Consider the following 144179-nt stretch of genomic DNA (forward strand, 5'->3'; position numbering starts at 1 on the left):
CAGTAGAATCAAATACATTTATAATATTCTGCAACCATCACCACTATCCATGTCCGGAACTTTTTTCATCTTCACAAACCAAATCTTAATTCCCATAAACATTGCCCATTCTCCCTTTACCCTTGTTCTTGCAACCACCATTCTACTTTCTGTCATCACAAATTAGGCTATACTAGGAACTGAATATAAGTAAAATTATACAGTATTTGTCTTTTTCTGACTGGCTTATTTAAGTTACCACAACACCGTTAGTGTTATTCCATGTTGTAGCATGTGTCATAATTTTCTTCATTTTTTAAGGCTGAAAATACTCCAGTGAATTTATATACCAAATTTTCTTCATCAATTCATCTCTCCATGGATTTTTGCAATGCTTCGACACTTTGGTATTGTGAATAAAGCTGCTCTGAATATTGAGGAAAAAATACAATCTTTTTGAGTCTCTGCTTTCTTTTTGGCATATACACAAAAGTAAAATCTGTACAGAATTACAGTTTAATAGGTGGAATATATTGTATGTATGCTTATGGTAATTCTATGTTTAATAGAATTAAACATATGGTATTTTAATATAATTAAAATATGGTAATTTTATGTTTAAGTTGTTGAGGAGCTGTCATAATGTTTTCCATAAAGATTGTACCCTTGGTGTGCGCCTGTAGTCCCAGCTACTCGGGAGGCTGAGGCAGGAGAATCATTTGAACCCTGGATGTGGAGGTTGCAGTGAACTGTGATCGCACCACTGCACTCCAGCCTGAGTGACAGAGCAAGGCTCTGTCTCAAATAAAGAAAGAAAGATTGTACTATTGTAAATTCCCACCAGCAATGCACAAGTGTTTCAATTTTTCCACTACCCTGCCAACATGTTATTTTCTATGTTTTCTGAAAGAGTATTTTAATTGACAATTTTTATACATATTTATGGAATACAGTGTAATATTTTGTTACATGTATACAATGTGTAGTGATCAAATCAGTGATTAGCATATCAATAATCTCAAATATCATTTCTTCATGGTAGGATCATTCAAAATTCTATTTTCTAGCTATTAGAAAATATACAATAAATTAATGTTAACTATAGTGACTCTGCAGTGGTATAGAGCTCTAAAACTTATTCCTTCTTCTTCTTCTTTTTTTTTTTTTTTTTTTTGGCTATTTTACCAGTTTTTACAATTCACATGTCATATAACCCAACAATTTAAAACTTACAATTCAGCCAGGCACGGTGGCTCATGCCTGTAATTCTAGAACTTTGGGAGGCCGAGGCAGGTGGAGCACCTGAGGTCAGGAGTTCGAGACCAGCCTGGCCAACATGGTGAAACCCCGTCTCTACTAAAAAATACAAAAATTAGCCAGGCGTGATGGTGCACGCCTGTAATCCCAGCTACTCAGGAGGTTGAGGCACAAGAATCACTTTAACCCAGGAGGCAGAGGGAGGCAGAGGTTGTGGTGAGCTGAGATCGTGCCATGGCACTCCAACCTGGGCAACAGAGTGAGACTCCATCTCAATAAACAAACAAACAAACAAACAAATAAATAAATAACTGCCTCAGTTTCAGAACTTGTTATTGGTCTATTCAAGGACGTCTTCCTGGTTTATTCTTTGGAGGGTGTATGTGTGCAAGAATTTATCCATTTCTTCCCCATTTTCTAGTTTATTTATGTAGAGGTGTTCATAGTATTTTCTCATGGTAGTTTGTATTTCTATGGGATCGGTGGTTATATCCCCTTTATCATTTTTTATTGTGTCTATTTGATTATTTCTCTTTTCTTATTAGTCTGGCTAGTGGTCTATCTATTTTGTTAATCTTTTCAAAAAACCACCTCCTGGATTCATTGATTTTTTTAAGTGTTTTTTGGGTCTCTATTTTCTTCAGTTCTGCTCTGATCTTAGCTCTTTCTTGTCTTCTGTTAGCTTTTGAATTTGTTTGCTCTTGCTTCTCTAGTTCTTTTAATTGTGATGTTAGGGTATCGATTTCAGATCTTTTCCTGCTTTCTGATATCAGCATTTAGCGTTATAAGTTCCCCTCTTAACACTGCTTTAGCTGTGTCCCAGAGATTCTGGTACTTTGTGTCTTTGTTCTCATTGGTTTCAAATAACTTTATTTCTGCCTTTATTTCAGCCTTTATTTCATTATTTACTCAATATTCATTCAGGAGCAAGTTGTTCAGTTTCCATGTAGTTGTGCAGTTCTGAGTGAGTTTCTTAATCCTGAGTTCTAATTTGATTGCACTATGGTCTGAGAGACTGTTATGATTTCCACTCTTTTGCATTCGCTGAAAAGTGTTTTACTTCCAATTATGTGGTTGACTTTAGGATAAGTGCTATGTAGTGCTGAGAAGAATGTATATTATCTTGATTTGGGGTGGAGAAGTCTGTAGATGTCTATTAGGTCCACTTGGTCCAGATTATTTGGGTTTTCTTTTTTCTCACTTAGTTTAGCAAATGGTTTGTTACATTTATCATTAAAAAATGTGCTTTATTTATGTTTTGTATTTATTTTTCAAATTTATATTTCATTTATTTCTGCTCTCATATTCAATGTTTCTTTCATTTTACTAATTTTGGGTTTGGTCTGTTCTTGCATTTGTATTTCCTTGAGGGTCATGGTTAGGTTTGTCTGCTTAATATTGTCCCATGAGTCTTACAGGCTTTCTTCACTCCTTTTTACTTTATTTTTCACCTGACTGGGATATTTCAAAAGACATATTTTTCAAATTCAGACATTATTTTTTCTGCTTTATCTAGTCTATTCATGCTCTTTATTGTATTTTTTATTTTATGTATTGAATTATTTAGCTTTAAGATTTCTGTTGGGTCTTTCTTATGATTTGTATCTCTTTGTATAAATTCTCATTCATGTCATGAATTATTTACCTGGTTTCAATGAATTGTTTATTTGTATTCTCTTGTATCTCACAGAGTTTCCTTAAGATCATTATTTTGCATTGCCTTTCAAGTATTTTATACGTACCTTGTTTTGAAGTGTCTGTTACTGGAAAGTGGTGATACTTCTTTAGAGATGTTATGTTTTCTTACTTTTTTATATTTCTTTTGTAACTATGTTGATATCTGCACACTTGATGAAGCATTTGTCTCTTTCAGTTTTATGGAGTAACTTTCACAGGAAAAGACATTTTCCTGTAAATTTGTTCTATAGTGTCAGTTGGGTAGGGTGCTTTGGCTTTAATTCTGGGTATTCACAGTAGGGTAGTCTGTATGATTTCTTTGGCTTTAACCAATGTCAGCAGTGTCTACGGGTGTCTCAATTGCTTAGACTGTGGGTATTTGTGAAGACAGTGGTGTGGCTTTGCTGAGGGTGGGGCACTCCAGGCAAGCCAGACAGTAGGTCTTGGTGGGTAGGCATTCACCAAGTGTGTGCGTTTGGTGGCTCTACCAGTCATTACAATTTTTATTTGCATTTCCCTGGTGATTAGGGTCTTAGTCCATTTGGACTAGTATACGAAATATCACAAACTGGTTAGCTTATAAACATTATAAATTAATTATTTATTGTTCTGGAGACTGTATTTTGAGATCCAAGTGCCAACATGGTCAGGTCCTGGTTATGGCCCTCTTTTGGGTTATAGACTGCTGACTTCTCTCTGTCTTTACAAGGAAGAAAGGGTGAGTCGTTTCTCTCAGGACTCTTTATAAGGGCACTAATCTCATTCATGAGGGTTTCACCCCCATGACCTAATCACCTCCTAAAGTTCCCACTTCCTAATACCATCAATTTGAGTGGGAGAATTTTAACATATGAACTTTAGGGAGAAATAAACATTCAGACCCTAGGTATTAGTAATGTTTAGCATCTTTTTATAAACTTGATCATTTACACATTCTTTCTGAAGAAATAACTATCCTAGTACTTTGCTCATTTTAAATGGGATTTTTTGTTTTTTGCTATTGATTTTTAGGAGTTTTTGTATTTTGCATATTAATCTTTTATCAAATACGTCACACACAAATATTATCTCCCATTGTGTTCGTTGCCTTTTCACTCTGCTGCTTATTTTTTATGCTATAGGGAGCTTTTTGGTTTGATATAGTCCCAGTTTTTAAAAAATTTTTCTGCCTGTACTTTTTGTGTTAGATCCAGGAAATTCATTGTCAAGGCCAGTATTATAAAGATTTTTATCTATGTTTTTATTTCACAGATTATAATAATGGCCCAGCTTTTTTTAAGTGGCTATCCAGTATCCCAGCACCATTTGTTTAAGAGATATCTTTTCACCATTGTGTAGTTTTGGCACCTCTGTTGAAAATCATTTTATAGTATATCCAGGGATTTAGTTTGGACCTCTTTATTTCAATTATCAAGTGTCTGTCTTTATGCCAACATCATATGGTCTTGATTCCTACTGATTTGTAATTTTTTTTTAATCAGAAAGTTTGAAACCCTCAGTTATGGTCTTCTTTCTCAAAATTGTTTTGATTATTTAGTAACCTTTGTAGTTCCACATGAATTATTATTTTTTGTATTTTTGTGAAAAACAAATGAATCCTATTGAAAAACATTAGGATTTTAATAGAATTTGCATTGAATCTATAGATTGCTTTTGGTAGTATAAGGCATTTTAACATTAATTCTTCTAACCCATGAACATAGGATGACTTTTCATTCATTTGTGTCTTCTTTAGTTTTCTTCAGCAATATTTCATAGTTTTCACTGTACAAATCTTTCACCTCCTTGGTTAAATTTACTTCTAGGTTTTTATTCTTGTTGGGGTTGGTGTAAATTGGATTCTTTTCTTAATTTTATTTACCTAATTTTGTTGCTAGTATACACAAATGTAACTACTTTTTGTAAGTTGATTTTATATTCTGCACAGTTTCTGAATTTATTAGTTTTACAAGTTTTATGTGGAATATTAGAATTTTCCATATATAAGATCATGTCATCTTTGAACACAGATAATTTTACTTTTTTCGTTTTGATGTAAATGCCTTTATTTATTTTTCTTGCCAATTGCTCTAGCTAGACTTCATATTATTCTGCTGAATTGAAGTGACAAATACGGACATCCTTTGGTTGCTATTCCTTTGTTCCTGATCATAAGGAAAAACTTTCAGTCTTTCACCAGTAAGTATAATATTAGTTTTGAATTTTTAATAAATAGCCTTTATTGTGTTGAGAAATTTTCTTTTTTCCTATATTGTTAGTATTTAACTTAAATGGCTTTTGTGTTTTATCAAATGCTTTTTCTGAATCTATTAAAATGATCATGTGATCTTCATCCTTCTTTCTTCTAATACGTTGTATTACATTGTTTGATTTTCATATGTTGAAACATTTTTGTATCCCAGTGATACATTTTGCTTGATCATGGTGTAGAATCCTTTTAATATGCTATTGAATTTGGTTTTCTAGAATTTTTATATCCATGTTCATTAGAGATATTGGATTGTAGTTTCTCTTTCTTATAGTGTCTTTGTCTTTGGCATCAGGGCAATACTGACTTTATCAACTGAGTTTAGATGACTTCCATCTTTTTCAAATTTGTGGAAGAGTTTAAAAGGATTGTTGTTAATTCTTTAAATATTAGGTGGAATTCACCAGTGAAGCCATGTTGTCCTAGGCTCTTTCTTGTTGGGAGTGTTCTGATTAATGATTCAATCTTCTTCCAGTTCAGACTAGTTTTTCATGGTTTAGTCATTGTGGTTTGTATAATTTCTAGAGATATATGTATTTCTTCTAGGCTGTCAAATTTGTTGTTGTATAATGCTTTGTAGTAGTTTCTTAGGATCTTTTTTTTTTCCTTTCGGGATTAGTTGTCTCCTATCTCATTTCTGATTTGTTTTTTCACTTGAGTCTTTGCCCTCATTTTTTTATTCTAGCTAAAAGTGTATCTATTTTCTCTGATATTTTCAAAACACAACGCTTAGATTTAATTGTTTTCTATTTATTTATTTACTTCTACTCTCATCTTTATTATTGCCTTTCTTCTGCTATGGTTTATCTTTCTTTTTCTTTTACTATTTCCTTGAGGTGCAAAGTTAGGTTGTTTACTTGAGATAGTTCTTCCTTTTAAAGAAGTAAGCATTTAACACTATGAACTTCCCTTTTAGTAGTGTGTTTGTTGCATTTTATATATTTTGATGTTTTTTTTTCATTTTTTTCAACATATTTTCTAATTTCACTTTTGATTCCTTCTTTGAATCACTCCTTGTTCAAGAATGTTTAATTACCAAATATTTGTGAAGTTTCCAGTTTTTCTTCTGCTATTTGCATCTCGTTTCATTCTATTATGGTTAGAAAAGTATGTGGTATAATTTAAATCTCCTGAATCTTTTAAGACTTCTTTTGTAACCTCGAATGTGTTCTATCTTGAAAAATGTTTTATGTGCACTTGAGAAGAATGTGTATTCTATTGCTGTTGGGTGAAATGCTCTGTATATGTCTGTTAGGTCCATTTGATCTATATATTGTTCATGTTCTGTTTATTTACAGTCTATACAAGTGTTCCACCCATTATTGAAAGTGGAGTATCAAAGTCTCCTATTATTATTTTAACACTCTATTTCTCCCTTCATTTGTGTCAATGTTTGTTCCATATATTTGCATTCTCTGTTATAGGGTATCCACACACACACACATATATATATACATGTGTATATATATAAAATTTACATTCCTGGTGAATAAACCTTATATATATGTGTGTGTGTATATGTGTGTATATGTATATATACACATATATGTAAATATATACATATATGTAAATATCTATATCTGTATATATATGTCTTCTTTATTTCTTGTGAGAGTTTTTGACTTAAAGTTTATAGTCTATTTAGTCTGGTATAAGTATGGTCACCCCTGCTCCCTTTTGGCTACCATTTGCATACTGTACTTTTCTTCTATGCTTTCACTTTCAGTCTATGTGTGTTCTTATTTTTATATATTCTACATACAAATGTTCTCAATACATGTGTCTTTAAATCTAAAGTAAATCTCTTATAAACAATGTATCATTGGATTTTAAAAATTCATTGCGTTCCTCTTTTCATTGGGTGGTTTTATCCGTTTTCACTTAAAGCAATTGCTGACAGGGAAGGACTTATTATAGCCATTTTGTTGTTTTCTGTCTGTCTTGTAGTTATTTTGTTTTTTTCCTCTTTTTGTCTCTTGTGTTTCCTCATTTTTTCTTTTTTTGTAGTGACATGCTTTGATTCCTTTATCATTTTCTCTTATGCGTCTTCTATCAGTATTTTCTTTGATGTTACTGTCTTACCTGTTATAGTAAACTATCATAGACTGGGAAGCCTAAGCAACAAATATTTATTTATCTCAGTTCTAGGGCTAAAATCTGAGATCGGGTGTCACCATGGTTGGGTTCTTGCTGAGGGCCCTCATTCTGACTTATAGTCAGCAGCCTTCTTGATGTATCCTCATGAGAGAGAGTAAAATCGCCTCTCTTATTTGTCTCTCATCTCTCTCATAAGAACACTAATCCTATTCACAAAGGCTACATATTCTTGATCTCATTACCTCCCCAAAGCGCCACTTCCAAATACCATCATATTGGGTCTTCAACATGAATTTGGAGGGAGGCACGGACATTCATTTTTATAACTGTTACCGTTTGGCTGACATAAAACATCTCATAGATAGAAACTTTTTTTAAGCTGATAACAACTTAACTTGAATTGTACACAAAAACCCTACTCTTTTATTTTGCCCCCAAATTATGTTATGGACATCACAAATTACATCTTCTATCGTGTAACCATTAACCTATGCTTAAAGTTATAGTTATTTTTACACTTTTCTATCTTCTATATTAGAATAAAATTGATTTGCGCAGTGCTGTTAGAGCAATATTCTGCAGTTGTGTATATATTTATTATTACCAGTGAACTTCCACTTTCTTATGCTTTTATGGTGTTCTTTAGTGTTCTTTCATCTTAACAAACTCTCTTCAGCATTTCTTGTAATGCAAATCTGGTGGTAATGTACTTTCTCAGCGTTTGTAAACATTTCTGGGGTATTCTTTATTCTTCCTTCATTTTTGAAGCACAGTTTTGTCAGATAAAGTAGTCTTGGTTGTATACGAGCCTTAATTCTACTTTCTACAAGCCTGTGGAAAATGTTTTTGTTAGTTAAGATTACGATATTATTAACTATAATCTTCTTGCAATACTTGCATGTTCCTACGTTTATCTTTACTTTTTCGAAGGTAAAATCATTTCCTGCTGCTTCTCAAATTACTTTTACTGTCAACATTATAAAACCTTGAGATGAAAAATCTAAAACTTCAAAAACTTAACTAAATTTCCTTACTCAAGCTTTCTAATATCTGATTATGAAATATCATTTGCACCAATTAACAGAAGCAAAGTACTCTTTATAACCCATTTCTAGTTCCTAACCTAATTATTCTTCTTAAATACTTGAATATAAATGTGAAATTGAACAAATTTGAGGTTCTTGCATCCCTCCTATTTCTAAAGTATCTGTTTCACTAGTGTATGGTAATAAGTGTGTGGGAAAATGGTGCTTTAATAATCGTGAGGTTAGATGCACATCTGATGTTCGCAGCTATGTTATATTACCAACCATTTTCTCTTTTGTGATTGACAAGTGTCCACACATTGATGATTTTTAAATAGTTAAATATCATTATGTTTCTTTGGATTTTCCATAATTTTAGGAAATGATTAGCTAAATCTCTATACTTCTTACAAATTTTATGAAATACAATTTTAAAGAGTAAAGACGGTACTCAAAACTTAGCATGTTTGCATTAACTGTGATTTATCTATATTTATACCTCTGTATATAAATATAAAAAAATTACAAAAACATAAATGTAAAAATATAAACATCTGTATTTATATATGTGAGTCTCTATATATCGGCAGAGGAGAGAGAAATACAAAGAGAGAGAAATAGAGAAAGTTATTTGGATACATTTTAATTTCTGATAATAAACTTACATGTTTGGGGATGTACAATAACTTTACTTATTAGGAATAAGCAGTAGCATCAATAATAAAATAACTCTGCATGTCTTCAGCTTCTACATTTGAATCAAAATTTTTTTGACATAATCTATATCTATTTTTTAAGATGAGAAGTGGTGACTCACTTTAGTTTTTTTTCCCCCCAAAAACTGGATATTTAAATTGACAACCTCAATCTCTTCCAGCTTTATGGAAATACCCAATTTGTATATACTCATTCATATGCATAATGATATTTGTTGACTAACTCACTAGTCTTCAATTATAGCCATTAATTTCCTTGTGTTCTGATAGTAATTTGTTCTTGATAAAGCACCATGCTTACTGGGATTTTTCTGTAAAATATTTCGTAAAGCATTATACTTTGATACTTTTTAAATATTAGAACTGATAGTTACAAAAATAAAGATGAATAAATAATTACATAAGAATTAATTATAATAATTCTCAAAATTGTTTGTTGTAAAGGGCATATTGTTAAAAATATCTTCACTCCCCTTTCTTCCCTTTTACTGTGGGATGAATATATTTTCATGCCCCATTAATGTTAGGCTTAGGTATGTGACCTGCTTGTGCAATGGCATATGATCAAATGTGATATACAAATGTCCAATAAAAGCTAATTATTCGCACTTCTCATGAGGTTCTGATAGATGTTTGCAGAATAAAATGTTTTATATAACAGACATTAATTCACTCTCAGTCCTAAGATAGGAACACATCATGCAAACCTTAGCGCTCTGTTCAGCCTGAATATAAACCAAGTCAACAGCAGGAGAGCTAAATAGAATCATAGCCAACTCAAAGACTGTGTACTGATAAATATGTGTTTACTACAATTCATGAGATTTGTGAGTTACTTATTACCGCACCAAAGGCTGGCTAATACATTATGTTTAGAAAAGATATATATTTGAGGTGTCTTTTGTTGTAAATAATAATCATATCAATATAAACAACTGCTGTTGCTTAGTCAACATTGGTTTACTTTTTTCCCAGATAAAACAATGTAATACGGTAAGTACTTTCTGTTGGCATTTATTATGTGTCTCTTGGTGTTTCTGAGGTTTCCTTCATTTATCTCAAGATGGCTGCTGTAGTTCTAGCTATTGCGTCAACATTCAATGCAGAAGAATTGGAGAATAAAAAGGAATAACACTGGCCGGGCGCGGTGGCTCACGCTTGTAATCCCAGCACTTTGGGAGGCCGAGGCGGGCGTATCATGAGGTCAGGAAATCGAGACCATCCTGGCTAACAAGGTGAAACCCCGTCTCTACTAAAAATACAAAAAATTAGGCGGGCATGGTTGCAGGCACATGTAGTCCTAGCTGCTAAGGAGGCTGAGGCAGGAGAACGGCCTGAACCCAGGAAGCGGAGCTTGCAGTGAGGCAAGATCACACCACTGCACTCCAGCCTGGGTGAGAGGGTGAGACTCCGTCTCAAAAATTTTTTAAAAAATTTAATTGGGAAATACAAAGTTTTTCCAAAGGTAACTGGCAGACTTCTAGAACTGGATCACATGAACACTCATATCTATAATGTAGCCTAAGAAATAGGGTAACACATTGCTTTTATAGAATTAGAAAAATTCGTCCCCGCCCCCCCCCCCACCCCCAAGATGGAGGTTTACTCTGTCGCCCAGGCTGAAGGGTCAGTGGCACTATCTCGGCTCACTTCAATCTTGGCCTCCCGGTTTCACATGATTTCACATGATTCTCCTGCCTTAGTCACCTGAGTAGCTGGGACTACAGCCATGCGCCACCATGCCCAGCTAATTTTGGCACTTTTAATAGAGAAAGAGTTTCACCATGTTGGCCAAGTGGTCTCAAACTCCTTACCTCAGGTAATCTGCCCTCCTTGGCCTCCAAAAGTGCTGGGATTATAAGCATGAGTCACTGTGGTATAGCCCCTAGAATTAGATACATTCTGATCCATTGCTTAAGACTGGTACAATGTTGTCCCATACAAAAATTTGGCTTCTAACCATAAGAGAGAGAGAGGAGAAAATGATTATGAATATTGGGAAAACACAAACAATGATTCTTACTGTTAGTATTGTTTATTAGGCCCTTTAATGCTTGCTCTCCCTAGTCACCTTTAAAGTCATAGTATAGTAATCTACATGCTTACTATTTTTTGAGACAGAGTCTTGCTGTGTTGCCCAGGCTGGAGTGCAGTGGTGCGATCTCAGCTCACTGCAGCCTCTGTCTCCCAGGTTCAGGCGATTCTCCTGCCTCAGCCTCCGGAGTAGCCGGGATTACAGGCATGCACCATCACATCTGGCTTTTTTTTTTTTTTTTTTTGTAGAGACGGGGTTTTGCCATGCTGGCCAGGCTGGTCTCAAACTTCTGGCCTCAAGTGATCCACCCACCTAGGCCTCCCAAAGTGCTGAGATTAACACTATATATTTCAAAAACATGTATTGATGTCTTGGAAAAAATTCCCTGCGTTAATAATGGGACTTGATTAACAGATATTACACAGTTAATTGAAAATGAGTAAGCACTAAAGTTAATTGAAGCAAAGAAAATGCAGCATCAAGGTGCAGACATCTCCACTTAAGGTTGATATTTAGTGGGCACTCATCCTAACAACACTGCTGAAGACAATGAAATTTAGTGTGTCAGATTTAGGAATAAAGTAGGGAGATCATATTAAAATGCAGTAGAAGTACATAGTGTGAGAAAGTTTATGGGCCGTAGTATTTCGTCACATTCTCCTATATGATTGGATGCTGTATATTATAACACAATCTTAAGATGTCAAAATAAGGTTGGGATACTGCTATAAAAACCCTGTAAAGCAAAATAATTTAATCTCCACAAGGTAAGTCTCTCTATATGTTGCTTTCATGCTTTTAAAGCTTATGAGAAAAAATACCCTTTTAATACTAAGTGAAATCCAAAATACAATCAAGGACCTAGCTTTTGCATAGAGATTTAGCTTTTGCCCTTTTATGTCAGTATTTTGCTCTGAAAATATCAATGCCACACATTCCCTCAACAATGTAATCCTTTATTGGTTTAGTTAATCTCACCTTCCATAAACTTAGTAAACTTTTTGTCTTCTTTTCTAGAATAGTTGGATTTTACTTTACTTGAAGTATAAGTCAACGAATAGTTTGAAGGAACTTATTTTTAACATGTTGATCCTTCTGTTAGTTTTAAGAGCATTTCATTACTTTAATATAATTAAAATATAAGACATAGTGGCAATTAACTTGTCATCCCCCTCCTGTGGTGTTAACTGGATGTATGAAAAACTTCTTGCTCATTTTGGCTTTAATTTCTTCTGTGCTATTTTGTTAAAGTAAAAAAATATATATATATCGATTTTTTTGGATTAAAAATGGAAGATTGAAGGTTCATGTAAGTTAAGAATACCAAATTGTATATGAATTTTACAAGTGTATTGGGTCCAAGAATGCTCTCAGTAATAGCAGTTTAATGTATTTCTATTAAGAATTTAGAAATGTACATTGCAGTAAACATCAGAAAAAAACAGAATCAGCTTCTTAATATACCAAGTGACTAAATAAATAAACCACAATGAATAAAGCTGAAGTATATTCCCAGATCAATATGTAACATATCAATAAAATCATGGTTCAGAGGTGGCAGCTGGATTAAATAGTTAAACTTATTAAAATCTTTGACAAAATAAAAATAATCCTAAAACATAAAGAAATGAAGATTAGTTTACCACGATTTTTATGAGTATAAAAATGTATAAATAGACATGGTAGACATTAGGATACGATAAATTAATATTGATATTGATCTCAATTTTTCAATTCATCACTTTAAAGTCAAAGAAAAATAGGTTTTTCTTTAGATGAAGGATTTTAAAAAACAGTTAACCAACTTAATAAAGGCCTCAGAAAATAGAAAGTTAAGTAGTTTTTGATGAGTTAAATGATGGCATATGAAATATCAAAGGCCAATAATCAAAAATTCATTGTACTGGTTTTTTTTGTTTGTTTTTGTTTTTGATTTAAGGGAAAAGCTCAACCCAAGAAGCCCCACTCATATGTTTCACATCTTCCAACAAACATTACTGAGAAACTGCATGTTTTCTTTCTTTGTTTAAGAAAATATTTTATGCCTTGCTAAGGACAAATTGTAAGATGAGACCAGTAAAATGTCCTTAAATAGCATTTAATAGAGGTATATAAAAATAAGAATAGAGCGATTTCTTTAAAGAAAAGAATAAGCTTTTTCACTATTAATAGTCATGCATGAAAGAGGAAAGAATATATGCTGAAAAAATAAAGCAATTATATCAACACAGCAAGTTGAGAGTTAAAAATAAAATTGTTAAAGAATTGTTGTATTTCTTGTCCTATAACTTATAGCTACTGTGAGAAGATACTAATCTTATTTATCAAATATGCTGGTACAGCAGACTACAGGAAGACCTACTAAAAAAGTAATTTGAATATTCTTGATGTATTCAAATACATAAGACCTAATATCTTGCTTCCTGGGGTGCTGAAAATGAATGAGGTTATTGTAAAGTAACTACTTACTAGTTCTAAAAACTTGTAGATGCATGGGAGAAATTCATGAATATTAGAAAAGTGGCACTGCAAAGGTGAATGTCTAAAAATTTTACATTTCTATGTTTAAGCTTTAGGCTTAGAAAATTATGATAATTAATTTTTCAAACCCTTAGAAAACCATGGGTTTCTAACTAACATTCATATGTTCAAAAAATATGTTTGAGTATAGTAAATGCTTTCCAAAATGCAATTATAGATTTGAGATATTAAGTAGAAATTATAGAAATCTGTCTTTATCTGGGAAGGTTTAATTCAGAGACAAGACTATATAATGAACAGAAGAAAATGTGTAGTCAAAAGCATAAACTTGACTCAGAATTGAAGTTTCTGAGGCCATGATTAACGGTTAGTTTTCAGGTATGTGAAGAACCAAAATGTTAAGACATACAGACACGCACATATTTACATACACACATCACAAATAGTTTGCAAATGAATCCAAACAATGAGACGTATATGGAGCGGAAAGACAATTAGATACAATTTAGATAGTTTTGTACAAATTGAAAGACCCCACACAAGTCATTTAACTGCTATATAATTGTTTTCTCATTTGAAAAATTAGGGTGTTAGACTAGATAATTTTTAAGGTTTCTTATAGCTGTAAAATTTTACAAGTTTGTTAGAGACAAACCTGCAGTTTAGAAGACAGTGTTTAAAATATCCAAATATAATATAATTTTTAAATACAGGGACATTTCCCTTCTCACTGACCAAATTTCCTCCCACAAATTCCACCTCAAACAAAAACTCTTTTATCAGGGAGAGGTAGATATTATATTAGAGAGCATTTTAGATCTGTTGATTTAAAATACAGTTTAAAATACAGTTGTGGTAGTAGTACTGCAATGTAGACATAAAAATAAGGAAAAATGTTTTGAAAGAATAAACAACAGACCTCAGTGGTTGATTATACATGTGTGAAAGATAAAGTAAAAGGAGAAGAAAATTTAAATACATCTTTAATTTGTGAGCCTTGTACTTGACAAAATTATATTATCATAGATTAAATTGGGTAAGACAGATGAGGACATAGTTTTTGAATGGAAGATAGCTACTTAAATTTTTAGAGATTGAATTAAGAATTTGAACTTGAGTGTAAATATCCACTGAAAAATTTAAAGTACGTGGTAGAAGCCTGGTAGGGTTGTCAAGGATAAGGTCTAATTTACACTACATACTAACTGAGGGCAATAGGCCGTTATAATTTGTTTTTGTCGTATTTGTTAAAGTCAAGTAAGTACAAAATTTTGGCAAAGGGCCTGACACATAAGTTCTAAATAATTGGCAGAATAATCCCTTCAATTTCGTTCATCAGTATTTTATAGTTTCTATTGTAGAAATATTTTACTTTTCTTGTTAAAGTAATCCCTAGGTTTTTAATTTTATTTATAGCTAATGTGATTACATTCGGTTTCTTTTTTGGATTGTTTTCTGTTGTTGAAAAGATGTTTCATGATCATGGATTAGAAGAATCAGTATTGTTAAAATGTTCATACTACCAAGAATCAGCATTGTTAAAATGTTCATACTACCCAAGGCAACCTATAGATTCAATGTAATCCTTACCAAATTGTCAATGACATTCTTAACAGAAACAGAAAACAATCCTAAAATTAAATAAAACCACAAAATATAAAATAGCCACAGTTATACTGAGCTAAAAGAACAAAACTGGAAAAATCACGTTACCTGACTTCAAATTATACTACAGAGCTATTGTAACCAAAACAGCATAGTACTGGCATAAAAACAGACACATAGACCAATGGAATATAATAGACAACCCAGAAACAGATCTATATATCTACAGTGAATTCATTTTTGACAAAGATGCCAAGAACTTGCATTGTGGAAAGGACAGTCTCTTCAATAAATGGTGCTGGGAAAACTGGATATTCATATGCAGAAGCATGAAACTAGACCCCATCCCTTGCCATATATAAAAATCATATCAAAGTGGCTTAAAGACTTAAATCTAAGACCTCAAACTATGAAACCACTGAAATAATATTTTGGGAAAACTCTCCAGGACCTTAGATTAGCGAAAGATTTATTAAGTAATACCCCACAAATGTAGGCAAGCAAAGAAAATATGGACAAGTGGGATCCATCAAGACATAAAGCTTCTGTACAGCAAAGAAAAAATAAAAATAAAAAAAGTGAAGAGACAAAGGATATGGTTTGGATTTGTGTTCCCACCCAAATCTCATATTGAATTGTAATCCCCAGTATTGGAGGAGGGGCCTAGTGGGAGGTGGTTGGATCATGAAAGAAGATGTCCCACTTGCTGCTCTCATGATGGTGAGTGAGTTCTATAAGATCTGATTGTTTAAAAGTATGTAGCACTCCCCTTGCTCTCTCTTTCTCCCTCTCTGGCCATGTAAGACCTGCCCACTTCCCCTTTACCTTCTACTGTGATTGCAAGTTTCCTGAGGGCTCACCAACCATGCTTCTTGTAGAGCCTGTGGAACTGTGAGTCAATTATTTCTCTTTTCCTTATAAATTATCCAGTTTCAGGTAGTTCTTTATAGCAGTGCAAGAATGGACTAATACAATAGCCCACAGAATGGGAGACAATATTTGCAGACTAACCATATGACAAGGGACTAACAATCAAAATATATAAGGAACTCAAACAACTTTACAGGAAAAATTTGAATAATCCAATTAAAAATGGGCAAAAGATCTCAACTGATGTTTCTCAAAAGAAGACATACAAATGGCAAACAGGTAGATGAAAAGGTGGCAAACATTATTTTTCATCAGAGAAATGCAGGTCAAAACTAAAACTACAATGACATATGATCTTGCCCAGTTAAAATGATATTTATCCAGAAGAAAGGCAATAACAAAAGCTGGTGAGAGTGTGGAGAAAAGAGAACCCTTGTACACTGTAGGTGAGAATGTTAATTAGTATAACTACTACAGAGAACAGTTTGGATGTTCCTCAAACACTAAACATAGAACAACCATATGGTCCAGCAATCCCACTGCTGAATATATACCCAAAAGAAAGGAAATTAGTATATTGAAGAGATATCTGCACCCCTATATTTATCACAGCACTAGTTATTCAAAATAGCCAAGATTTGGAAGCAACCTAATTGCCCACCGATGGATGAATTGATAAAGAAAATGTGATGCTTATACACGATGAAATACTATTCAGCCACAAAAAAGAACTAGATCCAGTCATTTGCAACAACATGGATTTAACTGAAAGGTCATTATGTTAAGTGAAATGAGCCCAACACAGAAAGACAAACATTGCATGTTCTCACTTATTTGTGGGTTCTAAAAGTCAAAATAATTGAACTCATTGATGTAGAAAGCAGAAGGATGATTACCAGAGGCTGAGAAAGCTTGTGGGTGGTCTGGGGGGAAGTGGAGATGGTAAATGGGTAAAAAAAGTTTAAAAGAATGAATAAGACATGCTATTTTATGGCAGAACAGGGTACCTATAGTCAATAATAACAATTGTACATTTTTAAATACAGTAAAATTGGATCTTTTGTAACACGAAGGATACATGCTTTACAGAATAGATATCACATTTACCATGATATTATTATGCATTTCATGCCTATATTAAATTTTTATTGTACCCTACAAATATATACACCTAGTTTGTACACACAAAAATTAAAAATTTAAAGAAGAAAAATATATCTCATATTACTATTTCCCATAATTACATTTATTCATTCAGTCAGGTAGTAATTTAACAAACATTTATTTATAACTTGCTTTGTGTCCAGGATGAAAATTGACATTTTCTCATTCTGTACTGATGCAGTTTTATTATTTATATTACATCCTTAATTATATCTTTTACAGATTCAGGAAGATGACATTTGTTTCTTTGACTGTGACCCCAATGTCAAATTTTCTCTCTGCCTATGTCTATAGGTGAGTATGCAGCATGATTTCTAGATCTTAAGAAACATTAAGAAATTTTTTGACATCCAGAGCCCTGCAATTTATTCTTTTCCTCAACACATATATAAAATCTACAATGAATTTTATTTATTAATTATTTTTATACCTTATGTTCTAGGGTACATGTGTACAATGTACAGGTTTGTTACATATGTATACATGTGTCATGTTGGTGTGCTGCACCCATTAACTCGTCATTTACATTAGGTATGTCTCCTAATGCTATCCCCTCCTCCCCCCACCCAACAACAGGCCCCGGTGTGTGATGTTCTCCTTCCTGTATCCAAGTGTTCTCATTGTTTAATTCCCACCTATGAATGAGAACATGCAGTGTTTGGTTTTTCTGTTCTTGCGACAGTTTGCTGAGAATGATGGTTTCCAGCTGCATCCATGTCCCTACAAAGGACACAAACTCATCCTTTCTTATGGCTGCATAGTATTCCATGTTGTATATGTGCCATATTTTCTTAATCAGTCTGTCACTGATGGACATTTGGATTGGTTCCAAGTCTTTGCTATTGTGAATAGTGCTGCAGTAAACATATGTATGCTTGTGTCTTTATAGCAGCATGATTTATAATCCTTTGGGTATATACCCAATAATGGGATGGCTAGGTCAAATGGTATTTCTAGTTCTAGATCCTTGAGCAATCGCCACACTGTCTTCCACAGTGGCTGAACTAGTTTACAGTCCAACCAACAGTGTAAAAGTGTTCCTATTTCTCCACATCCTCTCCAGCACCTATTGTTTCCTGACTTTTTAATGATTGCCATTCTAACTGGTGTGAGATGGTATATCATTGTGGTTTTGATTTGCATATCTCTGATGGCTAGTGATGATGAGCATTTTTGTGTGTGTCTGTTGGCTGCATAAATGTCCTCTTTTGAGAACTGTCTGTTCATATCCTTTGCCCACTTTTTGATGTTTTTTTTTTTTTTTTTTTTTTTGTAAATTTGTTTGAGTTCTTTGTAGGTTCTGGATATTAGCCCTTTGTCAGTTGAGTAGATTACAAAAATTTTCTCCCTTTCTGTAGGTTGCCTGTTTACTCTGATGGTAGTTTATTTTGCTGTGCAGAAGCTCTTTAGTTTAATTAGATCCCATTTGTCAATTTTGGCTTTTGTTACCACTGCTTTTGGTGTCTTAGACATGAAGTCCTTGCCTATGCCTGTGTCCTGAATGTTATTGCCTAGGTTTTCTTCTAGGGTTTTTATGGTTTTAGGTCTAACATTTAAGTCTCTAATCCATCTTGAATTAATTTTTGTATACGGTGTAAGGAAGAGATCCAGTTTCCGCTTTCTACTTATGGCTAGTCAGTTTTCCCAGCACCATTTATTAAATAGGGAATCCTTTCCCCATTTCTTGTTTTTGTCAGGTTTGTCAAAGATCAGATGGTTGTAGATGTGTGGTATTATATCTGAGGGCTCTGTTCTGTTCTGTTGGTCTATATCTCTGTTTTGGTATCAGTACCATGCTGTTTTGGTTACTGTAGCCTTGTAGTATAGTTTGAAGTCAGGTAGCATGATGCTTCCAACTTTGTTCTTTTGGTTTAGAATTGTCTTGGCAATGCGGGCTCTTTTTTGGTTCCATATGAACTTTAAAGTAGTTTTTTTCCAATTCTGTGAAGAAAGTCATTGGTAGCTTAATGGGGATGGCATTGAATCTATAAATTACCTTGGGCAGTATAGGCAGTTTCATGATATTCATTCTTCCCATCCATGAGCATAGTATGTTCTATTTGTTTGTGTCCTCTTTTATTTTGTTGAGCAGTGATATGTAGTTCTCCTTGAAGAGGTCCTTCACATCTCTTGTAAGTTGGATTCCTAGGTATTTTATGCTCTTTGAAGCAATTGCGAATGGGAGTTCACTCATGATTTGGCTCTCTGTTTGTCTGTTATTGGTGTATAGGAATGCTTGTGATTTTTGCACATTGAATTTGTATCCTGAGACATTGCTGAAGTTGCTTATCAGCTTAAGGAGATTTTGGGCTGAGACAATGGGGTTTTCTAAATATACAATCATGTCATCTGAAAAGAGGGACAATTTGACTTCTTCCTTTCCTAATCTAATACCTTTTATTTCTTTCTCTTGCATGATTACCCTGGCCAGAACTTCCAACACTATGTTGAATGGCAATGGTGAGAGAGGGCATTCCTGTCTTGTGCCAGTTTTCAAGGGGAATGCTTCCAGTTTTTGCCCATTCAGTATGATATTGGCTGTGGGTTTGTCATAAACAGCTCTTTTTATTTTGAGGCACGTTCCATCAATACCAAATTTATTGAGAGTTTTTAGCCTGAAGGGCTGTTGAATTTTGTCAGACGTCTTTTCTGCATCTATTGAGATAATCATGCAGTTTTTGTCTTTGGTTCTGTTTATATGCTGGATTAGATTTATTGATTTGCAAATGTTGAAGCAGCCTTGCCTCCCAGGGATGAAGCCCACTTGATCATGGTGGATAAGCTTTTTGATGTGCTGCTGGATTCAGTTTGCCAGCATTTTATTGAGGAGTTTTGCGTCAATGTCCATCAGGGATATTGGTCTAAAACTCTCTTTTTTTGTTGTGTCTCTGCCAGGCTTTGGTAAGGATGATGTTGGCCTCATAAAATGAGTTAGGGAGGAGTCCCTCTTTTTCTATTGATTGGAATAGTTTCAGAAGGAATGGTACTAGTTCCTCCTTGTACCTCTGGTAGAATTCGGCTCTGAATCCATCTGGTCCTGGACTTTTTTTGGTTGGTAGGCTATTAATTATTGCCTCAATATCAGAGCCTGCTATTGGTCTATTCAGGGATTCAACTTCTTCCTGGTTTAGTCTTGGGAGAGTGTATGTGTCCAGGAATTTATTCATTTCTTCTAAATTTTCCAGTTTATTTGCATAGAGGTGTTTATAGTATTCTCTGATGGTAGTTTGTATTTCTGTGCAGTCAGTGGTGATATCCCCTTTATCATTTTTTATTGCATCTATTTGATTCTTCTCTCTCTTCTTCGTTAGTCTTGCTAGTGTTCTCTCAATTTTGTTGATCTTTTCAAAAAACCAGCTTCTGGATTCATTGATTTTTTGGAAGGTTTTTTTTTTTTTGTCTCTATCTCCTTCAGTTTTGCTCTGATCCTAGTTATTTCTTGCCTTCTACTAGCTTTTGAATGTGTTTGCTCTTGCTTCTCTAGTTCTTTTAATTGTGATGTTAGGGTGTCAATTTTAGATCTTTCCTGCTTTCTCTTGTGGGCATTTAGTGCTATAAATTTCCCTCTACACACTGCTTTAAATGTGTCCCAGAGATTCTGGTATGTTGTATCTTTTTTCTCATTGGTTTCAAAGAACATCTTTATTTCTGCCTTCATTTCGTTATGTTCCCAGTAGTCATTCAGGAGCAGGTTGTTCAGTTTCCATGTAATTGAGCAGTTTTGAGTGAGTTTCTTAATCCTGAGTTCTAGTTTGATTGCACTGTGGTCTAAGAGACAGTTTGTTTTAATTTCTGTTCTTTTACATTAGCTGCGGAGTGCTTTACTTCCAACTATGTTGTCAATTTTGGAATAAGAGCAATGTGGTGCTGAGAAGAATGTATATTCTGTTGATTTGGGGTGGAGAGTTCTGTAGACGTCTATTAGGTCTGCTTGGTGTAGAGTTGAGTTCAATTCCTGGATATCCTTGTTAACTTTCTGTCTCGTTGATCTGTTTAATGTTGACAGTGGGGTGTTAAAGTCTCCCATTATTATTGTGAGGGAGTCTAAGTCTCTTTGTAAATCTCTAAGGAGTTGCTTTATGAATCTGGGTGTTCCGGTATTGGGTGCGTATATATTTAGGATAGTTAGCTCTTCTTGTTGAATTGATTCCTTTACCATTATGTCATGGCCTTGTCTCTTTTGATCTTTGTTGGTTTAAAGTCTGCTTTATCAGAGACTAGGATTGCAACCCCTGCCTTTTTTTGTTTTTCATTTGCTTGGTAGATCTCCCTCCATCCCTTTATTTTGAGCCTATGTATGTCTCTGCACGTGAGATGGGTCTCCTGAATACAGCACACTGATGAGTCTTGACTCTTTATCCAATTTGCCAGTCTGTGTCTTTTCATTGGACCATTTAGCCCATTTATATTTAAGGTTAATATTGTTATATGTGAACATGATCCTTTCATTATGATGTTAGCTGGTTATTTTGCTCGTTAGTTGATGCAGTTTCTTCCTAGCATCGATGGTCTTTACATTTTGGCATGTTTTTGCAGTGGCTGGTACCAGGTGTTCCTTTCCATCTTCAGTGTTTCCTTCAGGATCTCTTGTAGGGCAGGCCTGGTGGTGACAAAATCTCTCAGCATTTGCTTGTCTGTAAAGGATTTTATTTCTCCTTCACTTATGAAACTTAGTTTGGCTGGATATGAAATTCTGGGTTGAAAATTCTTTTCTTTAAGAATGTTGAATATTGGTCCCCACTCTTTCTGGCTTGGAGAGTTTCTGCTGAGAGATCTGCTGTTAGTCTGATGGGCTTCCCTTTGTGGGTAACCTGACATTTCTCTCTGGCTGCCCTTGATATTTTTTCCTCATTTCAACTTCGGTAAATCTGACAATTATGTGTCTTGGAGTTGCTCTTCTTGAGGAGTATCTTTGTGGCGTTCTCTGTATTTCCTGAATTCAAATGTTGGGCTGCCTTGCTAGGTTGGGGAAGTTCTCCTGGATAATATCCTGCAGAGTGTTTTCCAACTTGGTTCTATTCTCCCCATCACTTTCAGGTACACCAGTCAGACATAGATTTGGTCTTTTCACATAGTCCCATATTTCTTTGAGGCTTTGTTCATTTCCTTTTACTCTTTTTTCTCTAAACTTCTCTTCTTGCTTCATTTCATTCATTTGATCTTCAATCACTGATACTGTTTCTTCCAGTTGATCGAGTCAGTTACTGAAGGTTGTGCATTTGTCACATAGTTCTCGTGTCATGGTTTTCAGCTCTATCAGGTCACTTAAGGACTTCTCTACATTGGTTATCTAGTTGGCCATTCATCAAATGTTTTTTCAAGATTTTTAGCTTCTTTGCGATGGGTTTGAACTTCCTCCTTTAGCTCAGAGAAGTCTCATCGTCTGAAGCCTTCTTCTCTCAACTCGTCAAAGTCATTCTGCCTCCAACTTTGTTCCGTTGCTGGCGAGGAGCTATGTACCTTTGGAGGGGGAGAGGCGCTCTGATTTATAGAATTTTCAGCTTTTCTGCACTGCTTTTTCCCCATGTTTGTGGTTTTACCTACCCTTGGTCTTTGATTATGGTGATGTACATATGGGGTTTTTGTGTGGATGTCCTTTCTGCTTGTTAGTTTTCCTTCTAACAGTCAGGACCCTCAGCTGCAGGTCTGTTGGATTATGCTTGAGGTCCACTCCAGACCTGTTTGCTGGGGTATCAGCAGCAGAGGCTGCAGAAGAGTGAGTATTGCTGAACAGCAATTGTTGCTGCCTGTTCGTTCCTCTGGAAGCTTCGTCTCAGAGGGGTACCCAGCCGTGTGAGGTGTGAGGTGTCAGTTTGCCCCTAGTGGGGGGTGTCTTCCACTTAGGCTACTTGGGGGTCAGGGACCCACTTGAGCAGGCAGTCTGTCCATTCTCAGATCTCAAACCCTGTGCTGGGAGAACCACTACTCTCTTCAAGCTGTCAGACAGGGACATTTAAATCTGAAGAAGTTTCTGCTGCCTTTTGTTTGTACTATGCCCTGTCCCCAGAGGTGGAGTCTACAGAGGCAGGCAGGCCTCCTTGAGCTGCGGTGGGCTTCATCCAGTTCAAGCTTCCCGGCGGCTTTGTTGACCTACTCAAGCCTCAGCAATGGTGGGTGCCCTTCCCCCAGCCTCACTGCCACCTTGCAGTTAGATCTCAGACTGCTGTGCTAGCAATGAGGGAGGCTCCATGGGTGTGGGACCCTCCAAGCCAGGCGCGGGATATAATCTCCTAGTGTGACGTTTGCTAACATCCTTGGTAAAGCACAGTATTAGGGTGGGAGTGACCCAATTTTCCAGTTGTTGTGTGTCACGGTTTCCCTTGGCTAGGAAAGGGAATTCCCTTCCCCCTTACGCTTCCCGGGTGAGGTGATGCCTCTCCCCGCTTTGGCTCTCTCTCGGTGGGCTGCACCCACTGTCCTGCACCCACTGTCTGACACGCCCCAGTAAGATGAACCCAATACCTCAGTTGGAAATGCAGAAATCACCCATCTTCTGTGTCACTCACACTGGGAGCTGGAGGCTGGAGCTATTCCTAATTGGCCATCTTGGTCTCCAAGGTACATTGAATTTTAATTGCAGAACTAAATATCTTTTTCTAAATGCCGAAATATAATCAACCTTACTCTACAGAAAAACTCCAAAGTATCACTCTTATCCTGTTAGTATCTATAGCCACTGTACTTCAAAATAAGTCATTTTGCTTCACACTTGACATTAAAATAAATTCAAAAAATATTTTGTGTCGTAAGTACACTTTGAGTTTATTTCCTGGGTAATGATAGTTTCTCTTCATATATTAGATCTTTTTTTTTTTTTATTTTTTGTCAAATGTGGTGATCCTCAGCTTTGTTAAGTGGGAATTCCTTAGAATTCCACAGATTTGCCATGTTTTTCACATTATTTCTCAAAGCTCCCTGACAACAAAACAAAAAAAAAATTGATATTTTTTATTTTAATATTATAGTGTAGAATATCGCTAACTGATGGAAATAAATAGAATCTTTCCAATTACTTTTTAGTAGAGGAAAGTGTATTATATTTTCTGGCATAGTCTTGGTTTGTCACAAGTACAAAATTATAAATTGGACCAACAGAGGAAAAGAAAAGAGACTATAGGAATGCATTACATAAATGTAAGGACAAAGATATATATAAACCAAAAGTATATTTATAATTGTACACCAGAACCATTATTCATGATATTAGGCAAAGTATATGCTGTTACCTATTGTGACATTTGGTAGAGTTTTTATGATGGTTCAAATTTTAACCAATTTATTGAACTTTTAAAATGAAACCTTTGTTCATGTGGAAACTCCATCAAGGTTTCTAAATGTTACTAATACTTTTAGGCAAAATATCAAATTATTTTTATTGCTATGCCAGAAATTATGAGAATCATGTGTGCTATATAGGAATGTATTAATGAAAGTACAACAATTTTCAAAGAGGTTCTGAGAGATCCTTTCCTTCCACTTGAGGAGAGGAGAGAGAAGAGTGGGGCGAATTTTGTCTTGCCTCTTGATAGTGGCTCAGACACAATAGGGTAGGGCACCAGTCACGAGGACCTATTTCCTGGCCTTAGCTCCTGGATAACACATCTAGAAACATGATGGGCCAGAAAAAAAAGCTGACTCCTGATTCCAGGCCTTGGCTCCTAGATGGCATTTCCAGTCTCTCATTGGGCCACAGGAGAGCCTACTTTACTGAACGGGGATACTTGAGCCTTGCAATATTCACCACAAGCTGATGGAAGAGTCCTTGGTCCTTGAGTGAACACCTGTGATAGTCAGGCAGTATTTGCCATAGGCCTGAGGGGAAAGATTCCTCTGCTTTAGGAGAGAAGAGGGAAGAGTGGGAAGAACTTTGTCTTGTGGCTTGGGTGCCAGATCAGTCACAGTAGAATAGAGCACCAGGTCGATTCTTAAGATTCCCAAATCCAGGCCCTGATTCCTAAATGATATCTCTGAAACCAAGCAGGGTTTGGGGGAGATGCACTTCCCAGAAAGGAAGGAGATATATCTGGTCAAATTCACCACTTAATAGTAGAGCCCTTGAGCCTTCAATGAACGTAAATGTTAGCCAGGCAGTGACTACTATGGACCTTGTGAAAGACCTAGTGCTGTGCTGGCTTTGGGTCTGACTCAGCACAGTCCCAGTGGTTGTGGCCACAGTGTTGCTTGTGGCACTCCTTCCCCAACTCCACACACCTACACACACACACACACACACACACACACACACACACACACACAGAGAGAGAGAGAGAGAGAAAAAAAAACTTCATTCGTTCAGAGGAAAGCAAGGGAAATGAACAATTTACTCTGCCTGGTAGTTCAGAGAAATCTCTCTTATCTTTCCCAAGACCATTAAGGTGATTTAGTCAACAAGAGCCACAGTGTTACTGGGCTTGGAGTGCCTATAAATGCAAATACAGCTTCACTGATCATAGACTTAGATCACAACACCCAAGTCCCTTTGAATACTTGGGAATTCTTCCCAAGAAGGATGGGTACAAACAAGCTTAGACTGTGAAGACTACATAAATACCTAACACTTCAATGCCCAGACACTGATAAACATTCACAAACATCAAGACACCAATGACCAATCCAGGAGAAACAGAGATATGTGACCTTTCAAACAAAATATTCAAAATAGTTGTTTTGTTGAAGCTCAACGAAATTCAAGAAAACATGCACAGAGAAGAGATTCAGAATCCTATCATATAAATTTAACAAAGATATTACAACAAAAAGAATAAAGCAGAAATTTTGAAGCTATAAAATTCAATTATATTGAAGAATGCTTCAGAGTCTCTTAAAAGGAGAACTGATGAAGCAGAAGAAAGAATTAGTGAGCTAAAAGACAGGCGATTTTAAAATACATGCCCAGAGGAGCCAAAAGAAAAGAGAATCCAAAAGAAGAAAATGTGCCCACTGGATCTGGAAAATAGTCTCAAAAGGGCAAATGTCAGAGTTATTGGCCTTAAAGAGGATGCAGAGAGAGAAATAGATGTAGAAAGTTTATTCAAAGGGATAATAACAGAGAACTTTCCAAACCTAGAGAAACATATCAATATTAAAGCACAAGAAGGTTACAGAACACCAAGCAGATTTAATCCAAAAAAGACTACTTCCAAACATTTAATAATCAACCATCCAAATGTCAATGGCAAAGAACGGATTCCAAAAGCCAAAAGAGAAAATAAATAAATAACATACAATGATGCTCCAATATGTCTATCGGCAGACTTTTCAGTGGAAATCTTACAAACCAGGAGAGAGTGGTATGACACATTGAAGTGCTAAAGAGAAAAAAAATCTAAGGGCCAGGCATGGTGGCTCACTTCTGTAATCCCAACACTTTGGGAGGCCAAGGCGGGTGGATCATGGATCATGAGGTCAAGAGATCAAGGTCATCTTGGACAACATGGTGAAACCCCATCTCTACTAAAACTACAAAAATTAGCTGGGTGTGGTGGTGCGTGCCTGTAATCCCAGCTACTCGAGAGGATGAGGCAGGAGAATTGCTTGTACCCAGGAGGCAGAAGTTGCAGTGAACCAAGATTGCACTACTGCACACAGCCTGGTGACAGTGCGAGACTCCGTCTCTAAAAAAAAAAAAAGAAGAAAAGAAAAAATCTAAGAATATTATATCCAGTGAAAATATCCATCAAACATGAAGGAGAAATTATTTCCCAGAAGAACAAAAGCTGAGAGATTTCATCAACACCAACCTGTCCTAAAAGAAATGTTAAAGGATCTTATTTATTTAATCTGTAAGAAAAGGATGTTAATGAGCAGTAAGAAATCATTTGAAGGTACAATAGTCACTGGCAATAGTAAGTACATAGAAAAACACAGAATATTATAACACTGTAATTGTGGTGTGTCAACTACTCATATCCTTCAGTTGAAAGAATAAAAGATAAATTATCAAAAATTATAACTAAAGCAAATTTAAAAGGCATAAAGAGTATAATAATAGAATAGAAACAAAAAAAGTGGGGGAGATGAAGTTGAAGCATCGAGTTTTTATTAGTTTTCTTGTTGCTTATTTATTTATGAAATCAGTATTAAATGACAGAAGTATGAAATAAAAGGTTATGAGATATTATTTGCAAGCCTCAAATTAAAAAAAAATACAATGGATACACAAAAAATAAAATGGAAGCAATTAAACATATGACTGGAGAAAATTACCTTTAATAAAGAAAGACAGAAATGAAAGAAAGAAGGAAGAAAAGACCAGAAAACAAATAACAACATGGTAGGAGTAAGTCTTTACTGTTGAATTGATCCCTTTACCATTATGTAATGGCCTTCTTTGTCTCTTTTGATCTTTGATGGTTTAAAGTCTGTTTTATCAGAGACTAGTATTGCAACCCCTGCTTTTTTTTGTTCTCCATTTGCTTGGTAAATCTTCTTCCATCCCTTTATTTTGAGCCTATGTATGTCTCTGCGCGTGAGATGGGTCTCCTGAATACAGCAGACTGATGGGTCTTGACTCTTTATCCAGTTTGCCAGTCTGTGTCTTTTAATTGGAGCATTTAGTCCATTTACATTTAAGGTTAAGATTGTTATGTGTGAACTTGATCCTGCCATTATGATATTAACTGGTTATTTTGCTCGTTAGTTGATGCAGTTTCTTCCTAGCCTCGATGGTCTTTACATGTTGGCATGTTTTTGCAATGGCTGGTACCGGTTGTTCCTTTCCATGTTTAGTGCTTCCTTCAGGGTCTCTTGTAAGGCAGGCCTGGTGGTGACAAAATCTCTAAGCATTTGCTTATCTGTAAAGGATTTTATTTCTCCTTCACTTATGAAACTTAGTTTGGCTGGATATGAAATTCTGGGTTGAAAATTCTTTTCTTTAAGAATGTTGAATATTGGCCCCCACTCTCTTCTGGCTTGGAGAGTTTCTGCCGAGAGATGTGCTGTTAGTCTGATGGGCTTCCCTTTGTGGGTAACCCGACCTTTCTCTCTGGCTGCCCTTAAGATTTTTTCCTTCATTTCAACTTTGGTGAATCTGGCAATTATGTGTCTTGGAGTGGCTCTTCTCGAGGAGTATCTTTGTGGCGTTCTCTGTATTTCCTGGATTTGAATGTTGGCCTGCCCTACTAGGTTGGGGAAGTTCTCCTGGATGATATCCTGAAGAGTGTTTTCCAACTTGGTTCCATCTTCCCCCTCACTTTCAGACACCCCAATCAGACGTAGATTTGGTCTTTTTACATAATCCCATACTTCTTGCAGGCTTTGTTCATTTCTTTTTCTTCTTTTTTCTTTTGGTTTCTCTTCTCGCTTCATTTCATTCATTTGATCCTCAATCGCTGATACTCTTTCTTCCAGTTGATCGAGTCGGTTACTGAAGCTTGTGCATTTGTCACGTATTTCTCGTGTCATGGTTTTCATCTCTTTCATTTCGTTTATGACCTTCTCTGCATTAATTACTCTAGCCATCAATTCTTCCACTTTTTTTTCAAGATTTTTAGTTTCTCTGCGCTGGGTACGTAATTCCTCCTTTAGCTCTGAGAAGTTTGATGGACTGAAGCCTTCTTCTCTCATCTCGTCAAAGTCATTCTCCGTCCAGCTTTGATCTGTTGCTGGCGATGAGCTGCGCTCCTTTGCCGGGGGAGATGTGCTCTTATTTTTTGAATTTCCCGCTTTTCTGCCCTGCTTTTTCCCCATCTTTGTGGTTTTATCTGCCTCTGGTCTTTGATGATGGTGATGTACTGATGGGGTTTTGGTGTAGGTGTCCTTCCTGTTTGATAGTTTTCCTTCTAACAGTCAGGACCCTCAGCTGTAGGTCTGTTGGAGATTGCTTGAGGTCCACTCCAGACCCTGTTTGCCTGGGTATCAGCAGCAGAAGCTGCAGAAGATAGAATATTGCTGAACAGCGAGTGTACCTGTCTGATTCTTGCTTTGGAAGCTTCCTCTCAGGGGTGTACTCCACCCTGTGAGGTGTGGGGTGTCAGACTGCCCCTAGTGGGGGATGTCTCCCAGTTAGGCTACTCAGGGGTCAGGGACCCACTTGAGCAGGGAGTCTGTCCCTTCTCAGATCTCAACCTCCGTGTTGGGAGATCCACTGCTCTCTTCAAAGCTGTCAGACAGAGTCGTTTGTGTTTGCAGAGGCTTCTGCTGTGTTTGTTATTGTTTACTGTGTCCTGTCCCCAGAGGTGGAGTCTACAGAGACAGGCAGGTTTCCTTGAGCTGCTGTGAGCTCCACCCAGTTCGAGCTTCCCAGCAGCTTTGTTTACCTACTTAAGCCTCAGCAATGGCGGGCGCCCCTCCCCCAGCCTCGCTGCTGCCTTGCGGTTAGATCGCAGACTGCTGTGCTAGCAATGAGGGAGGCTCCGTGGGTGTGGGACCCTCCCGGCCAGGTGTGGGATATGATCTCCTGGTGTGCCTGTTTGCTTAAAGCGCAGTATTGGGGTGGGAGTTACCCGATTTTCCAGGTGTTGTGTGTCTCAGTTCCCCTGGCTAGGAAAAGGGATTCCCTTCCCCCTTGCACTTCCCATGTGAGGCGATGCCTCGCCCTGCTTCAGCTCTCGCTGGTCAGGCTGCAGCAGCTGACTAGCACCGATCGTTCGGCACTCCCCAGTGAGATGAGCCCAGTACCTCAGTTGAAAATGCAGAAATCACCGGTCTTCTGTGTCGCTCGCGCTGGGAGTTGGAGACTGGAGCTGTTCCTATTCGGCCATCTTGCTCCACCCCCCCGTAAGTCTTTACTTATCAACAATGACATTGAATGTAAATGGAGTAAACAATAAAAAAACAAAGAGTGGATGAATGGATTAAAAAATAAATCCCAGCGATCTGTTTCCTACAAGAAACACACTTTACTCTAACACACATATGGACTGAAACTGAAGGGATAAAAAAAAAAATTCCATGCCAACAGAAACCAAAAAAGAATAATAGTAGCTATACTTATGTCAGACAAAACGCAATTCATTACAAAACCTGTAACAAGAGTAAAAGTAGGTATTACATATGATAAAGAAGGCAATTCAGAAAGAGGATATAACAATTATAAATATATATTGACTCAGCAATGGAGCACCATTGTCGCCGGCCAGGTCTCATAAATTCAGGCCTCCATTACAACTGTCTCAGCACTGAGTAACTAGGTTAAACATTTAAAGCTGATTGAGCCAGTGCCCTTGTACAAAGCCTGGACTGTACAAAGAGTTCTGCCTAGGCTTTAGGCTTTTCCTGGGCCCTGAAGCATGACAAGATAATGAAGGAATTTTTTTTTTTTTTTTTTTTTTTTTTTTTGAGACGGAGTCTCGCTCTGTCCCCCAGGCTGGAGTGCAGTCAGTGGCGAGATCTCGGCTCACTGAAAGCTCCGCCTCCCGGGTTCACACCATTCTCCTGCCTCAGCCTCCTGAGTAGCTGGGACTACAGGCGCCCACCACCACGCCCAGCTAATTTTTTTGTATTTTTAGTAGAGACGGAGTTTCACCGTGTTAGCCAGGATGGTCTCAATCTCCTGACATCGTGATCCAGCCACCTTGGCCTCCCAAAGTGCTGGGATTACAGGCGTGAGCCACTGCGCCCAGCCAATGAAGGAATTTTTAACAGGACCCTTTTAGGATGAAACAAGTTTTATTGTGGGTATGAAGAAACTCCCCAGGCCTCCACAAACAAGTTTATTGGGGTCTAAAGGAACTCCCCAAACCTTTATGATTTAGAGGAGATAAGATAAGGGTAGTCACCCCAGCACCTAGACCTATTAAGATTAAGTAAATTTACTAAGCCTCCAGAAGAAGGTCTTCAAGACTCAGGCCTTAGTTATAGGTTAAAAGAAATTAATCACTTTTGTCTTTAGATGAACACACACTTACACATAGGCGTATAACTTAGAAGGTATATAAGCTCTGGAAAACTTCGTAATTTTGAATTGGTCTGGTGATAATTTCCAGGCCTTCTCCCTGTAACCAGTTGCAGAAAACAAAACCCCTTCTTACTCTTTTTCTCCCCAGTTCACCTGCATCTCATTACTGGGCCATGAGAAATAGCAGCTCAGCCCTCAGTTTGGTCCAGGAACACCCAGATATACAAACAAAATATTATTAGAGTTAAAAAAGAAGACAGATGCCAATACAATAATAGCTGGAAACTTTAATACTCCACTTTCAGCACTGGACAGATTATGCAGACAGGAAATCAACAAAGAAACATGGCAATGAATTTGCACTATATACCAAAGGAATCTAATGGATATTTACAGAACATTTCATTCAATGGCTGCAGAATAAACATTACTCTCCTCAGCACATGAAACATTATCAATAATAGACCCTGTGTTATTCTCATTCCTCAGTTTCCATGTACTACTTGGGAGGTTACCATAGCTGATGAAGGATGTGTGCAGAAGTCAAAACACTAAGAAAACACCGACAGGGCAGAAGGGATTCAGTGGCTACAAGATGGCTGGGCCAAATGTTATTGAATTATTTTTAGTACCTCCCTGCCATCCTGCCACATGACCTGAATGCAACATAATATCAGAAGTGGATGGTTTTTGGTCAGCCTTCCAAAATTGGGAGACCAAGAGAACCTGAATGTAAAGGAGAAGGAGGACTTTGGGAAAGCAGGCCCACAAAGCTGTTTTTACAATCCTAGACTTGCCTAAGACTAATTCATGGATAAAATCTGAATTTTCTTGCCACAGTTTTTGAGAACTAACAGATAGATCTTATTTTCAGGTGGAGACTGACAACTAGGTAATGAATAGGTGTGACAGATCATATAAACAATACAATGGCTTTGAAAACAAAATTGACGTTTGAACCACAGCCCATAGAAGGTGAATAAGAACTCACTGCCTGAACCAAATATATGTCAATTGCCTGTTAAAACAAAATATTAGCATTCTGTATAGGATGTAAACAAGACCTAAAGTCTCAGGATATAATATTCAAAGTCTCCAGGTTACAATTTAAAATTACTCAGGCAAACAATTAAAAGACACCAATAAAGAGATGACACAGATGTTAGAATTATCTGGAAAAATATGCCATGAAAAAAATGTTCAAATTTTTGAATGAGAAATTATGATGATCTTGAAACAAAGATTACAATAAAAATATCAACAAAGAAATGAAATATATTTAAGGAACCAAATGCCATCAGGGGTCTCTCCCCTGGCAGGGGGATCTCAGGCTTGTCAGAAGCTATAGTTTCCAGGTAGTTATTCAAACTGGGCCTCTCCTCCACTTTGTTTCTTGTTGTTGTTGTTTTTTGTTTTTTAAAGTTAAAAAGAAAAATATTTTATTTTTTTATTTTTAATTTTTTTATTATACTTTAAGTTCTAGGGTACATGTGCATAATGTGCAGGTTTGTTACATATGTATACTTGTGCCATGTTGCTGTGCTGCACCCATCAACTTGTCAGCACCCATCAACTCGTCATTTACATCAGGTATAACTCCCAATGCAATCCCTCCCCCCTTCCCCCTCCCCGTGATAGGCCCCGGTGTGTGATGTTCCCCTTCCTATGTCCAAGTGATCTCATGGTTCAGTTCCCACCTATGAGTGAGAACATGCGGTGTTTGGTTTTCTGTTCTTGTGATAGTTTGCTGAGAATGATGGTTTCCAGCTGCATCCATGTCCCTACAAAGGACACAAACTCATTCTTTTTTATGGCTGCATAGTATTCCATGGTGTATATGTGCCACATTTTCTTAATCCAGTCTGTCACTGATGGACATTTGGGTTGATTCCAAGTCTTTGCTATTGCGAATAGTGCCGCAATAAACATACGTGTGCATGTGTCTTTATAGCAGCATGATTTATAATCCTTGGGTATATACCCAGTAATGGGATGGCTGGGTCATATGGTACTTCTAGTTCTAGATCCTTGAGGAATCGCCATACTGTTTTCCATAATGGTTGAACTAGTTTACAATCCCACCAACAGTGTAAAAGTATTCCTATTTCTCCACATCCTCTCTAGCACCTGTTGTTTCCTGACTTTTTAATGATTGCCATTCTAACTGGTGTGAGATGGTATCTCATTGTGGTTTTGATTTGCATTTCTCTGATGGCCAGTGATGATGAGCAATTTTTCATGTGTCTGTTGGCTGTATGAATGTCCTCTTTTGAGAAATGTCTATTCATATCCTTTGCCCACTTTTTGAGGCTTTCCAGGTAGTTATTCAAACTGGGCCTCTCCTCCACTTTGGACAAAAAGGTATGCTTCCTTAGGTGATGGCTTTTTGTACTGGGATTTATCTACTTGCCCTCCCACATACTCAGTGTCTCTGGGCCTGGATAGGGAGTGTCTGCAATTATTCTTTTTGTCACATCCTTTTGCTTTTAATATTTTTTTCTTCTAACGTTCTTTAAACTATAAGAAATATCAGTATAGATTTCTTTATAGTATTCCAGTGTAAGACATTTGGATTCCCTAAATCTGAGGATTTGTGTATTTATTCAATAAGTAGTAGAAATTGCTCAGCCTTTGGCTATTTAAAAACTCATTAATTTGCTAAAGTCGTGTGACCTCCCTTGCTGTAACATTTAGTCAACATTTGAAGTCATTCTGTACTTAAATCCCTAATCTGCCAAAGTTGTGGGACCTCTCTAACTGTAATGTACATTCAGCATTTGTTGAATTTTTCATCCTGTACTTATTTCTTAATTGTTCTTGTTACAGTCGTCCCATCCCATCATTTTTAAATGTTGATAAATTTGACTACAATAAAATTAAGAAATTCATCAAAATATCTCTTAAAGGTGAAAACACAAATTACTATCTTGAGAAGACGTTGAAACACAAAGATTAGAGAAAGAATCACAATCCACAATCTGCATAATCAAAAAATCCAAGATAAACAATTGAATAGAAAATGGGAGAAGAGACCTTGTATTATTATGTCAATATCCTCTCATATCCAGACTCAGAGTAGATGTTGCCTTAAATTTTATATTGACCCACACAAAGTTCAGGTTTTGTAATAATTTATGTTTTCTCTTTTTCTTCTGTAAAATAAGAAGCACTTGAAACTTTCGAGATGCAAGCTTGCAAGAAGAAAATTTTGTATGATTGACTAATACCGCCTTTCCTGAAATATTTCCACAAAATACATATATTCTTGAAATAAAAGCGAGTACTAGACAACATTGAGATTTTCATGAAAAATTGCCTAGATACAGAAGGTAAACTTGCACAACGGTTGTAATTCTTTATCACAATAAAACAGAGACAACAAACTGTCAGCAAAACTATGGTATAAACCCAACACAACTGAACTGCCTTTCTCTTAATCTGCTCCTCTGAGCTATATATTAGCAGTTGACCATCTTTCATAATTTTATGTTTATAGGGCTTAACTGTGACAGTACTATCTGCTTATATTGAGAAATTGTTCAGAGTTATTAGAATACATTTTAAATATTATATAGAATTCTGATGTCTCCTTATTGAATGGAAATACTATTTAAAGGCATAGTAAATTATAATTTTTTCCCTTTTGCCATTAGTTGACAGAACACATGCAAATATTTTCTAATTATGATTGTGTAATGTAAAATAAATAGTTGTTCTAAATCATCACCCAAAATGTATAGTCTTCTATTCAAATAATTGTACAATTTTGAAAGTTCTGAACAATTATTATTTTTTTAATTCAAATGTTTACAAACAACACAAAAATTATCATTTCATGTGCAAACAAAATCAGGCAGATTTAATCTGATATCTAAACTATGGTAAACTTATGATTGGAGAGAAAAACTCAAGCCTCTCAAAGCCACTGCTTTTTATGTGTATGAAAGCTGGGGTTTGAGAATACTTGTTTCCTAAGAAACAGTTAACATAAATGATTTTTCAAATTCCCCTGTAAGTACTGAGAAGTTTATATACCCAAAGTTATTTAAATGATTTTTTTTTCCAAAATTTATTCGTAGCTTATTTTTCCTTCATGTGAACCATAGGAATTTTAAAATTTGATATAGAGATGTCTGGGTGCTTCCTTATGGCTAACCATGTTTAGTAGTAAAATTATGGGTAGTGTTTTGCGTATTCTGGACTGGCAAATAATGTCCTAGATATCACTTTCTTTTTCCTAGATGATGCACTATCTGGATCATATCTCTTCTTGATTCCTCACAGAAGTCAGCTAATTTGGAAACCTAAGACAGGATTTTTCAGAAGAGAAAAGGGAGAAGAATAAAAATAGAGAAGAAAAGAAGAGGAACTATACAAAATAGGTGATGGTTGTAACCTGAAGACTCATAGATAGATAGACAGATATAACCTAAGCATTACCTCCCATTCCATAGTTAAAAATGGATCGTCAACATAATTCAATATATTTTCCTGGACATTGCCCCAATATCTTGTGCTAATGCAAGACCACACCACTCTGAAAAGTCCTTCTACAAATATGTCTAGGCATTTCCAGGAAGTAGTTTACATTTGCTTATGTAAAGTGTAATTTACTACCATGACGCATGTTTTGGGCAATACTGTCTCCGTTGGACCCAACTGCCAATATAGTTGCAAATTGACAACTATAAATTTTCTGTTTTTGCTGATATTCTTTATGGTTAATACTATACTTGCTGTGTAGCATCAGGAACGCCCATGCCAAATTCAGTTACCAACACTAATTTACTGAAACCCTGAAGAAGCTAAAACCTTACAGTGTTCTGGGGTGAATTGAGGAACAGAGTCTCTCTACCATACATGCGTTACTGTCTGCTAGGGAGTCCCAAAGCAGTAAAACTCTCTGTGGACTTAATAATAAAATAAAACCCCTACTATATTATAGGACTAACTTTACTCAGCGTTAGTATTATCAACATAAACACATTTTAAAAGACATTGTTCAATATTTCTAATGTTATTCTAATAGTAGTCAAGTAGGTCTTGAACATTAGTGACTTAAAAGCCTTATTATTTAGCAACTACTGATGAACATAAAAAATTTATTTGGAGATTAAAAGGATCCAAATTTAATTCTTTTTTATAGGCTAGTTTTGTTTTATTTTTTCAACCTGTAAGTTTTCTCTTAACCTGATAAAGTAAGGACAAGACTTTACTTCCTTTTTTCTTCTTTAAGAGAGTATAAAAACATCATTAATCACGTATCAAGTTTACTATTTCCCATCTAGCTAAGAAATCACTATAAGAAGATGAGAGAATAATGGGAAAGAAAATGATGTATGCTTATGCCACATTCATATTTCACCTCTCCATATATTATTTTTCATCCACTTTGGATAAAAATAACTCCTCATTGCTAATTCTACATTGATACTCAACCCAATATAAATCCTTCTGGAATGCAATACTTTAGTTTTCTTTGTTGTATTTCTATTCAGAACTTAATATCTCAAAGGATGACAGCCCTGGCTTAGCATTAACAAATTTGCAATGAATATTTTATTCTTAAAACCAGAATTGTTTTTTATTCTAATCTACTTTTTTATATATTTCTCTGATCTGCTTTTCTTTAATAGGGGTCATTATGGGATACTGAAATAGTTATTAATTTCATTTATTCTTAAAATGTCTGCCCCTCTGAAGCCCAGTAGGTACTTTCCTTTTATTCTTCTGAGAGTGGTTTGCAAGCACATAGAGGAAGTGGAGAGTTTGTTGGTCAAGCTCTCAGTTCACTGTATGCTCCTTAACAGTAGCTTTGGGCTGGCACTAACTCTTTCTCACTTCCTTTTTTCTAAAAAGCGTTGACTCTACTTAGGTAGGTTTAATAAGACGCCAAAATCATAATTAACCCTGGGCAGTAAGAGGCAATGAATGAGCAATAATTTTGGAAGCTATACATACGAGGAAAGATTTTAACTTGAAGATAGCACCACAGAAATGATACAAAGATGGACATGTATGAAGACATAGAGATGCTAATAGTTGTGTAAGATTTCACAAGGTATAAACTGAGATTTGTGCCAACGCCACAAATATAAATTTCATTTGGAGACTTCTACATCCTAGAAAAGTAAACAGCACAGTAGACAGCAACTGGAATTCATATGATACATTTATAACTGCTCTTTAGTGACCACCTAGCAGCAACTGTCTTCTATCAATGTTACTGTAAGTGAGCCTAATATCATCAGATACCTATTCATCCAAAGAATTACATAGGTTCAGCTATGCATGGAATGAACCAAGGAATAATGATGACTAGTGATGCTTCATATAAGAGGTTTATAGTGCCTACTTTAACCAGTGCTTTCTATGATGTACTATACTTAGCCAGGTTCTCCATGGCACTACCTCCTGAGGCACCAGTAAGATTCTTACACACTCCAAGGAGAATAAGAAGTAAATGGCGTTGAAGGAGGTTAGGATTTAGAGTTTTGGTGTACATTTAAGCATGGAGCTTTTCTTATGGAACAAAGGGAAGACTGTGATATCAAAACTGTATTAATTGCTGGGAGTTTATAGTCTTTTGCAAATGTCCAATTTTTTTCCCTTCATCAACAATAACAAAATATTTCACCTAAGATATGGTGTCCATTTGGATACACTTTTAAGTCAAGCACATTTTTATCCAAAAGACTGAAAAAAGAACAGATCAAGATGAAGAAACTGTCTCATAAGATAATGTGCATGGTGGGATAACATGATTTGCTGTGGCGGCAACAACAATAAAAGGCATTTAAGGGGACAAGTTGGAGCAAAGTGTGATAGGTATGGATTGGACAAGGGCTTCTTTTAGGGGAAAGGAATTGAGAGGATTCAGTGAGATTTATGATGCCATAAAATAAGAAGATACAATTGCATTTTATGAGTGACGGTGGACTATATATTCATAATCCCCTAAATAGTTAAAAAGTCATAAACAATGTTAGTAACTTATGTGGGGGTTTTGCTTCAAAAATTGTTCTAGTAATGAAGTAATTGTTTAATAAATACCACCCATTTGTCATAGTTTTAATATATGTTTGTAGTAGTGTTTGATTAAATTTTATCTTTCTCACTGAACTGAAAACTCCATGAGGATTATAACTACTTTGCCCACTACTGCATCTACTGTCAATACAATACTTCTTATCACATGTTAGATGCTCAAAAATATTTTAAATGCATGAAAATAGTATTTATTTGATCTATATAACTATGAACATCAATTACTTCAATAAAATATAAAAAATTCTAAAGAGACTAGAATAAGATTACTATATTTACATCTAGTTCTCAATTTTACAATTTAGAAACCATATTTTGTTTTTGTAATTACCCTTCATTAAAGGGTTCTGTCAAACTCTTCGTTTACAAGGTTCAGCTTGAAAGTAATGTAAAAATCTGAAGAATTCAAAGGCGACTTTTTATTATAATAAAATAACGATTATTTTAGATTTTTGTACTAGCTATTCCTCCACAGGAGAGGAGTTTGATTTTTTCTTTGAATTTCTATATTAGAAAATGATAGAATACCAATGAAAATGCCTAAATGTTCTGTAAATAATTTTTCAAACACTATGCTTTTGTTAATAAAAATGAAAGAATATTTACTGCAAGTTTTGACCTATACCCAGAATATTCAAGCAATCTAAATACAATGATTATTCCAAATATTTTGATAGAAAGGGCAACAACAATAGGTCCAGGTTAAACCTTTTTCTAAAAAACAATGCTTTGCAACTGCACCAGAATTTTTATTAAAGTATTTGTTGAACAAATACTATGTGACTAACACTCTGATTACATATATGTTTATGTTCATAATATATAGTATTATATAGATAAAATTTGTTCCCATATACTTGTTCATTCCATGAGCCTTCACTTTTCAGAAACCCGAAATAGTGATAGCCATTGCTTTTGCGAAGCTGCCACTGAAGATTCAGATTTGTAAAGACATTACATTTTTATATTTGTTTTTAAAATGTCAAAGTTTCCATTTCTTTTCCAAGTGTAAACCAAGAAGGCTTGATAAAATATATAATCAAGCAGAATCACTTCTCTGCCGCAATTCCTCCCCTTCACAAATCTACAAAGGTCCTCTGAGAAGAGCAGGAAGAAGAAAAAGTTAGAAAATAAACAAGGGAATTATATATAATGAGATCTCTGAGAATGGGCATCTATGTCCTGTTCCCACCACGGAATAATCTCCTAAGTGAACAATAGCCATAACGAAATTTAGAAATACGACAACAGAAACTAAAGGCACCCTCATTATATCTGTTTACTCTGAGAAGTAGCAAGTTTTACAATGTTTAACAAATCACTAGACACTAGAAAATAAAGACAATTGTATGTGGTGCTCAGGAAGTTAGAATGGAAGCAAAAATATAAAGGAGAAAAATATACATGACCTAAAAGGACAGGAGTTGAAATCATAAACTGAATATAAATGCACAAGAGAACAGTATTCAGCCATCAGGAATACTGGTGTCTCAAAACAGCAGTGAAGGTGAACCACAAAATTTAAATTGTATTGTATGGACACCCAAGTTACATGACATACATGCTTGTGAGTGTTTGTGTGTTGTGTGTGTACATATGAATGTGTGTGTACATATGAATGTGCATGTATGTTAGTCATCAAAAGAGGACTCTCTGAAAACATGAGATATGTCCTAGTGTCCATGAAGCTAAAGAATCAGAACGCTTTAATAAGAGTGAAGTTTTTGAAAGTGACAAGTGTTCCAGAGGCACAAAGGAGAGGAAAGTTGACTTGCAAAAATGGCATTTTAGTAAAACAGTAAAATAGAAATCTCATTCTGCAAGAAGTAGAGTATGTGTGAGGAAAAAGAAATAGCGTGAGAAGGTGAGTCATATGAATATTTAGCAGTAAAAAAGAAAAAAGAGATGATTGCTTAGCACTAAATTCAGGGCCCTGCAGACCTTCCATCCTTCCTGGCAGAGGCTTGTCAGAGGACCAACCAACTTTGATTCATAGAATTATTTTAGTAGTGAAAGGGTGCGGTTTCCCAAAAACATCTTTTAGAATAATTGTAAGTCATCAGCATCCTGTGAACCCACCATATCTGAGACAGGTCCCAGTCAATTTAGAAAGTTTATTTTGCCAAAGTTAAGGATTCATGCCCATGACGCAGCCTCAGGAGGTTCTGATGACATGTGCCCAAGGTGGTCAGGGCACAACTTGATTTTACACATTTTAGAGAGATATGAGACATCGATCAATTATGTAAGATAAACATTGGTTTGGTCTGGAAAGGCAGGACGACTGGAAGCAAATGTGGGACAACTTGAAGTGGGGAGGGGGATTTCAGATTAGACTTTATAATTAGCTTTTCCAAGATGGCATTCAGATATGCATTTATCCCAATGAGCAGAGAGGGATGACTGAACAAAATGGGAGGCAGGTTTGCCCTAAGCTGTTCCCTGCTTGACTTTTCCTTTTAGCTCAGTGATTTTGGGGTCTCAAGATTTGTTTTCCTTTCACAATCCTTTACAGCAATTTTTTTTCATTAAGTAAAAGCCAATACAGATGTTGGGATTCATGTCACATAAAATAATTTACTGGAAAAAAAAAAAAAACCAAGATCAGGACCAATTATGTGTTCAAGCGTTATTGAGAAAAAATTAATATTAATTTAAACACAAAATGGTTTTAATCTCTTCAAGCTGTGCAGGGATATTGCTATGGAATTCATTGGTCAATTACACTTATCTGTTTCAAAGAACTTCTTGATTTCTGCCTTAATTTAATTATTTACCCCAAATTCATTCAGGAGCAGGTTATTCAATTTCCATGTAATTGTATGGTTTTGAGTAAACTTCTTAGTCTTGCTTTCTGATTTGATTGTGCTGTGTTCTGAAAGACTAATGGCTATTATTTTAGTTCTTTTGCATTTGCTGAGGAGTATTTCACTTTCGATTATGTGGTTGATTTTAGAATATGTGCCATGTGGCAATGAGAAGAATGTATATTTTGTTGTTTGGTGGTGAAGAGTTCTGTAGATGTCGATCAGGTTCACTTGATGTATTGCTGAATTCAGGTCCTGAATATACTTGTTAAATTTCCGTCTTGATAATCTGTTTAATATCATCAGTGAGGGTGTTAAAGTGTCCCACTATTATTGTGTGGAAGTCTGTGTCTCTTTGAACATCTCTAATAACTTGCGTTATGAATCTGGATGCTTCTCTGTTGGGTGCATATATATTTGAGATAGTTAGATTTTTGTTGTTGTTGTTGTTAAATTGAATTCATTGCCATTATATCATACCCTTATTTGCCTTTTAAAATCTTTGTTGGTTTAAAATCTGTTTTGTCAGAAAGTATGACTGCAACCCCTGCTTTTTTTTTTTTTTTTTTTTTTTGTATTCCATTTGCTTGGAAGATTTTTCTCCATCCTTTTGTTTTGAGCCTATGTGTGTTATTGCATTTGAAATGTGTCTCTTGAAGACAGGATAACAATGGCTCTTGGTTCTTTATCCAGCTTGCCACTCTGTGTCTTTTAATTGGGGCATTTATCCCGCTTATATTTAAAGATATTATTGATATGTGTGGATCTGATTATGTCATTATGATGTTTGCTGGTTCTTGTGCAGACTTTTTTATGTGGTTGCTTTATAGTGTCACTGGTCTGTGTATTTCAGTGTGTTTTTGTAGTGGCTGGTAATGGTCTTTTTTCACCCCATATTTAGTGCTTCCTTCAGGAACTCTTTTAAGGCAGGTCTGGTGAGAACCAAGATATAACATACCAGCATCTCTGGGACACAGGTAAGGCAGTGTTAAGAGATAAATTTATAACACTAAATGCCCACATCAAAAAGAAAGAACTCATATTAACAATATAATATCACAATTAAAGAACTTGAGAACCAATAGCAACAAATTTCAAAGGAAGTAGAAGATGAAAAATAACTAAAATTGAGTTGAAATGAAGGAGATTGAGACACAAAAAACCATTCAAAGATCAACAAATCTAGGATCTGGGTTTTTGGAAAACCTAACAAAATAGATAGAACACTAGCTAGACTAATAAAGAAGAAAAGAGAGAAGATTGAATTGAATCCCTGAAGAGACTAATAATGAGCTCTGAAATTGCGGCAATAATATATAACCTATCAACCAATAAAAGCCCAGGACCAGATGGATTCACGGATGAATTATGAAAGATATACAAAGAAGAGCTGGTACCATTCCTACTGAAACTGTAGCAAAAAATTGATGAGGCAGGACTCCTCCTTTACTCATTCTATGAGGCCAGCATCATCATGATACCAAAACCTGGCAGAGATACAACCAAAAAGAAAACACTTCAGGCCAATATCCTTGATAAACATCAATATAAAAATTCTCAACAAAATACTGGCAAACCAAATTCAGCAGCACATCAGACAGCTTATCTACCATGATCAAGTAAGCTTTATTCCTGGGATGCAAAGTTCTCTCAACATATATAAATCAATGAATGTGATTCATCACATAAACAGAGCTAAATACAAAAACCACACAATTGCCTCAACAGATGCAGAAAAGTCTTTTGATAAACTTCAACATCCATTCATGTGAAAAATTCTCAATAAACTAGATATTGCAGAAACATACCTCAAAATAGTAACTGCCGTATATGACAAACCCACAGCCAGTATCATACATGAGCAAGAGCTGAAAGAATCCCCTTCAAAATGGGAACGAGACAAGGATACCCTCTCTCACCACTCCTATTCAACACAGCACTAAAAGTCCTGGCCAGGGCAATCAGGCAAGAGAAAAAAAGGGCATTCAAACTGGAGGAGAGGAAGTCAAACTATCTATGTTGGCAAATGACATCATCCTATATTTAGAAAACCCCATAGTCTCAGCATAAAAGCGTCTCAAGCTGATAAACAATTTCAGAAAAGTCTCAGGATACAAAAGCACTGTCCAAAAGTTACTAGCATTCTTATACATCAACAACAGTCCAGCCAAGAGCCAAATCAGGAATATACTCCCATTCACAATTTTCACAAAGATAATGAAATACCTAGCAATACAATTAATTAAGGAAGTGAATCATCTGTATAAGAAGAACTGCAAACCACTGCTTGAATAAATCAGAGAGGACACAAACAAATGGAAAAACATTCCATGTTCATGGATAAGAAGAATCGATGTTGTAAAAATAGCTACAATGTCAAAAGCAATTTTTAGATTCAATGCTATTGCTTTTAAACTACCATTGAGATTCTTCACATAATGACAAAAACTATTTAAAAATTCATATAAAACCAAGAAAGAGACTGAATAGTCAAGGCAATCCCAAACAAGAAGAAGAAAGCTGGAGGCATCACACTACCCAACTTCTAATTATACTATAGGGCTACAGTAATCAAAACAGCATTGTACTCATACAAAAACTGACATATAGATCAATGGAACAGAATAGGAAACCCAGAAATAAGACTTCACACCTACAACTATGTGATCTTGGACAAACCTGACAAAAACAACAATGGGGGAAAGGACGTCCTATTCAATAAATTATGCTCGGATAATTGGTAGGCCATATACAGAAGACTGAAACTGAACCCCTTCTCATATGGTTTGGCTCTGTACTCCTACCCAAATCTCATGTTGAATTGTAACCCCGGTGTTGGAGGTGGGGCCTGATGGGAGGTGATTGGATCATGGGAGTAGTTTCTAATGGTTTAGCACCATCCATCTAGTACTGTCTCACGATAGAGTTCTCATGAGACATGGTTGTTTGAAAGTGTGTAGTACCTCTCCCTTTTCTCTCTTTCTCCTGATGCTACCATTTAGAATGCGCTTGCTTCCCCTTTCCCTTGTGCCATGATTTTAAGTTTCCTGAGACCTCCCCAGAAGCTGAAGTCTGTACAGCCTGCAAAATCATAAGCCAACTATAAAGATTTTTTCTTTTTAAATTATCCAGTCTCAGGTATGTCTTTATACCAGTGCGAGAAGGGACTAATACACTCTCCTTACACCATATAAAAAAATTAACCAAGATGAAACAAAGACTTAAATATTCAACTCCAAACTACAAAAACCCTGTAAGACAATCTAGGCAATACCATTCAGGATGTAGGCATGGGCAAATATTTCATGACAAAGATGACAAAAACAATTGCAACAAGAGCAAAAATTGGCAAATGGTATCTAATTAAACTGAAGAGCTTCTACATAGTAAAAACAACAACAACAAAAACAAACAAACAAAAAACTATCAACAGAGTAGACAGACAACCTACACAACGGGAGAAAGATTTTGCAAACTGTGCATCTGACAAAGGGCTGATATCCAGTATCTATAAGGAACATAAATAAATAAGAAAAACAAAAACATTAAAAAGTGGACAAAGAACATGAGTAGACACTTTCCAAAAGAAGACATACATGCAGCCAACAATCATATTTAGAAAGTCCAACATCATTGATCATTAGAGAAATGAAAATCAAAACTACAATGAGATACCATCTCACACCAGGCAGAATGGCTATTATTAAAAAGTAAAACAAACAAACAAAAAAACACAGATGCTGGCGAGGTTGTGGAGGAAAAGGAATACTTATACACTGTTGGTGAGAATATAAATTAATTCAAACATTGTAGAAGACAGTGTGGCATTTCCTCAAAGTCCTAAAGATAGATACACTATTTGACCCAGCATTCCCATTACTGTCTATATACCCAAAAGAATATAAATCGTTTTATTGTAAAGACACAAGCATGTGTATGTTCACTGCAGTACTATTCACAATAGCACAGGCATGGAATCAACTTAAGTGCCCATTACTGGAAAAAGAAAATTTGGTACATATATACCATGGAATAGTATGCAGCCATAAAAATGAATGAGATCATATCTTTTGCAGGAACATGGATGGAGCTGGAAGCCATTATACTTAGCAAGCTAATGCAGGAACAGAAAACCAAATATCACATGTTCTTACTTATAAGTTGAAGCAACATGATGAAAACTCATGGACACATGGAGGGGAACAACACACACTAGGGCCTGCTGGATGGTACAGGGTGGTACGAGGGAGATCAGGAAAAATAACTAATGGGCTCTAGGCTTAATACCTGGGTGATGAAATAATTTGTACAATAAACCCCCATGACACAAGTTTACCTATGTAACACACATGTGCATGTATCACTGAACTAAAACATTTTTTAAAAGACACATAAAGAGAATTACACTTATATGAACATTGGTTGTACACAGTCCCCTAGGTAAACATTTAATTGTTTAATTAATTCCAAGCATCGTGTGCTTTCCTGCTTATGCGTGGTAGCTGCCTACCCTCCTAAGAACTTGAACAGCCAGGGTACTAGTATACTCACTGTGGCTCTCTTCAGAAACCGGATCAGTTATGTGTACTGCCATATTTGGAATGGCAACTTTTGGATTTGAAACAGGGAATCTGGATCTCTGAAACCAAGTAAAAGCCAAGGAGTCAGTAACCAAATTAGTTTCTGCCAGGAAAAGGAGAGATTAATGATAAAGGGATTATTTGAGTTCATTATTTAGAAGTAGGCTTTCCTGCAAGCAATCCACCACACTTTGGGAGTCAGGTTACCTAGAACTCATACTCGTGGGAGTCCCCATTTGTCTTCTTGGGATGTATGAGCTGCTAGGTAACTTGAAACACCTTTAGCTGTATACACAAGGATAGCCTGAAATCAGTTGATATAGATAACCTAATTATTCCCTCATTGACAGCTGAATTTATGCCTTTGTCTCAAAATTGAAAATTTAATATAGTCCAGTAAGAGGAATGGCCTTATCGAACACTTTGGCTAGTCTTGTTCTTAACATTTTCACAATGCTATTTTTCAATAAAGAAATTTCACTTTTAGTCATTAACATAAACTCATTCTCTGTTAAGTCATTCTTTGAAAATCTCCATGATAAGCAATTTCTATTTGGGTGAATTACAGTTAATCTGCCCAAGACAGCACCACGCCCCTGATTTGGCAAGTACTAAATTTTACAAACTAAGTTGTGAGATACTGTTACATCACCTGCCTATATATATATTTTTAACCAGACTACACAGTAGTAGCCTTAAGAATTAAATTATAAGTGCAAAGTATGTATTGATCTGAAATAGCATTTAGAAATAGCATTTATCTATGATTAGGACTTAACATGGATTTTGTAAGGGCTTGCATATATATGAGAGTAACATTGTAAAAGATAAAATTATTTGAAAAAGACAATTTAAATGCAGTTTAATGTTACCTTTCTATGAGTCAAAGCAGAGTAAAAAATTTAAAACATGAACACTTCCTACTTTTCAGACATTTTATGTTTTTCCTAATAGAGTATATATATGGCTAAATTATTTTTTCTTATTTCCTCTGGCAGTACTCTCACATTTTATAGACATAAGCGTGAATTAATTTTGATGTTTATGAAAACATCCTGTATGATAATTACTATGAAGTAGGAGGTTTCTTTTAGTTTCTCTTGTATTACATCATATAAGCCTATCCCAGAACATTATTGGGGTTAACATGTGTCTTACATTGCGATTTTAATTCATATTGCATTATCTGTATGGTCACTGCTATTTTCTTTTAACTTATTATTTTAAATAATTTTATATACCTCAGACTTAAACAATGATTGTGCATTAGTTTTTTAAAGATAATTGATAAATAATAATGGTATATATTTATGGAGTATAATATGATGTCTTGATATATGTATACAAAGTGAAATAATGAAATCTGAAAGAGTTGAACTCATAGAAGTAGAGTGGAGAATGGTGCTTACCAGAGGCTGGAGGTTGAGGAGAAGTGAATGGGGGAAAGGTGAAATATTGGCCAAAGGGTACTAAGTTTCTGTGAGACATAAATATAAGTTTTAGTAATCTATTGCAGAACATAATGACCATAGTTAAAAATAATATAATGTATGGTTCAAATTTGCTAAGAGCGTTTTTTACATGTCCTCAATACAAAAATAACTATGCATGGCAATGGCTATGCTAATTTGCTTTATTTAATAATTCCACCTTATTTATTAGATTTTCATTTCTGCATGAGGAGTTACCAAAAATTTACTTACTTAAAACAACACACACACATACTAAATCACAGTTTCTGTGAGTCAGGAGTCAAGGCACAATTTTGTTGTGTCTTCTGCAAGGCTGCAATGAATATGTTGGCTACGATTAGGTTCTCATTTAAATGCTCAACTACATATGGATTCACTCCCAAGGTCACTCTGGTTATTTTCTTGAGGTTGTAGGACAGGAGGCTTCTAGTTTGTTGCTTGATGTGCATGAGGTGGGCTGCTTCTGTCGGTTCTGAGAGGTTGCCTGCAGATTCTTGCTATGAGTCTCTCTCCATAGGCCCTTTTACAATATGGCAGCTTACATTTTCAAAGCCCAAAGGGGAGAAAGATAGAGTGTTAGATACCATAAAATAACCACAGGAGTAACATTCCATCACTGTTTGTATTTTATTCTTCAGAAGCAAGTGACTGGTCTTACACTTAATGGAAAGAATATTACTAAACGGCGTAGATAGCATGAGGTGGGGATTATGGCAGGCACTACGGGGACTAACCACCAGAAACTGATTTTTCCCTCAGATAGTGCTTTTTCTTTGGCTTCACCCACTTTCAGAGGTATTTTGCCTTGGAATCCTAATTTGATAAACTTTCCATCAATATAGTTAATTAATTAAATCCTGAACATTCACTTCTAATAGTTGTCTATTGCAATTATAATGAACAAAGCCATTTTGACAAAAAATAATCCTCAAGTGGCAATTTTCACCAAATTTTGTACAAAATACTTAGAGAAAAGGTAAAGGATTATAGAGATAATTTTAAAAATAAAAGACTAGTTATGCAATAAAGCGTGAATGATAAAAATGCTTAAATAAAAAGGTTAAACAAAATCTAAGCTTGAAATAAAAAATCAAATACAAGATTTCATAAAATGAGTTTCTTTAACATCACAAAAATTAAGAATAATGAAAGCTAAAACCATTAATAATTTAACTGATAAGCATAACATGTTTACTTTATAATGTGTAAAGACAGTCTTTCACTCCCAGTCCATGCACAAATGTTGACAACACATTAGTCATTACACAAATCGCTATGCACTGCAAACATCACAAAATTTTTGTGCTGAAAATTATCTGAAATGCTGTGCAAACATACATGTTTTAAAATTCAAGTTGATGTATTTTGTTTATTCTCTCTGTTACAGATGTAATATATTGTAGCTTTATCCTCTTAACTCCATCATACAAGTGAGAAAAATATTTTTTTCTGCCTTTCATGCTCACAAATCTGATGGCATGTTGCAAAGACACATATCCTTTATCTGTTTTGGTGTTGCTTTTTTTCTGAGGCAGGTTCAAATAATGCCAAACAGAAGTGACATTTGTAGAATACTTATTTGATAATAAAAATAGTGGAATCAAACTTGAACTGCAAGTAATGTTTACAAACAACCCTGAAGTTGTAATTTTTCATTAATTATCCATGCTTGCTATTTTTTTAAAAAAAGAATGAAAGTACTAATGAACAATTGAGGGATAGGCGAGTAGGAATTCTGAGACACAAAGCACAGTGGAGAAGAATAAACCCCTCAATATACTGTAATCTTCAAATTACATTTTTTTCTTAGGAATGAAATCACCAGATTGTGCTTTCTCCACTTAATGTGAAAAGACATTTCACAATATGTCACTTATCTTAGTTAAAGAAATGTTGGCTGGCGACGTTCTACAAATATTGTGTCTGTTATAATTTAAAAAGACATGCCAGAATACAATGTAAGAAAGTTTCATATATTTATCTAAGAGAAGTTCAAATCCAAACTTCAGCTGAAGACGAGAAAATCCCTTATCAGTCTTAAAGACTTTAGTTCACATAGCTTCTAGAGCTTGACAAGAAACTGAATATGCTTTCTATTTTTTGGATCCTTTTAAATAGTATATAGTTAACAATTCCCAGCTGCTCCTACTCAAGTCTCATTTAACCTTCTGTCTGTCTGAAGACCAGTAGCTCTTAAAGGAAAAACTAAGACTTCAAAATAGAACCTCCTGGGGTAGTCTAAAGCCATGTACCAGATGATTAGTGTAGAAAATGGCTCAATTTATATGTGTGCAACTCTTATAAAGAGTGCAACATTATACAAGTTAAAGTCCTATTTAACTTGTATAATGAATTATAAAAATAACGAGTTTGAGTTGTTTCACTTATTTAGCCTTTTCCCTCAAAATGAAATGTTACAATGAAAACAATTAAATGGGGAAAAATGATGCCTTCATAATTATTGACCTTAAGTGAAGACTGCATATTATTTGTACCAATACCTCTAGTTCTCCTAGGAAAAAACGTGAGGTCAATACTTTGGTTCACATTTTAAAGCTCGAATTGAAGATTCAGATAACCAATAAATGGAGCGTGAAAAGAAAGGACAAATGCTAAATTAGAAAAGTTTTTTATGTAGACTGTTGATATTTCCATTCATGTCCAAATAAAAATAAATTACCTTCAATATGAATACATCTAAATTGTCAACTGAATTCTGAACTAAGATGATTTCTCTACAGATAATAAGTATATTATATATATATTTACAACAGGTAAATATAAACATTACGTTAAAAAGAGTTTCACTTAACTGAGAAAAGAAATAAACATATTTATTTAAGCTTATATACAATAAGAACTTTTTTCATGTTTATGTAACAAAATTGTAGGTTTCCCAACTTAAGTATGCATTGCATACATATATACACACATATATATGTATATATGTGTGTATACATATATGTACAAACACATATACATAGATAAATATGTATCTATACTTTGGTTTACAAAAGTATACTCGACATATGTAAAGTATACTTAAAGACTAAAAATAGCTCAGCAGAAATAAAATTCCTCAGACTCTAAAATCCAAAACAAAAAGAATCACCAATATTTCAAACAACAAAGCCATAAATGTATTTCAGATCTTCATTAATTTAGCCCATGTGATAAAGTTCTGCTCTGCCTTATATTGGGTAAGCAATCTTTCTGAGCACATCAGCCTTTCAATTAGTGCCTTGGAAGTTTTCTCTCTAATCCAATGACACAGTCTCCAAAGTTACCAGAAACCTTCATTCAAGAGTCCTTTTCATGGACTTCCTCAAAGAAACAAGTTCTGGACTGTAGCTGGTGCTAAGTCCTTTTTTGAGAAGGATCAAAGCAAACAACAATTGTGGATGACAAAAGTCTTAAGACAGCCATAGTTAAAGACACAGTTGACAAAGAAATTTGATTATTTCTGTGGCATACGAGTTAATATAATACATTTGTTACTGATAAGATATATTAAGACATATCTGAATTTTAGGAACCTCATACAATCCTGGAACACATATTAACAATACATCCATATAAATATAACTCAAAGGAAGCTAAACACTACCTCAGAGTGATAATGCTTCCTGCATAATTCTAACATAACAAATAAACCTATTAAATTTAATATGTCTCCCTTGAACTTCAGTGAATCTAATATCTAAAAAAATTACTTTGAGGTCAAAAAGCCTGAATTTAGAAGTTGACATTTCACTCTTGGAAAGTTTTCCAAATATCAAAGTTTTAAGACACATGATATAACAAAATAGAATCACAGGTAACTATAAAATAGGCATTCATTTAGAAAAAGGGATAAAACAAAAAATGTTTACCTTTTGATAGAAAGGAGACTCAATCTATCAAACAATAAGACCTAATAAGGATAGCATGAAGCCAACTTAATCTGTCTCTCCCCACTCCCATTTTTTTCCCTGTAGTTTGTTCTAAAGGTAAACAAAATATTTTCTCTTATTAATATTACACAAATATTTTGTCCAAAAGAGAAAACCAAAATTTTACCTTTGTATGGGACATTATTAATGTTAAAGTGAATTTTAATAAAACCTCATAAACAAATGTTTTATAATTTTTATCAGTTTGACCATATGTAAAATGTTCATAAACTTTTTTTTTTTTTTTTTTTTTTTTTTAAGACTGAGTCTCACTTTGTCACCCAGGCTGGAGTGAAACGCTACAGTCTTCACTCACTGCAACCTCTGCCTCCCGGATTGAAGTGGTTGTCATGTCTCAACCTCCAGAGTAGCCGGGATTACAGGAGTACGCCAACACACGCAGCTAATTGTTTTTGTATTTTTAGTAGAAATGGGGTTTCACCATGTTAGCCAGGCTGGTCTCAAACTCCTGGCCTCAAGTGATCCACCGACCTCAGCCTCCCAAAGAGCTGGGATTATAGACGTCAATCACCATGCCCAGCCTTATAAACTTTTTATAACCGTTTACAATTTTTTATGAAAATGCACATCAATGCTCCAAAAATAAAACCCTGTCATTCTGACCCAAGGGCTCAGACACTGGCCTTGCATCAGTGTGCTGTTGATATGAATGCTTAATATACAAACACAATGAACTAATCACTTCTAACAATCTCATGTACCCCCTCTTCTATGATAGTCCCTGGGCCTAGAATAATTAAATAGTTTTAGTTTCTAGGCTTGTGTCTCACAAAAGCAGTTCATTTTGATTGCCATCTTCTCTAGAGTTAGAAACGGGATTTGACAGGTGTCAATGCACAAAATTTATCAAGGGTTGGTGCTCTCTTCAGACCCAGGATTCAAAGCCCTGTAACTTAATAGCACAAGGATTAGTTAATAGGATACTTATTCTACAGAAAATCCTATCATTCTGTCTTACATGTTACAAATTAAAACAATGTGATTTGGTGTTTCGGAGTTAATACCTATAGCACTTCAAACCACTGTATCATATTAGTTAGGTTATTCTTTGCATACGTCGAATTGCTAGTATTCTAGTGATAGAACTGTGATCAAAGGTATCAAAAAATGGTGGGTTCTATGCCAAACTTATCAAAGAAAGACACCTAACTTTTCTCTCCATCAAAAAAAGGTAAATATAAATATTAGTTTAGAAAGTTCAACATGAGAATAAATAATCTTTCACTGAAATATTATACAATAAAACAGGTATGGGCTGGGCACAGTGGCTCACATCTGTAATCCCAGCACTTTTGGCGGCTGAGGCAGGCAGACTGCCTGAGCTCAGAAGTTCGCGACTAGTCTGGGCAACACAGTGAAACCCCGTCTCTACTAAAATACAACAAATTAGCAAGGCGTGGTAGCATGCGCCTGTAGTCCCGGCTAGTTGGGAGGCTGAGGCAGGAGAATTGCTTGAACCCGGGAGGTGGAGGTTGAAGTGAGCCGAGATTGCGCCAGTGCACTCCAGCCTGGGTGACAGAGCAAGACTGTCAAAAACAAGCAAACAAACAAACAAACAAATAAAAAACAGGAACGAAGTAAGAATAAGCACACAGTAATTTCTGTATTTTGTTCCAGCTATTTAAAAGAGCATCATTAGGCATTTCCAAGACTGGTTTCTGGATACATTACTGACAACTTATTAGATAACTTTCACCACTAAAATCTTCGGGCCAGTAGAACACTTGTACATATTTTTTTTCAAGTATGCACATGATTGCCCATCAGTGAAAAATGGCTTGGGATCAAAAATCACTAGAAAGTCTCAGTTTTTATTAACACTTAATCTAAGTAAATGTTACTTAATTTTAATAATGGTAAACACAACTAAAGTAGTTTGAGAAAAATCTCAATATCATTTCCTCAAGGACAAAGCCAATCTTTTCTGAACACTAAACCTTTATATCCATATCACAGCTTTTTTCTTTTATTGAAGTAAGAGGAAACCAACTCAAAATATTGATTTAAATGAACTATCTTGGAAATAAACACTATTTAAACATTTCTAATCTCATCTACTTTTTCAAATAACAAAATATATAATGTATTATTTCTGTTCAGAACATATAAAAATAAGTCTTTTATTTTTTTTTTTTGGTTTTTTGGCCAGTAAGTATAAAGCTCTTGTAGCTCTCTGGCTCATCAGAGGTAAGTAAAAGCAACCACATTTTAAATGGCAGGCATGTTCTATCAATTTTTGCAGGTTTTACAAATGTAGCTGAGGAATATAAGATGAATTGAACAAATGATGTCTTGTTAGAAATGCATAGAAATCAAAATGACTATTCATGGAACCAAACAAAGGCCTTGCATTGGAAATTAAAAAAGCATAAATCATCCTATCAAGTAAAGCCCAAAGGAGAACAAACAGCAAATAAATAGAAAAATAAGAAACAAAAACAGGAAATAAACAGAAAAGCAACCCCCAAATATTCTCCTATTTAGTTTGTCTTGGAGGTTACAGTGATACCCAAAGAGAGAACCAAAAAAAAAAATCATGTGGTAAATATTTTAGTCCCAATACACAATTTAACATCTTTAAGTTCACTACTACTACTACACAATTTGTGCAATTAAGATGCAATTAAGAAATTCACTTTAGGTACATGACCAGTAAGTACCCTAGTAGTCATACCATCTATGTAGAATATCAAAGACAGTGTGAAGCGATACAAAAATGTATGTGAAATTTGGCTCCATGCTAAACCCGGCCTCATGCTTAGCTATATTTTCAGAAATTGCGAAACTGCCAATATATTTTTTACATTATTGATTATTTTGCCTTCATCAAGACTAAGGCCATTAACTATGAGCAATGTTAATTAGTCAAATTTCTCAACTTTTCTATTAGGTTTAAAAAATATTTTGTTATCTAAACTTTTTCAGTTTCCTATTTTCTCTGTATGTACCTGAAAACAGACACACAGAGAAACAGGAAAAACTACATATGATTTACACAGACCATCTATAATATCCTTAGACTTTGTTTTGTCCTAGATTTATTTTTAATAAACAGTCATTTTACTTTAGGACAAAAATTCACCATACGAGATCTTTTCTCGTATAAATTATTCTCTTCTTTATAATCCTCCTTACCAAAAATACACCTTCATGTTCGTAACTTTCTTCAAATCTATCTCACTTACTTACTGGGTCCTTACTACCGTATTTCATAAATAACACTTTTAAGTTCATAATTTGAATTAACTTTTTGATAACTTCTGAATTAGACAAAAGCTTTCTTTTTCTCACTAAAAATACATCTTTTGGTATATTTTATACAGACTTACATGTTAACTATAATTTTTATCCTTAGTAACCTTAAATTTTATTGAAATCCTGGGAAGCAGGAAATACTGAACTATCCAGAAGGTTTTAAACAGGTGCCATAGCTGAGAAGATGGGATATCAGTCTCAAATCCGTCTCCCTGACCAACTAAAACGAGTGCTTTATATATTATGGAAGAAATGTTGCAGTGTTTAAGGAAACAGGAATTAGGGAGCGGCAAGGAAGCAATCATAATGAATGAGGGGTCTGGCATTTCATAGTTTGGATGTGGTGATCTGATAAGCTTCAGTTCTTTGATACTTTTTTTTTTTTTTTTCTTCAGAGGCCTGGGGATCCTTTCCTGAAGAAGGAACTCAGATAAAACAGTTCTAGCTGGGCGAGGTGGCTCATGCCTCTAATCCCAGCACTTTGGGTGGCCGAGGCAGGCGAATCACAAGGTCAGGAGATCCAGACCATCCTGGCTAACACGGTGAAACCTCGCCTCTACTAAAAATACAAAAAATTAGCCGGGCGAGGTGGCGGGCGCCTGTAGTCCCAGCTACTCGGAAGGCTGAGGCAGGAGAATGCCGTGAACCCAGGAGGGGGAGCTTGCAGTGAGGCGAGATTGCGCCACTGCACTCCAGTCTGGGCGACGGAGCCAGACTCCGTCTCAAAAAAACAAACCAAAACAAAAACAGCTTTAAGATCCGACGAGTTAATTTATATGTTCATAAAACAAACAAACAAAAAACACCTATCTATTGTACTATTGGGTCAGTTTCACTTACTCTGATGGTCTCTGAAGTTTGAATAAACACCTGACATGAAAGGATGAGGTACAGAGTCACAAATCAGGTCCCTTACCACTCATTGTACATTTGCAAGCATATACGAGATCTTAAAACTAATGTTGCATATCATACAGATCATAAAGAGAAAAATTAAATATCAGAAATTACGTGAACTTAATGGTTCAAATTATCATTTAATGTTTAGTATTTTATATAAATTATTTTGAGAATTACTACTATGGGAAGTAGGCAATAAAGAGTGTTCTCCTTCATGGTAGAGAAGGTTTATAAGAAATATGTTCCCCCAAATTATCAAGCTATGTCCCCTTCTCACTTCTATCAAAAACAGCACAATGATGTACCCCAGCTAAAACTGCTCGGAAGTAAAATGAACAAACAAAACACGTGCTTGAACTCTGTTAACTTTACTTGTGTCAGCTCCAATTTAAGAGCTATTTAAATTGTAAATAAGAAAAATAACTGTATCTAAGCATTCTTCTTCATAATATAGATTAAAATTTTTTGTAACTAAACTTTAAAAACTTTTATACAACTTTTTATTCCTGCAGGATTAGAAATCTAGAGCATGTTTGAAATTAAAATATCTAATTTAAGTATATATTAGATATTGTATATAATAAATTTTATGTTTCTATTCTTTGTAAGAAAGTTTATAAGGTATTCTGAAATACGTGGCTAACAGTTAGTTCATTATTCATATATTTACTTTAAATAAAATAGAAATGCCTCAACCTAAAATTTCTATAAATGATTATCATTTACTTTTAATAAGCTGAGTCCAGTCATTAGAACATATAAGTTTCTTAGACCTAAGAAGCTATTTAATAGATGGTTTACATGTGCATCCAGGTTTGCGTCCTAAAAATCCTATACCATTCAATGTGAAAATTTATGCATATTATAAAGTGTTGTCAGTCTATTATTAGATATTTAGTATATTCAAAAATTGTGGAATCTAGAACAAGGAACAATATTTCTTTGTGTTTCAGCTTTTGTGGTACATTAATACTGTCTATCTTTAATATTATAAGTAACGAAATATAAATCCAATGGGGAATAAATAACGGACAATAATAACATTAGGAAAGCCTAACTACATTTCTATCAAAACTGTTCAACAGTAATTACACTGACATCTTTATATAATTGTGTAACAATTAGGTTAATGTGTATAAAAGGCATGCCATTAATAAAGATATAATTAGACTTGAAATTCTACTTCACAGAGTTTAAATTCCGTCTTATTAAAAGCTTAAAATCAAGAGATAAATATTGGCTTCTATAACATTTGCATTCATAAAATGAAGTACTATTATCAGTTCCATGTTCTCAGTAAGTGTATCAGTATTTTTGTTTGTTGGAAGGGTAAAAGCTACCAAGATTATAGCTTGTCAAAATTGTAAATAAATATTCATGAATCTACAGTGTACCCTGTGACTAAATTTAAATTAATGATTCAATTAACTCTAGATTTAGGATGTTATTGGTTAATATACACATACAAATATTTTTATTTGTTTGTTTCTGCAGTGATACATACATCAGCTGAATGATGTGTGCTGAGACTTAAGATGATAGCTATGTAATTAGGAGTTTCGTGCTATATATATCAAACATTCCAGAAAAAGATGGTAGTAATTCACTGATTATGCTTTAACAAACTTGAAGATACTCAATGTTCTGTTCTAGCCTTTTTATAGAAGACAATTTGCAATACATATGTAAAGAAATTTTATTAAGTAGTACAAAAATGGATTCTGAAAACAGAATATTTTTATTATATAAGTTAAGCTTCAAAATACAAACATCAAAACAGACTACAACTTTTAAAATAATATTTAAAGTAACCTTTGACTTTTTCCCAAGATTTGCGAATCAATGAATTTTTCTATTTGCATTTATGTTGTAATATCTACCTATAGACAATCTCAAAAGACTTCAACTTTACTCAGTGAAATCACTGAAGTGGAGCCACCTATGGTGTGTAACAATATAAGCTTTTTTTCTTGAGGAACGATGGGGAAATGGGTACTCATTTCTGAATTACAAAGTAGATATTGAAGTAAGTAGAGACTAATAGGTACTTTGTAGGAAATTTGCACACAAGAAAATTACTTGATTATTTTTCTAAATTTGAATATTGTGTTGAGTGCATATGTAAACACGACATAAGCAGCACAGACAGGTGTTGTGCAAATAAAAACTCTACTTTGAACAAAGCATGAGCTTTTTCATTTCTGAAATATTTGTTGTATGACTATGATCAGTCTCTTGAAAGTAAAACCCTTTTGCAACTTATCTAATTTTTGTTTTAGGGAATATTTGTTCATTTTAATGTTTTAGAGGGTTACGGTTTTTATTTGGATTAAACTGTGAAGTAAAATAGACAAACATAAATTTGAATTATTTGAATTTGTAGATCAATAAATTTAAAATGTATAAGATTATAGGTATGATTCTGTCAGATTTCTGATTTTCAAAGGAGAGTAGGTTGCAAAAATATTAATTCTAATTAGGGAAATAAACTATGAATTAATTGTATAAAAAATAAAAATCAAACTGGTAATAGCAAATTAAGTAACCTCCCCCAAGCACATCTACAAAAGCTGAGGTATATACCTCTGTATCTATCTATCTATCTATGTATCTATGTATCTATCTATCTATCTGTCTGTCTGTCTATCTATCTATCTATCTATCTATCTATCTATCTATCTATCTAGTCTGTTTATCAATCTATCGATCTGTCTATCTAGATGCTCAGTGTGGTGAGCCTAATGTTGTCACAATCTTCTTGGAACTGAACCTAATGGAGGAAGGAACATCCCAACTCTTTTGCCATATTCTAATGATTACAAATGAATCACCTGTTCTAGCTAAAACTCAAGGGGAGATAATTACACGAGGGCATGCCACCAAGGGCAGGGGTCAGAGTAGACCATTTTAGAGACTCTGCCTCAGTGGCCTGGTGAACACAATTCATTTGCTTTCAGACTCAAAAGTGCTGATTTCCATGTTGAAAAGTGAATAAAAAGTAGGACGCCTCCCAGAAAATTTATACTAGTTTTAGACCAATTCAATTCTTTAACTGGATTAAAGCTATCCAGGAATGCTAATGTTTGCAGTGTCTCTTAGGTCTAGTGATCTCTGGAAGCTGATAAAAGAAAAAGTATACTCTATCTGTTTAGTATGAGGTAGATCACATCAGACTAAATATCAAATTGGTTTTTCAAACAACTTTGCAAGTGAAAGATCCAGCATGCAGAAAGAAATGACCAGACATATGAACATGTGAGATGCGAAGATACTGATGAAAATCAACAGAACAAATTAGATAATGGAGATAGAACTATAAGGGTTCTAAATTTTAAAATTATAAGGCACAGATTATATATATACACATATACACTATAAAATATATAAAATATACACTGTATTTTATACATATATACTATTATATATGTGTATGTATTATAAACTTATAAATACATACTATCTGTAAAATATAATGCACTGTATTATACACATATATACTGATATATACAAATATATGTATTATATACTAATATACATAAATGATACATATTACATGTTATATTACATACATATATAAATATATACTGTATATATTACATACATACTTACTGTATGTATATAGTGATTTATGCAGTGTATTATTCATGTAGATATACACTAGATATATATGATAAGTATATATTTGTGTATGTATATTAAAAACTCATATATACTATGATATATGTATTATATATAATATATATATTATATGCATCCACGCACACACAAACACATACATATACATATGATTAATTCAAAAAATAGAAAAACTACCACTACTACTACTACTACTACAATGTTTCAGGATGCACAGTTAAGAAGTAAAATTATAAGCAAAAGCAAATAAATGATTGCCACAAAAGGCACCATACTGGTTATCTTTGCAGGGAAAGAAGAGGGTAGTAATTTGAAACTAGTATGAGGGAAACTTTTGGGAGCTGTCAATGTTCTAATTCTTGACATACTTGGTGGGACATTGGTGTTTACATTATAAGTAAATTATGGACATCTAAACATTTGTTCTGTGAATTATTATATGTATATGTTATATTTCATAAGAAAGTTTTGAAAGTGAAGGATTTGATAATTGCCCTGATTTGATCATTATAATATGTATACATGCATTCACATATCACATTGTACCCTAAAAATATGTGCAAATATTATGTGTCAAGATCATAAATTTAAATATTAAATCAATAAAAAATAAAGTGTTAAAGAAAGAAGACAGGTATAAAAATAAACATTGCTTTTTGGTTTTTAAAATGATTGAGGAGAAGGGATAAAGAGACTTATAAATATCACTTTTGACACTTAAGAATTCTCATTTGTGAGAGTTTTTGTCATGAAAGGCTATTGAATTTTATCAAATGATTTTCCTGCATCTATTAAGATAATCATGTACTTTTTCTTTATTCTGTTAATGCAATGTTTTATGTTGATGCATCTGCATATGTTGAGCAACACTTTTATCCCAGGAATAAACTCTACTTGATCATGGAGTATGATCCTTTTAATGTGCTGTTGAATTTAGTTTGCTAGTGTTTTGTTGAGGATATTATTATTATTATTATTATTATACTTTAAGTTCTGATATTTTTATAGGAGTTGATCAGGGATACCGGCCTGTAGTTGATTTCCCTAGTAATATCTTTATTTGGCTTTGACATCAGTTTAATCCTGGTCTCATGAAATGAGTATGGAAGTCCTCTTTCCTTTTCAATTTTTTGAAAGAATTTGAAAAGGATTGGTGTTAATTATCCTTTAAATGTGCAGTAGAATAAATCAGTGAATCCATCTGGGCTTTTCTTTGTTGGGAGGTTTTTGATTACTAATTCAATAAACTTCTGTTATTGGTCTGTTCACATTTTCTATTTCTTCATGATTCAGTCTTAATACATTATATGTTTTTAAGAATTTATCCATTTCTTTGACTTTACTAATTTGTTGGCAAATAAATATTCATCATACCTTTTTATAATTCTTTTCATTTCTGTGGCTTTAGTTCTAATGTCCCCTAATTCATTTATAATACCATTTATTTGCAAATTCTCTCTGTTTTTGTTTTTAATAGTTAGCCTAGTTAACAGTTTGTCAATTTTATCTGTAAAATGGGACCATATAAGATCCTGACTATCCAAAGAAATCTTTAGAAAGAACAAAGCTAAAGACACCACACTTTCTGATTTTAAAATATGTTACAAAGCTACAGTGATTTAAACTGCATGATATTGGTATTAAAAAAAACCTACAATGTAGTTGAAAAAAAAAATAGAGAGCCCAGAAATAAACCCATGAATGTTGTATACAGTTAACTGATCTTTAACAAGTTTGTCATTTTTGCACATTAATTTTGTATCCTGAGACTTTGCTGAAGTTGCTTATCAGCTTAAGGAGATTTTGGGCTGAGACAATGGGGTTTTCTAAATATACAATCATGTCATCTGCAAACAGGGACAATTTGACTTCTTCTTTTCCTAACTGAATACCCTTGATTTCTTTCTCTTGCCTGATTGCCCTTATACGAAAATTAATTCAAGATGGATTAGAGACTTAAATGTTAGACCTAATACCATAAAAATCCTAGAGGAAAACCTAGGTAGTACCATTCAGGACATAGGCATGGGCAAAGACTTCATGTCTAAAACACCAAAAGCAACAGCAGCGAAAGCCAAAATTGACAAATGGGATCTCATTAAACTAAAGAGCTTCTGCACAGCAAAAGAAACTACCATCAGAGTGAACAGGCAACCTACAGAATGGGAGAAAATTTTTGCTATCTACTCATCTGACAAAGGGCTAATATCCAGAACCTACAAAGAACTCAAACACATTTACAAGAAAAAAACAAACAACCCCATCAAAAAGTGGGCAAAGGATATGAACAGACATTTCTCAAAAGAAGACATTCATACAGCCAACAGACACATGAAAAAATGCTCATCATCACTGGCCATCAGAGAAATGCAAATCAAAACCACAATGAGATACCATCTCACACCAGTTAGAATGGCAATCATTAAAAAGTCAGGAAACAACAGGTGCTGGAGAGGATGTGGAGAAATAGGAACACTTTTACACTGTTGGTGGGATTGTAAACTAGTTCAACCATTATGGAAAACAGTATGGCGATTCCTCAAGGATCTAGAACTAGATGTACCATATGACCCAGCCATCCCATTACTGGGTATATACCCAAAGGATTATAAATTATGCTGCTATAAAGACACATGCACACGTATGTTTATTGCAGCACTATTCACAATAGCAAAGACTTGGAATCAACCCAAATGTCCATCAGAGACAGATTGGATTAAGAAAATGTGGCACATATACACCATGGAATACTATGCAGCCATCAAAAAGGATGAGTTTGAGTCCTTTGTAGGGACTTGGATGCAGCTGGAATCCATCATTCTTAGCAAACTATCACAAGAACAGAAAACCAAACACCGCATGTTCTCACTCATAGGTGGGAACTGAACAATGAGATCACTCGGACTCAGGAAGGGGAACATCACACACTGGGGCCTATCATGGGGAGGGGGGAGGGGGGAGGGATTGCATTGGGAGTTATACCTGATGTAAATGACGAGTTGATGGGTGCAGCACAGCAACATGGCACAAGTATACATATGTAACAAACCTGCACGTTATGCACATGTACCCTACAACTTAAAGTATAATAATAATAAATAAATTAAAAACAAAAACAAAAACAAAAACAAAAACAAAAAACAAGTTTGTCAATAATACTGAACAAAAAGGATAATCTATTCAAGTAATGGTGCTGGAAATCCACATGCAAAAAGAATTAAATTGGACCCTTTCTTCACATCACACACGCACACGCGCACACACACACACCCCTAACTCAAAATAGATAAAAGTTTGAAATATAAAACCTGAAAATGTAAAACTCCCAGGGACAACCTGTCATAACATTGGTCTTGACACTAATTTCTTGGATATGCAACCAAAAGCACAAGACACAAGCAGAAACAGACAAGTGAAAGTACATCCATCTAAAAAGCTTCTGCACAGCAAAAGAAACGATTGACAGAATGAAAAGGCAACTTATATTTGCAAATCATATATCTGATAAGTGGATAATATGTAATGTATATAAGGAGCTCTTAAAACTCAATAACAAAAATATCTTGATTAAGAAACAGATCAAAGACTTTAATAGGCACCCTGCCAAAGAAGATATACAGATGAAAAATCAGCATATAAAAAGATGCTCCACATTATATGTCATTAGGTAAATGCAAATTTATAAAAACAAATAAATACCACCACATAACTATGAGAATGGCCAAGATCAAGAACACAGACAACACATAATATTGGTGAGAATGTGGAGTAACAGAAACTCTCATTCATTGTTGTGAAAATGCAAACTAGTACAGCCACTTTTGAAGACAGTTTTGTAGAGTCTTACAAAACTAAATATAATTTTACCTTGTGATGCAACAATCTCTCTCGTGTGCATGTTCAACTTCCAAAGGAGCTAAAAACTTAAGTCCACAAAAAGTCCTGCACACAGATATTTACAGCAACTTTATTCATAATTTCCAAAACTTGGAAGCAACCAATATATCCTACAGTAGGTGAATAAATAAATAATCTGTGGTACATCCAAATAATTGAATATTATTAAGTACTAAAACAAAATGAGACATCAAGCCATGAGAAGACACAGAGGGAAATGAAATTTGTATTACTAGGTGAAAGAAGACAATTTAAAAAGGCTACATACTACATGATTTTAATTATATAACTTCCAAAAAACTCAAAATCATGGAGTCAATAAAAATTTTAGTAGTTGCCAGTGTTGGGGCAAGGGGAGGATGAATAGGTAGAGCACAAAGAATGTTTAAACCATTAAATATACTCTGAATGACATTATAATGGTGTACATATGTCATAATTTCGTCTAAGCCTACAGAATATACAAGACCAAGAGTGAAACCACGTAATTGATGGACTCTTGGTAATATCATGTGTCAATGTAGGCTCCTCTATTGTAAAAAATTGTACCACCCTGGTGGGGCATATTGATGATTGGGGAGGTTGTGTATGTATGGTTACAGAAGTTGTGTATATCTTTGTCCCTTCTTCTCAATGTTGTCGTGAAATTAAAACTCTGAAAATACTGTCTTTTAAAAAAATGGGCAAAAGCTTGAATAGACATTTTTCCAAAGAAGACATTCAAATGGTGAACAGGCATACAGAAAGAAGCACGGCATCACTCATAATCAGGGAAATGAAAATCAAAATCACAATGAGATATTCTCAGGCATGTTAGAATGACTATTATAAAAGAATCAAAGGATAAAAGTTTTGGTAGGCTTGTGGATAAATTAGAACCCTTCCCTGTACACTGTTGCTGGGAACATAAAATGGTGCAGCCACTTTGGAAAACGCTATAGAGATTCCTCAAAAAGTTAAAAGTAGAACTACATAGCCAGACGTGGTGGTGGGCATCTGTAATCCCAGCTACTTGTGAGGCTGAGGCAGGAGAATGGCTTGAACCAGGGAGGCGGAGGTTGCAGTGAGCTGAGAAAGTGCCACTGCACTCCAGCCTGAGTGACAGGAGGAAGACCCCGTCTTTAAAAAAAAAAAAAAAAAAAATAGAACTACCATATGATCCAACAAAATCATTTCTGGGTACATATCTAAAATAATCATAGTTAGAACATATAAAAGTTATCTGTACTCCTATGTTTGTTGCAGTGGTATTTACAGCAGCCAAGGTATGGAAACAACCTTAATGTTCATCAACAGATGAACAGGTTTAAAAAATGTGGTATATACATATATTGGAATATTATTCAGTCTTAAAAAATGAGGAAATTTTGCTACATGTGACATTGTGCATAAACCTGGAAGACATTATGCTAACTGAAATAAACCAGATCCCTTGTGATCAACCCTCATCAACCTCTTCCCCTTCTTGTTTCTGGCAATAGTCAATCTGCTTTCTGAAACTATAGTTTTGCCTTTTCAGGAATTTCAGAAAATGAAATGCCGCATTTTAAGCATTTCATTTCTTTAGGCTTTTAAACGAATTCACATTGTTTCATGTATGAATTTTTTATTCCTTTTTCTTCTTGCTGAGTAATGTACCACTTCATGGACACGCCACAAATTAGTTATCTATTTTCTACATCATTTGCTTTTGGGTTAGTTTCGGGTTCAGGCTATTACGAATAAAGCCATAAGGAATATGTGAGCATTTCAGTATATGCCTTTTGAAGGGCATATATTAACATGTCTTTTTTTTTTTTTTTTTTTTTTGAGACGGAGTCTCGTTCTTTCACCGGGCTGGAGTGTAGCGGCCTGATCTCGGCTCACTGCAACCTCCGACTCCCTGGTTCAATTGATTCTCCTGCCTCAGCCTCCCAAGTAGCTGGGATAAAAGGCATGTGCCACCACGCCCAGCTAATTTTTGTATTTTTGGTAGAGACGGGGTTTCACCATATTGACCAGGATGGTCTCGATCTCCTGACCTCTAATCTGCCTGCCTCGGTCTCCCAAAGTGCCGGGATTACAGGCGTGAGCCACTGCACCCGACCATATTATCATTTCTATCAGGTAAATTCCTAGGAGTAAAATTTTAGGGTAATATGGTAAGTGGATGCTTAACTTAGTAAGAAACTGCCAAGTTCTGTTGAAAGGGTCTATTTCCCTTTGCATTGTGAAGAGCAATATACGAGATTTCAAATTGCTCCATATCCTGTTTAATACTTAGAATTGTCAGTTGTTTTAATTAGAATCACTTGTGTGTGTGTGTGTGTATTATATTTTTGGTTTAATTTCCTTTTACATTATGACGAATAATGTGAGCATCTTGTTATGTGCTTATTTGCCATTCATTTCTGTTTAGCAACATGTTTAATTAAATATCTTGCTCATTTTTAAATTAGATTGTTTCATTTGCTATTACTTAGTTGTAATTGTGCTTTATATACTCTGGATACAAATATTGGATAGAAGTGTTGTGAATAAGTACTTTCAGTCTAAACACCTTGGCTTTTCATTATCTTTCTCGTCTTTTGATTTTAAATTCTTTGAAATTATGGTGATGTTTAACTTACAATTTTTTTTTATGTTTCGTGTTTGTTTGTGTGCATGTGTGCTTGTGTTATGGAAAAGAAATAGTTGCCTATCCTGAGATAGAAAACCTTTTTTTTCTTATGTTTTCTTCCACAGTTTACATAGTTTCAAGTTTTAAATTTAGGTACAGACATATCTCAAATTATTTTTGGGAATGGTGTGATGTAAAATTTGTTTGTTTTTTTTTTCCATGTGGCTACCAAGTTGATGTAACAACATTTTTGAAAACATATTCTATTTCCCTTTTAAGTACCCAGACACATTTATTTAAAATTAATTAATAATATATGAGTAGTTCTATTTCTAGACTCTTTTTTTCCCATTTATTTATATATTTATCCTTCTACTAAAATGACATATTGGATATTGCATTTTTATTTTTATTTTTAGAGAAGGAGTCTCACTGTGTTGCCCAGGATATACCCATCTCAGCCTCCTGAGCTTCTGAAACTACAAGCATGTATAACCAAACATGGGCGATTATTGTACCTTTAAATGATTTTGAAATTAGGCAAAGTAAGTTCTTCAACTTTGTCATTTTTTCATATAATTTTAGTAAATTGTAACTGTTTTGCTTTTTATACGAATTTTAACATCATTAGTTAAAATGAATATCAGTTTTACATTGCATTTTCTCTGTACTTGTGCCAAAAATCAGTTGTTCATGTACATTTGATCCTTGAACATCATGGGTTTTAACTGTACAGGTTCATTTATATATAGATTTTGTTCTGTCTCTGCTACCCTCAAGACACCTAGATCAACCCTTTGTTTTTCTCCTCCTCCTACACCTATTCAACATAGACAACGAGGGTGAAGATCTTTATGATGAATGGTGATACACATCCACTTAATGAATAACAAATCCATTTTTTCTTCTTTATGATTTTCTTAATAATATTTTCTTTTATCTAGCTAATGTTATTGTAAGAATACAGTATATAATGCATATAACATACAAAATATGTGTTAATCGACAGTTTATGTTATTGGTAAGGATTATCAGCTTCAGAATATTCTTTTCTACTTTTAGTTTTCTGAGGGATGTTTATGAGAAACTTTGATTTTATTAAACTACTTTTTCTTATAATTTTTTAAAAATTAAAAATTAAATTTAAATTTAAATTTTTGGGGGGGAACATAGCATGCGTGTATATTTATGGGGTACATGAGATGCTTTGACACAGGCATGAAATGTGAAATAAATAATTGCATCATGAAGAATGGAGTATTCATTTCCTCAAGCATTTATTCATTGATTTGCAAACAATCCAATTACACTCTTTAAGTCATTTTAAAATGTACAGTTAGTTATTATTGACTAAAGTCCCACTATTATGTTACCAAATAGTAAGTCTTTTTCATTCTTTCTATATTTTTTGTACCCATTAACCATCGCCACCTCCCCCACCATCCCCCATTACCCTTCAGATTCTCTGGTAACCAGAGTGTAACTGGACTGTTTGCAACTCAATAGAGTATCATAAGTTAAATTGTTTTGATTTTTTGTGGATCTAACAAGTAAGTGAGAACGTGTGCTGTTTGTCTTTTTGTGCCTGGCTTATTTCACTTAACATAATGGTCTCCAGTTCCATCCCTGTTGTTGCAAATGACGGGATCTCTTTCCTTTTTATGACTAAATAGTAATTCATTGTTTATATGTACCACATTTTCTTTATCCATTCATCCATTGAGGGACACTTAAGTTGGTTCCAAATCTTAGCTATTGTAAACAGTACTGCAGCAAATATAGAAGTGCAGGCATCTCTTCACTACATGGATTTCATTTCATTGAGTATACACCCAGCAGTGGGGTTGCTGGATCACATGGTAGATCAATTGTTAGCTTTTTGAGGAACCTCCTCAAAACTATTCTCCATAGTGGTTTTACTAATTTACATTCCCACCAACAGTGTACGAGGGTTTCCTTTTCTCCACATCTTCACCAGCGTTTATTATTCCCTGTCTTTTGGATATAAGCCATTTTAACTGGGGTGAGATGAGATCTCATTGTAGATATGATTTATGTTTCTCTGATGATCAATGATATTGAGCAACTATTCATATGCTTCTTTGCCATTTGTATGCCTTCTTTTGGGAAATGTCTATTTAAATCTTTGCCCATGTATTAATGAGATTATTTTTTCCTACTGTGCTGTTTGAACTCCTTATATTCTGGTTATTAATCCATTGTCAGATAGGTAGTTTGCAAATATTTTCTCCCATTTGTGTGTTGTCCATCACTTTGTTGATTTTATCATTTGCTGTGCAGAGGCTTTTCAACTTGGCGTAATCCCATTTGTCCATTTTGGCTTTGGCTTCCTGTGCTTCTAGAGTAGTGCTCAAAAAATGTAAGCCCAGATCAATGTCCTGGAGATTTTTTCCAAAGTATTCTTGTATTAGTTCCAGGATTTGAGGTATTAAAGTCTTTAATCCATTTTGATTTGGTTCCTGTATATGATGAGAGATACTTGTCTAGTTTAATTCTTTAGCATATAGATACCCAGTTTTTCCAGCACCATTTATTGAAGTGACTGTCTTTTTCAGCCAATGATGGGAAGAGAAAAAGAGACTATCTTTTCCCTAGTGTATGTTCTTAGTCCCTTTCTCGAAAATCAGTTCTCTATAAATGTGTGGATTTGATTCTGGTTTGTCTATTCTGTTTCATTGATCTATGTGTCTGTTTTTACGCCAATACCATGTTGTTTCCATTACAGTACCTCTGTAGTATAATTTGAAGTCAGGTAATGTGATTCCTCCAGTTTGGTTCTTTTTGCTTAGGATAGTTTTGGCTATTCTGTGTCTTTTATGGCTCTACATACATTTTAGGATTTTTTTCTATCTCTGTGAAGAACGTCATTTGTATTTTGATAAGGATTGGATTGAATCTGTTGATTGCTTTGAGTAGTATGGACATTTTAACACTATTGATTCTTCCAATCAATGAATATGGATTATTTATCTATTTTTTGGTGTCCTCTTCAATTCCTTTCATCAGTGTTTTACAGTTTTTAATATAGACATCTTTCAGTTCTTTCATTAATTTTTAGGAATTTAATTTTATGTATGGCTATGGTAAATAGGATTGCTTTTTGGTTTCTTTTTCATATTGTTTACTTTTTGCATATAGAAATGCCACTGCTTTTTTATGTTGATTTTGAATCTTGCATCTTTACTGAATTTTTTATTAGTTCCGTTTCTTCGTGGAGTCTTTAGGTTTTTCCAAATAAATGATCATATCATCTGCAAACAAGAATAATTTAATTTTTTAATTTGGATGCCTTTTATATGTTTCACTTGTTTGATTTCTGTAGCTAGAATATCCAGTGCTATGTTAAATAAGAGTGGTTGGTGGTAGTGGGCATCCTTGTCATGTTCCAGATTTTATAGAAAAGGCTTTCAGCTTTTTCCTATTCAGTATAACAATATTAATAGCTATGGGTCTGTCATATATGGCTTTTGTTATGTATTGGAATGTTTCTTCTATCTCCAGGTTTTGAGTGTTTTTTTTCATGAAGGGATGTTGAATTGTATCAAATGTTTTTTCAGCATTAATTAAAATAATCATACAGTTTGTATCCTTCATTCTGTTGATATGATGTATCACACTGATTGATTTGCATATATTAAACCATCCTTGCATCTCAGGGATAAATCCCACTTGGTCAAGATGAGTAATATTTTTAATGTATTGTTGAATTTGTTTTGCTAGGATTTTTTTTTATTTTTGCAACAATATTCATAAGATATATTGACCTGTAGTGTTCTTTCTTTCTTTTTTTTTTTTTTTTTTTTTTCTTTTTTGATGTTTCCTTGTCTGGATTTGCTATCAGGGTAACATGTTTTCCAGGTTACTTGCTCTGTTTCCTTCTCTTTCAGAGATGCAAGTGTGCCATGGATTTGGTCTTTTTGCAGAATCCCATATTGTAATGATGTTTTGTACATTCTTTCTAATTTGTTTTTATTTGTCTGACTGGGTTGAGTAGAAGTACCAGTTTTAAAACTCTGAAATTCTTCCCTCAGCTTGGTGTATCTCATAATTTCATAATCACGCTTATGGTTGTATTATGAATTTTCATAGTATATGTTTTATCTCTAGAAGATCGCTTTTTGTTTTGTTTTTTCTTAAAATGGCTATTTTGTCTTTTAAGTGTTGAATGATTTTACTGGATTCTTTGGATTCCTTGGATTGGGTTTCACACTTTTCCTGAATCTTGATGATCTTCATTGTCATACAGATTCTGAATTCTATGTCTCCCATTTAAGACATTTCACTCTGATTAAGAACCATTGCTAGGGAGCCAGTGTGGTTCTTCAGAGATAAGAAGATACTCTCGCTTTTAGAGTTGCTAGAGTTCGTTTGTTGGCTCTTTCTCATCTGTGTGGCCTAATGTTCCTTTAGCTGTGTTATAATTTGAGTCTTGTCGTTTGACTTCATTTCTGGATGTTTTCAGAGGGCCAAGTCTTTGTGCAGTATATGTATTTTTTTGTAGCTGAATTATTGCCCTTGATTTAATAGGGGGTTATATTAGTTATGTATTTTTGATCTAGTTTGGGCTCTGACCCATCAGATTGTGCTTAATAATGGCAAGCAGATAAGTTACTACTCAGCGCCTCCCCCTTGCCCCCCTCCCCGCCCCCGGCTCCTCTATTTCCTCATGATTTCAGCCACGCCCTCTCTCAGTCCTAGACTATGGGCTCCTCTCCCACTGAAGTACTGGCCACAGATCTTGGCTTGGCCCTCCAAGCCTGTATATTACAGCTCTTGGGCAAGCTCAGGCTATTTCTTCTCTCCGCAATTTTGGGGCAGTGGGGTGGGAAATTTGGCAGTGGCAATGGCAAAGAGTCTGTCGCTTGTCTCGTGAGCTCTACCTACAGAGGTGGGGAAGCCGTGCTGTGGCCAAATTCCAGGGATCCTGACTGGTGAAGAGCAGGAGGTTGGGGCTCAGAAGGAAGTGAGACTGACCTCCTCTTTGCATGGCAGCTGCAGCATGTTGTAGATGTGAGTAAAGCAATCAGGGTCTTTGTTCACTCCCCAGCCCAAGGGAAGCAAGAACAGGTACTGCTGCAGTGTCAATGGCATAGGGCTTGTCAGTGGTATCTGGGAATTCCACCCCAGATAAAGAGCCACTGCTGACTGAAGTGATTAGGTGATTGTACGGCAGCTGCACTGGGGGCGCAGGTAAGGAGGCCCTGCCCATTGAAGGGTAGCAGGGGCAGAGGCCTGTGTGGAAAACTGCCTGGCCACTTTTCCACAGCTGTGGCATGCTGGCGGACTACGATGGCTCTTGGGCTCGTGATTCTCACCCCAGCCTGAGGGGTGAAGGTCATGGCAGTGGCAATTGAGGCAGTCCTGTAGGTTACCACTGGGAACTCTGTCCCAGAAAAATTAGAGAGCTGTGACCTGCTGGAGTCCTCAGGCAGGGTAGGGTGGTTGTGTTTGGGTCTCAGGTCAGCGGGCTTTGCCTGGCAAGGTGTAGTGGTGGTAGGGCCTGCAGTCTATCCACTCCTTAGCACTGTGGATACATCTCCTGTACTGGAGGCATGCAAGGTAGCCTGGCCTCCCTTGGTGGTGGTGCTATGGCAGCTGATGATGGGGTGCTCAGCAATCCAGGGCCCTTGGGGCTTCCTGGGGCATGAGCGGTAGGTTTATCCAAATTCCATGCAGCTCTCTATGCCATTCTGGAAGTCCCAGGGGCAGAGGGACAGGCAGGGTGGAAGTCAGGGGGGGCTCTCAAGTGCCCAGTATTGCAAAAGTCCACAGCAGAAATGTGGGTCCCCAGGAGCTCTCACTCACTGATCATTTCCCCATGATGGGGAGCCTCCCTTCCCTCTGTGCCAGTGCTTGGTGGGTGACTGTCCTGCCTCACTCCTATCTGCTCTCCATAGGTCACCATTGCTTCCTTGATGAATGCCAACATGACCTCCTGGACAATTCACATGAAGAGCTAGTTTGTACTTACCACTCTATCTCCTCTGCACGAGAGTGGCACACACCAGCTGCTTCTTGTCAGCCACCTTGGCCCCAAAACACTACCTAAAAAAATACAATTGTCCTTTTATTGTTTTAACTTTTATTTTAGAATCAAGGAATACATGTGCAGATTTGTTACAAAAGAATACTGCATGATGCTGAGGTTTGGAGTATGACTGAATCCATCACCAAGGTAGTGAGCATGGTACCCAATAGGTAGTTTTCCAACCTTTACCCCCACCTTGCCTCCCCACTCTTGTTTTTCCTATTGTAGTGTCTATTGTTCCCATCTTTATGTTCACATATACCCAATGTTTAGCTTCCACACTGCTAGTGAGAATGCAATATGTGGTCTTCTGTTTCTTTGCTAATTTGCTTAGGATAATGGCCTTCAGCTACATCCATGCAGCTGCAAAGGACATGTTTTCATTCTTTTTTATGGCTGTTTAATATTCCACAGTGTATATGTACCATACTTTCTTTATCCCATCTATCATTGATGGCACATGGGCTGATTACATGTATTTGCTACTGTGAAGAGTGCTGTGATGAACATGTTGGTGCATGTGTCTTTTCGGTAGAACAGTTTATTTTCCTTCTCATACATAACAACAACAAAAAAAGGAATTGCTGTGTTGAATGGCAGTTAAACTCTTAGTTCTTTGAAAAACTGAAAAGCTTCTCTCCACAATGACTGAACTAATTTATATTCCCACCAACAGTTTATGAAGTTCTTGTTCGTAAGAAGTTTGTGCTCATTTGAGAGAGGCAGCTTTAAATAATTAAGTAAAGCATGTTATACAATGATATAATAAATTAATATTGTGTGCCAAAAGAAAGAAATATCACATTATCTTTCAAAGGAAAATTCTGTAGACAACTCATATTTCTATGGACTTCCTTTTTCTTTTGTTTTCAAAATATATATGCGCTGCATTGTCCGTTTTTGTTTTTTTCTTTTTTGACGGAGTTGGCTTTGTTGCCCAGGCTGGAGTGCAGCGGTGTGATCTCAGCTCCCTGCAAGCTCCGCCTCCCGGCTTCACACCATTCTGTCTCAGCCTCCAGAGTAGCTGGGATTACAGGCGCCTGCCACCACGCCCAACTAGTTTTTTGTATTTTTAGTAGAGACAGGGTTTCACCGTGTTAGCCAGGATGGTCTCGATCTCCTGACCTCGTGATCCACCCACCTCCGCCTCCCAGAGTGCTGGGATTTCAGGCTTGAGCCACGCGCCTGGCCTGCATTGTCCTTGATGAATTAAAAAACCAAGGCCATTGGTTCCACCAAACCTCTTTCAGGAACCAAAAAATAAACCTGTGTACCATGCCATGCCACTAGTGTTAAACAAGAATTTAGATCTCATTCCCAATCTTAATTGGGCACTGTATTTTGCTGAAATTTACAGTAGTAAGTTCTACTTTTTACTTTTGAAAATATTTAGTTCATTCCTTTAAACAAAAAAAAATTACTTAATTTCCTGGCATTTATATTAAAGTACTAAACCTGTTTGTTTCTAAGATCTACTGGGTTGTATTATTGATTGTTTTTTATAAATTTCAATGAAAATTTTTTGTTGCTGGCTTTGTGCCTGCCTGTTTCTTCTCTTGTCGTTGTATATTTTCTAACAATTGTAAAAATATGCATTCCAGATATAAAGAAATCACTCACTGAAGATCCAGACTGTTCACTGGGTAATATTATTCTTTAAATGTGTAGCTGCTGATAATGGTAACACAACCAAAAAATTTTTGTTGTATGCAATTGTAGGTGGTCAGGTACTGTGTGTGTGTGTGTGTACTGTTTAATAGTCATACTGGGCTGAAGCTTGTTGTATGAGTGCATATACATTTACCTACATGCTTGTATGTACAAAGTTCGGGACGTTAAATTGTGACACTTTGATAATTAAGGGCTTCTTGAAGCTTATTTTTTAACAGGTACCTTTAAAAATAGATTGATATGTACATTTTCAGGATAGATATCACTACTGCTAGATCGTCACATACACTTTCAAGAGATACATCACTGCTGCTATAAAGCCTTATTTTAATTTAACTCTATGTTGTTGTGAAGATTCTGTGCCTCTGTCAAGCAGTGGAGCTTTGGATTTTTGAAATATTTTCTGTATTTCTTCATTGCTGCTTTGTCTTCTATCATTCCCCATCTTCTGCTTTGATGTAACAATGTATTTTTTTTTAATTCAACTATTTTATTATTATACTTTAAGTTCTGGTATACATGTACAGAACATGCAGGTTTGTTACATAGGTATACACGTGCCATGGTAGTTTGCTGCACCCATCAATCTGTCATTTACATTATGTATTTCTCCTAATGCTATCCCTCCCCTAGCCCCCCACCCCGCAACAGGCCCCGGTGTGTGATGTTCCCTTCCCTGTGTCCACGTGTTCTCATTGGATGTAACAATGTTAATAAAAGGTATTAACAAACTCAATTTCTATGTAGCTACAATTTTCTTCTGCTTTTTGTTTTTATTATTATTTTAATTATTCCCTTTTTCATTATTACTGTATTAATTGTAGCTGATAAACCAGTCCATATTTTTTCCTAATTGGTAGATTTGTTTCTAGTCATGCACTGTTTCGATACAATAAAATAATATATTTAATTTGTATGACCTCTGGAGTTAGTCATATATTTTGATATTAAAAATGGTAAAACCGTAGATATTTTGGTCCTGTGTCTTTATTCTCAGAGTTGAGATGCTGCTATGTCTTCTACTATTGTGATTGTAGCTTGGAATGCCAGCAACCTGGGACTAACTAGGTCTATAATGAGTGGTAAAAGAGAATCTGGGTCATGATCTCATAAACACTGGGATATAGAAGAAAAAATAAGGCTTTGTAAGTATTTGCTTTTTGATCATACTATCTTACAATTTTACTCTAAGAAATACATGCTGATCCTGTGGATTAAAACTAATAATCTTCCCAAAACTTTATTTCCCTTACTTTAGAACACCAATGCTAAGAATAAAGCATGAAGATATTTTTTAAAAACATTTCAAACTTTTATAATGAAATAACTTGGGCATAAATAGTGCATGTCATATATTTTTAAAAATGTGTTGACAGAGAAAATATATGAATTCCTTTCACTCCCAGAAAAAGACCAAACTAATTTATGTATAATATAGAATCGCGTATAAGAAAATTAACACTTTATGAAACACATTTAATCTTATTTTAAAAACATGTCATTTTTTTTTCTCCAACCAATGCTTTATTCATGACATTAAGTTTTCACTGGAACCCCAGTGATAAATGTGTAAGAACACGTCTGCTAGAGCAGGCGGATAGGTAGACATGAGCAGGAAAGGGAACCCTGGAGACACAAAGCCCTGGAAACTTTGCTGCACTAGCAATCAGTGCCCCACTAAAAAAATCAGAAAACAAAAACAAAAACAATAGTCACATACGTAATTGTGGTTAGGATTATCTGGCCCTAAACTGGGACTTAACCTGGCCCTAGTAGGAAATAACTTCAGTAGGGACGTTCCTCAGTAGCGAGCATGCGCACTTCCACTTGCCTCACCTTAAAAGTAACCTTCTGTTCATTATAATAATTAAAACACCCCCCGGTTGAGATTTAACATGCTAATAAGATATATGACATATGCACTTAGCATGTATGGTTACAGCACATGCACACCCAGGGGGCCGCCCAAAACATGTATGCCAGCAACACCCCTTCATGCCACTTTTATGAATAATTATGTAAGATTCTTATAAAGAGGGTTCCCCAGTGTCAGCTGACACTCATTCTCAAGGGGCCTGCTCTGACTTGGCTTTCAGAGTTTATCGTCCCTTTAAATAAGTTTGCTGCTGCTTATCTATCACTACATGTCTCTTGACTTATTACTTCCAAGAAGACAAGAATCTGTGAATCTGCCTTTGATTTGGAAGCCCCCACTTCCAGTTATCCTGCCTTTCTGGACCAAACCAATGTACATGTTACCTGTATGGATTGATGTCTCACGGTCACACTAAAAGGTATAAAACCAAGTTGTACTCTGACCACTTTGAGCGCACATGTTCTCAGGATCTCCTGAGGGCAGTGTCACAGGCCATCGCTCACTCATATTTGGCTCAGAATAAATCTGCTCAAATATTTTCAGAAAGTATAACTTTTTTACTGAGATACAGGACAATAATAGTTAAAGCTATTTAAGGAGATACTTGCTTTTTTATTATTTAAATTCTAATCTCCCATGTAACATGAAGTTTTGAAATTAATTGTATTTCTTGGTTAATAGTAGACGTATTTTTATGTAGCCACATATAATTGTTATTTATAATGATTTTAAAAATGTGTTTCTGGGCCCAGCGCAGTGGCTCACGCCTGTAATCCCAGTATTTTGGGAGGTCGAGGCAGGCGGATCATGAGGTTGAGACCAGTCTCATGAGGTTGAGACCATGAGACCATTGAGACCAGCCTGACCAACATGGAGAAACTCCGTCTCTACCAAAAATACAAAATTAGCCGGGCGTGGTGGCGCATGCCTGTAATCCCAGCTACTAGGGAGGCTGAGGCAGGAGAATCGCTTGAACTCTGGAGGCGGAGTTTGCAGTGAGCTGAGATCACACCATTGCACTCCAGCCTAGGCAACAAGAGCAAAACCCCATCTCAAAAGAGAATATATATATATATGTTTCTGAAACTGCAAATAAAATGAGCATTTGCTATTTTCAGAAAAGAGAATCTTCTATTTCTTACCTCATAAACCTTCAATAAATGAGGACACAGCTTTGACATTCTCTATTTGAGGTAAAACAAAACTTACAAGAGGCCATTGTTTTGAGCTGAGCTCTTGCACTAGGCACCAACATTCCAGACCAAACCAAAGTGGAGTCACTCATACTAAGTGCAAACTAGTCAAAACGAAACTTTTAGGAAGCAAACGTGTTATCAGGGATGGGTATCCAAGTTACCAGTGGTGAATCTGTATGGGTATGCAGCAACTTCAGTTCTTGCCTCCTCAGAAGAAAGACTGACTGAGGGGCATACGGCAGAAAAAAAAGAGACTGAGGCAAGTTTTAGAGCAGGAGTGAACGTTTATTAATAAAGTTTAGAAAAAGAATTAAAAGAAAGTAATAAAGTATTATTGGAAGAGGGCCAAGTGGGCATCTTGGAGGACAAGTTCTCCATTTCACTTTGGACTTAGGGTTTTATATGCTGGCCTACTTCCAGCATCTTGTATCCCTTTTCCCTTCATTCTTCCCTTGAAGTGAGCTACCTGCATGCGTAGTGGCCTGCTAGCACTTGGGAGGTGAGTATGTGCAGTGTGCTTACTGGACTTGTACACATGCTCTCCCAAGGCATTCTTCCCTTTGCTGGTGGAATGCCCCTAAAACATCATATACTGTTAAACTCTGCCATTTTGTCTCTTAACACGCATGTCTGAGCCCACTCGCTCACCTCCTGAGATCTTATCCGGAAGCTGCTTATCACCAGTTTCAGTTTTTTGGTTTTTTTGGTTTTTTTTTAAATCTATAGGGAGACTGCCTTTCCCTGGAACTGGCTATGATAAATTATTATTTCAGAGAGACAATAAAAACCACCTGACCATTGCATTATTTTCTACTGACATTTCTGGTTGTGGATAGGGCCTTTCCTGCCCTGCTCATGCTTTACTAGCTACTTACTGTAACAGATGGATATCCAAAGTGACCTTTTTTTTTTTCTTGAAGAAAAGAGATTCCAGTTTACCTCATTCAATAATAAGAAAATTCCCTCTGCTTTATTCATTACAAAAAGTAACCTGATGTTAACGAATTAGATTTTTTTTCTTTGTTCTGTTTCCTTGCTCCCAATTTAAATAATCCAGTGTTCTGCTATTGTCCATTGAGATCTCTCGTTCTATTTTGTAGAATAAAGGCTGCCTTCCTTCGTGAATCACAAACAAAAGCCAATTAGATCTACAGCTAAATTCGTTGTAATTTTATTTTTTGACTTTGGTACAACTATTTCTTCCCTATCTGCCCTTCCGGTTTATCCTAGAAAAATATAGTTTGTATTCCCTAGACAGTACGAATACAGCAAAACTAAAGCCATTTAAAATCCCTTTACAATTTCACGGCCTTCTTTACACTTACGTCAAATAAAGACAAACAGGTACTTAGATAGGAAGACACTTCAGTTAAAAAGAAAGACTATTCCAATGGGAGACTGCTCCAGATCTCAAAAACTCCGTGAACATTTCAAAATCAAGCAGAAAAATGATCTTCCTTAATAGGGTAAAAAGGAGACAAGCAGAGATAAGCAAGATCATTAGAGGGGAAGTTGGACAAACAAGGGAAAATAACCAATGAGTTCTCACAAAAACTATTCTGCTATGATCAGGAAAACCAGGCAAAGAGGTTACATTCGACTGTGTCTGTTTGTTTTTGTGCTTGTTCAGGCTTGCAAGTAAGCAGAGTTCAGCGTCCTAAAGATAAAAGAGAAACTTCATCAAAAGTTGGTGAGAAAGCACAGGGTAAAAAGCAGGCCATTGTAAATACTTGGTCACTTTGAAGGAAATGGTCAATTAAATTACATTTACCAGTCTACAATTTGTACACCACAGTCTTTAAGAAAAGTGGTCTTGAAACATCAGAAACTCAGCTTAGATTTACCGATGGATTGTTGATTGACCAATGCAGTTGACTTAAATAATAATATGTACTTAATGTTTTACACTAATTCTCAACATCTATACACACACACACACACACACACACACACACACAAAGTATGATAAAATGCAAAGTAAAATATATTTGCTGGTAGAAATTATGATGACATTTAACAAAGGTGTGATCATATTCGGTTAACTCCACTGGCCTCACTTTCTTCATTACAAATCATTAAAATCTATTTTATGTGAGGAATAAATTAAATAAAATGCCATATATAAAAATACTGAGCACAATGCCAGGCACATATTAAAATACCAATAAATATTAATTGAATAGATGACTACTTGCTGATGAGAGGTATACTACAGGAATGAAATTGGACTAGTTGTCTCCCTTAGCCTTTTTTTTTTTTTTTTTTTTCCAGAGCAGGTGTGGAAGTTTATTAAAAAGCTTTAGAGCAGGAAAGAAAGGAAAGTGCACTTGGAAGATATCCAAGTGGGCAATTTGAAGAACAGTGTCTCCTTTAGCTTCTTAATGTTTGGAGGTGACTGTATTGTATGAGATTATCTCAAAAATTCTTAATTTCTAAATAAATAAATAATTGTTAAGAAATTATTTTTCTATGTGTTGTCATTTACATTCATTAAACTGTAATTGCTTTAAAATTTACTTTTATTTAAGTATAGAACAAAACAGCTTCTAGAAGATATTGAATTATAGAATCCCAATATAGAGTGTTATCACATAAATAACCTAATATTCTCGATAACTACCTTTCGAAGTTTAAATGTTAGTCCTTGGTACTTATTTTCTTTTGTAAGCAAATAGCATATTAACTGCAGACATATGTCTCATTTACAAACCTTGATTTTTAATCATGAGGTCTCAAAAAATCCTATTTGACAGAGATTTTTGACATTTCAATATCAGAAATTCATGATTTTTCTCTGTGGTGATTTCAGTCATAAGAAAACTCTTAAGTAAGCTAGTAACAATGCTATAAAGGCATTAAATAATTATTGCAAAACAATAGTACTTGTAAAATAGGTTATAAACTTAATATTTCTTTAACTTACACTATAAACTTTATACCATTTGGTATAATAAATTTTAATAATCATGATAAAACCAACATTCATACAACACCTACTAAACCTTAATTTAAGAATTATCAGCAGGAAAAAAAGATAGGTTTCCCTTTAAAGTCTTTTGCATATTTGATTAAATCAACTGAATTGTGGAAGGAATAGTAATTGAACATGAGACTGTCTGAAAAGGCATTAATTAAAGGAAAAAGGTATCTGCACCTGAAGTCCAAAAACTAAAGAAAAAGAATTTTTAAATACTCTAAGACATAAAATAACTAACAGAGCCTCTGCTTTTTTAAAAGAGGATAAAATTGGTAAACTTTGAGCAACACTGATGGAGAAGAAATCAATGTATATACCTCACTACACATCCAGCAGACACACACACAAAAAATATTAAAAGGATACTATCAACTCATTTGTTCACACATTTATGTGAAGAAACTTAAAAATGTAGTTGAAGTTGTCAAACATGTAATTAGATTCAGAAAATACAATTATGTACAGAGTCTATTCGAGCAAAAGGCTTGAGGAAATGCACATTAAAACCGTAATAAGATACAACCTTATACCACCACTCAGATGGCTATAATTAAAATGTCCAAAAACAACAAATGTTGGCAAGGGTTTAGATAAAAGGGAATGCTTTTACACTGTTGTTAAATTAGTATAACCTTAATGGAAAACACTATGGAGTTTTCTCAAAATAAAAATAGAACTACCATTTGATTCAGCAATCCCAGTTCTGGGGTTACACCCAAAGAGAAATAAATTATGATATCAAAAGACACTCACACTCTTAGGTTTATTGCAGCACTATTCACAATAGCAAAGATATAAAATCAACCGAAGTGCCCATCAGTGAAAGATCGGAAAAAGAAAATGTGTTATACATGTATACCATGGAATACTACTCAGCTATTAAAAAAAAAAAAAGAAATTGTGTCTTTTGCAGCAACATGGATGGAACTGGAGACCATTATCCTAAGTGAAAAAAAAAAAAGAGAAAGAAAATTAAACACACTATGTTCTCACTTATAAGTGGGAGTCAAACAGTTTGTATACATGGACATATGGAATAGAAAAATGGACATTGGAGTCTACAAAAGATGGGAGCATGAGAGGTGGGTGAGGGTTGAAAAATTATCTGTAGCATACAATGTTCACTATTCCAATGATGGGTACACTAAAAGCTTCACTACTATGCAATATATACATGTAAGAAATCTGCACTGGTGCCATATATATATATATATATATATATATATATATATATATATATAGTCAGTGAGGAAGTTGAGGTTTTACATATATAGGCGACATATAAGAATTTAACAGGGTTGCAACAATATCCGTAGGAGTCCAATACATATGTAACAGAAAGTTGAGTGATTACAGTTTGCTGCATTCTAAGGAAGATTGCTTTAACATTCTATAAAGAGGGATAATAAACTTGAAGTGGATCTATCTAGCTCTGGCTTTTTCTAATCATCTACAGTACAAGAATAAAGAGAGGAATTAATGTATAATCAGAGAAGCAGAAATTGCAACTGCATGCTACTTGACTCAGGCCACTAAGTTACATTGCTATCAAAGCTCAGATAATTTAAAGTTCTAACAGCATTAAGTTTGAATTATTTAATTTCACAAAGTTTACACCTAGGAAGAGAAAACTTTCAGTAGCTAATACAAGAAAAAAATTAATGTGAAGGGTCATATGGCCATGAAAGAAATTGAATCTACTATAAAAACATTTCAATAAACAAAACAGACTAGAGTGGACTCACCAGAGAATTCTCCCAAATAGTAAAAAAAAGTCAATCTTAAATAAATTCTTCCAAAAAAATGAGGGTAAACTTATCAGCTCTTTTTATAAAGTCAAAATAAGTTTGATAACAAAACTCAACAAGAGTATAGCAAAGTAGGAAGATCAGTTTTTTTATTCAAGTAGTTGCCAAAGTTCTAAATAAAATTTAGCTCCTCTAATACCTATATAAACTTGTTATACATAAATTGGGTCATGTATCATGATGAATAGAATTTTTTTTTCAGAAATAATAAAGTTGTCCAACATTTAAAAAAAAGGACGCTGTATTATATCATCAACATCCACATCAGAAAAACCAAATACATATCTCAATAGATGCAAAAACAATAGATAAAAGGAAACACTCATTTATGATATATGACTTTAAGGGAATAAGAAATGGAAGAAAGCTTTCTTAACCCAGTAAAGCACTACTACAAACAAAATAGTAGGTAATATGTCGAAGACATATTGAAAGATTATCTCTTGAGATCCAAAAAAGAACAAACTTGTCCACTATATCATTCATAGTAAAACAAGGGGAAAACATAAGCAAAATGAATAAAAATACAATAGAACAAAGACTTTTAAATGGTTGTATTAGAAGATTATGTACTTCTGTGCATAGATAATTCATGAGCTTCTATAGGGAAATTATTTGCATTCACAGGTAAATTTAGCCAACTTGCTCTATAGAAGTCAATATAAATAAATTGTTTTTTAATATATGAGTAACAATTAAATAAAGCATAAATTTTAAAAGCATGTAACACCATTTATAATAGCATCATAAAACATCAAATATTTCTGAATAAATTTAAAGAAATATATGCAAGCTTGCTACATTGAAAACTACAAAATATTTTTGAGATAAATCAAAGAAGACCATGGTAAGGGGCTTATCATCTACAGATTACAAGTTTCAAAATCTTGTTATTTTAATGATGCCAATCAGAGAAGATAACTAAGTTTACAAAAAATGTTGCCATAAAGTTAGGAGGGTTAAGAAGACCTAAATGTGATAAAGTATCGATGCTCCAATTTCAGTTTTAAAATATTGATTTTAAATATACGGTAAAAATTATGTATTTATTTTTTAATCCTTAGAGGATCCACTGAAAATTATATAAAGCGATATAGTCAAAATTATATTAGATTAATTATAGTGGACTAGAACAAATGTTTAAATAACCCCCAAAAACAGAGTACAAGGAAATATTGCAACAAAAATCACAAGAAACAAGTAGAAAACAAATAATAAAATGGTGTACCTAAATCTGAACATATCAATTATTACATTATTGTAAATGTTTACACACAAGAATTTAAAGTCAGAGATTGTTAGAACAGATTTTTTAAATGACCCAACTAATTTTGGCAGGATAAGTAATGACCATCCAAAGATATCAAGTTTTAATCCCTGGAATCTCTAAATGTTACTTTATAAGAGAAAGGTCCTTTGCAGATGTAATTAGGTTAAGAATGTTGAAGTAGGAGAGATTCTCCTGGTTTATCAGTGTGGCCTTTAATTCAATCACAACTTTCCTTATAAGAGAGATGCAGAGAGAGATTAAACCACTACACACACAGAATACGTGAAAGCAACGTGAAGGCAGAAATTGGAGCAGTGCAGCCACAAGCAAAGGAATGCAAGCATCCACTAGAAGTAGACATGACAGGAAATATTCTCCTCTAGTGCCTCCAGAGTGTGATCCTGACCACACCTTGATTTTTGCCCAGTGATACTGATGTTGAACATGAAGCCACCGGAACTGTTAGAGAGAATATATTTCTGTTGTTTTAAGCACCATGTCCGTGGTAATTTATTAGGACATTCTGTTTTGTCAGACCTCTAATTTCAAGTGCTACTTTGACATCTTTGAGTTTCACAGGGTCCCAAAGTCCTAGCCATGTGTTCCCCCAACCTGATATGGCTCCCCACACTGTGGGAAAATTTCCCACCAGGATAGTTTCCTCATCGGCCAAACCAGCTGCACCCCACTCAGTCGTTGACCTAATAGGTTTCAGTTATTCGACAAATGGCAAAATTATTCAAAGAAGCCAATAACATCTTTACACAGGGACCAAGGAGCACCCCGTCCTCCTGTTATTAGAAAGAAGGCATTCTGTAGGCCTGCTCTTTTAGTCTGTTACCCAGTGTCACCCTCCTTGTGACTCTGTATGGTGTGTGGTCTCCTACTTCCACAGGGTTGTAAATAGATGTAACTAATAAACAAGTGTTTATCTTGTCTGTCTAGTGTCAGGGGTCTGTGTTCAACAATCTTGTACTGTTAGGGAATGGGATCCCTCTTTCACCAATGGGGTGAAGAGTAGGTGAACAGAACAATTTATTTCACAAACCAAATGGCTCAATCAGGACCAAGAACATATGGACAGATTTAATTAACTGCTCTTTTGCTAATGAATAAGTTCCTGATACCACGAAGGGTGCCTGGGATGGAACTGCCAGCTTGCACTTTAGATTTGCATTGTGTTCTATGGTTTATCTCAAGTACTGGCACCTCCTTCCACCTAAAGTGTCATTCTCACTACTGAGGAGATAGCTATTGTTAATTATATGCTGTCATGAAATGGCAACAAGTGGGGCCTGCGTCTGGCAGATGGTCTCTGGGACTTCCACCACTCATTCTAAGGCAGAGGGACTACCAACAAGGTTGTATAATGGACAATGGCAAGCTGATATGCCATTAATAGTAGGGACCACAAGAACACAACGTCTGGAACTGGCTGTCCCTTTGGTGGACTATCAAGCCAAGGCCCTGAAGGATAAAGATTCCAGTGTACTGCATGTAGGCTGTTGATGAGAGATTATTTGGAGTGATCACCTGGCCATCCATTAGTAGAGAAAGTACCTCCCCAAAACATGCACGTAGCCTGGTGCTTACCTCCTAAGTGCTTGAGAAAGGCAAAATCCTGGCTACCAATGAGAAAGGAATTAGGAACCATTTTCTGAATCCCTTGTAAGAATGACTGTTGTTCAGGTAAACGTTGGGTCCTTTCCCATCTCCTGTGTTGTTGTTGCTTTCCTTGATGCTTTCATGAGTGCACTCCTGAACTCCAAAGAAATCAAATTACACATTCATAATATCGTGTTTTCCAACACTGATTAGAAAAAACTTGTAGAGGAGAATTTGGTATTCTCTGTTCTCCAATGTAAAACTCCTGGTCGGTGCACCTGGGCTTTTCTCAATGCTGCTGCAAAAGAGCAAACGAAATGCTAATCTTGTGATCACAAGGCTTGGTGGCCCTCATCTAAGCCATAGACAAAATAGCTTTATTATCTCTGGACCCAATTGATGAAGAGATTGATTGGGGCATTCTCAGAGAAGGAGAATTTTCTATTGCCCCCTCATCTCTTTTCTTATGACTATCCAGAGAGACACATGATGAGTGATCAAATGAAGATCTGATTTTTGAATAATCAGATAGAGACAGAAACTATCTGATGGCTAGGTACCCAAACGATGAAAGACTGTGCAGCAGAAAATGGCAGGAGTCATAATAGAAGATGGTTTTAACCTGTCAGCTTCTGGATTGTGGGCCTATAACTCTTCAACTGCACCAGTCCCCTACTTATGGCTCTATTGAAATAAAAGTCCTAATTTTCAAGATCATTGTGGAAACACCTATGGTATCCTTGTAGCACAGTTAAGGGGTTCATTCAAAACTGACTAAAGTTAGACATTCTTAAAAACCATATAACCATTGCCATGGGAAAGGTCCCTAGCCCTGATGATACTGATTTGAGGCTCTTTAGTGGAAGAAACTTATGAATGGAAGCAGAGGGAAAAAAAAAAAAAAAAAAAAAAAAAAAAAAAAAAAAAAAAAAACACCTCCTCCCCCCAAATATATCTGTGAGAAAAAAGAAAAATAAAGATAAGAAAGAAACCAGAACACAGGGAGAAGAAATCAGCAGAATTAGAATGAAAGGTCAATAGTTTGACCCAACTGGAAATCCAAAACATGCTAAAATAACTTATACAGTAAAATAATATAAAGGGGTACTGATCAGCTTTTGTGTGTCTTCACATTGGTGTGAATTAACTTTAAAATTTGCCAAAATGCACCAAATAGAAAACCTTCATGAACTTAATCAATGTTGGGGCTAAAATTAGTTAGACTACATTAATGGCAACATCGTAAGTGATTTTGCTTAGTAGAATGTGGCCATTTCCATCCCCTTAATCAGGATGTGCCCAATAAAGGGCAGGGTCCAAGGATCAAAATAATTGGTCCCAGTAAATTTAAGCATGATATTCATATTCTCTATAGTCTTAGATGATTAACTAAATATAAAATAGAAATTAAATACATATGCTCTACCTTAACAATCAGAACTACTAACTTGACTAAATTTCCCATAGTCATTGCATCCATTGCCCTAAAATACCCTATGGTGGACACAGATGTTCTGATAGAATGATAAATATATCAGACTTGATTATTTTGCACTTACAAATTGGCTTGAAATAATGAGACCCAATGGACCTCACAGGTAAAATTGTTAATATGACCCAATAGAAGTTAAAACAGAGCCTTCAATAATTGGAATTTATTCTATAAAACTTTAATTAGTGGAGTAGTAATTATCGCTTTTTTTTATTTAGCAGGCCAATTTTGACTGCTGTTTAACTGACAAAAGAAAGAATGAATGGTGCCTCACAGTAGATTAATTCAAACTTATTGATCTAATCCAATGAACCCACATATCAACACCCAATATTATTAAAATTACCAAATCTATCCAATCAGCAACTAGTAAATATTTTAAAATTATAAATTTGGCTAACATGTTTGATTTAGTATCCACCTGAAAAGCCTTGTAGCTGCAGTTTGCTTTCCCCTTTAAAGGGATAAAGTACGACTTTACCAGGTTACTCATGGGATACTTCAGCAGCTTTTTCATTGCATCTAATTTTCTCCAGGAACAAAGGTATGGCATCACATTAATGATACCCCCCTCTGGAGAAATTTATTTGACACACTCACTAAGGGTATATAAGTCCATCATCTTTATTCTTTTTGGGTTCTGGAGGCAACATTTTCCTCACTTAAAATTTTACTTAATCTCACTGATGTTGTTATGTACAAATGGGCCCTCCTTAAACAAATCTTCCTCCAATAAAAGGCTCTATAATCAGTCCAGATTGAAATCAGCAGGTACCAGAGACTATGTCACTGCAGTGGCTTGAGCAACCTTTATTATGCCTCATGGAGTCTTTGCACCACTTATCATGGCCATCAGTTGCCCATGAGCTTCTGAGACAAGAACCTGCCCTTCTCAGCACTATACACCATTACAGTGGCAATTGCTGGCCACATAATATTCTGGAAATAGAGGTTCTAATAGACCTTGAGCCTCTGATCCTACATACCCTGCTACCCATTATTCACTGGGTCATGAAGTAGTGTCCCACAAGCTTGACACTGCTACCAAGGACTGCTTGCTACAATATGGAGGCAAATATGGGCCCTCTGACATATTCTACTTGCAGTTTGGGGTAGCCTGCCCTGTCGCCAAGTGCCTTGACAGGTGCTATTGTGCTAGAGGAGCTTATTCCTCCCCAAGACTCCTTGGCTACACAGGGAGCCCCTTAGGATTAACTGAGCAAATAACAAGGGAGGCTATACACTTTATGGATGGCACAGACTATATTAACAGCACCATCATAAGTGATGTTGCTCAGTAGAATGTGGCCATTTCCATCCCCTTAATCAGGATGTTCCCGATAAAGGGCAGGGTCCTAGGATCAACACAATTGGTCAAACTTAAGTCATTCATCTTAGCACTGGATACCTTGACCAACACATAGATCTACCCAAGCATTTTTACAAACTCTTGGACTATTTCCCAAGATTTACTCCCTTTGTAGAAGATAAGTCTGGGGAATGTCTTCGCTCACAGATGCCCAAAATGTAAACCAAAGGTACAGGTGTCTCTACATATGATAAGGCCATAATAAAATGCCTCATCAGGTCTCTCCTTATCTCATTTGGAGCTGCAGATTTTACTGATAGTGACCAAGACACATGCTTCACTTCTCACAATACACAGTACTTAGCTCTTGGAAAAACATTCAATGGAACTTTCATCTCCTTGATAGGATCCAGAGAACCCATTAAATTGAGAGGCATAATGGGCTCCTAAAGGAATTTTTACTTAAGTTATAAAGAGAGAAGTAGATCCTCTGTTTAGTGTCGCTATTTCCACAGTGACCAATTAGTCTAAGTTCAAGCCCTCTGGGAACATCCACTCCCTACACCAATGCCATAAAGTTCCCTCATTTGCCTTCATTGACCGTAAAGTTGGGAACACCTCTAAGGTTCATGTTTTTGGTGACCGCTTCACCACATGGCCATTTCCTCCTGGTGAAATGCCTACTTTCCTTCCCAGGGAGGCATTTCTCCTCTTTCTAGTCTAGTTTTAGTCATCATTGATGTTTAAATGGATGCCAAGGCATCAAGGATCAATCGTACTGTAAAATACAGAATTTCAAGCCCGGCCTTTACAACTTTGACACTCATAGGGCCCCAAAGGCCTAGCTGTGAGTTTCATTGCTTATGCCAGTTTATGTTCCTCCAACCCAGTGGGAAAGGCTCCCTTCCCAGAGAGTTCCTCCATCAGGCAGAACACCTGTACTTCACCTGGCCCTGGATCCAACAGGTCTTATCATACTGTAAGTCCATAAATTATTCAAACCACTAAGTCATTGGTTATATGGGTATGTTCACATCGTAAAAATTGACAATTTGTATATTCTTCTGTTTAGATGTTATACTATCATAAAACATTTAGAGAATGAGTTTAAAAAACTCAAACTGCTGTAACACATACTACTAAGAGTGTAAGAATTATAAGTGTAAGCACTCATATTCTAATTGAAATTCTAGATGTGAGCTTTAATATTACCAATATGTATATTTTGCATGTCATCATATCTGTCTCTGTCTCTGTCTCTCTCAGACACACACACACACAAACACACACACACACACACACAAATACACACACCCTCTCTCCAATATATGTCCGAAACATACTCTGGACCATCACTCTCCAACTTTTGTGTGCATAAGAGTCACTTAAAAAGTTTGCTAAATCCAGATTACTGGTCCCAATTCCAAGAGTCTCTGATTCAGCAAGTCTGGGGTGGAGCCCACAAATTGACATCTCTAACACTTTCCCATTTGTTGCTGATGCTGCTAATCTGAAGACCACACTTTGAGAATCACTGAAGTAAATATAATTAAATCAGAAAAACAAAGGAAACTGTTATCTTAAGGTTATAAATGTTTAGATGAGCTTGAAATATCTACTTTAATATTCGACAATTTCCATTTCTAGGACTGGAAACATAAAAAGTGAAGGGGGGTGGTGTGTAAGACAAGTGAGATTTAAAAATTATTAAAGTCATTATAGGTCATTCTGAATGAATAAATTAATCTGAGGGCACAAACAGAACATTACATTTATGAGAACAATAACGATGTTTTTAAAGCTATTTACGGGTTTTTTTTTTTTTTTTTTTTTTTTTTTGAGACTGAGTCACGCTCTGTCACCCAGGCTGGAGTGCAGTGGCCGGATCTCAGCTCACTGCAAGCTCCTCCTCTCGGGTTCACGCCATTCTCCTGCCTCAGCCTCCCGAGTAGCTGGGACTACAGGCACCCGCCACTTTGCCCGGCTAGTTTTTTTTGTATTTTTTAGTAGAGACGGGGTTTCACCGTATTAGCCAGGATGGTCTCGATCTCCTGACCTCGTGATCCGCCCGTCTCGGCCTCCCAAAGTGCTGGGATTACAGGCTTGAGCCACCGCGCCCGGCCTATTTACGGGATTTTTATAAAATTGTATCAGTGATATGTATTGCCTGACCTAATTAATTTTCAAATCTTCGCTAAACTGAAGGAAAACACACATTGAAGGAAAAAAATCCAAAAGATCAATTGTGATTCAAAACATAATTACATACATGCCTTGTAATAACTCTTTCTGAAAATGAAAATACATTGATGTAATAATTGATAGGACAATACATACATCTATGTTGTTGAACATGTTGAACATATAATAAGTTCTATGAAATTATTTAGATAAATTTGCAAGAAAGTCTTTTTTAAAACAAATTTCCAGTCCATCTTTGGGTATCATGGTCCCAATTATTTTACCATATACATAGTATTGTAGAGATAGACATTTAAAATACATGAACTATGTGCCAGTCACCTGAGACTTCATGAACAAATCTTATGTAATACTTAAAAGTGCTGTGAATTAAGTTGCATGTCCATTTGAAAGAACAGGAAACTGGAGCTAAGTATATTTAATTAACTTATGAAGCATATAAACATGATAGTGGGGTATGCAAGATTTGGATTCACCTGTTTGATTTTAAAGCAGAGTTCTATCCAATTTAATAAATTTTTTGAGGATAGCTGGGCTCTAAAAGCTTCATGCTTATCTTTAGGGAGAATCTAGATAAATATAAAAACACAGATGTCAGATAATTAAAAAATGAACAGAGAACTACTTCACTGTATTTTGGAAAAGTAAGTGCCACAATGCTCCTAGGGTCTGAGGTCCTTCCCATGCCTTAGACAAGTCTCTCTCTTAATAGTTAACAGTTCTCCCACACCCAATTACCTCTACTGCATTTAACTGCCCTTTGTTCTATAATTCTCAGTGCCAGACGTCACCAATGTTTCTTCTTACCTGAGTTTTCTTTCATCAAACAATACACCGCAAACCAGCTCTAGGTCATTACTCTGATCACATTCACTCTGGCATTGAAACTTGACAGCGTTTTATCATTCCATAGCTTCATAATGATTATAACTACAACTGGCCCGGAGCGGTGGCTCACGCCTGTAATCCCAGCACTTTGGGAGGACGAGGCGGGTGGATCACGAGGTCAGGAGATAGTGACCATCCTGGCTAACACGGTGAAACCCAGTCTCTACTAAAAAATACAAAAAAAAAATTAGCCGGGCGTGGTGGCGGGCGCCTGTAGTCCCAGTTACTCGGGAGACTGAGGCAAGAGAATGGCGTGAACCCAGGAGGTGGAGCCTGCAGTGAGACGAGATCTCGCTACTGCACTCCAGCCTGGGCGACAGAGCAAGATTCCGTCTCAAAAACAAAAACAAAAGAAAACAAAACAAAACAATAAAAAAATATATACTATTACTATTGTTAACATTTAGTGAGCCTTCATTTTGTGTCATCCATAAATGCTAAACATTTTGCATTTACTATTTGGTTCAATTTACACAACAATCCTATAGGGTAGGTATTAGGATTTTCCTCATTTTGGAAAAAACATAACTGAGGCACATAAAACAAAGCAACTTGCCCAAGGATGCACAGTGAATATTTTGATGACAATGGTGATGGTGATAATGACAATTATATGCATAACTTTTGTAATTTATTGAGCATTTTCCATGTGTCCAAAAATGTCCTAAACATTACACATTTCCTCAATGGATTATTTTATCCATTTGAGGTAAAAACTATTTGCTTTGTTTTGTTTGCTTGCTTTGTTTCCTTTTCCTGATTTGGGGATACATGTGCCAGTTAGTTAAATAGATATATTGCAAGATTGTGATGTATGGGCTTTTATTGAATCTGTCACCAAAATAGTGAATATAGTACCCAATAGGTAGTTTCCAAACCTTGACTCCAACCCTCCTTCCACAGCTTTGGTGTCTCCACTGTCTATTGTTTTTATCTTTATGTCTAATACATAAAGATGCTTAGTTCATACATATCCAATGTTTACCTCCCACTTATAAGTGAAAACATGCAGCATTGCTTTTTCTGTTTCTGTGTTAATTCACTTATGATAATGGCCTCCAGCTGCATCCATGTTGCTCTGATGGATATAATGTTGCTGTTTTTTATGGCTGCAGAGTATTCCATGATGTATATATACCACATTTTTTTTATCCAAACTAACATTGATGGGCACCTAGGTTGATTCCATGCCTTTGCTATTGTGAATACTACTGCAATAAAAATACAAGTGCAGGTGTCTTTTTGGTAGAGTGCTTAGTTTTCCTTTGCTTATATACCAAGTAATGAAATTGCTGGGTCAAATGGTACTTCTATTTTTAGTTTTTTGAGAAACACTCAAACTGCATGTCACAGGGGTTGAACTAATTTGCATTCTCACCAACAGTATATAAGCATTCCCTTTTCTCTGCAACTTTGCCAACATCTGTTATTTTTTGACTTTTCAATAATGGCCATTCTGATTAGTGTGAGATGGTATTTCATTGTGGTTTTGATTCTCATTTCTCTCATGATTAGTGATGTTAAGCATTTAAAAAATCTGTTTGCTAGCTACTTGTATATCTTCTTTTGAGAAATGTCTGTTGATCATTACTCACTTTGAATTGAGTTATCTGTTTTTGTTTTTGTTTTTTTTCTGTTGATTTAAGTTCCTTATTCTGGATATTTGCCCCTTGGCAAATGCACAGTTTGCAAATATGTGTATATGCATCCAGTATCAGAACACCACGACTAATGAAAGAATTACTACTAGAGCTAAGCAAAGAGATATACAGCCACACAAAAATAACAAGGGACTTCAACACCCCACTGACAGCCTCGGACAGCTCATCAAGGTAGAACACTAATAAAGAAATTCCAGATTTATATGGACACCTGACAAATTGGGCCTAATAGATACCTACAGAATGCTCTACTCAACAGCTACAGAATACACATTATCATCTGCAGACAGAACATACTCAAAGACTGGCCACATGGTTGGCCATAAAAGTAGTCTCAATAAATTAAAAAAAAAAAAAATCAAAATCATACCAAGCATCATCTCAGAGTGCTGGGAAATAAAATTATAAAGCAATGTCAATTGGAACTCTTAAAACAACACAGAAAATGAAAAGAAAACAACACAGAAAATGAAAAGTAGACAAGTTGCTCCTGAGTGACTTTTGGGTAAAGAACACAAAGCAAAAAAAAAAAAAAAAAAAAAAAAAAAAAAAAAAAAAAACTTGAAAGAAATGAAAACAAAGAGACAACGTAAGTCAAACCTCTGGGATGCAGCAAAACCAATGTTATAAGAAAAGTATATAGAGCTAAATGCCTACATAAAGAAGATAGAAATTTCTCAAATTAACAACCTAATGTTGCACCAAAACAAACTAGAAAAACAAGAGCAAATTAAACCCAAAGCTAGCAGAAGAAAAAAATACTAAACATCAGAGTGGAACAGCATGAAATTGAGACAAAATACAAGGATTAACAAAATACAAAAGTTGTTCCCTCAAAAATGGAAACAAGATTAATAGAACATCAGCTAGATCATAGAAAAAAAATGGAAGATTTAAATATGCACAATCAAAAACAACAACGGTAACTTTACAACCAACCCAACAAAAATACAACATAGTCTGTGAGACTATTATGAACATCTCGAAGTGCACAAACTAGAAAGTCAGGAGGAAACTGATAAATTCCTGAAAACACACATAAACAAGGAAGAAATTAAAAATTTGAACAGACCAATAACAACAAATTGAGACAGTAATTAAAAAAAAAAAACCCAAAAAACTATCCACCAAATAAAAAAGCCTTGGATCATACATATTCACAGGAAAATTTTTACCAGATGTATAAAAAATAGTTATCATTTTTCTGACTTAAACCATTCTAAAAAATTGAGGAGAAAGGGGTTTTCCCTGACGAATTTGATGAAGCCAGTATCGTCTTGATTCCAAAATCAGAAAAGAGCACAACAACAACAAAAACAAGCCAATGTTTTCTGATATACATAGGTGCAAATATCTTCAACATAATACTAGCAAATGGAGTTAAGCAGCATATCCAAAAGATAATTCACCATGATTATCTGGGCGTTCTTCCTGGGATGCAAGCATTATACAATGTACACAAATCAATAAATGTGATTCACACATTTATTCAACAGAATCAAAAACAAAACATATAAAACTATCTCAGTTGATGCAATGAAATTCAATGAAATTCAACATCTTTTGATGATAAAAACCCTCTACAAACTAGGCAGTGAAGGGACATATCTCAAAGTAGTAAGAACCATCTATGACAAACCCCAAACCAACATACTGAACAGGAAAAAGATGGAAGTATTCCCTCTATAACTGTGGACAAGACAAGAGTTTCCACGCTCTCTACTATTTAACAAAGTATTGAGAGTTCCAGCCAGAGCAATAAGGCAAGGGGAAGAAAGAAAAGGCATTTAAATAGGAAACCAGGAGGTCAATTTATCTCTCTCTTCACTGATGATATAACTCTATACCTAGAAACACATAAAGATTCCACCTAAGGACTCCTAGACCTGATAACTTCAGTAAAGTTTTATGGTACAAAATCAACATGCAAAACCAGTAGCATTTCTATACACTGATAGCATTTCAGTTAAGAACCGAATCAATAATGCAATTCCATTTACAATAGCAACAATAATTAAAATACCTAGGAGACCACTTACAATGAAGGAAGTGAAAAATAGCTACAAGGAGAACTGCAAAACAGTGCTGAAAGAAATCATAGAATGACACAAATGGAAAAATAGTCCACGCTCATGGATTTGAAGAATCAATATTGTTAATATGTTCATACTGTCTAGTTCAATTTGTCACTCTAGGTCTTTTAGGGGAAGCATTTAGGACATTTACATTCAAGATTAATATTGATATATGAGGTTTTGCTCTTGTCATAATGTTGTTACATAGTTGCATTTTAGTGTCAACTGTGTAGTTGCTTCATAGGGTGCATGGGCTATGTACTTAGATGTGATTTTGTGGCAGCAAGTATTGTTTCTGTGTTAAGAACTCACCTACGAATCAAGTCAATAGATGAGAATCCAGTTTCATTCTCCTACATGTGGCTTGCCAATTATCCTAGCACCATTTGTTGAATAAGGTGTCGTTTCCCCAACTTTATGTTTTTGTTTGCTTTGTTGAAGATTAGTTGGTTGTAAGTATTTAGGTTTATTTCTGGGTTCTCTATTCTGTTTCATAGGTCTATGTGCCTATTTTCATATCAGTACCATGCTGTTTTGGTGACTATGGCATTATAGTATAGTCAGGTAACATGTTGCCTCCAGATTTGCTCTTTTTGTTTAGTCTTGCTTTGGCTATGCGGGCTCTTGCGGGCTCGTTTTTAGTTCCATACGAATTTTAGGATTGTTTTTGCGAGTTCTGTGAAGAATGATGATAGCATTTTGAAGGGAATTGGACTGAATGTGTAGATTGCTTTTGGCAATATGGTTATTTTCACAATATTGATTCTATGCATCCATGAGCATGGGATGTATTTTCATTCATTTGTGTCATCTATGATTTCGCTCAGCAGTGTTTTATATTTTTCCTTGTAGAGGTTCTCACCTCCCTGGTTAGGTACAGTCCTAAGTTTTTTTGGTTTTGTTTTGTTTTTGTTTTTGTTTTTTTTTTTTGCAGTTATTGTAAAAGGGGTTGAGTTCTTGATTTGATTCTCAGCTTGGTTGCTGTTGGTATATAGCAGAACTACTAATTTGTGTAAATTTTGTGTCCTGAAACTTTGCTGAATTCATTTATCAGTTCTAGGAGCTTTTTGGATGAGTCTTTAGGGTTTTCTAGGTTTATGATCATATCATCAGCAAACAACGACAGTTTGACCTCCTCTTTACTTTGGATGCCTTTATTTATTTCTCTTCTCTGATTGCTCTTGCTATGACTTTCACTATTATGATAAGTAGAAGTCATGAGAGTGGGTATCCTTGTCTTGTTTCAGTTCTCTGAGAGAGAACTTTTCCCTGTTCGGTATTATGTTGGCTGAGGGTTTGTAATAGATGACTTTTATTACATTGAGGCCTTGTATGCCAATTTTGCTGAGGGTTTTAATCATAAAGGGATGCTGGATTTTGTCAAATGCTTTTTCTGCATCTATTGGAATGATCATGTGATTTTTGTTTTTAATTCTGTTTATGTCATGTATCACATGTACTGACTTGCATATGTTAAACCATCCCTGCATCCCTGGTATGAAACCCACTTGATTATGGTGAATTTTTTTTTTTTGATATGCTGTTGGATTCGGTTAGTTAGTATTTTGCTGAGGATTTTTGCATCTATGTTGATCACGGATATTGGTCTATAGTTTTTTTGTTGTTGTTGCTGCTGTGTCCTTTACTGATTTTGGTATTAGGATGATACTGGCTTCATAGAATGATTTAGGGAAGATTCCCTCTTTCTCTATCTTGTGGAATAGTGTCAATAGGATTGGTACCAATACTTCTTTGAGTGTCTGATAGAAATCAGCTGAGAATCTGGCTAGCCCTGGACTTTTTTTGTTGGTAATTTTTTTATTACAATTTCAATCCCGTTGCTTGTTATTAGTCTGTTCAAGGTTTCTAATACTTCCTGATTTAAGTTAGAAGGGTATATATTCAGGAATTTAACTATCTCCTCTAGGTTTTCTATTTTATGTGCATAAAGGTGTCCATAGTAGCCTTGAATGAACTTTTGTATTTCTGTGTTGCTAGTTGTAATATCTTCCATTTTATTTTTAATTGAGCTTATTTCTCTCTTTTTTTCTTGGTTAATCTTGTTAAAGGTCTATTTTATTTATCTCTTCAAAGAACTAGCTTTTTGTTTCATTTATCTTTTGTATTGTTTAGCTTGTTTATGTCAAATTCATTTAGTTCTGGTCTGATCTTTGTTATTTCTTTTCTTCTGCTGGGTTTAGGTTTGGAAAGCACATGCAACAAAAACAAAGATAAATAGGTGGGATGTAATTAAACTAAGGCGTTTCTGCACAGCCAGAGGAACAGTCAGTAGAGTAAACAGGCAATGCACAGAGTGGGAGAAATCTTCACAATCTCTACATCTGACAAAGGACTAATATCCAGACTCTACAAGGAATTCAAACAAATTAGCAAGAAAAACAAACAAACAATCCCATCAAAAAATACACTAAGGACATAAGTAGACATTCTCAAAAGAAGATACACAAATGGCCAACAAGCAGGTGAAAAAAATGCTCAAGATCACTAATGATCAGTGAAATGCAAATCAAAACCCCAATATGATACCACCTTACACCTGCAAGGATTTCCATAATCAAAAAATCAAAAAAATAATAATAGATGTTAGCGAGAATGCAGTGAAAAGGGAACACGTCTATACTGCTGGTGGGAATGTAAACCAGTATAGCCACTATGAAAAACAGCGTGGAGATTCCTTAAAGGACTAGAAGTCCTTTTGGTCCAGCAATCCCACTACTGGGTATCTACCCAGAGGAAAAGAAGTCATTATGTGAAAAAGATCTCTGCACACACGTTTATAGCAGCACAATTCGCAACTGCAAAAACATGGAACCAGCCCAAATGTCCATCAATCAATGAGTGGATAAATAAATTGTGGTAGGTATGTGTCTGTGTGTGTGTGTGTGTGTGTGTACAATATATATATGTGATATATATGTGTATATATATATGTATATATATGATGGACTACTACTCAACCATAAAAAGAAACAAATTATTGGCTTTCACAGCAACCTGAATTAGACTAGAGACTATTATTCTAAGTGAAGTAACTCAGGAATGGAAAAACAAATGTCATATATTTTCACTCATAAGTGGGAGCTAAGCTATGAGGATGCAAAGGCATAAGAATGATATAATGAACTTTGGGGACCCGGGAAAAGGGTGGGAGGGGAGTGAGGGATAATAGACTATAAATTGCATTCAGTATGTAATGCTTGGGTGATGGGTGTACCAAAATCTAACACATCACCATTAAAGAACTTACTCATGTAACCAAATACCACCTGTTCCTCAAAAAACTTGTGGAAATAAAAATTTTTTAAAAAGTAATCAAGTCAATAAATGTCATTCACCACATAAACATAATTTTAAAAACATACAATTATCTCATTAAGTGCAGAGAGTTTTCAATAAAATTCATCATTCCTTCATGATAAACACACTAAACATACAAGGTATCCAGGAAACATATCTTAAAATAATAAGAGTCATCTGTGAGAAACCCAGAGCCTATATTATACTGAATAGACAAAAGCTAGAAGGATTCCCCTTGAGAAGCAGAACAAGACAAGGATGATGACGCTCATCTCTCCTATCCAACATAGTACTGGAAGTCTTAGTCAGAGACCAGGCCAGAGAAAGAAATAAATGGCATTCAAATAGGAATAAAATAAGCCAAATTGTCTATTTTCAATGATGATATGATTCTATACTTAAAAAACCTTAAAAACTGACAAAATCCCCTAGACCTGATAAACAACTACAGTGAATTTCAGGATACAATTCCAATGTAAAATATCCGTAGCACTTCTATACACCAATAATGTTCAAGCTGAGGAACAAATAACACAATCCCATTTAAAATAGCCACAAAAAGAATAAAATATTAAGAATACATCTAACAAAGGAAATGGAGTATCTCTAAATGGAGAACTACAAAACTCTGCTGCAAGAAATCAGAAATGACACAAACAAATGAAATATCATTCCATAATCACAAATTGGAATAATTAATATCATTAAAATGGTCATACTGCCTAAAGCAATCTAAAGACTTAATACTACCCCTGTCAAGCTACCAACATCATTTTTCACAGAAGTATATAAAAATATCCTAAAATTCATATAGGACCAACAAAGAGCCTGAATAGCCAAATCAATCCTAAGCAAAAAGAACAAAGCTGCAGACATCACATTAACCAACTTCAAACTCTATTTTAAGGCTATGGCAACCAAAACAGAATTGCACTGGTACAAAAACAGACAGAGACCAATAGAACAGAATATAAAACACAGAAATAAATACAGCTGCACACATACATACATCTCATATTTGACAAAGTTGACACAAACAAGCAATGAGGAAAGGACTCACCGTTTAATAAATGGTGCCGGGATAACTGGCTAGCTATGTGGAGAAGAATACAACTGGGCCTCTACCTTTCCCTATATACAAAATTAACTCCAGATGGATGAAATATTTAAATGCATGTCTTCAAAGTATAAAAGTCCTAGAAGAAACCTAGAAAATATAATTCTGAATACTGACTTTAGCAAATAATTGTGACTAAGTCTTCAAAACTAAACACGACAAAAATAAAAATTGACCAGTGTGATCTAATTAAACTAAAGATATTTTGCACAGCCAAACAAACTATCAACAGAGTAAACAGACAACACACAGACTTAGAGAAATTATTTGCAAACCACACATCTGACAAGTCTAATATCCAGAATCCACAAAGAACTTAACTCAAAAACAAGAAAAAAATATCTCCATTGAAAATAGGCCAAAGACACGAACAGACATATCTCAACAGAACACATACAAGTGGCCAACAAACATAAAAAATGCTCAACATCACTAGTCATCAGAGAAATGCAAATCAAAACCAAAATGAGATACTATCTGTCTCCAGCCAGAATGGCTATTATTGAAAATACAGAAAATAACAGATGATGGTGAGGCTGCATATAAAAGAGAACATTTATGGACTGTTAGTGGGAATGTAAATTTTGGGAAGCAGTTTGGAAATCACTTTGGAAAGCAGTTTGGAAATTTCTCAAAAAAAGTAAAAGCACAATTACCATTAAACCCAGTAATTCCATTATTCAGTATATGCCCAAAAGAAATTAAATTGTTCTACCAAAAAGACACCTGCACTTGTATGTTCATTGCAGCAGTATTCACAATAGGAAAGATACAGAATCAACTTAGGTGCCCATCAATAGTGGTTTGCATAAAGAAAACGTACTACATATTCATCATGGAATACTATGCAGTCATAAAAAAGAATTGAATAATGCTATTTGCAGAAACATGCATGCAGTTGGAGACCATCATTCTAATAAAAAATAATGCCAAAACAGAAAATCAAATATTGCATGTTTTACTTATGAATGGGGACTAAACATTGTGTATGTATGGAAAGAAAAATCACTGAGGACTACTACAAGAGGGAGAGAGCAATGGGGGCTAGGACCGAAAAATTACCTATTGGGTACTATACTCACTAGCTGTGTGCCAGAATCATTTGTAGCCCAAATCTCAATCTCACATAATATACTCATGTAAAAAACCTGCACCTGTATCCTCTGAATATAAAATGAAAGTCTAAATTATATTTTAAAAATTACTCCCTAAGCATCTCTCGTAGGACTGATCTGGTGTTGATGAATTCCATTAGCAGTTGTTTTTCTGAGAGTCTTTTTTTCTCCTTTGTTTTATGAAGCTCAGTTTGTCAGGATATGAAATTATTGGCTGCCATTCCTTTTCTTTAAGAAGGCTAAAAATAGGCCCTCATTTCTTCTGATTTCTAAGGTTTCTGCACAGAAGTCCCTTGTTACTCTAATGGGATTTCTTTTATAATTTGCCCTTTTTCTCTAGCTGCTTTAACATTTTTTCCTTTAGCTTCAATCTTGGATAGTCTGATGACTGTGCTTTGGGCATCATCTTCTTATATAGTGTTTCACAGGATTTCTCTGAATTTCTTGTATCTGGATGTTGGCCTCTCTAGAAGATTGGGAAAATTTTCTAGAATTATGTCATCAAATATGTTTTCAAAATCTCTTAATTTCTTTTCTCTCTCAGGAATGCTAATACATCATAGGTTTGATCACTTTACATAATCCAATATTTCTCAAAGTCTTTGTTCAGATTTTTATTATTTTTATCTATGTTAATTTGAATAGCTAATTTTTGAGCTGTTAAATTCTTTCTTCTACTTGGTGTCATCTATTTTTAAGTATTCAATTTGTGTCAGAGAGATGAGAGGAGGAGAGAAGAACTCCCACCTACCCTTTCTGCTGAGCTCTGAGCTCCTTGGGGTTTGATCCCAGCCAAAATTTTAGTGCTTTTTCTCTTTGCGCACCCAAGCTTCTTCAAATGGGTGCTCCAACAGATCCTGACTCTCCTCTATTCATTTTCCACTCTAAACTTGTCCATTCACTGTTAATATTTATCTTTCTTCAAGGGAGAGCTGGCATGTAATGTCCCTAGTCAGTCATGTTGAAGACTAAAAACTTGGTTTTATGTTTGCTTCTTTTATTATTTAAAGAGTTAAGGTTCTGAAAGGTTAAATACTTAATGTGACAGAGCAAGGATTTCAGTTTAAGTTCTCTAGTTTCAAATCATTGAAATTTCCAATATTCTAAACTTCTCTAAGCAGAAGTAATAATTTGTAGACACGTTAATCATAGCACAGCAGGTAGGCATGCAGGTGATAGGAAAAAAAGCAGTTATTTATTGCAGAACACCTGTGTGCCATTTGCTAGCGATGCAAAAATGAATAACATATAACATAAATCTTTGAAACATATTACCTTTTTCCAAACTGTTCTGTATCCCACCATGATGACAGCCATTATAATTGTCCTAAGAACTACTGAGTGGTGGGTTGGGTCAAGATGGCAGACTAAAAGCAGTTCATGTGTGCCACTCTCACAGAAAAAAATATAATAATTAAGCTACTGAACACTGACCCTACAGGCCAATCATCTAAGACATCAAATCAGGATCAATAAAGGCAGCAAGGGGATACACGGAGCAGAAAGGAGTAAAGCTGGGAACAGCCTATTTGGAATCAATGTGCAGCTAGGAGAAACTCCCCAACATGGGAAAGGGTAAGTGAGAGCCCCCTGGCAGATTCACATTCTCCAGAGGGACCTGTGCAAGACTGGGAACTGGAGAATCCCCCTGCCTTCCCAAACCCCTCCACACTTATAAATGGTACAGAAAGCCACCCAGGTGTTTGGCAGAGGCAACCCTCAAGTCCTTGGATACCTCTACAAGCCATGCACCATGAAATAGACCTGCACCAGTGCCATAGTACCAATAGACACAACAGTCATGACACTTGGGGACAGTAAGATTGCTCCACCCTCCCTTGCCAAACAAGGCTCAGCATTAGCTTCCAGCCCAGTGGTCTCACTACTGCCCAAACTCAGTCAGTAGCTCCACCCTCTTGTTGTTCTGGGAAGCAGATAAAAGGGCAGGTGACCTCACTCACTCGGCTGCTGTTAGCCAGGAGGGTAACACCTGCTACAGCTTTCAGCCCAGTAGTCCCACTACTGTTTGAACTCAGCAAGTGAGTGCATCCTCCTGCTATCCTGGGAAATACCCAGACGTCACGGTGAGCAGCTTCACCCATCCCTGCCTCTTGTAGCCAGGTGGGCAATACTTGATAGAGCTTCTGGCCCAGCAGTCCTACTTCTGCCTGAATTTTGCTGAGGGTCACGGCATCCTGTTATCCTGGGAAACACCTGGATGGCTGGGTGAGAAACTACACACCCACTTCTGCCTCTCATAACCAGATGGGCCACACCCACTAGAGCTTCCAGTCCAGTGATATTGTTTCTGCCTGAACTCTGTGGGCAGGGACAACCCCATGTTCCCCTGGGAAGCATGTGGACAGATTAGGAGACGGCAGCCACGCCCAAATCTCCTAGCCAAGTGGGAATTGCTGTCTTGTGTGGTGCTTAAGCAAAGATGGGCCCTCACTCTTGGATCACTAAGAGACATGAGATCCCCAGGTTCACAGGCCAGTGGTGGAGAGGGAGTGCCAGCCTCCACAGGGCTGACAACGGCAAGGATACAGCTGGTCTGCAAACTGTTGTCCCTGCCTGATGGAGCCTCTCGGAACAGAATACCCCCAAAAAGAAATGTAGGCACAAAGCCAGTAATCAGAGGGGGCTCCTCCAAGGCTAAGGAGTAGTCTAGGTGAGGGGGCCATCTCTTTCCCCCTCTACCACAGGGCACTACTGCCAACTTCACCAAAACCCAAAATAGCCGTGCAGTAGAGTGAGAGCTTATCTGCTGAGTAATATTCATAAGCCCCTCCTACAGGATCACAGCCCCAAATAAAACACCAAAATATTTTTCCAGCATACAGCAATTATGAAAATTAAGACAAAGGCTCCCACCAGTGGCCTGTCCCAGCCAACACATGTGTACTCCGTTGTGCTGCCATGGCTGCTGGCACACACGAGTGAGCAAAAATCCCACTGCCACTACCCTTGTAAAGCGCCTTGGCTGACATGTGTCATTAGGGTGTTGAGGTCAAAGAATCAGGAACACCTTGGCCCCTCCAGCACAACAGGCTTCTAACATCAAGGGGCCAAAGAGCAAAGCCAAGACTTGGCACCATCCCTCCAGAGTTTGAGCATGCAGCCCAAGAGTGATGATCTCAAGCTTGGCCCTGTGAAATCTTTTGAGAATGAAAGCCAGTTCACAAAACACACCTTATTTCACAATCAAAACCCCAAGAACAACAAAGAAAAGAAAGGCAAAAAACCATCCAAAGGAGCGTGCCTTCAAAGATAAAAGAAATATCAGCCCACAAAGATGAGAAAGAACCAGCACAAGAACTTGGGAAACTCAAAAAGCCAGAGTGTCTTCTAAACTTCAAATGACTGCACTACTTCCCCAGTGATGTTTCTTAAATCAGGCTGAGCTAGTTGAAATGACAAGCATATAATTCATTGAAAGACAGTGTGAGAAAGCACACAAATTGCAAAACATATTTGAAGATACTGTCTACCAAAATTTTCCCTACCTCGCCATAGAGGCCAACATTCTAATTCAGAAAATGCAGAGAACCTCTTTGAGACACTACACAAGATGACCATTCCCAAGACACACAGTCATCAGATTGTAGAAGGTCAAAATGAAAGAAAAATACTAATGGCAGCTGGGAAGAAGGGGCAGTTCATTTACAAAGGGAACCCATTAGGCTAACAGTGGGCCTTTCAGCAGAAACTTTACAAGACAGAAGAGACTGAGAACCAATACTCAATATTCTTAAGAAAAGAACCTCCCACCAAGAATTCCATATCCTGCAAAACTAATATTCATAAATGAAGAAGAAATAAGGTACCATTCAGACAAGCAAATGTTAAGGGAATTCATTATCACCAGACCTGCCTAACAAAAAGTCCTTAAGCTAGTACTAAATATGGAAACAAAAGACCATTACTGCCCACAACAAAAACGACCTTAAATGCAAAGACAATTGACCCTATGAAAGCAAGCACACAATCAAGTATGCATAATAACCAGCTAACAACATGATGATATCATCAAATCTGCCACATGTCAAGATTAACCTTGAATGTAAACAAGCTAAATGTCCCAATTAAAAGGAACAGAATGGCAAGTTGAATAAAGAAAGAGACAAATCTCACATGCAGTGACACTCTTGGGCTCATAGAAAGGGATGAGGAAAAATCTACCATGCAACTGGAAAACAACAACAACAAAGCAGGGACTGTTGTTTTAATTTCAGACATAACAGACTTTAAACCAACAATGATTACAAAAGAAATGAGTAATATTGCATAATGGTAAAGGACTCAATTAAACAAGACCTACCTATCCTAAATATATATGCTCCAAATGCAGGAGCATCAAGATTGATAAAACAAGTTCTTAGACATCTTTGAAGAGATTTAGATAACCACAGAATAATAGCCAGGGATATCAACACCTTACTGACCATATTAGATAGATTATTGAGGCAGAAAATTAGCAAAGATATTCAAGACCAAAATTTCACACTTGACCTAGTGGACATAACAAACACCTACAAAACTCTCTACCCCAAAAATCAGAATATATGTTCTTTTCATCTTCACATAACACATACTCTAAAACCAACCACACAATCAGCCATAAAACAATTCTCAACAAATTATAAAAAGCCAAAACATACCAACAATGCTCATGAGCCACAGTGCAATAAAAATAGAAACTAATACTAAGAAGATCACTGAAAACCATACCATTACAAGGAAATTAAACAACCTACTCTAAAATGACTTCCTCATGCTTCAATCTTAGAAGATTGCATGCTTCCAGGAACTTATCTATTTCTTTTAGGTTTTCCAGTTTGTTTGCATAGAGGTATTCACAGTAGCCTCTGCAGATCTTTTGTATTTCTTCTGGGTCACTGGTAATATCCCACGAAGAAAGGGAAATCCTGAACAGAGCCCAATAATGAGTTCAGAAATCAAATCAGTAATAAAAAGGCTGCCAACAAGAAAACTCCCAGGAATAGATACATTCTCAGCCAAATTTTACCAGATGCATAAAGAAGAGCTGGTACCATTCGTTCTAAAACTATTCCAAGAAATTGAGAAGAAGGGGCTCCTTCCTAACTTATTCTATGTGACCAGCATCATTCTGATACCAATACCTGGCAGAAACACAAACATAAAACTTCAGATCAAAATCCTTGATGACCATAGATGCTAAAATCCTCAAGAAAATACTATTAAACTGAATCCAGCAGCACATCAAAGAGCTAATTCACCATGGTCATGACAGATTTATCACTGGAATGCAAGGTTGGTTCAACATATGCAAATTAACAAATTTGATTCCTCAAATAAACAGAACTAAAACTAAAAACCACAAGATGATCTGAATAAATGCAGAAAAGGATGTTGACAAAATTCAACATTGCTTCATCGTAAAATCTCTCAACAAATGAGGCATTTAATGTATCTCAATAAGAATTATCTATAAAAATACACAGTTGACACCATACTGAATGGGCAAAAGCTAGAATTTTTCTTGAAAACAGGAACATGACAAGGATGCATATTTTCACCACCCATATTCAACATAATACTGGAAGCCTTTGCCAGAGCAGTCAGGCAAAAGAAAGAAATAAAAGGCATCCAAACTGGAAGAGAGGAAGTAAAACTATCCCTATTGGCAGACTATATGATTCTATACCTAGAAAATGCCATAATCTCTCACCAAAATCTTCTTGATCTGATAAACAACTTTGGCAAAGTTTCAAGATACAAAAATCAACATACTTGGGCCAGGTGCTGTGGCTCACCCCTGTAGTCCCAGCACGTTGGGAGGCTAAGGTGGGTGGATCACTTGAGGCCAGGAGCTTGAGACCAGCCTAGCCAACATGATGAAACCCTGTTCTTACTAAAATACAAAAATTAGCCAGGTGTGGTGGTGGGTGCCTGTAATCCTAGCTACTTGGGAGGCTGAGGGAGGAGAATTGCTTGAACCCGAGAGATGGAGGTTGCAGTGAGCCGAAATTGTGCCTAGGTGACAGAGTGAGACTCTGTTTCAAAAAAAAAATCAACATACAAAAATGATTAGCATACAACAATAATGTCCAAGCTGAGTGCCAAATCAAGATGCAGTTCCATTCACAATCGTCATACACATACAAATAAAACACCCAGAAATACAGTTAACAACAGAGGTGAAAGATCTCTACAACAATTATAAAGCACAGCACAAAGAAATCAGAGATGATATAAACAAATGGAAAAACATTCCATGCCCATGGATAGAAAGAATAAATATTGTTAAAATCGACATACTGCCCAAAGTAATTTATAAATTAAATGTAATTTCCATCAAACTACTAATGACATTCTTCACAAAATTAGTACAAACTTTTCCAAAAAAAAAAAATCTTGAGCAAAAACAGCAAAGCTGAAGGCATCACATTATGTAACTTCAAAATATACTACAAGGCTACAGTAACCCAAAGAGCATGGTACCAGTACAAAAACAGACACATAGACCAATTTAACAGACTAGAGATCCTGGAAATAAAACTGCACACCTAAAACCATCTGATTCCTGACAAAGTTGACTAAAACAAGCAATTGGGGAAATACTCTCTATTTGATAAATGTTGCTGAGGTAACTGGCTAGTAATATGCAGAAGACTGACACTGGGACCTTTCTTTCACATATACAAAAATCAATTCACGATGGATTAAAGACTGAAATATAAAACATAAAACTATACAAATCCTTGATAAAAACCTAGGAAATACCATTCTGGTCATAGACCCTGGCAAAGACTTTATGATGAAGATGCCAAAATCAATTGAAACAAAATAAAAATTGACAAATGGGACCTAATTAAACTACATTGCTTCTGCACAGCAAAACAAACACAGCAAAACAAAGAAAGAAACCAAAAACTATCAATGGAGTAAACAGAAACCACAGAATCAGAGAACATATTTGCAAACTATGCTTCCAACAAAGGTCTAATATGCAGACTTTAGAGGAAACTTTAATCAACAAGCGAAAAACAACTCTGTGAAAAAGTGGGTGAAAGACATGAACAGACACTTTTTGTTGTTGTTGTTGTTGTTATTGTTGTTTTGAGACAGAATCTAGCTCTGTTGCCTAGGCTGGAGAGCAGTGGTGTGATCTTGGCTCACTGCAAGCTCTGCCTCCTGGGTTCACACCATTCTCCTGCTTCAGCCTCCCGGGTAACTGGGATAACAGGAGCCCGCCACCATGCCTGGCTAATTTTTGTATTTTTAGTAGAGACGGGGTTTCACCATGTTAGCTAGGATGGTCTTGATCTCCTGATCTCGTGATCTGCCCACCTTGGCCTCCCAAAGTGGTGGGATTATAAGCATGAGCCACCATAACTGGCCTGAACAGACACTTCAAAATAAGACATACACGCAGCCAAAGAGCTTATAAAAAATGCTCAGTATCACTAATTATTAGATAAATACAAATCAAAATAAAAATGAGATCTAATCTCACACCAGCCAGAATGGCTATTACTAAAAATGTTTAAAATAACAGATGCTGGCAAGGGCACAGAGAGAAGGGAATGCTTGTACAGTGCTGGTGAAAATGTCACTTAGCTCAGCCACTGTGGAAAGCAATTCAGCAATTTCTCAAAGAACTAAAACAAAACTTATTTGACACAGGAATCCCATTATTGGGTATATACTCAAAGGAATATAAATTGTTCTACCATAAAGACATCTGCCCGTGTGGTTTCATTGCAGCACTGTTCACAATAGCAAAGACATGAAATCAGCCAAGATGCCCATCAGTGGTACACTGTATAAAGAAAATGTGGTACATATACATGATGGAATAATATAAAGCCATAAAAATACAAGATCATGTCCTTTGTAGCAACATGGATGGAGAAGAAGCCCCTTATCCTAAACAAACTAATGCAGAAAGAGAAAACCAAATACCGTATATCTTACTTATAAGTGGGAGTTAAACATAGAATACATATGGACACAAAGAAGACAGCAATAGACACAAAGGCCTACTCAAGGGCTGAGGGTAGGAGAAAAGTGAGAATAAAAAAAATTACCTATCAGGTACCATGCTTATTACATGGGTGACAAAAGAATGTGTACACAAAACTACCAGAACACACAATTTGCCTATATAACAAATGTGCACATGTACCCCTGAGATTTAAAACTTTTTAAAAAATAGGCCAGGCGCGGTGGCTCACGCCTGTAATCCCAGCACTTTGGGAGGCCGAGGCAGGCAGATCACGAGGGCAGATCAAGACCATCCTGGCTAACAAGGTGAAACCCCGTCTCTACTAAAAATACAAAAAATTACCCAGGTGTGGCAGTGTGTGGCTAGATAGTCCCAGCTACTCAAGAGGCTGAGGCAGGAGAATGGCGTGAACTTGGGAGGTGGAGCTTGCAGTGAGCCGAGATCGTGCCACTGCACTCCAGCCTGGGCGACAGAGTGAGACTCTGTCTCAAATAAATAAATAAATAAATAAATAAATAAATAAATAAAATAATAATAAGCCATAAATTTGGGGGTTTGGCAATGGTTTTCTAACTATAGAAACAAATATATAAAAATAAAAATATGGAAATATTTGTTTATTTTACAGTTGTATACTGTTATACAAGTAAAATATCTTTGTGGCTAAAAAGGCCATATAACGGTGAAAAAAACAAATGGCCACTGTGGATCAATATGAATTGCGGCCCAGGACACAGAGTCACATTGTACAACCATAACCTATGTAACCTACTGTCTGAATGAAAGGTGCAAGAAATCCCAAAAAAGAGGATCTGGAAGTCTGATAGCACTCCCAAAAATTGTCTCTTGCAAGCTTCACAGTAAATGTGGAGAGTGAACATTTATTCCAGATTCTGGCAGTATCTAGAATATTATTTGTAATTTCAATATTGATATAAGTTTTTACATTTTCTCTCATTTTGAGGGGCTTATTTTCTGGGAAACTGAGAGAATATAATTATGGCATCTTCCTACAGCTTATATTTAAAAACTGAATGACATAAAATTTCATTATTTTATTTTTATGAGAGTTATATACATAAATGCATATAATCAAATACTTTGTTCCTGTTATAGTTTTGAACAAATGATCATTTCTCAGATCAATTAAGACAAAGAAAATACCAATACATATATGAAAAATGCTCAACATCACTAATCATTGGGAAAATGCAAATTAAAACCACAGTGAGATATTACCTTCCCTCGGCCGGAATGGTCTTATTAAAAAGTTAAAAAGAAGGTGGAATAGAGGTTGTGAAAAAGGGACCCTAATACATTGCTGGTGGCAATACAAATTAGTACAAATTTTATGGAAAACAGTAGGGAAGTTTCTCACAGAACAAAAAATTGATCTATCATTTAATCAAGCATTCCCACTACTGGGTATCTACCCAAAGGGAAAAAAAGTCACTATATTAAAAAGACACAGGCAAATGTATGTTTACTGAAGCACAGTTCACAATTGCAAAGATATGTAATCAAATTAAGTGCCACCAACTGATGAGTGGATAAGAAAATGTGACACACACACATACACAGACACACGTACACACACAGTGGAATACTACTCAGTCATCAAAAATGAAATAAAGTATTTCGTAGCAACTTGGAAGGAACTGGAGGCTATTATTCTAAATGAAGTAATTCAGGAATGAAAAGCCAAATACCACATGTTCTCATTTACAAATTAGAGCAAAACTACGAGTACACAAAGGCATACATGGTGGTATAGTGGACACTGGAAACTCAGAAGAGGGAAAAAATGGGAGAGGAATGAGGGACAAAAAGCTACTTACTGGGTACAATATACACTACTCAGGTGATGCTCCAAAATCCTAGACTTCAACCATGTAAAGAAAAACTACTTGTACCACTAAAGCTATTGAAATAACAAAAATAAAGAAAAGAACTACTGTGTAACGTAAGTTTTTTCAAGAACATAAAAATTCCTAGGGAAAGATACTGAGAATCAGAGGAACTTGTCCTAGGAGTAGATTTTCAGGGAGAGTGGACACAATGCACCAAAAATTTCTTCTCCCTATGTCAGAATTTATTTACTACATGTAGCTTTCTGTGTAAAAATTCACCAGTTTGAGATTTTAATTAACAAATATCCTCTCTCCCTCTCTCTCTTTTTTTTTTTTTTTTTTTTTTTTTTTTTTTGAGACAGAGTCTTGCTCTGTCGCCCAGGCTGGAGTGCAGTGGCTATATCTCAGCTCACTGCAAGCTCCGCCTCCCGGGTTCACGCCATTCTCCTGCCTCAGCCTCCCGAGTAGCTGGGACTACAGGCGCCCGCCACCTCGCCCGGCTAGTTTTTTTTTGTATTTTTTTAGTAGAGACGGGGTTTCACCGTGTTAGCCAGGATGGTCTCGATCTCCTGACCTCATGATCCGCCCGTCTCGGCCTCCCAAAGTGCTGGGATTACAGGCTTGAGCCACCGCGCCCGGCCCTCCTCTCTCTTTTTAAAAGAAAATACCTCTCAGAAGAATAAGAAACCTTAATCAGTAGAGGATAGTGACCAACTGAGAGTTCCAATACTGAATCCATACTGATATAAAAATAAATGGCTGAAAGGAAATAAATGAAGGAGAATAGATACATCTCTGGTGGAAAAGAATTTCAGATGATTTATATAGGAAGTAACAAGAGCATAACCACAACTTGTAACATCTGGGCTTTACCTGTGACCTTCTTCCAAAGTGCACAACATGAAAAAAGAAAGAGGAAGAACTTTATAGTGGATAAAACTAGCACACACTACCTCAGACTGATGACTAAGATCTACATCATACTCTTGTTATGATGGGATAAGAGCGGTACTTTAGATTTATGATCTTCCTCCTCAAAACTTGTAAACTGAGTCTAACCATGAAAAACTATCAGACATATACCAATAGAGGGAATAGAGGGTCATTCTACAAAATACCTGAGCAGAGCCTCTCAAAAACTGTCAAGGTCATCAAACACCAAGAGAACCTGAGAAATTTCCACTGCCAAAAAGAGTATGTGATGCGTAAGAAAACATAATGACTAATTTTGAAGACATATCCTAGATAGGATACTGAAAAAAAAAAGAAAAAAAAAAGACATTAGGTTAAAACTAAAAAATAAAAAAAAAAAATAGTGAGTTTAATTAATAATAGTGTGTCAAATTGGGTTAATTGATTTATAAATTTTAACATGTGTCAAATTGGGTTAATTGATTTGTAAATTTTAACATGTGCCAAATTGGGTTAATTGATTTGTAAATTTGAACAATGTGCCATATTCATGTTAGGTATTAATAATAGGGGAAACTAGGTGTAGAGCATATGAGAACTTTCTGTAGTAATTTTGCAACTATTCTGTAAATCTAATGCCATTCTACAATTTAATATTTATTAACACAAATGTAGGATGATGTTACTGACACCCTGTTTGCTCAGTAAAAGGTTTGAAATGACCATAGAATCACATTTAAATAAATTAAACACCCAGTCCCACTCCCACATAGAAACACATACTAATGCTGAGAAAAGAAACTAGACACAAAGGTTCAGTCAATGGTCCAAGAATATTTAAGGTTTATGCTGCACTTAGAGAAGTAGTACACCAGGAAGTTTCCTGGGATTGAATATAAGAACAAGATTAAAATTATTCTTCTGTATACTTCCAAAAGTTATCTGAAATTGATAAACACGCTTTATGATTTGTTTCATCAGTGTTTTGTAGTCCTATTTTAGAGATCTTTCACCTCCCTGGTTAGAAGTATTTCTAGTACTTCATTCTTTGTGTGACTATTATAAATGGAATTGTGTTATTGATTTGATTCTCAGCTTGAACATTATTGGTGTATAGAAATGCTACTGAGTTTTGTACATAGGTTTTGTATCCTGAAACTGTACTGAAGTTGTTTATTAGGTCTAGGAGTCTTTTGATGGAATCTTAAGAGTTTTCTAAGTACAGAAACATCATCAGTGAAGAGAAATAATTTGACTTCCTATTTTCCTATTTGGAGGCCTTTTATTTCTTTCTGTTGCCTGATTTATCTGACTAGGACTCCCAGTGTTATGTTGAATAGGAGTAGTGACATTGGACATCCTTTTCTTGTTTTAGTTCTTTAAAGTAATGTTTTCAGCTTTTGCCCATTCAGTATAATGTTTGCTGTGGGAAAGAAATCATAGATGGCACAAATGAAAAAAATGTTTTATGCCCATAAAGTGGAAGAATCAACATCACTAAAATAGTCACACAGCCCTAAGGAATCTGTAGATTCAACACAATTTCTGTCAAACCACCAATGTCATTTTTTTTTTTTTTTTTTTTTTTTTTTTTTGAGACGGAGTCTCGCTCTGTCACCCAGCCTGGAGTGCAGTGGCCAGATCTCGGCTCACTGCAAGCTCCGCCTCCCGGGTTTACGCCATTCTCCTGCCTCAGCCTCCCGAGTAGCTGGGACTACAGACACTCGCCACCTCGCCCGGCTATTTTTTTGTATTTTTTTTACTAGAGACGGGGTTTCACCGGGTTAGCCAGGATGGTCTCGATCTCCTGACCTCGTGATCCGCCCGTCTCGGCCCCCCAAAGTGCTGGGATTACAGGCTTGAGCCACCGCGCCCGGCCTGTCATTTTTTACAGAATTAAAAAAATTCTAAAATCTGTATTAAGACAAAAGACATCCTGAATAGCCAAGGCAATCCTGGGAGGAAAACAAAGCTGAAGGTATCACATTACCTGACTTCCAGCTACACTACAAGACTACAGTAATGTAAAGATCATGGTGCTTGTACAAAAACAGACACAGAGATGAGTGAAACAGAAGACAGAACACCAAAAATAAAGCCACACACTTACAATCAGTTAAATAAGCTTTGACAAATTTGGAAAAATAAGTGGGGGAAGGAGATCTTATTTAATAAATGAAGCTGAGATATCTGACTAACCACATGCAAAAGAATGAAACTGGACCACTATCTCATACCATATATAAAAGTCAACTCACAATGGATTAATATTTAAATGTAAAACCTCAAACTGTTGAAATCCTACAAGCAAACCTAGGAAAAGTTCTTGTGGACATTGGTCTAAGCAAAGAATTTCCGACTAAGTTCTTAAAAGCAAACATGACAAAACCAAAAATATACAAGTGGGACATAATTAAACAGCTTCTGTATAGCAAAATAAACCATCCACACAGTGAATAGACAAGCTGCAGAACGTGAGAAAATATTTGCAAACTGTGCACCTAACAAAGAACTAATATCCAGAATCCATAAGGAAATTAAAGAAAACAATGAGAAAAAAAAAATCTTATTAAAAAGTGTTCAAAAGTCATGGACAGACACTTCTCTAAAAACATACAAACAGCCAACAAACATATGAAAAAAATGCCCACTATTATTAATCATCAAAGAAATGCAAATTGATAAAACATAAGATAATGTCTCATACCAGTCAGAGTGGCTACGGCTAAAATGTCAAACAGTAACAGATATTGGTGAGGTTGCAGAGAAAAGGAAATGCTTATACGCTGTTGGTAGGAATGTAATTTAGTTAAACTTCTGTGGAAAGCAATTTGGAAATTTCTCAAAGATCTAAAAACAGAACTGTCATCTGACCCAGCAATCTCTTTTTTTGAATTTCCTTTTACAAAGGAAAATAAATTGTTTTACCAAAAATAATCTGCACTTATATGCTCATTGCAGCAGTATTCATAATAGTGAAGATATTGTATCAACCTAGGTGCCCATCAATGGTGGATAGGATAAAGAATGTTGTACATATATACCATGAAATACTATGCAGCCACAAACAGAATGAAATCACATCCTTTGCAGCAACATGGATGCAGTTGGAGATCATTATCCTAAAGGAATTAACAGAGAAACAGAAAACCAAATACCACACGTTCTCACTTATAAGTAAGAGCTATGCATTGCATACACATGGACGTAAATATGGGACCAAAAGACACTGCAGATTCCAAAAAACTGGAGGGATATGGGGAGAAGGGTTAAAAATTACATATTGGATACTATGTTTACTATTTGGGTGATGGTTTCCATAGAAGCACAAACCTCAGCATCACACAATATATTTATGTAACAAATCGGCACATGTAACCCATAAATCTGAATTAAATAAATAAATAAAACACATTTTATTAGAATAATTAAAATATAGAAGAGGTCTAGGCTGTCAGAATCATATGTAAAGCAATTGGAGGTTATACAAAAGGTATATTTTTTATTTAAAAGTTATGCACAATGATATTATGTCAAACAATTAACAGATAATATTTTTAAGAGGACATTAATCAGATTCTATTTTTCCATGGAAACAAGTTTACCCGCTGAACTTTAATTACTTACTTATCCATAAAATAAAAACCATAATATTTATCATGTCTGCTTTCCTGTATCATAGAATAAAATAAGAAACAAATTTGATATTTAAAATTTTTTTTCAACAAATACATATTTGATCAATTACTATGTTACACATTGTTCTAGAAACTAGGGATTGAGCAGTGAGGAAAAAGCAAGGAATGTTCTTGTTCTCATGAAGCTTAAATAAGAAAAAAACAAATTATTAAAACATGTAAATTAGATAATTTTTGAGAATTTTGGTGTATGTCAAAATGTATTTTGGCAAAGATAAAGTTTTTTTTTTTTTTTTTTTTTTTTTTTTTTTTTTTTTTTGAGACGGAGTCTCACCCTGTCACCAGGCTGGAGTGCAGTGGCACGATCTCGGCTCACTGTAACCTCTGCCCCCCTGGTTCAAGCAATTCCCCTGTCTCAGCCTCCTGAGTAGCTGGGGCTACAGGCACACGGCACCACACCCAGCTAATTTTTGTATTTTTAGTAGAGAAGGGGTTTCACCATGTTGGCCAGGATGGTCTCGATCTCTCGACCTCATGATCCACCCACCTCGGCCTCCCAAAGTCCTGGGATTAAGGCATGAGCCACCGCATCCAGCCAAAGATAAAGTTTTATTCAAACTTAAAATATTGCTATCAACATGAAAATTATTTCATATTCTCTACATAGTCTCAATTTCCTCCGTTTGCTTCCTGTGTAGTCTGATTTTTAAATTTTATTTTAATAGATTTTGGGAAACAAGTAGTTTTTGGTTACATGGATGAATTCTATACTGGTAAATTCTGAGATTTCAGTGCACCTGTTACCCAAATATTGTACACTTTATCCAATATGTAGTCTTTTATCCCTCATTCTCCTCCCAACCTTTGCCCTGAGTCTCCAAAGTCTATTATATCATTCTTATGCCTTTGCATCTAAATAGCTTAGCTCCCACTTATATGTGAGAACATACAATATTTGATTTTCCATTCCTGAGTTACTTCACTTAGAATAATAACCTCCTACCCCTTTCAAGTTGCTGCAAACAACATTATTTTGTTCCTTTTGATGACTGTGTAGTTTTCCATGGTGTATATATACCACATTTCTTTATTCACATGTTAATTGATGGATACTTTGGTTCCACAGCTTTACAATTGTGAATTGTGCTGCTACAAACATGCATGTGAACATATAAGACTTCTTCTCCTTGAGTAGATATCCAATAGTGGGACTGCAGGATCAAACACTAGATCTAATTTTAGTCCTTTAAGGAATCTCCATATTGTTTTCCATAGAGGTCGTACTAATTTACATTCACACCAACAGTGTAAAAGTGTTTCGTTTTTACTTTGCATTTTTCTGATTATTACTGATGTTGAGCATTTTTTCAAATGTTTGTTGGCCATTTGTATATCTTCATTTCAGAAATGTCTATTCATGTCCTCTGTACAGTTTGTGATGGAATTATTTAGGGTTTTTTTGTTTCTTTCTTTTTTTTTTTTTTCCTGCTGATTTGAGTTGCTTGTAGATTATGGACACTAGTCCTTTGTGAGATGCATAATTTGCAAATATTTTCTTCCATTCTGTGGGTTGTCTGTTTACTCTGCTAATTCTTTCTTTTGTTGTGATAAAACTTTTTAGTTTAATTATATCCAACTTATTTTTTCATTGTTTTGGGGGTCTTTATCATAAAATCATTACCTAGGCAATGTCCATAGTTTTATCTATGCTCATCTAATCTATGCTCATCTAGAATTTTGAGGTTTCAGATCTGAGATTTAAATCTTTGATTTATCTGGAGTAGATTTTTGTATAAGATGTGAGATGGGGATCCAGATTCATGCTTCTACCCATGGCTTGCCAGTTTTCCCAGCACCATTTATTGAATAAGGTGTTGTGTTAGTGTGTTCTCACAGTTGTATAAAGAACGACCTGAGACTGGGTAATTTATGAAGAAAAGAGGTTTAATTGACTCATAGTTCTGCAGGCTTAACAGGAAGCATGAATTGGAGGCCTCTGGAAACTTACAATCATGGCAGAAAGTGAAGGGGAAGCAAGCACATCTTACCATGGCAGCAGGAGAGACAGAGAGAGAAGGGGGAGGTGCCTCATACTTCTACATAATCAGATCTTATAAGAACTCATTCACTATCATGAGAACAGCAAGGGGAAAATTCACCCCCATGATCCAATCACCTTCTACAGGCTGTTCCCCCAACATGTGGGAATTAAAATTCGAGATGAAATTTGGGTGGGGACACAGGACCAAACCATATCTTTCTGCCCCTGGCCCTCTCAAATCTCATGTTGTTTTCACATCTCAAAAGACAATCATGCCTTGCCAACAGTCACCCAAAGTCTAAACTCATTCCAGCATTAACTCAAAAGTTCACATTCAAAGTCTCATCTGAGACAAGTCCCTTCCACCTACGAGACTGTAAAATAAAAAGCAAGTTACTTCCAAGATACGATAAGGATACAGGACTTGGGTAAATGCTCCCAATCCAAAAGGGATAAATAGGCCAAATCAAAGGAGCTACAGGCCTCATGAAAGTCTGAAATACAACAGGGCAGTCATTAAATTTCAAAGCTATAAAATAATGTCTTTTGACTCCAAGTCTCAAATCCAAAGCACACTGATGCAAGGGGTGGGCTTCCAAGGCGTTAAGCAGCTCTGCCTTTCTGGTTCTGCAGGGTACAGCACCACAGCTGCTTTCATAGGCTTGCATTGAGTGTCTGTGGCTTTTCTAGGAACATGGTGCAAGCTGTCAGCTGATCTACCATTTTGCACTACGGAGGATGGTGGCCCTCTTCTTACAGTGCCACTAGGCAGTGCCCCAGTGGGGATTCTGTGTGGGGGCTCCAACCCCACATTTCCCCTCTGTACTGCTGTAGTAGAGGTACTCCATGAGGGCTCTGCCCCTGCAGCAGACTTCTTCCTGGCCATCCAAGCATTTCCATACATCCTTCATAATCTAGGTGGAGTTGCCAAAGCCACAACTCTTGCCTTCTGTGTACCTGCAGGCACAACACTACATGGAAGCTGCCCAATCTTGGGGCTTGCACACTCTGAAGCAATGGCCTGAGCTGTATCTTGGGCCCTTTCAGCCACGACTGGAGCTTGAGCAGCTGGGACACAGGGAACCATGTCCCAAGACTGCACAAAGCATCTGGGCCCTGGGCCTGGCCCACGAAACCATTTTTCCCTTCTAGGCCTCCAGGCTTGTGATGGGAGGGACTGAAATGAAGCTCTCTGATATGCCCTGGAGATATTTTCTTGACTATTAACATTCCACTCCTCTTTACTTATGCAAATTTCTGCAGCAGACTTAAATTTCTCTCAAGAAAATGAGTTTTTCTTTTCTACCACATGGTCAGGCTGCAAGTTTTCCAAACTTTTATGTTCTGATTTTCTTTTTAATATAAGTTCCAATTTTAGACCATCTATTTTCTGACACATGTGAACATACACTTTTTGAAACAGCCAGGTCACATCTTGAATGCTTTGATGCTTAGACATTTCTTCCACCAGATACCCTAAATCATATCTCTCAAGTTAAAAGTTTCACATATCTCTTGGGCAGGGACACAATGCTACCAGTCTCTTTGCTAGAGCAAAGCAAAAGTGTCCTTTACACCAGTTCTCATCTCCATCTGAGATCACCTCAGCTTGTACTTCATTGTCCATATCACAATTAGCATTTTTAACAAAACCATTCAACAAGTCTCTAGGAAGTTCCAAACTTTCCCACATCTTCCCGTCTTCTGAGCACTCAAAACTGTTCTAACCAATGCCCATTACCCAGATCTAAAGTTGCTTCCACATTCTCAGTTATCTTTATATCAGTATCCCACTCTGGTACCATTTTTCTGTATTAGTCCATTATCACAGTGCTATAAAGAACTACCCGAGACTGGGTAATCTGTAAAGAAAACAAGGTTTAAATGACTCACAGTTTTGCAGGCTTAACAGGAAGCATGACTGGGAGGCCTAAGGAAACTTACACTCATGGATAGTATATTTTGAACTCTGTAATGTAATGCTTCCAGATTTCTTCTTATTGCTTAGTAGTGCTTGGGCTATTGAGGCTCTTTTTTGTTTCCATATGAATTTTAGAATTGTTCTTTCTACTTCTGTGAAAAATGGTGATGGTGTTTTTTTTTTTTTTTTTTTAGTCTCCCTCTGCCACCCAGGCTGGAGTGCAGTGCCATCTTGGCTCACTGCAAGCTCTGCCTCCTGGGTTCATGCCATTCTCCTGTCTCAGACTCCTGAGTAGCTGGAACTACAGACACCCGCCACCACAGCCAGCTAATTTGTTTGTACTTTTAGTAGAGACGGGGTTTCACCATGTTAGCCAGGATGGTCTCGATCTCCTGACCTCATGATCCACCCGCCTCAGCCTCCCAAAGTGTTGGGATACAGGCGTGAGTCACCGTGCCCGGCTGGTGGTGGCGTTTTTATGAGAATTGCTTTGAATCTGTAGATTGCTTTGTGCAGTAGGGTCATTTTTACAATACAAATTTTTCCCACCCATGGGCATGGGATAAGTTTCCATTTGTTTGTGTCATCTGATTTATTTCAGCAGTGTCTTGTAGTTTTCTTTGTAAATATACTTTACCTCTTTGTCTAAGTATATTCCTAGATTTTTTTAGCTCCTGTAAACAAGATTGAGTTCCTGATTTAATTCTCAGCTTGGACATTTTTAGTATTTACCATTTTTACTGGTTTGTGTACATTGATTTTGCATCCTGAGATTTTACTGAGTTCATTAATCAGATCTAGTAGTCTTCTGAAACAGCCTTTAGAGTTTTCTAGGTATAGAATCTTATCAGTGAATAGCACTAGTAAGACTTCCTCTTTTTATACTTGGATGTCCTTTATTTCTTTCTCTTGCCTGATTGCTCTAAGACTGCTAGTACTGTGTTAAATAGAAGTGGTGAAAATGGGCATCCTTCTCTTCTTAAAGTTTTCAGGGTGAAATTTTTCAGCTTTTTTCCTTTTAGTATGATGTTTGCTGTGGGTAGGTCATATATGGCTTTTATTATTTTGAGGTAAGTCTCTTCTATGCCTAGTTTATTGAGGATTTTTATCATACACAGATGCTGGATTTTATCAAATGCTTTGCATCTTTTAAGATGATTGTATACTTTAGTCTTTAATTATGTGTATGTGATCTATAACATTTATTGACTTGAATATGTTAAACCATCTCTGCATTCCTGGGACAAAACCCACTTGGACATGATGTGTTATCTTTTTGATGTGATGTTGGATTCAGTTAGGTAGTATTTTCTTGAGGATTTGTGTATCAGAGTTTATCAGGGGTATTGGTCTATGGTTTTTTTATTATTATTTTCTTTCCTGGTTTTGGTATCAGGGTGATATTGGCTTCAAATAATTATTTCACGTGAATTCCGTGTTTCTCAATCTTTTGGAATAGTTTCAGTAAGATTTGCAACAATTGTTCTTTGAATTTCTGTTAGAATTTAGCTGTGAATCCATATGGTTTTGGGAATTTTGTTGGCTTTTTAAAAATTATTGATTCAATTTTGCTGCTTGTTATTGGTCTGTTCAGGATTTCTATTTATTTTTCTGATTGAATCTAGGAGGATTGTGTGTTTTCAGGAATTTATTCATTCCCTCTAGGTTTTGTATTTTGTGTGCATAAAGGTGTTCATGGTAGTCTCAAATGGTCTTTCGTATTTCTGGGGCATGTGTTGTAATGTCTCCAGTTTCATTTCAAATTGAGCTTATATGGATCTTCTCTCTTCATTTTTTGTCAGTCTTACTAACGGTCTCACACTTTTGCTAATCTTTTCAAAGAACTAGCTTTTTGTTTCATTTATATTTGGTATTGTTTTGTTTCAACTTTATTTAGTTGTCTGATCTTTGTTATTTCTTTTCTTCTGCTGTCTTTGGGTTTAGTTTGTTCCTGTTTCTATGGTTCCTTGAGGTGGTACATTGTGTTGTCAATTTGTGCTTTTTCAGACTTTTTGATGTAGGCATTTAACTATTAACTTTCCTTTTGCACTGCTTTTGCTGTATCCCAGAGGTTTTGATAACTTGTGTCACTATTATCATTTAAAAAATGTGTATTTCCATCTTGATTTCCTTGCTAACCCAGAAATCATTCCAAAGTAGATTATTTATTTTCCATGTATTTGTATAATTTTAAGGGTTCCCTTTGATGTTTATTTCTGGTTTTAATCCACTGTGTTCTGAAGAGATATTTAATATGGTTTCAATTTTCTTAAATGTATTGAGACTTGTGTTTTTGGCCTGCCATAGAGTCTATCTTGGAGAATGTTCCATGTATTGATGAGAAGAATGTATATTCTGCAGTTCTGCGGTAGAATGTCCTGTAAATAGCTGTTAAGTCTGTTTATTCTAGAGTGTATCCAGAATCTACAAGGAACTTAAACAAATGTACAAAGAAAAACCAAAAAACAAAAAAAAAAACCCCATGAAAAAGTGGGCAAAGGATATGAACAGACACTTTTCAAAACATGACATTTATGTAGCCAATAAACATATGAAAAAAAGCTCATCATCACTGGTCATTAGATAAATTCAAATCGAAACCACAATGAGATACCATCTCATGCCAGTTACAATGGCAATCATTAAAAAGTCAGGAAACAACAGATGCTGGAGAGGATGTGGAGAAATAGGAACACTTTTACACTCTCAGTGGGACTGTAAATTAGTTCAATCATTGTGGACAACAGTGTGGTGATTCCTCAAAGATCCAGAACTGGAAATACCGTTTGACCCACCAATCCCATTACTGGGTATATACCCAAATGATTATAAATCATTCTACTATAAAGACACATGTGCATATATGTTTATTGCAGCACTATTCACAATAGCAAAGACTTGGAACCAACCCAAATGCTCATCAATATTAGACCGGATAAAGAAAATGTGGCACATATACACTGTGGGATACTATGCAGCCATGAAAAAGGATGAGTTCGCATCCTTTGCAGGGACATGGCTGAAGTTGGAAACCATCATTCTCAACAAACTAACACAGGAGCAGAAAATCAAATACTGCATGTTCTCACTCATAAGTGGGAGTTGAACAATAAGAACATGTGAGCACAGGGAGGGTAACATCACACACTGGGGCCTGTTGTGGGGTGGGGGGCATGGGGAGGGATAGCATTAGGAGAAATACCTAATGTAGATGATGGTTTGTTGGGTTCAGCAAACCACCATGGTACATTTGTACCTATGTAACAAACCTGCACGTTCTGCACATGTATCCCAGAACTTGAAGTATTTTTTATTTTTATATATATATATATATATATATATACACATATATATGTGTAAATAAAACAAAGCTATAATAACTAAGACACCATGATACTGGCAGAAAAACAGACACGTAGAGCAATAGAACAGAATAGAGAACACAGATATAAATTATCCCAGTTGCAAAAAGAATCTCATCTTCCACACAGGTGCCAAGAACACACAACGGGAAAAGGACAGTTGTTTCAACAAATATGTTGGAAAAATTGATTAACTCTATGCCAAAAAATAAAATTAGACTGCCATCTTTTACCATATACAAAAATAAAATAAAAGTAAATTAGAAACTATAATCTGCTACCTGAAACTAGGAAACTACTAGAAGAAAACATTGGGGAAATACTCTAGGAAATTGGTCTGGGCAAATTTTTTTGTGTGTGAGACCTGAAAGGCACAGGGTACCAAAGCAAAAACAGACAAATAAGATTACCTCAAGCTAAAAAGCATTCACACAACAAATGAAACAATCAAAAAAAAATGAAGACGATCTATAGAATTGAAGAAAACAGTTGCAAACTATTGATCTGACAAAGGATTAATAATCAGAATATATAAGTGGCTCAAACAGTTCAAGAGCAAAATAAGAATAACAATCCAATTAACAAATGAGCAAAAGGCCATGCATGGTGGCTCATGCCTGTAATCCCAGCACTTTGGGAGGCCAAGGTGGGTAGATCACCTGAGGTCAGGAGTTCAAGACCAGTCTGGCCCACATGGTGAAAAGCCGTCTCTACTAAAAATATAAAAATTAGCTGGGCATGGTAGTAGGCGCCTTTAATCCCAGCTACTCAGGAGGCTGAGGCATGCGAATCTCTTGAACCTGGGTGACAAGAGCGAAACTTTGTATTAAAAAAAAAAAAAAAAAAAGCAAAAGGTCTGAATAAACATTTCTCAAAAGTACATAAACCACAAACATGTATGAAAAATGTTAAAAAAGACAAATCATCAGAAAAATGCAAATCAAAATCACAGTGAGACATCATCTTACTCCAGTTAAAAGAGTTTTTATCAAAAACACAGGCAATAGTAACTCACAAGAGTATTGAGAAAGGAAAATTCTTGTGCATTGTTGCTGAGAATATAAATTAATAGTGTGACTATGGAGAAAATTATGGAGGTTTCTCAAAGAAGAAAAAATAGATATACTGCTAGGCATAGTGGCTCGCACCTGTAATCCCAACACTTTAAGAGGCCAAGGTGGGTGAATTGCTTGAGCCCAATGTCAAGATTCGCCTGGGCAATATGGTGAAACCTCATCTCCACACAAAAATTTAAAAATCAGCCCAGCACAGTGGCATGCACCTGTAGTTCCAGCTACTAGAGAGGCTGAGGATCATTGGAGCCCAGCAGGTAGAGGTTGCAGTGAGTCAAGATCACCCCAATGCACTCCAGTCCAGGTAACAGAGAAAGACTCTGTAAAAAAAAAACAAAGCTACCATATGTACCATATGATTAAGCAATTATACTACTGGGTATATAGTCAAAAGAAAGGAAATCAGTACATCAAAGAGATGTCTGCATTTCCATGTTATTGTTGCATTATTTAGAATAGTTCAAAATATGGAATCAACATAAATACTCACCAACGAATAAGTGGATAAAGACAATATGGCATATATGCATAATAAAATTTTATTCAGCTATAAAAAAGAATGAAATCCTATCATTTTAAGGAACACAGATGGAACTGGAGATCACTATATTAAGTGAAATAAGTCAGGCACAGAAAGACAAATATCACATTTTCTCACTCATATGATGGAGCTAAAATAGTGAATCTCATGAAAATGAAGAGTAGATTAATGGTTATCAAAGGTGGAAATGAACGAAACAAAGAAGATTTCATATATATAATAAGCACATAAGCATATATTACCACTAAAGTGTGCATTTCAAAACAGCAAAATAATAAATTATATATGTATTTTTCACTTAAATAAAAAAGGAACAAAAATGTAAAAGGCATGGAATTGTAATAAAACACACATATATCAATGAAACACAATTGAGAAACCAAATATAAATTCACATATTTATAGCTAAGTGATTTTCAACAAAGGAGTCAAGAACATACATGAGGAAAATGCCATTCTTTTCATTAAATAGTTTTAGACAAACTGGATATCAATATGCAGAAGAATAAATCTAAATTTCCACCTTTTACCATATATAATAAACAACTCAAAATGCATTAAAAACTTAGATGTAAGACACAAATGGTAAAATAATCAAACATAGGGGAAATGCCTTAGAACATTGTCCTAGGTACAGATTTCATGGGTAATACTTCAAAAGCGAAGGCATTAAGAAAAATAGAGAAATGAGATTATGTCAAACTAAAAAGCTCCTGAACAGCAAAGGAAACAATCAACAGCGGAAAGAGACAACTCAAAAATATTTGCAAACTATTCATTCACAAGGCACTAATGTCCAGAATATATAAGGAACTCAAACAACTGGACAGCAAAAAAATAATAATAATAAAAATAAATAAATAAATAAATAATACAATAAAAATTCTAGTAAAAATTTTTGGCAAATAGACATTTTTCAAAGAATAAATACAAATGACCAAGTACATAAAAAAATGTTCAACACTGACTTTTAGTTTCAAAATGGCAGCATAGCGGAAAGCTGGCCTCACCACCCCCATAGAAAAACCAAAAACAAACATATAGTGCCAACATTGCCTCCAGCAATAGCCCAGACCTCACACAGGAAGATGTGTCCCAGGGCCACGGTGAAGTCAAGAAATCTCACAGCATATGTAAGAGATTCAGACTTCCATATCTGTGATGACCATTCCTCCAGTCTTCCCAGCACCAAACACATAAAAATCTTCCTTATGACTAATGGTTTCTACACTGGCAAAAGTGGGATCAAGAGGGGGCACCACCATCCTCACGATCTCAGCTTCACTGGCAAAAAAATACATTCCTGCCTCAACCCACGGGAAGCTTTGGGAGTGCCTGAAGGGAGAAATATTCCTGAAGACAGTGAGAGAAAAATGGAGAAGGAAGGACAACCATTCCTAGCCCTGAAAACACTGCTTTGTAACTCACCCAAAGGAGACATCAATTCAGAGCAACTGTTCAGTATCATCACATTTTAGAAGTTTTGTCCCATAGTTCTCCTGGGTACAAACCCCTAATTAGCTTTCCCACACTACTGGGATGTTTCTTCTGCTACTCCCTCATTCTGGATGAAAGACATTCTGTTTACTAGAACTGCAGCAAATCTGGGCTTAAGGCTCCATCTAGTGCCCTAATGAAGGCATCAACCTAGCAGAAAAAAAAAGAAAAGAAAAGAAGAAAAATCAATAGGCAAATTACAAAAAATCTCTAAGCAAACGTATCTAACAACAACAACAACAAAAACAAGCCAAACCGAAAAAACTGGAATAATTAATATTTCAATGCAAAGAAATACACATACCTCCACACAAACAACAGCAAACAGGGAATTATGACATTCTCATATGTACAAAGCGAGAAACTAGTGACTGACCCTAAGATGGTGATTTGTTAACTAAGAATTTAAAATAGCAGTTTAAAGAAATAGTGTTCTCCAAGATAACATAAAAAATCAATCAGGAATTAATCATAGAAATTTTGCAAAGATATTGAAATAAGACAATATCAAGCATAAACTGTGGAACTGAGATATACATTTACTTAACTGAAAAATTTATTAGAGGCTTTCAACAGCAGAAGAGATCGAGCATAGACAATAATCCAGGAGCTCGAAGAGGTTATTTTAAAATACAGTCAGGAGAAAAATAAAAATAAATGAAGATAAAGTAAAAAAGTCAAAAATTATCTCAAAAAACCAACTCTAAGAATTATTGGTATTCAAAGGAGAACTAAACAAGAGCATGGTGCAAAGCTTATCAGAAGAAATAGTAACATAAAATTTTCCAAAATTTAAGAAAGAGATAAATATTTAGGTACGGGAAGGTCAGAGAACACCAAAATAATTAAAGTCAAATAAGACTACTCCAAGGCATATAATAATCAAATTATCAAATGTCAAGCATGAAGAGAGGATCCTATAAGCATCAATATAAAATAAGAAAATAACATAAAAGGGTTTCAATTCATCTAACAGACTTCTCATTGAAAACCATTCAGGCCAGAAGGGTGTATGATGACATTTTCAAAGTGCAAAAAACAAACAAACAAAACCACTGTCATCCAACAATATTGTATCCAGGAAAGCTATTCCTTTTTTTTTTTTTTTTTTTTCTGAGATGGAATCTTGCTCTGGTGTCCAGGTTGGAATGCAGTGGTGCGATTTCGGCTCACTGCAAACTCCGCCTCCTGGGTTCAAGCAATTCCCTGCCTCAGCCTCCCAAGTAGCTGGGATTACAGGCCTCCGCCATCATGCCGAGCTAATTTTTGTATTTTTAGTAGAGACGGGGTTTCACCATCTTGGCCAGGCTGGTCTTGAATTCCTGACTTTGTGATCTACCCACCTTGGCCTCCCAAAGTGCTGGGATTACAGAAGTGAGCCACCTCGCCTGGTCAGCTAGTCTTCAAATATGAAGAAGAAATAAAGTATTTCCCAGATGAACAAAAACTGAGATAATTCACCACTACCTGTCATGTATTATAAGAAATTCTAAAAGGAGTTTTTCATCCTAAAAGAAAAAGATGTTAATGTGCAAAACAACACATTTGAAAGTATAAAACCCACTGGCAAATCTAAGTACATAGATAAATCCAGACTACTCTAATAGTGTAATTTTGGTGTGCAATCCACTCATAACTTTATTATAAAGCCCAAGTGACAAATTTATGAAAAACAGTAATAACCACAGCAGCCTGTTAAGAGACAGGCAATATAAAAATATGAAAATTGAGACAACTTAAGTCTAAATGTGAAAAATGGAGTTAAAGTGTAGAGTTTTTTTTCTTTTTTCTATTTTTTTATTTGTGATCTAAGATAAGTTATCATCCTTTAAAAATAAAAGAATGAAGGAAAGAGAAATAAAGCAACAAAATGGCAGTAGTAAGTCCTTACTTATCATTACTGTCACCGAATGTAAATTGAATCAATTTTTCAATTAAAAGGCACAAAGTGGCTGAATGGATAAATCAGACCCAACCGGCTGCATTATAACCACCTCACCTATAAAGGCACACATGGACCAAAAGTGATGGAGTGTTAAAAGATATTCCATGCAACTAGAAACCTAAAAAGAGCAGGAATAGCTACACTTATTTTAGATAAAATAGGCTACAAATCTGAGACTGTAAAAAGAGACAAGGAAGGTCACCACATAATAAAGAAGTCAATTCAGTGAGAGGATATAACAATTATAAATATCTATACAGCTACTATTGGAACTCCTAAGTATATAAAGCAAACATTAATAGATTTAAAGGGAAAGATAGTCTGCAACACAATAATGGCAGGGGACATCAACAACTCAATCTCAGGAATGGACAAATTATCCGGACATAAAGTTAACAAAGAAACATCAGTTAAACTACACACTAAACCAAATAGACATAGATATTTGCAGAACATTTCACCTAACTGCTGCATTATACACTTTGTTGTCATCAGCACATGGAACATTCTCCAAAATAGACCATATCTTAGGCCACAAAACAAGTCTCAACAAATTCAAAAGAGTAGAAATTAAATCAAGTATATTTTCTGATCATAATGGAAAAAAACTAGAAATCAATAACAAGAGGAACCTCGGAAATACATAAACACATGAAAATTAAACAACATGCTCTTTATGAATGAGTCAGTAAAAAAAAAAAAAAAATGAAGAAGGAAATTTTAAAAACATTTTGAAACAAATGAAAAACCAACCAACCAACCAACCAACCAACCAACCAAACAAAAACCTACCACATACCAAAATCTATGGGATAGGGAAAAAGCAGTACTAAGAGAGATGATTATGGCAATAAATGCTTATATACAAAAGTGGAAGGACTTCAAATAAACAACCAAGTGAGGTACCTCAAGGAAGTAGAAAAGTAAGAACAAACACAAAATAGAAAGAAAAAGATAATAAAGATTATATCAGAAATAAATACAATTTGACAAAAATACACATCAATGATATGAAAAGTTGCTTTCTAAAATAATAAAATCTATGAAGCCTTATCTAGACTAAGAAAAAAGAGGGAAGGTCCTACTTAATATATAAAAATCACCAAAAAAAAAAAAAAAAAAAAGAAGCTATGACATTTGGGACCACAGAAATACAAACTTTACAGGCTATTATAAACAATTATATACCAACAAATTGAAAATCCTAGAAGAAATGGATAAATTCCTTGACTCATACAACCTACCAAGATTGAACCATGAAAACTTCAACAAACCAATAATGAGTAATGATGCCATAGGTTGATGCCATAATAAAGATTCTCCCATCAAAAATGTTTAAAAATCCAAGAATTGACAGCTATACTCTTGCATTCTCCAAAACTTTTGAAGAAGAAATAGTCACAGTTCTACTCTAGCTCATCAAAAATTTGAAGAGAAAGGAATAGGTCTAAACTTATTCTAAAAGACTACCATTATCTCAATACAATAACCAGAGAAAGACACAATAGATGAACATATGCATAATTCCTCAACAAAATACTAGCAAAACTAATTCAACAAATTAAAAAGATAATTTGCCAAGATCCAGTAGGATTCATCCTAGTTACATAAGGATGATTCAACACATGCAAATTAGTAAATGAGATACATTATGTTAATAGAACTAAGGAAGAAAACCCTATGATTATTTCAATACATGCTCGAAAATTATTCAATGAAATTCAGCATTCCATTATGATTAAAACCCTCAATGAACTAAGTCTAAAAAAAAAAAAAATCCTCAAAATAACAAGAACCAGATATGGCAAACCCACAGCTAACATCATACAAAACAGAAAAAAATTGAGAGTAATTTTTCTAAAATCTTGAACAAGTCAAATATGCCCACTTTTCTCACTTTTATTCAACATTATAACTGAAAATTCAGGTTAGAGCAATAAGGCAAGATAAAGAAAGACATTCAAATTGGAAAGAAAGAAGCCAAACTAGCCTTGTTTGCAGATGCCAGGATCTTAACACTTGGAAAAACCTGTAGACTCCACCAAAATAACTATTTATTTGTTTATTTATTTATTTATTTATTTTGGAGAAAGGGTCTCTGTCACCGAGGCTGGAGTCCAGTGGCACAATGTCAGCTCACTGCAACATCTATATCCTGGGTTCAAGTGATTCTCGTGCCTCAGCTTCCCAAGTAGCTGGGACTACAGGCATGTGCCACCATGACCAGTTAATTTTTATATTTTTAGTAGAGACGGAGTTTCACCATTATGGCCAGATTTTTCTCAAACTTCTAGCCTCAAGTGATCACCCATCTCAGCCTCCCAAAGTGCTAGCATTACAAGCGTGAGCCACCATGCATGGCCCACCAAAATAACTATTAAAACAGATAAATACAATCAATAAAATTGCAGAATACAAAATTATACAAAATCGCTAGCATTTATTTGAGCCAAGAGCAAAAAATCTGAAAAAGATATCAAGAAAGCAATCCCATTTCCAATAGCTACAAGAAATATAAAATACCTAGGCATCCGTTTAACCAAAGAAGTAAAATATGTGTACCAGGAAAACTACAACACTGATGAAAGAAATTTAAAATGATATAAAAACATAAAAAGACACTTCATGTTTTGAAATTGAAGAATTCATATTGTTAAAATTATAATTTTATTCAAAGCAATTTGCAGATCCAATGCAGTATCTATCAAAATGCCAATGGCATTCTTCATAGAAATAGAAAAAATATTAAAATTTATGTGGTACCACAAAATATATGGACCCACAAAAATAATCCGAATTATTTTCTCTTTCTTATAGATGAGGAAATTGAGAATGTACCTCAGAGAGATTAAATAGTTTGCCAAGGTTATAAAACAAGAAAGTGGCTGAGCTGAGGCTCAAAGGCAGTTTATGCTCTCAGGTACCACACCATCCTGTTTCCTATGTATATCATATGGATACATAGTCTACATGACATTCTTCACAGAAATAGACAAAAAATTATGAAATTTATATGGAACCAAAAAAGACCCTGGATAGCCAAAGCAATCATGAGCAAATAGAACAAAGCTGGAGACATCATGCTTCCTGACTTCAAAATATACTTCAAAGCTATAATAACCAAATCAGCATAGTACTAACATAAAAACAGACACACAGACCAATAAAACTGAATAAAGGACACACATATAAATCCACATACTTAACAGCCAACTCATTTTTGATAAATGTGCCACAAACATACAATAGTGAAAGAACAGGCTCTTCAATAAATGGTTCTGGGAAAACTGGATATTCATATGCAAAATAATGAAACTAGGTCCCTATCTCTCATCATACACAAAAATCAAATTACTATGGATTAATGACTTGCATGTAAGACCTGAAACTATGAAACTACTAGAAGGAAACAATAGGAAAACAATATAGGACATTGCTCTGGGCAAAATTTTTTTGTATAAGATCTCAAAACCTCAGGCAAGCAAAGCTAAAATAGACAAAGGAGATCACATAAAGCTAAAAAAGAAACTGCACAATAAAAGGAATAATCAATAAAGTCCAAAGAGGACCCACAGAAGAAGAGAAAATATTTGCAAACTATTCATCTGACAAAGGATTAATAATCAGAGCATATAGGGAGCTCAAACAACTCAATAACAAAAATTAAAACCCAAGTAATCGGATTAAAAATGAACAAAGGGGCTGGGTGCGGTGGCTCACTCCTGTAAACTCAGCACTTTGAGGGGCCAAGACAGGCGGATCATGAGGTCAGGAGATTGAGACCATCCAGGCTAACATGGTGAAACCCCATCTATACTAAAAATACAAAACATTAGCTGGGTGTGGTGGCATGCACCGGTAGTCCCAGCTATTTAGGAGCCTGAGGCAGGAGAATCAGTTGAATACTGGAGGAGGAGGTTACAGTGAGCCAAGATCGCACCACTGCACTCCAGCCTGGGCAATAGAGTGAGACTCCATCTCAAAAAAAAAAAAAAAAAAAAAAGGATCTGAATATACATTTCTCAAAAGAAGACACACAAATAGCCAATGAGTACAGGAAACAATGCTCAACATCAGTAATCATCATATAAATATTAATCAAAATCACAGTGAGTTGGCATCTCATCCCAGTTAAAATGCCTGTTATCAAAACCACAGGCAATAAAAGATGCTGGCAAGGGTGTGAAGAAAAAGGAACACTTACACCCTGTTGGTGTAAATATAAAATAGCATATCCGCTATGGAAAATTGTATGGAGCTTCCCCCGAAAATAACTCAAAATAGAACTACCACATGATCCAGCAATTAAACCATTGGGTGTATATACAAGAGAAAAAAAATCAATATAGAAAATAGATATACACATTTCCATGTTTATTGCAGCACAACAGCCAAAATATGGAATCAACCTAAATGTCCATCAATGAAGAACAAAAATGGGATATACACAGTAAAATATTACTCAGTCATAAAAGGAATTAATTTTTGTCATTTGAAGGAACATAGATGGAACTAGAGGTCATTATAAGTGACATAAGTCAGGCACAGAAAGACAAATATTGCATGTTCTCTGTCACGTGGGAGCTAAAAAAGTGAATCTTATAGAGTAGGTTGTGGTTATCAGAGACTGAGCAGGGAAGGGAATGGGACAACAAAAAGAGGTTGCTTAATGGGCACAATTATATAGTTTGAAAGAAGAAATAATACGTAGTGTTTGATAAATCAGTAAGGTGATTATAGTTTACAATAATCTATTGTATATTTCAAAAATAGCTAGAAAATAATAATTTAAATTTCTATCATAAACAAAAAACAAATATTTAAGTTGAGTATTCTAATTACATTACTCTGTATAAATTATAAAAATATTAAATTATTATATATGTTGAAAATATTCACATCTACTATGTAACAATAATAAAAGAAATTGATTTAAAAGTGCTCAACATCACTAATCATCATGAAAATCCAATTCAAAACCATTATGAGGTATTTCACTAGAGTTAGATTGTCTATGTTCAATAAGATAAAAGATAACATGCTGGCGATTATGTGGAGAAAATGGATCTTTTATACATTGTTGTTATAACCAGAAATGAATACAGTCATTATTGAAAACAGTATGAAGGTATCTCAAAACTGTAAAAATAGAACTACCATATAATCCAGCCATCCCACTGGTGGATGTTTATCTAGAGAAAAGGTAATTGGTATATCAAAAAGATATGTGCACTCTCATGTTTATTGCAGCATTATTCACAATAGTCAAGATATAAAATTATCTTCAATGTCAATCAACAGATAAATAGATAAAATAAATGCAGTACACATACACAATCCATTTTTGTTCAGTGTTAAAAAAGAATAAAATGCTGTCATTCACAGAAACATAGATAAGCCTCGAGCATACTATGTTTAAGTGATAAGTCAGGTACATAAAGATAAATACTGTGTATCGTTCCTCATATGTGGGAGCTAATAAACAAGTTGAGAGAAAGTACAATTTTCCTCTCATAGAAATAGAGTATAAAATTGTGGTTGTTAGAGGCTAGGAAGGGGAAGTGGAGGGGAGGATAAGGAATATTTAGTTAACAGATACAAAATTACAGCTACATAGAATGAATAAGTTTTAATGTTAGGTGGCACTGCAGAGTGACAACAGTTAATTATAATTAATTATAGTTTTTCAAAGAGCTAAAAGATTATTTCGAATGTTTACAGCACAAATAAATGATAAATGTTTCGGGTGATAGATATACTAATTATCCTGATTCGATTATTCCACATTGTATATATCTATTAAATTATCACTCTATATCCCATAAATACAAGCAATGATTATGTGCCAATTATAGAAAAAGACAAAAAGAGAACAATTCTTAAATTAGTAATCTGATTATATACCTTAAGTAATTAGAAAAAAAAAAAAAGAACAAACCAAACCCAACATTAACAGAAGAAAGAAAATAATAAAGATTAGAACGTAGATAAATAAAATGGAGAATAGAAAAACAATTGAGAAAATCAGTGAAACTAAGAGTTCTTCAAAAGCATCAGCAAAGTTGATAAACCTTTAGGAAAGTGACTTACACAAAGAGAGTAGACTCAAACGTCTGAAATGAGATATGAAACTAAGGACTGAAAATAGATAGTGGTGACAGTTGCTCAGCATTGTGAGTGTTAATAATGCCTCTCCATTTCACAGTTGAAAAATGATTAAAATGGCAATTTTTATATGTATTTTATCACAATGAAAATAAAGCTATTAAATACTTATCTATTCTATAATATGAAAGAAGCTTTTAACCATTATGCTAAATAAAAGGAGTCAGAAAGAAAGTTTCATGTATTGTATGCTTTTATTTTTATCAAAAGTCCAGAATAGACAAATCTATAAAGACAGCAGATAGGGGAAATTTGTATATTGGGATTGATTTCTAACACGTGCAGAGTTCCTTTATGGAGTGATGGTAAGGTTTTGGGATCTGATAATGGGGGTGTTTCCACAACATTTTGAGTATACGAAAACCCACTAAATTTTAATTTTAAAATGGTACTTTCTGCTGCATCAATTTAATCTCATTTTAAAATTTTATTTTAAAAAGCTATGCCTTTATGTCTAGGTTAATATCAATCACTTCTAATTTTTTATCTTATTGCTTTATTCATTATTCATATTCAATATGGAATAAAGATAAGAAAATAGCTTTCAAAACAATTATTATTGGGAATGAAATAACACTATAGAGAAAAGTCAGTGAATTTTTTTTTTAAATTCTACCTTAGGAAAATGAAAAGCATCATTAGTACATAAATTCCATAATACAGAAACAAATTATTTACTATTATTAAGTGCAGAAATATTAAAATAAAAAGTGGTAACATATAGGAATGGATCTTAGAGACAGAGCACTAAAGACTTTTACCCCAGCAAATGGCAGCTCAATCTTTAAAGTATTTCAGAAAACATTATAGATAGGAAAATATTAGGAGGAAAATCACCTGGAAATGTTCTACCTTTTACTTATTTATTTATTTATGAGACAGAGTTTCACTCTTGTTGCCCAGGTTGGAGTGCAGTGGCGCAATCTAGGCTCACTGCAACCTCCACCTCCTGGGTTCAAGCGCTTCTCCTGCCTCAGCCTCCTGAGTAGCTGGGATTACAGGCACCCACAACAATGTGTAGCTAATTTTTGTATTTTTAGTAGAGACAGGGTATCACCATGTTGGCCAGGCTGGTCTCAAACTCCTGATCTCAGGTGATCTGCCCATGTTGGCCCCCCAAAGTGCTGGGATTACAGACATGTGCCACCACACCCAGCCATGTTCTACTTATATAACGAATCTATTATAGCAGTAATTTTTAAATACCATAACATTTTCAGTTGTTTTTAAAAAAATTAATCTTCAAAGAGTTATTTTTGAACACCATTTAAACTTAAACATTGCTAGAAGTGTTAGAAGGAAAAAGAAGAAATACTACTCTAGAAAAAATATTTTAAATGCAGTAAAAATAATTTTTACTTATTCTAAATAGATCTCTAATTACCTTGAGGTAATCTTTAAGAAAAAATAGGGCCCGATGCGGTAGCTCATGCTTGTAATCCCAGCAGTTTGGGAGGCCGAGGCGGGTAGATCACCTGAGGTCAGGAGTTCGGGACCAGCCTAATCAATATGGTGAAACTCCGTTTCTATGAAAAATACAAAAATTAGCAGGGCTTGGTGGTGTGCATCTGTAGTCCCAACTACATGGGAGGCTGAGACAGGAGAATTGCTTGAAGCCGGAACCACTACACTCCAGCCTGAGTGACAGAGTAAGACTCTGTCTCGAATAAAAAAAGAAGAAATAACTTCCCTAGTGAGCCATATGTCAGCCACACACAACAGGCATGGTTTAAATTATCTCATAAATGGTGGAAATAAATTACATATGAAAAAATTAGTAAATATATGTCTAATAAATTAGAATTTATCTTGCTTTTATGTTGCTTCTCTACTCTTGTAAAAATAAAACACGGTTTGTGAAAAGAGGGTATAACTCACTAATTTTCATTGTGAGAAAACAAGAAAAGCCTAGATTTCACTCCAAAATTATTATTCTCCTTGTTCTCATCTGTTCATTAAAAATACACTATATCATTTCCAAGAGAATGTAGAAAGCAAAGTTTTATTTAAAGTTATCCTGTTAAAGCCTACCCATCTTTTATTTTTTGGTTTATTTAACTTTACACATACCTCTATGTGTTCAAAAGTAGAATTATGTTATTGAAAAATGCATAACATAGAACAAAAAACAGAAATAATAATATGTAGCAGTTAAATAGTAAACTCAGATAAAATCAAGGGAAAGGATGGAAAGCAAACCTATTAATCAGACATTTTAAAAGATTTTATCATTAATGTTCATAAATGCATTAGAGATGAACCTCATATTTTGTTATAAAGTTTATAATAGTAAATATAAAATTAGAAAAACAATTTGATATGTTATACACAACATCCATTAGATGAAAATAAAACAATCGCTTAGGAAAAGTAAAACCACGCTTTATGCAAATAACATAATTTCCTGAGAATCTTAGTAAAGAGGATACTGAGACAAAATATGACTCCAACATTTCACAGTAGACATAAAATTAATACTAATAATATTTAATAGCTATATAGTGTAGACTAAACTCTGGAAACTATTCTAACTGCATTATATTTATTTAATTTAACTCTCTCAAAAATACTATGAGGTAGCTACTACTATTATTCCTAATTACAGTTATTCTTATTTACAGGAGACTCAGGGACAAAGGGGTTAAGAAATCAACCAAAGTCATACGTAAACTACAAGGAAGAAACAATATTTTAATCTGTCAGCTTGGCGCCCAAACCTAGAGTTCTTGAACAACACAGACTGCAAGGTCAAAAACGATAATAGGAGATAGGTCAAGAAATATGGCAGAATAGAAGGCTCCACCAATTATCCCCCTGGCAAGGGCAACAATTTAACAACTATCTACACAAAAAAGGACTTTCGGAAGAACCAAATATCAGGTGAGCACTCAGAGTACCTGGTTTGAACTTTATATCACTGAAAAAAGCACTGAAGAAGTAGAGAAAACAGTCTTGATTTGTCAATGCCATCCCTTCCCAATTTTTTGACAATGACCATGCAGCATGGAAAGAGAATCTGTGCACGTGGGAAATGAGAGTGCAGCAATGGAGAGACAGTGCATCGAACTTAGTGCTGCCCTGTTATAGAAGAAAACAAAACCGGACTGAACTCAGCTGTCACCCACCCATGGAGGGAATATTTAAATCAGCCCCAGCCAGAGGGGAGTCACCCACCCCAGCAGTCAAAACGGGAGTTCCTGCAAGCCTTGCCACCTCGAGCTAGAGTGTTCCTGGGCCCTAAATAAATTTGAAAGGCAGTTCACTCCTAGAAGAGTCCTAGTGCTGAAATGGGCCCAGAGTCAGTAAACTGGGGTGGGAAGTGGGGCACGTGACCTACTGAGACACAAGCCAGTGTGGCTAGAGGAGTGCAGGTTTCATCACCCCGATAACAGCAGGCTGAATAGCTCCTGGCTTCAAAAAGACCCCTTTGTTCCTCTTGAGGAGAGGAGAGGAAAGTGTTAACAATGACATTTGTCTAGGATCTTGGATACCAGCTCAGCCACAGTAGGATAAGGCATCGATCAGAGTTACAAGGATGCTATTTCAGGTCCTAGCGCTCAGATGACATTTCTAGACACACACTGGGCTAGATGGGAACGCTTTGCCTTGAAGGGAAGGAGTCAGTTTTGTCAGGATTTATTACCTTCTATCTGAAGAGCCCTTAGTCCCTGAATAACCAGTGGCAGTACTCAGGTAGTACATAGTAGGCCTCAGGTGACACTCTGAAACTTTCTGGCTTCAGGTGGGAATTAGCATATTCCCAGCTATCATGACTATGAAGAGAGATTCTTTCTGTTTGAGAAAAGAAGAGGGAAAAGTAAAGGGGACTTTGTCTTGCACTTTAGGTACCAGCCCTGCCACAGTGGGTGGGTTCTTGGGGTCCCCAATTTCAGGCTTTGGCACTTGAATGGAATTTCTGGACATGCCCTGGGTGAGAGGGGATTTCACCATACAGAAGGGTAAGTTCCAAGGCTTGTATCGTTCACCATGAGCTTACAGAAGAGCCCTTGGGCTTTAAGCAAACATTGTTGGTAGCCTGGTAGTACTCCCTGTGTGCCTGTGGTGGAGGTGGCCATTGGGTGAGGTTCTTCTGCCTTTGAAAAGGTGAGAAAAGAATGGGAAAAAACTGTCTTGTGATTTCAGTGCCAGCTCAGCTGCAGTACTACAGAACACTATGTCAAATTCTAAAGGTTTTGTTTGTTTGATTTTAGTCCCTGGTCCAAGACAGTACCTCTGGACCCTTCAGGACAGGGAAAACTTGCTGCTCTGAAGGGAATGACACAGTCCTGACTGGCTTCACCACCTGTGGACTGCAGAACACCAATGCCTTGAGCAAATGTAGGCAGTAGCCAGGAGTGGTTACAGCAGGCCATGGATGAGACCCAGAACTGTGCTGTCTTCATATCTGATGTAGTGCCGCCCTAGTGGCAGTAGCCATAGGGGTGCTTGTGACACTCCACTGCCAGCTCCAGGCAGCTAAGAATACACAGAGAGAGACTCCATTTGTTTGAGAGAAAGTAAGAGAAAAAGAACAAGAATCTCTGTCTGATAATCCAAAGAATTATTCCAGATCTTGTCTAAGACCATCAACACAGAACCTTTACAAGCCTGTCAGAACCATAGCATTTTCCAGTTTAGAGAGGTACATAACTAACCAGATGAAGCTGAAAAACACAAAACGAAAACTTCACAATACAATCACAAGTATCAGTAGCAGAATAGAACAAGCAGGGGAAAGAATCTCAGAGCTCGAAAACTATTTGAAATGAGACAGGCATACAAAAATAGAGAAAAACAAATGAAAAGGAATGAACAAAACCTCTGAGAAATATGGAATTATGTAAAGAGATTGAACCTATGACTGACTGGGGTACCTGAAAGAGATGGGGAGAATGGAACCAAGTTAGAAAACATACTTCAGGCTATCATCCAGGAAAACTTCCTCAACCTAGGAAGGTGGGCCAACATTCAAATTTAGAAACTGCAGAGAACACCAGTAAGATACTGAACAGAAAGATTAACCTCAAAACACATAATAATCAGATTATCCAAAGTAAAAATGAAAGAAAAAATGTTAAGGGCAGCCAGAGAGAAAGGTCAGGTCACCTACAAAGGGAAGTCCATCAGACTAACAGTGGACCTCTCAGTGGAAACCCTACAGGCCAGAAGAAACTGGGGGCCAGTATTTGACATTATGAAATAAATGAATTTCCAACCCTTAATTTCATATCTGGCCAAACTAAACTTCATAAGCCAATGAGAAATAAGACCCTTTTCAGACAAACAAATGATGAGGAAATTCATCACAACCAGGCCTACTTTGCAAGAGCTTTTGAAGGAAGTGCTAAGTATGGAAAGAAAAAACTATTACCAGCCACTACAAAAACACACTGACAAGTTACACTATGAGGCAATCACATAAACAAGTCTGCAACATAACCAGCTAACATTATGATGACAGGATCAAATTCACACCGCAACAATACTAACCTTAAATGCAAATGAACTAAATGCCCTGGTTAAAAAACAGAGTGGCAAGTTGGATTAAAAACCAAGACCTATTTTCATGCTGTCTTTAAGAGACCTATCTCACAAGCAAAGACACGCATAGACTCAAAACAAAGGGATGAACAAAAATCTCTCAAGCAAATGGAAAACAGTAAAAAAAAAAAAGCAGGGGTTTCAATCCTAGGTTCTCATAAAACAGACTTCAAACCAACAACAATAAAAAAAGACAAATAAGGGCATTACATAATGGTAAAATGTTCAACAAGAAGAGCAAACTATACTAAATATATATGCACCCAACACAGGAGCACCCAGATTTATAAAGCAAGTTTTTAGAGATCTTCAAAGAGACTTATACCCTCACAAAACAAGAGTGGGAGACTTTAACACCCCATTGACAACATTAGACAGATCATCAAGACAGAAAATTAACAAAGATATTTAGAACCTGAACTCAGCACAGGATCAAATGAACTTGACAGGAATCTACATAACTCTCCATCTCAAAACAACAGAATGTACATTCGTCTCATCACCACATGGCACTTACTCTAAAATTGATCAAATAATCAGAAGTAAAACACTCCTTAACAAATGCAAAAGAACTGAAATCATAACAAAGAGTCTCTTGGACCACAGCACGATCAAATTCAAGACTAAGAAATCAAGATTAAGAAATTCACTCAAAACCAAACAATTACACGGAAATTGAATAACCTTCTCCTGAATGGCTTTTGGGTAAATAATGAAATTAAAGCAGAAATCAAGAAGTTTTTTGAAACAAATGAGAACAAAGAGACATTGTACCAGAATCTCTGAGACGCAGCTAAAGCAGTGTTAACAGGGAAATTTATAGCACGAAAATGTCCACACCAAAAAGCTAGAAAGGTCACAAGTTAGTAAACTAACATCACAATTAAAAGAACTAGATAACTAAGAGCAAATGAACCTTAAGGCTAGCGGAAGACAAAAAAATGACCAAAATTAGAGCTGAACTAAAAGAGATAGGAAACATGAAAAACCTTAAAAAAAAAAAAATCAATGAATCCAGGATCTGGTCTTTTGGAGAAATTAAAAAACATAGACTGCTAGCTAGACTCATAGAGAAGGAAAGAGAGAAGAATCAAATAAATGTGATCAAAAATGATAAAAAATGATAAGGGGAACACCACCATTGACACTACAGAATTACAAAAAACCATCTAAGAATATTAGGTATGCCTCTATGCACATAAACTGAAAAATACAGAAGAAATGGATAAATTCCAGGACACATGTACCCTCCTAAGATTGAACCAAGAAGAAATTGAATTCCTGGATAAACCAATAATGAGTTCTGAAACTGAGACAGTAATAAGTAGCCTACCAAGAAGAAAAAACCCAGGACCAGATGGATTCACAGCTGGATTCTACCAGAGGTACAAAAAAGATCGGGTACCATTTCTACTGAAACTATTCCAAAAAATTGAAAAGGAGAGACTTCTTCCTAACCTGTTCTATGAGGCCAGGATTATCCTGATATCAAAACCTGACAAAGATACAACAATAAAAGAAAACTTCAGACATATAACCTTGATGAACATCGATGCAAAAATCCTCAACAAAATAATGGCAAACCAAATCCAGCAGCACATCCAAAAGCTTATCCACAATAACTAAGTTGGTTTCATCCTCAGGAGGCAAGATGGGTTCAACATACACAAATAAATAAACATGATTCATCAAATAAACAGAACCAAAACCAAAAACCACATGATTGTCTCAATAGATACAAAGAAGACCTTAAATAAAATTCAACATGCCGTCATGTTAGAAACTCTCAATAAACTAGGTATTGAAGGCACATACCTCAAAATAATAAGATCCATTTATGACAAACCCACAACCAATATTATACTGCATGGACAAAAGCTGAAAGCATTCCACCGAAAACCATCAAAAGCAAGGATGCCCTCTCTCACCACTCCTATTCAACATAGTATTGGAAGTTCTGACCAGTGCAATCAGGCAAGAGAAATGAATAAATGGTGTTCAAATAGGAAAAGCAGAAGTGAAATTATCTTTGTTTGCAGATGACATAATCCTATATCCAGAAAACCCCGTTGTCTCAGCCCCAAAGCTTCTAAAGATAATAAGCAAAATCAGCAAAGTCTCAGGATGCAAAATCAATGTGCAAATTTTCTAGCATTCCTATACACCAACAACAGGCAAGTTCAGAGAAAAATCATTAATGAACTCCCCATTCACAACTGCTACAAAAAGAATAAAATACCTAGAAATACAGCTTAAAAGGGAAGTGGGGGATCTCTTCAAGGAGAACTACAAACCACTGCTCAAAGAAATCAGAGAAGACACAAACAAGTGGAAAAACATTTCATGCTAATGGATAGAAAAAAATCAATATAGTGAAAATGGCCATACTGTCCAAAGTAATTTATAGATTCAATGCTATTCCCATTAAGCTACCATTGACATTCTTCACAGAATTAGAAGAAAAAAAAAAAAAAAAAACTATTTTAAAATTCCCATGGAACGAAAGAGAGTGCCAATAGCCAAGGTAATTCTAAACAAAAAGAACAAAACTGGAGGTATCACACTACCTGGCTTCAAACTATACTACAAGTCTACAATAACCAAAGCAGCATGGTACTGGTACAAGAACAGATGCACAGACTAACAGAACAGAATAGAGAACTCAGGAATGAGACCACACCCCTACAACTATCTATTTTTTGACAAATCTGAAAAAAACAAGCAATGGGGACAGGATTCTCTATCTAATAAACAATGTTAAGAGAATTCGCTAGCCATATGCAGAAAAATTGAAACTGGGCCCCTTCCTTACACCATATACAAAAATTAACTCAAGATAGATTAAAGACAAATGTAAAACCTAAAACTATAAAAACTCTAGAAGAAAATCTAGGCAATAACATTCAGGGCATAGGAATGGCAAAGATTTTATGACAAAAATGCCAAAAGCAATTGCAACAAAAGCCAAAATTGACAAGTAGGATCTAATTAAACAAAAGACCTTCTGCACAGCAAAAGAAACTATCATCTGAGTGAACAGACAACTGACAGAATGGAAGAAATATTTCACAATTGATCCATCTGATAAAAGTCTATTATCGAGAGTCTACAAGAAGCTTAAGCAAATTTACAAGCAAAAAACAACCCCATTAAAATGTGAGCAAACGCCATGAACAGACACTTTTCAAAAGAAGACATACATGAGGCCAAGAAGAATATGGAAGAAAGGTCAACATCACTGATCATTAAAGAAATGCAAATCAAAACCACAATGGGATATTATCTCATGCCAGTCCGAATGGCTATTATTAAAAAGTCAAAAAACAACAGATGTTGGTGAAGTTGTGGGAAAAAAAAGAAATTATTTTATCCTTTGGTGGAAGTATAAATTTGTTCAAGCACTGTGGAAGACTGTGGCAATTCCTCAAAGACCTAGAGGCAAAAATATGATTTGACCAGCAATCCTATTACTTGGTATATACCCAAAGGAATATAAATCATTCTATTATAAAGATACATGCACACATATGTTCATTGCAGCACCATTCACAATAGCGAACAGATGGAATCAACCTAAATGCTCATCAATGATAGACTGGTCAAAGAAAATGTGGTACATATCCATGATGGAACACTATGTAGCCATAAAGAGAAATGTGGTTATATTCTTTGCAGCAACATGGATAGAGTTGAAAGACATTATTCTCTGTAAACTAATACAGGAACAGAAAACCAAACACCACATGTTCTTGTTTATAAGTGGGAGCTGAATGAAAAGAACATGTGGACACATAGTGGGGAACAACACACACTGGGGTCTGTCAGGGTTGGGTAGAGGGAGGGAGAGCATAAGGAAGAATAGCTTATAGATACTAGGTTTAATACTTATGTGATGGAATGACTGGTCCAGCAAACGACCATGGCATACATTTACCTATGTAACAAAACTGCACATTATGCACATGTACCTCTGAACTTAAAATAAAAGTTGCAGGAAAAAAAGGCCATGCAGGAACACATTACCTCACCAAATGAACCAAATAAAGCAAAAGGACCAATCCTGGAGAAACAAAGATACATGACTTTTCAAACAGGTAGTTCAAAATAGTTCGGTTGAGGAAAGACAAGGAAATTCAAAATAACAGAGAGAAGGTATTCAAAATTCTATCAGGTGTATTTAACAAAAGATTGAAAGAAATGAAAAAAGCAGAAATTCTTGAACTGAAAAATGCAATTGACATACTAAAGAATGTACCAGAGTCTTTTAATGTGCAGAATTGATCATGCAGAAAAAAAAAAGTGAGCCTGAAGAAAGCTATTAGAAAATTCATAGTTGGAGGACACAAAAGAAAAAAATAATAAAAATATGAAGCATGCCAACAGAATCTAGGAAAATAGCACTAAAGTTGCAAATCTAAGAGATTTTGGTCTGAAAGAGGAGGTAGAAGAGATAGGAGTAGAAAGATTTTTCAAAGGGATAATAACAGAGAACTTCCCAAACCTAGGCAAATATATCAATATCCAAATACAAGTAAATTATAGAACATCGAAATGATTTACCAAAAAAAAAAATATACTGTGTCAAGGCATTTATTTACAAATGAAACTCCAATAGTCAAAAATAAAGAATCCTAAAAGCAACTAGAAAAAAGAAATGAAAAACATACAGTGATGCTCCAATATGTCTGGCAGCAGACTTTTCACTGGAAACCTTACAGACCAGGAGAGAGTGGCATGATGTATTTAAAATGCTGAAGGAAAAAAAAAAAGTTTACATTAGAATAGTATATCTGGCAAAAATATACTTCAAACATGAATGAGAAATAAAGACTTTCCCAGCAAACAAAAGCTGAGAGATTTTATCAGCACTACATCTGTCCTACAAGAAATGCTAAAGAAAGTACTTCGACTAGAAAGAAAGGGGAGTTAACAATCAGCAAGTTCAAGAAACAAATTTTCTTGAACCAAATGATAATGAAAGTATAACATACCCAAACTTATGGAATAAAGTGAAAGCAGTATTGAGGGAAGTTTATAGCTCCGTGTGCCTACACTATGAAAGAAGAACTTCAAATAAACAACATAACAATGCATCTTAAAGAATTAGAAAATTAAAAAAAAAAAGAATTAGAAAATTGAGAGCAAACTATACCCAACAAGATATCATCTGAAGGTGAAAAACTCACTGGTCTTAGTAAGCACACAGGAAAACACAGAATATTATAACACTGTAACTGTGTAATGTAAATTAATCATATCGTAGAGTGGAAAGACTAAACAATGAACCAATCAAAAATAAAAACTACAACAACTTTCCAAGACATAGACAATACAGTAAGACATAAATAAAAACAAAAAAGAGTTAAAAAGTCAGGGGATAAATTTAAGATCCAGAGTTTTTATTTTTTGCTTGTTCATTTGTTTATACAAACAGTGTTAAGATGTTATCAGCAGGCAATGGGTTATAAAATAATATGTAAAAGCCTCAGAGAAGATCACAAAAGACCATAAAACAAAATGGCAAGATTAAGTACTTACTAATCAACAGCAACATTAAATATAAATTGACTAAGCTCTTCAATCATTAGACATAGAGAGGCATAATGAATTAAATAACAAGACCCAACAATTTTTTGCCGACAAGAAGCACTTTTCACCTATAAAGACACATACAGATTAAAAACAAAAGTATGGAAAGAGATATTCCATTCTAAGGAAAACCAATATAGAGCAGGAGTAGCTCTACTTTATCAGAAAAAGTAGATTTCAAGACACACTATAGGAAGACACTAAGAAGGTCACTATGCAACGATAAAGGGGACAATTTAGCAAGGACGTATAATAATTTTAAATATATATGAACCTAACATTGAAGCAACTAGATATACAAAACAAATATTGTTAGAGCTAAAGAGAGAGATAAACCAAATGCAATAATAGCTTAAAACTTAAAACACTCCACTTTCAGCTTTGGAAAGATCTTCCAGACAGAAAATCAACAAAGATCTTCCAGACAGAAAATCAACTAAGAAATGTCAGACTTAATCTGCACTACAGAACAAATAGATATTTACATAACATTTTAACCAATGACTGCAGAATACGCTTTTTTTGTTTGTTTGTTTTTTGTTTTTTTTGTTTTTGCTCAGCATACGAATGATTCTCAAGAAGAGACCATTTGTGAGGTCATAAAACAAGTATTAAAACATTAAAAAGAATCAAATATCTTCTTTCACCACAATGTGATGAAACTAAAAATCAGTAAAAAGAGGACTTTCAAAACTATACAAATACATGGAAATTAAACAATATGCTCCTGAATGAACAATGAGTCAATAAATAAATTAAGGAGGAAACTGAAACTTTTCTTGAAGCAAATGATAATGGCAGTATAACATACCCAAACCTATGGGATAAAGTGAAATTCGTATTGAGAGAAATTTATAGCTCTAAGTGACTACACTACAAACGGAGAACTTCAAATAAACAACCCAACAAAACATCTTAAAGAACTAGAAAAGTGAGAACAAACCATAACCAAAAATTAATAGAAGAAAAAAAAATAAAGATCATAGAAAAATAAAATTGAAATGAAGAAAACAATAGAAAAGAATCAGTGAAACTTATTTTTCTAAAAATAGTGAAAAAAATTAGCAAACCTTTAGAGAGACTAAGAAAAGCAGAGAGTATCCAAATAAATAAAATCAGAGATAAAATAGAGACATTATAACTGATACTACTGAAATTTAAAGGATCATTAGTGGTTACTATGTGCAACTACATGCCAACAAATTGGAAAATCTAGAAGAAATGGACAATTTCCTAGACACATACAATCTACCAAGATTGAACCATGAAGAAACTCAAAACCTGACCAGATCAATAACAAGTAACAAGATCAAAGCCATAATAAAAAAGCTTCCAGCGAAGAGAT

The sequence above is a fragment of the Macaca mulatta genome, chromosome X (genome assembly GCF_049350105.2).
Source record: "Macaca mulatta isolate MMU2019108-1 chromosome X, T2T-MMU8v2.0, whole genome shotgun sequence".
Lineage (NCBI taxonomy): Eukaryota > Metazoa > Chordata > Mammalia > Primates > Cercopithecidae > Macaca > Macaca mulatta.